Source organism: Calliphora vicina, chromosome 5 (genome assembly GCF_958450345.1).
Source record: "Calliphora vicina chromosome 5, idCalVici1.1, whole genome shotgun sequence".
In the NCBI taxonomy this organism is placed as follows: domain Eukaryota; kingdom Metazoa; phylum Arthropoda; class Insecta; order Diptera; family Calliphoridae; genus Calliphora; species Calliphora vicina.
Genome location: NC_088784.1, coordinates 110,568,059 through 110,712,237, shown reverse-complemented (window position 1 = coordinate 110,712,237; position 144,179 = coordinate 110,568,059). Strand labels below are relative to the sequence as shown.

Genomic DNA, 144,179 nt, shown 5'->3' with positions numbered 1-144,179 from the left:
GTGGTAGATTTTAAACGGAGATGGACTACATGTTCGAGCAAAGTGACAGAAAGCACTATAAAAACGTTAATGGAAGGGTTTCCGAAAAAGGTTCAAAATTTCATCACTAGTGATTAAAACTATAAAAATAATTTTTTTTGTAAATTGTAATAATAATTTCAATCAAATAAAAAAAAAATTAAAGCTGTAAGTTTAGTGGTTTCTTTTTTATAAACATATATGTATGTTAAGAATTTTTCGATCTCACTCCTTATATGCATGTATATATGTGTGTATTAGGGTGGCCCTAGTTTTGTTTTTTTTGGATTATCGCAGAACAAATTTTAGAGTTTGCTCATTTTATTTTAAGTTTTGCGTCAAAGTAGCAAATAATACAATAAAAAATTAACAAACTTTAATAAAAATAAAAAAAGAATATGAAAATAAAATAATACATTTAAGGCCGTATTCATAAACAAATTTTAAATGTGAACAACGTTTTAAAATCAAATTTTGTATGGAAATTTTATTTTTTTTTTTTAATTTTTTCTATTCTAACTAATGGGGTTTAAAAAATGTAAATTTAAATAACACAATGCTTCAGACCGATTTCAAAATTTTAAACATTAACATAATTAACATAAGTATTAAGCTTTTATAAAATGTATGTCTTAAATGTATATTCCAAGGAATTAGGTAAGTTTTAGTGTGATTTTAGATCATATAAAAATCGATATTTGGTGGGAAATATGAGTGATCACAGATTTTTGTCCTTTTTCCTCTAGGACCTCTTAGTAACGAACTATGAGTGATTTTAGATTTTTCATATAAAAATCGATATTTGGGTGGAAAATATGATTGATGCTGTGATTACAGATTACTCTCCTTTTTTCTCTAGGATCTCTTAGTAACGATCTATGAGTGATTTTAGATTTTTCATATAAAAATCGATATTTGGTTGGAAAATATGATTTTTTTTATATCACAGATTTTTGTCCTTTTTCGTCTAGGATCTCTTAGTAACGATCTATGAGTGATTTTAGATTTTTCATGTAAAAATCGATATTTGGGTTGAAAATATGAGTGATCACAGATTTTTGTCCCTTTTTCCTTTAGGACCTCTTAGTAACGATCTATGAGTGATTTTAGATTTTTCATGTAAAAATTGATATTTGGGTGGAAAATATGAGTGATCACAGATTTTTGTCCTTTTTCCTATGGGACCTCTTATTACCGAAATATGAGTGATTTTAGATTTTCATAATCGATATTTGGGTGGAAAATATGAGTGATCATTTTTCGTCTAGGATCTCTTAGTAACGATCTATGAGTGATTTTAGATTTTCATGTAAAAATCGATATTTGGGTGAAAAATAGGAGTGATCACAGATTTTTGTCCTTTTTCCTCTGGGACCTCTTATTACCGAAATATGAGTGATTTTAGATTTTCATATAATAATCGATATTTGGGTGGAAAATATGAGTGATCACAGATTTTTGTCCTTTTTCCTCTAGGACCTCTTATTACCGAAATATGAGTGATTTTAGATTTTTCATATAAAAATCGATATTTGGGTGGAATATATGAGTGATCACAGATTATTGCCCTTTTTCTTCTAGGACCTCTTATTACCGAAATATGAGTGATTTTAGATTTTTCATATAAAAATCGATATTTGGGTGGAATATATGAGTGATCACAGATTATTGCCCTTTTTCTTCTAGGACCTCTTATTACCGAAATATGAGTGATTTTAGATTTTTCATATAAAAATCGATATTTGGGTGGAAAATATGAGTGATCACAGATTTTTGTCCTTTTTCTTCTAGGACCTCTTATTAACGAAATATTAGTGATTTTAGATTTTTCATATAAAAATCGATATTTGGGTGGAAAATATGAGTGATCACAGATTTTTGTCCTTTTTCCTCTAGGACCTCTTATTACCGAAATATGAGTGATTTTAGATTTTTCATATAAAAATCGATATTTGGGTGGAATATATGAGTGATCACAGATTATTGCCCTTTTTCTTCTAGGACCTCTTATTACCGAAATATGAGTGATTTTAGATTTTTCATATAAAAATCGATATTTGGGTGGAATATATGAGTGATCACAGATTATTGCCCTTTTTCTTCTAGGACCTCTTATTACCGAAATATGAGTGATTTTAGATTTTTCATATAAAAATCGATATTTGGGTGGAAAATATGAGTGATCACAGATTTTTGTCCTTTTTCTTCTAGGACCTCTTATTAACGAAATATTAGTGATTTTAGATTTTTCATATAAAAATCGATATTTGGGTGGAAAATATGAGTGATCACAGATTTTTGTCCTTTTTCCTCTAGGACCTCTTATTACCGAAATATGAGTGATTTTAGATTTTTCATATAAAAATCGATATTTGGGTGGAAAATATGAGTGATCACAGATTTTTGTCCTTTTTCCTCTAGGACCTCTTAGTAATGAACTATGAGTGATTTTAGATTTTTCATATAAAAATCGATATTTGGTGGGAAATATGATTTTTCATATAAAAATCGATATTTGGGTGGACCTCTTATTACCGAAATATGAGTGATTTTAGATTTTCATATAAAAATCGATATTGGGGTGGAAAATATGAGTGATCACAGATTTTTGTCCTTTTTCCTCTAGGACCTCTTAGTAATGAACTATGAGTGATTTTAGATTTTTCATATAAAAATCGATATTTGGGTGGAATATATGAGTGATCACAGATTATTGCCCTTTTTCTTCTAGGACCTCTTATTAACGAAATATTAGTGATTTTAGATTTTTCATATAACAATCGATATTTGGGTGGAAAATATGAGTGATCACAGATTTTTGTCCTTTTTCCTCTAGGACCTCTTATTACCGAAATATGAGTGATTTTAGATTTTCATATAAAAATCGATATACAGATTTTTGTCCTTTTTCCTCTAGGACCTCTTAGTAACGAACTATGAGTGATTTTAGATTTTTCATATAAAAATCGATATTTGGGTGGAAAATATGATTGATGCTGTGATTACAGATTACTCTCCTTTTTTCTCTAGGATCTCTTAGTAACGATCTATGAGTGATTTTAGATTTTTCATATAAAAATCGATATTTGGTTGGAAAATATGATTTTTTTTATATCACAGATTTTTGTCCTTTTTCGTCTAGGATCTCTTAGTAACGATCTATGAGTGATTTTAGATTTTTCATGTAAAAATCGATATTTGGGTTGAAAATATGAGTGATCACAGATTTTTGTCCCTTTTTCCTTTAGGACCTCTTAGTAACGATCTATGAGTGATTTTAGATTTTTCATGTAAAAATTGATATTTGGGTGGAAAATATGAGTGATCACAGATTTTTGTCCTTTTTCCTATGGGACCTCTTATTACCGAAATATGAGTGATTTTAGATTTTCATAATCGATATTTGGGTGGAAAATATGAGTGATCATTTTTCGTCTAGGATCTCTTAGTAACGATCTATGAGTGATTTTAGATTTTCATGTAAAAATCGATATTTGGGTGAAAAATAGGAGTGATCACAGATTTTTGTCCTTTTTCCTCTGGGACCTCTTATTACCGAAATATGAGTGATTTTAGATTTTCATATAATAATCGATATTTGGGTGGAAAATATGAGTGATCACAGATTTTTGTCCTTTTTCCTCTAGGACCTCTTATTACCGAAATATGAGTGATTTTAGATTTTTCATATAAAAATCGATATTTGGGTGGAATATATGAGTGATCACAGATTATTGCCCTTTTTCTTCTAGGACCTCTTATTACCGAAATATGAGTGATTTTAGATTTTTCATATAAAAATCGATATTTGGGTGGAATATATGAGTGATCACAGATTATTGCCCTTTTTCTTCTAGGACCTCTTATTACCGAAATATGAGTGATTTTAGATTTTTCATATAAAAATCGATATTTGGGTGGAAAATATGAGTGATCACAGATTTTTGTCCTTTTTCTTCTAGGACCTCTTATTAACGAAATATTAGTGATTTTAGATTTTTCATATAAAAATCGATATTTGGGTGGAAAATATGAGTGATCACAGATTTTTGTCCTTTTTCCTCTAGGACCTCTTATTACCGAAATATGAGTGATTTTAGATTTTTCATATAAAAATCGATATTTGGGTGGAATATATGAGTGATCACAGATTATTGCCCTTTTTCTTCTAGGACCTCTTATTACCGAAATATGAGTGATTTTAGATTTTTCATATAAAAATCGATATTTGGGTGGAATATATGAGTGATCACAGATTATTGCCCTTTTTCTTCTAGGACCTCTTATTACCGAAATATGAGTGATTTTAGATTTTTCATATAAAAATCGATATTTGGGTGGAAAATATGAGTGATCACAGATTTTTGTCCTTTTTCTTCTAGGACCTCTTATTAACGAAATATTAGTGATTTTAGATTTTTCATATAAAAATCGATATTTGGGTGGAAAATATGAGTGATCACAGATTTTTGTCCTTTTTCCTCTAGGACCTCTTATTACCGAAATATGAGTGATTTTAGATTTTTCATATAAAAATCGATATTTGGGTGGAAAATATGAGTGATCACAGATTTTTGTCCTTTTTCCTCTAGGACCTCTTAGTAATGAACTATGAGTGATTTTAGATTTTTCATATAAAAATCGATATTTGGTGGGAAATATGATTTTTCATATAAAAATCGATATTTGGGTGGACCTCTTATTACCGAAATATGAGTGATTTTAGATTTTCATATAAAAATCGATATTGGGGTGGAAAATATGAGTGATCACAGATTTTTGTCCTTTTTCCTCTAGGACCTCTTAGTAATGAACTATGAGTGATTTTAGATTTTTCATATAAAAATCGATATTTGGGTGGAATATATGAGTGATCACAGATTATTGCCCTTTTTCTTCTAGGACCTCTTATTAACGAAATATTAGTGATTTTAGATTTTTCATATAACAATCGATATTTGGGTGGAAAATATGAGTGATCACAGATTTTTGTCCTTTTTCCTCTAGGACCTCTTATTACCGAAATATGAGTGATTTTAGATTTTCATATAAAAATCGATATTTGGGTGGAAAATATGAGTGATCACAGATTATTGTCCTTTTTCTTCTAGGACCTCTTATTAACGAAATATTAGTGATTTTAGATTTTTCATATAAAAATCGATATTTGGGTGGAAAATATGAGTGATCACAGATTTTTGTCCTTTTTTCCTCTAGGACCTCTTAGTAACGATCTATGAGTGATTTTAGATTTTTCATATAAAAATCGATATTTGGTGGGAAATATGAGTGATCACAGATTATTTCCCTTTTTCTTCTAGGACCTCTTATTACCAAAATATGAGTGATTTTAGATTTTTCATATAAAAATCGATATTTGGGTTGAAAATATGAGTGATCACAGATTTTTGACCTTTTTCCTCTAGGACCTCTTATTACCGAAATATGAGTGATTTTAGATTTTCATATAAAAATCGATATTTGGGTGGAAAATATGAGTGATCACAGATTTTTGTCCTTTTTCCTCTAGGACCTCTTAGTAACGATCTATGAGTGATTTTAGATTTTTCATATAAAAATCGATATTTGGTGGGAAATATGAGTGATCACAGATTATTGCCCTTTTTCTTCTAGGACCTCTTATTAACGAAATATTAGTGATTTTAGATTTTTCATATAAAAATCGATACTTGGGTGGAAAATATGAGTGATCACAGATTACTGTCCTTTTGTCTCTAGGATCTCTTAGTAACGATCTATGAGTGATTTTAGATTTTTCATATAAAAATCGATATTTGGGTGGAAAATATGAGTGATCATCGATTATTGTTCTTTTTTCTCTAGGATCTCTATGAGTGCTTTTAGATTTTTAATTTTTTAACATTGATTTTTTTTTCTTAAACTTTGCGAGCTGTGGAAATTAAAAAGGTTTAAATTAAGGGCCGCCCTAATGTACATACATAGCGAAAACATACATTTAAGTGCATCTAAGTACTCGTAGATTCAAGTACTAGAATACAACACTAACTCCTCGGTGTATGTGTATTTGTAACAATGATAATGTGAATGAAAGTATGTTTGTATGGATGTATCTACATACATATGTATGAATGTATGTCCTCGTGGGAAAAGCGCATCTGTCTTTTAAATAGATTTTATTTTATTTTCTTCCTCTTTAGTTTGATTTTGTTGGTTGTTTATTTTTTTTATTATTTCAGAATTTTTACATAAAAAATTATGCTTTTGGTTTGTTTAGTTTCGTTCGAGTCTCAACATTTGTCGATAAATGCTATGAGCTCGCAAAAAGAAAAAGTGGTTCAAATCAATACATTAGAAAACGTAAACCACAATTTCTAACGACCATTCTGCTTTTACTTTAACCACCTTTCCCAACTCTGCCTCAACTGTAACTAACACCCAGTCAACTATCTTGAGCATAAATTTCTTATTGAACTCATCCTTTTTTTGCATATCGCCATTATTTTAATGCTGTCATTTTTTTATAGATATTGTTGGTGGGATTGTGGGATTTATGCAAAACCACTGGCCTGTGACAATAATTTTCGTTTTGTTTTTTTTATCACATTTAAAGAGTTTCGTTTTTATAGAGAGTTCTACCGAGTATTAAGTGGAAAGTTGTTGTTTTTGTTATCTTTATGGCCATTTAAAATTAATTGCAGTCTTCTGAGAACAAGCTAAAGAGAAAAAATCACAGTGGCTTAATATTTGTGGTAAAAAACAAATCTGGTTTTTATACTCGTAGTTTTATTGCAGGAAAAACGTAAGAACAAAAATATGTTATTGGCATAAAGTAAAAGCAAGTGTGAACCAAGCGACTAAATAAACCACATCACATGTTTAATACTCTTATCAGGTGTCCTTTTGTGGATGTTTTATTTTTTTTTTTTGAATTTTTATTGTTATGGTCCAAGAGACCAGGTCAATGATTAGTGTTTATTATTGTTGTTAAACAAAAGAGGAAGATGCACCAAATAAAAAAAAAAAAACAAGAAAACTCGTAAATAAATGATTATATTTGCAATAAATTTAAATATAAATCTTTTGGGTTTTTTTTTGTTATAAGTAACAGAAGTAGAGAAGACAAATTTAAAGTGATTTTCTTTTTCATTTAGTTATCTGTAATCAAATAGACGTAGTGGAAAATGGGGTATATAAAAAAGGGGGTTTTATAAGAAATATTTAAGGTCAGGTACTTTTCGAGTTAATCTGCTATTTAAAATATTGGTTTCTAAAATAAAACTAAAAGTAATAAAAGGTATAGATAAAATTCCAGTATTATGTGGCCTCAGGTAGGTATATATCACTTGGGTCCATTTAAATTAGAGCTTCCGTTTCAGTTATACCGTCAACCATTTATCGATTTGTATACCCTACACCACCAAAGCATGGAGGGTATATTGCATATGTGCTGATGTATTGAAAGTTCTACACAATACTGATCGACTGAGAATCATTTTCTGAGTCAATATAATGTCAACACTGTGTGGAATTTCGATAAAATTTGCAACATACATTTTTTATCCACCCAAATTCCTCCACAAATATGTTTCATATGAAACGAAATCATATTTAAAATTTAATCAATCTTTAATTGAGCTTATAAGACTCATTTCTGAAAAACACTTAAACATCCATGGATCTCTTGAAAATGTTTGTCTCCGCATGGGAAAGAAGACCATGCTAACAGTACCAGCCGTTACTCCTAATAGATTCAACTTCTTATAAACGTTTGACCATTTTCCATCGCGGTGTAGAGAGGAAAAGGAATATGGTATCCTCCACTCCTCCTTTTCTTGATTAAACGCTTATTGGGCAAGTTATTAGCGAATTTAGATATTTTGAGTTTTTATATAAAAAATCGAATTTTGGTTAGAAATATGAGTGATCACAGATCGAGCTCTTTTTCTTGATGAAACGCTTATTGGCCAGGTTATTATCGATTTAAGCTATTGTGGGTTTTTATATAAGTAATGGAATTTTGCTCTGAAATATGATTGATCACAGACCGATGTATTTTGCAGATGTATTTAATAAGTGGGCGCATTAGTGGGCGGGACAATTTTTATTTATGTAAAAACTTTTGCGGACTATGTATTGCGAACATTATAAAAAAATTAGTTAAATCGGTCCAGGCGTCCTGCTATGTAGCCGTTTTTAGATAAATCGAAAAAGTGGGCGTAAAAGTGGGTTTGGTCAATTTTTCATTCCGTAAAAACCTAAATTGGGCTATGACCAACATTTTAAAAACAAAAATTGTCTAAATCGGTCCCGCCATTCTCTACTGATGCAATTACCAACGAACGACATTTGATTTTTATTTATATAGATTTTTTAGACATTTTTGTTTGCCTTATTTGTATTTATAAATACATACCCGATACATATGTATGATAATAAAAAGTTTTTGAATTGTTTTAAAAAATTTTGAATACCGACCGTAAATCAAAAAATCATTCGTATTTTTTGAAAATCTAATACAAATTTTGTTTAGACCATGAAATTATATTATGATATGGACTTGAGTTTTTGACAAATATTAATACTCAGTATTGCCGTCTATAAATACCTTAAATATTAACCATTCCTTACTACTAAAAACTACAAATTTTAAAGCTGTATATATTTTATTTTATATTGTTACGTTTTAACCTTTTCAAAACGTTTGGTTTATTTCCTTTAAATAAACCGGATACTTTTGATTGCAAATAAAAGCCGTTTAGTAGTTTGAAAATTGTAACAACTCTTTATTTATTTAAAAATGTACAACAACAGAATTAAATAGTCACTCAATGTTTTTTTTATACACGTTTATAAATTCTCAGAAATACAGACACTTTATAATGTACACGAATTCACTTGAAAAACACAACACACTTTAAGGCACTCAGTTGATGTTTATTCGAATAGCGTCTCTGATAAACTCACTCACTGCAATCTCCGCCACTATTTATAACACTGCCAACTGCACTCTAGATTTCTCATTAACTGTCTAGAGGTTTCTAATACATACGCCATCTGTGGTGTACTTTCTACACTTTTCTTTAACTGAATATTCGAATTCGAATATACGGTCGCAGCAAACAGCGTTGCCAACTTACGATCAATGGTCAACTGAAAGCTTTTATTCAATGTTAATAATGCCCACAGATATGTTACAGTTTGCTATTACATCACTGTTATTTGAAAGCATTAGGCTACTTTTAAATCAGCCGTTAAAATCGTTATATTTGAATTGAAGTACAATTTCGTAACAATATGTTTTTTACATATGAAAATTTATTGTTTAAACTTTTAAAATAATTTCGTTCAATGTGGGAATAAAACTGTTTAACCTGTTTTTTCCAAATCGGTTAAACGACAAACCAGTTCTTTAAAAAGTCGGTTTTTTATAAACACTAGCATTATATTGATTCTTTGTATGATACATTAGCGGTTATGTAAATATCTAATGAAAAAGTACTTTTATATCAGCTAATAAATAAGTAATTATATGAATCCTTCCTTAACTTTTGTTGGTAATTGAAAATTAGTATCAGTTTCTGTCCATGGCTATCTAAAAATTTATTAAGAATATAAATTTAGTTAAACTAAATCCTTTTATAAAATCTTTTCAAATCACGCTTATTTTTTTTTTTTTGATTTTACTAAAGTTTAATATTTATGATTGCAATTGTTTCTTTTTTTTTGTTGTGATTTTTTGTTTTTTTCATCTATACTCGTGCAGCACTTTGTGAATAATAAACTCAATTGTTCAAGACCTTTTAAACTATACCGGCAACATGCAATAACTTTTATAAGTATGTGTGTATTTGCTTACACTCCTGTGCCAGAGTACCGTATATCAACCCTGCAGTTTTAAAATTAGCCATTTTACTCTGTAGCTACAACACATTAATTATAATTATCTATGAGTCTGCCGGTATCCTCTTAAGAAGTGTATTGATTAACTTTATTAACGAATCTCTGTCTATGATTATTGCTGAAAGAATAAAATGGAGGTGGTATATCATAGTAATACACCCACTATGGTGTTAAATTCTCTAGTTAAAAACCTTCCAAAAGAATTGCTAGTTAACTAGTGTTATTTCCTTGTTGAATCCGCATTCGTCAACTAGTTCTATAGATTGTAAGGAAATAACTAAATCATGTTGATATACATACATTCTAAATACTATATATTATTCACTTTTATATACATTATTTGTATATAAAAGTGAATGTTTTCCAATATTTTTTTAGTATTAAAATTTTTTTCAGGTGAATTTTGGATTTTTTGTGCTCCCACTTACAATTACTACCGCTAGCCTAAATGTTTTTTTTTCTCGCTTTGATTGTAGTCCTGCCAAACAATCAAATATAAACTTCTCACCCACTACTGAACATTTTGCTCATCTATTGCTGTTGCTGCTTAAACTCCTCCAAACTACGAGTACTTACTTACATTTGATACCTCGAACTTGCAACCAAACCAATACTAATGCCACAAGCAACATTAGCGTTTGTTGAATGTTCTACAATGTTTTTGTTACTTTTTTATGAAGTACTTTTATAACTTAAACTTTTTTTTATATTATTGGCTTTTAAGCATTTACTTCGACTCTAATGTTATTTGGTTTTCAGTGGTGCAGAGCTGTCGCGATAAGTGGGATTGTATTGATTTTTAGTGGGAGTGTGAAATGTAGAAAAATGTTCGTAAACCTCATCATTTGTCTTAGTATAGAAAAGTTCCACATGTTCTATAGCTATAGAGAGATTTTGATCAATTTGGATCAGTATATAAATAGTTTTCATAAACACGCAGAGAAAAAATATAGTTGGGCATGGTTACTGTAACCATTTCAATATTGTTACAAGTTTTTTAACTATATTATAGTCACAGTAACCATTTACATGATTGTGGTAACCATAATATGGTTAATTAACGATTCACATGATTGTCTCAATCATATATATGGTTACAGTAAACATATATATGTTTGTGACAACCATTTATATGATGAAGGACTTATCATATTATGGTGCTCTCGGCTTAAGGCTTATCATAATCTGAGAACAACATATTATGATAAAATTATTCATCATAAATATGGTTGCCACAAACATATATATGTTTACTGTAACCATATATATGGTTGAGACAATCATGTGAATCGTAAGTTAACCATATTATGGTTACCACAATCATGTAAATGGTTACTGTGACCATAATATAGTTAAAAAACTTGTAACACTATATAAATGGTTACAGTAACCATGCCCAATTATATTTTTTCTCTGCGTGAATGATAAGCTGGGAAAGTGGATTCATGAAAATGCATATTCTATGAACTTATTTATTCATAGATTTGTTAGTGCATAATTTTGCATATTTTGGCCTTAAGAGCATATTTTTGCATTTATTCGTTTTTAAAGCATATTTTGACATGTTAGATAACACTGTCCAACAAATTAAGACTTTTTGATTGGAACAGTATATCGACCCTATAATTTGAACCTCTGACAATATACTTTAAATTTAACTAAACTTGTCCCACTTTAACAATTTACCCTAATTTTAGCTTTTAGCAATGGTAACTCTAAGATGATGGTGTATATTTGACTGCTGACTTTGAGACTCTGTGATTTTAATGTTATTTTCTTTTTAGAATTTCATGTTTTTTTCGTTACTTATGAAAGTAGGAAATGGAAAAAGATGAAATAAGAAAAGCATTAAATTTTATGAGCTTAAGAATAAAACGTTTTCGCTTCAATTTTTATTTTATTATATTTTATTCTATTCTATTGTCTTTTTTAAGATTAAAGTAGACAATTGCTTGTAAAACATTTAAAATATGGCAAATCCAAATAAAATTGAGATTTTAATAGATTTTATTTTTTTAAATTCTTATTTATGTAAATATTTTAAATTAGTCTAATGATTTTTCCATGAAATGAAGGATAATAAGGATTTGAGTCATAAAATAATTGAGAATATTTACACTTGACAAAAACTAAACAATAAATAAAAAATAACACACAATCAGTTTGCAGATAATATTTATATGCACATATACACACATACAGACATACATATGAAATAAATTAGAAATTTGTGTCATCAATAGAGATTGATTTTCAAATTAAAAATGAATAAAAAAGAGAGAAACAAATTTACACCCCTCAATTTTTTCATTTGTTTTTATTTTTTTTTACAGTTTTTCCAATATGTATAGAATGTTTTGTTGTTATTTGTTGTTATTGACTAAGGATAAATACAAGTGAAGAGGAGAGAAGAGAAGTGAAGAAGACGAGGAGTTGGATGAAGCCGGGGTAATGCGAGTGAGTGTTGTTTGCATTTAAGATTGTCTAGGATTGCATACACAAATTTCAATGACAAATGATGTGTTGTCAGGAAGAGATAATAAAAATGTAATAAACTTCATTTGTTATACAGACACACACAATCACTCACACTACATACATACATAAGTACATACATACATTCATACATACATAGATGCACATAAATTGCGTATATGGGAGAGTATTTATAAAAAATCACTCATACAGACACCCCAATCTAAACCAGCAGGAAAAAATTGCTAGGGCTTTACTATGTAGGCCTGCTGAAATTCATATTTACACATTCTAAAAGTTGCGCTACTCATTTCCACTCTGCCTTCTCGCAGAAAATGCTCTAGTAGAACTTTGCTTATCCTTCGAAAGGATTTCATACACATTAAAAATTGTATTGCAAAATAATGTCTAACAAATCTTTTAACAGATCTTCAATTATGCTTTCATTGCCAGGTCTTTTACTAGAAGTTCCTGTATGTAGACATTCTATGAGGCATTACGCAGCTGGTCTAATTACAGGCCTTCAACTGAAGATCTTATATTATGCCATATTTAGTAGGCTTTCTATCAACACTCTAACAGAATCGAGTATGGCTTTCAAGGATACGCAGCACAGTGGCTCAGGATCGCTTTTTATCTGCCAAAATTCTGTGACTTTTGAACCGATACTTTAGAATTTTTTTTGTTGGAGAGATATTTTCTTAAATGATTCTCCAGTTTTAACTTCATAAAAATCGTTTGAGCAGTTGTTAAGAAATTTAAAGCTAAAGTTGAACTTTTAATTTTTTTATAGCTTTTAGTATGAATCAGTTTTTGTTTGTTTTTTAAATCAGCTTTACTTATAAACAAGTTATAAGCAGATACAAATAAGTTTGAAAGTAAGGTCGGTCAAGCCCGATCATATAACACCCTTCACTATAATTTTTTCGTGAATTATATGATTTTCGGAAGAGGGCATTATATGAGAACTATGACTAATTATGGACCTATCGCCTATGAAATTAGGTCGTGTGATTTATGTCTATATGAAAATTATTTATGTTAAATTGTATGTTTATACCAACATTTTTACAACATTTCGTTCGGAAGCCAGCCATCCAGTCATATCGAGCCCTTAGAACCAAATTATCGTAAGCGACAAAACACAAATTTTACAGGAGAAGGTTTTTTCGATTATTTTTAAATTTATACATAGAATTAAAAACTTTATGATGCGATATATTATAATTTCGTTCAAGCTATTTGTCTATTTGTCAAAAATATTTATAACTTTTGACAATTAAAAATTCATGGAATACTTTATTGAAAAATATGACAAAAAATATTTTTTATTGAATTTTTGCATAGATACAAATTTTTCGAATTGAAATAAAATATTTATTTATGAATAGTTTTTAATGAAATTTCACAGTTATGTAAAGTTTTCTATTTAAAATGGAAAAATAAAAACGAATTTTGAAATTTGTTATCAGCAATCCCGCAATTCCCAAAAAAGTGTTGAAAAATCCCAAAAATGGAAATTTTTAGTTTTTTGGCTATAATATCCATACCTGGGTCGGAGTTATCGGAATCCTTTACAAAATAATTAAAAGCATATTGGGCCATCTAAAATCGGTTATTATATATTGATATCGAATATGCGATTTGAGAATTTTTGCCCTAAAGTTTAATTTTACATAAAAAATAGGTGTTTTTTGAATGGACCTGGTCCCCTCGGTAACAAAAACTTTTAATTTTTTTTTCATTTAAAATATTTTATGAAAACTTAGCTTTCAGAAAGTATAAAATCCTTATACATCCTCTTAGAAATTGTTTGCGATAACTTAAAAAGAAGAAAAGTTCTTTTTTCCCAAAAAATTAGCGAAAAATCGGCTTTTAAAAAATTTTTAAATTCAAATGCATATAACTTTGGACTTAGTCATTATTTTTAAACAGTTCTTTTCTTATTTGACACATACGTATGTTGTTAGTCTAATGAAGGAAAAACTGGAGAATATAGGAAAATATTTGGATACGCTGTTATCAAAAAACTGGAGTGGGTTGGGTAAAAATGTTGAAAATTAAATTTTCAAATGCGAATATCTCCTAAGCTATAAGAGACAATTGATAGCTTCGATGAAAAGATTTTATGTGTATAATTTTTTTGAAATCGGAATACAAACGAAGAAATATGATTATTTTAAAAATGTAATATACCCGAGGTGTCCTACTTAGAGGACCCTTGGTCGCGGCCCTGGTGGGCCCATGAGGTGCACGTTCAGATTTTAAACTCGAGAACACTTCTTCTTTGTGCATGTGAAATTTTATTCAAACCAATCTAACCATTTAGAAGTTACAGATTTATTTCCTTCTTTTTTTTCTATACCACTATGTTTCGCTTACGATAAAATTCGTTAACTGTAAAATGTAAACATTGACTTACGATAAAATCTTACCCCCTATAATTTTGAAGTTATTAACATTTTTGATATTCTGAGAACGCTAAAACATCAGTCGGTTCATAAAATTTTAATTTTTGCAATAAAAAAAAATATAGAAAATGTCGCTTTCGATAATTTGGCGCTAAGGGCTCGATATAAACAGGTAAAATAACAAGTAAGAGTGCTATATTCGGCTATGCCGAATCTTATATACCCTTCACCTTTGTTGTGGATGCATTATTATTTTTTATAATTAGTATATATGTATGTACATTGCCCACTTTCAGCGTACAGCATCCTAAATTTATCAAGAACAAAAAAAACAACGCCAAACGAAACAAAACACCAAAAGAAAAAACAAAAACAAATTACGCAAGGCAATGAAACCAACACACATCCAAACATACGTTTAATTGTATAAAAAACAACAACAACGCCAAAAGAAAAAAAACACAAAAGAAAAACAAAATACGCAAAGCATGCACATCCAAACATACGTTTTGTTGCTTTTTTGTCAAAGCATGCAATACATTGTGTTTTTTGATGAAATTTTCAGAGGTTGTCTCGGATTTTTGCTCATATCTCCGTTATTTATGGACGGATTTTGCTGATTTCTCGAAAGTATGTCTGACAGAATTGTTGAAGATTTGGATCCCGGAGATATCTGGGGCCTTCAGAAAATTGATTTCAACAGACAGACGGACAGACAGACAGACGGACATGGCTTAATCGACTCCGCTATCTATAAGGATCCAGAATATATATACTTTATAGGGTCGGAAATGAAAAATGTAGAAATTACAAACGGAATGACAAACTTATATATACCCTTCTCACGAAGCTGAAGGGTATAAAAATAGAAACAATTTTGGGAGCAATTTCATTCAAATGAAAAAAAGTGTTCTACAGACAGTTCAAAATAGATCAACAAGTATATATGGGATTAAAGAGGACACTTTGGTGTTTATTCTGGAAGTAAAATTAGTTTAACTCTTTTGACCCTAAGGACTTTTATTCCACTCAAATTTGACTAAAATATAGTACCTGAGAAAAAATTGAATAAGACAGCAAGTATAAACGGTACAGTGACACATGATAACAGTTCTTAAAAGCTATTATCCTACCAACAAAATAAAAAAAAACCAGCCAATTATCTATAATAGTTTGAGAGTAATGATAATTGACTTCTGATCATATTTACAAAAATCACATTTTTATAAAATAATATAAAATACTTGTCTTTAACAGCATACCACGCCCACAATTCTAATACACATTTGTATCTAATTTTTTGGCTTTAACAGTTAACAAAAAAATGGACTTTTGGCCGATAAAAAACGATCCTGAGCCACTGTGCTCCGTGTAAAACTGACACTATTTTGCAATGCGGCTGGTTGTCCTTGTCTCTGCAAAATAAGGCCTTTATGTAGGTCGCTTTACTTCATCTTTTTCCCGCTGAGAATATGATGCATGAAATCCATAAACATGAGCATCCTTAGAAAATTTTGTTATTGGCTGATTGTTTGTAAACGTAGTTGTTTCTGTTGTTGTACAGTGTCTGTCTTTAACTTAATTTCTGCCCTTTTATGTATTAAAATACAATTTTCACAAAATAGAACAAACAAAGAATCAAAAACAAAAACAACAGCAACAATAATAATAAAAACAATATCTACAACAAAAATATACTGTAACTGCCAATTATGCATTTTACAAAGAGGCCAGCCGGGGTAAAATGTCTGCAATCATTGCATGTGTCTGCATTTTGCATGGGGTTGGGGGATGAAATTTTAAATTATGTTATAAAATACTGTATATAAATGCAAGTATATGTAAGTATAAACAGACAATAGACTAGGGGAACAGTGGCACGAGTATCAATACAAATAAGTATCTAATTATCAAATATTTATACAAACATTTAAGTGATTGAATTGTTTCTCCAACATTGTGGCCACTATGGAGAGTGAATAATGTTCATAATTGAGAGCTTAGTTGAGAGCAAATATGAAATTCGAGAACTGTTTTATTATTTATCGGGAACAAACATTTCCATCAGAAATGAAAAATGTCATTAGAACCATAAAAACTGGTTTCGCTTATAACATTCTTCTAAAATTTTCACTTTCAATCTGCTGTACCAGAACTACTGTGCAGTTTGAAACATATTGTATGTCAGCTTTTATATTTATAATCAAAATATAAAACTCAATTTTCGATATTTTCCAAAATTTAACAATATTCTTTCGTGTGATTGCTGTTGCTGTTGTTACTTTGATCAATCTCACCCACAAAGAACAGAAAATTGTTAATTTGAAATCAAAGCAAATTTATATAACAAATCAAGCATACTGAACAAATATACACAGATATGGTTTAGATTTCAGACAATAATATGTACATACATATGTAGTTTGTACATTTACAATACTAGTTTGCTTTAGGGTTTTATTTATAAGGGAATTTAAAGAAACTACAGTTTTTGCAGGCCCTGCGAAATACTGGGATCAACAGTTATAGCCACGACCTAAATGTATTATAGTTTCGGGACTCGGTAACTTAGCAAAGAATTTGTTTCTATTTTTTGGGTCCCAATTTGGTCGTAATATATACTAATTCGAAAGAACTTTAAAACAAGTAAGAGGGCTATATTCGTGGCTAATTTTATACACCCTTCACTTAAAATAAAAATTAAAAATGCTTGTAAGCAAAAAAAAATTTTTTGTTCCAATATTTTTTTTAAATTTAGATATTAGTGAAAATATTACAAAAAAAAATTTGTTGCTTAAAAAATATTTTTCCTGATTTTGACCCATTGTAGGTCCGACTTACTATAACATTATATACGTCGTTGCAATGCCTTTAAAATATCTATTATTAGATATCCATATTGTCTATATTTATTTTTTCCTTATATCTCAGTAATTTGTTAGACGATTTCCTCGATTTTAAATATCAATCGAACTGGGTCTATAGCGGATATATTGATGTATGAATCATGTATGTACAGATGGACATGGCTATATCGACTCCTATAGCTATAAAGATTCAGAATATATATAGTTTGAGAGTTGCAAATGAAAAATGTAGAAATTACAAACTTATATGTATATCCTTGCCACTTATGGAGAGGGGTATAAGAACCTACTATCATTTAATGAAAATATAATTATTTTTATATTTATATAGTCTGCTAAGTCGTACTATTTTAAAATGAAAATCCGATTAAACATTAATACATATAACTGACCAATTATGTGTAAAAAAAATATAGATATTTTTATTTATTTAAAACTTTGGCAAATTACCGGAAATTAAAAATGATACTATAAAGGAACCCTTAAATATTATAACATTCCTTCATACTTACACACAGATTAATACTTGTTCAATACAATAATAAATGTAAGAGTTTTTCTATATAGACAGAAATGCAGGTACGAGTATAGTCAGAAAAGACATTTTTCGAAAATTGAATTGAATTGAAACATCACAGCACTTTAGTCGGAATGCCGGTACGAGGATCGAAACGGACCAGCATTCCCACTAAAATGCAATTAAATGTTGCTAAATACACCACAGAAGTTGTAGATTGATTAGAACTCGTATTGTAACTCATGAAAGGACAATTCTGTACCCTCGATTTACATATTAAGTAATTTTTCTAATTTTATACCTATGTACTTTGAAATAGATACTACCACAATTATAATAAATTAATGTATAAACTTATAAATAACAAATATTCCATTAAATGATTTTTATAAAAAATATTGAAGAAAGTTTTAATCTATATACAGGTAAGTCTCCATTTACGCGGTACTTTATTTACGCGAATTCGATATAACGCGAACTGAAATTAGCAACCATTTTTTCAAATACGCGACTTTTTTACACTATTTTTATATAACGCGGCAACAAACAACAAGAAACGAAAAAACACAAGCGAATAACATATACATATCTTTTTTGAAAACTTCGTAATTTTTATGAATTTTTTATTATGTTTTGATCTCTTTTATGTATTAGAATATTTTGTTTTTTTAATTGACATTTTTCCTTAATTTTTGATAAGAAATAATTTTTTTAGTTGAGTTTTTTTACGAGATTTTTAGGTCCCAATTTCTTTTTTGTTATGTGACTGATGTATTGTTTTACGCGAAATAAAAAATTATTGGCCCCACAAAAGCATTTCGTTCTAAATTAGAACCTCGTTTTACGCGAATTTGATTTACACGCTATTTTTTTGGTCCCAACAAACCGCGTAAATGGAGGCCTACCTGTATTAATAAGGAAGTTTTTAATGCAACTAAGTGCTGTGATATTATGAACTCAAGTTTTAATAACTTTCAATTCAATTTTCAAATAATATCTTTTATAACTATACTCGTACTTGCATGAAACCTTTCTCTCCAAAGAATAGTTTTTCCGAGCAGCCTCACACAAGTTTTTGCACTGTTTCATAGCAACAAGATTACATAAAGAGGAGGCTTCTGTAGCAGTATTCATCCAAAAGCAGGGAAATTGAAGCTGCAAGACTTAAAATTTTGTATGTCTGAAATACTGCTTGAACGCTATAAAAGAAAATCATTTTTGTACCCGAAGCAGCACGGATGTGAAGCCCGGCCAACCAGCCGACACCAAAGCCAAATATCCATGGCGCTAAAGTAATGCTCTGTATTTGGTGGTACCAAAAGGGTCCTTTCTATTGTGAGCTGCTGAAATCTGTCCAGACCATTACGAAACTAATTCTTTCTTGGCCTCAAAAGATGAGCAGTTCTTTTGGCTGGGAATCCATATGATGCCAGACAGATAGGAAAAGGTCACAGCTACCTAACAATGGCCAATACTTTGAATAAATTTATATTGTAAAAATGTTTCAATATAAAAGCTAAACATTAAAAAAATCCCGCATTTTTAAATCATATACCCAATATTTTTCATTAAATTGCTAAACTTTAAAAATGCACTACGTTGATCACGCTGATCGGAATTCCTTAAAATATTGTGTTAAACATTTAAAATAAATTAGGCCACAATAAAGTGTGGTTTTAAAATGAATTGTTTAGTCTGACCTCGTATTTATATACATTAGGGTGGTCGAAATATTGGTTTCTTCCAGTTTGCAGAGCTCTCAATTTGTTTAAACAAAATATAAAAAAAAATGTTTTTGATTTTAATAAATAGTTTTACGTTTTAACCTTTTCAAAACGTTGGTTTATTTCCTTTAAATAAACCGGATACTTTTGATTTCAAATAAAAGCCGTTTAGTAGTTTGAAAATGGTAACAACTCTTTATTTATTCAAATGTACAACAACAACAGAATTAAATAGTCACTCAATGTTTTTTATATACGTTTATAAATTCGCAGTAATACAGACACACTTTATAATGTACACGAATTCACTTGAAAAACACAGCACACTTTAAGGCACTCAGTTGATGTTTATTCGAAAAGCGTCTCTGATCAACTCACTAACGACTGCAACCTCTGCCACTATTTATAACACTGCCATCTGCACTCTAGATTGCTCTTTAACTTTCTACAGCTTTCTAATACATACGCCATCTGTGGAGTACTTTCTACAATGTTCTTTAACTGAATATTCGAATTCGAATATACTGCCGCAGCAAACAGCGTTACCATACTTACGATCAATGGTCAACTGAAAGCTTTTATTCAATGTTAATAATGCCCACAGATATGTTACAGTTTGCTATTACATCACTGCTATTTGAAAGCATTAGGCTACTTTTAAATCAGCCGTTAAAATCGTTATATTTGAATTCAAGTACAATTTCGTAACAATATAATAAAATAAATAAAAAATGTTGGTGAAACAAATTTAAGTGGCAAAGAAAAATTTCGTGAAAAAGTATTTTGGTAAAAAACATGTGAAAAAATCGAAGTAGTCGCAATAGTCGCTTATATCTCAGCAATATATGGACCGACTTTAAATATCAATATTGATGTAATATTGCATGTTAGTTATTTGAGGGCTTCGGAAAGTTGACTTCGAGATACAGACTGCCATCGGTATATCGACTCCGCTATCCATAAAGATTTTGATAATATTTGGAGTTTCAAAATCGAATATGGCTAGTATAGGGGCCACCCTACACTTGCATGTGTATGCATGTAGGAGGTTAATAATTTACTTTTTGTTCTTTCATAAATGTATATATGTAAGTGTATGTGTATGTATATGCGAATATATGAATATACTCACTTATATACTAGGGGTGCCGAACGAGACTGGATTTCACCATCCCAGGATTCGAGATATTAAAAATTAAAATCTCTGGATATTTTGGAGTGGAATTTCATTAATTTATATACATACATATGTATATTTTATTTTCTAATTATCTACTCTGATGAAACCACTGATTTCCACACTATAAAATTTATACAAAGTTATACAATCTTTCAATCCGAATTTTCGGGATTCGGAATTTTCAAGATCGTGAAATAGGGATGGGCCTCCCTAATATATTCATGTTTATGATATAAAATCGAAAATCAAATCCATTGCTACTGAACTCAGCAGCAGTAGCAACAACAACAACAACACAACAAGTAGTTACAATAAATAAGTACTTATGTATGTATGTATGGATGTACTGTAAATGTGTATCTGTGTGCATGTTGATGTGAGTATATGGTTGGCTACCTTGGTTACACACAGAGTAATTGTTATCCATTACAATTTAATACACATCCACATGTAATATAGAGGCACTTACAAGTAACTGCACACACACAAGCACATGCATGCAACCAATGATTCTTAGAAACCTTAAACAATCATTGGGTGGCGATGGAACTAGTAGTAAGTTTACTTTCGTTGAGAATGATGGGAAATATGGGTCAAACTAATGAAGATATTCCAATGTAAATTTGTGCAAAGTATTTGTTTAATAATAAACAGTTCTTGTAAATTGTTTTTTGGTCAAAAGTACATACGAACACATTCATGGATACATGTAACCATGCATTAACAACAATGGATCAATGGTGAAAAATGAAAGGAGTATAGAGTAGTTTCCACTTGAATTACTTTAGTTAATATTACTACATACTTCTGCAATAACAAATAGAGCATAAATGAACTTAAATATTTGCAAAGAAAAAATTAACATTGTCTAATATAAATATCAAAGTCTTAACAATAATAAAAGAAACCAAATAACCAACAAATTCGACAGAGAATAAAGCAAATGAACACACAAATCTTTAATAAGTTTCAATTAAATAACAAATTAATATTATTTCGAGTGGATAATTAATAATACATGCATGAATATGTATAAATTTAATTATTTGAACTTTGTAAATAAGTACTGAATTTTTTAGAAAAATAAGCTTAAACTATGATCACTTTTTTTGAATTAAAAATCACTTCATATAGGGTTATATAAATATGGTTTTTGCATTAAGTTATCTTTGTAAAGAGTTCCGAAGAAAATTATTTTTTTACAAAAGAAAAACTATATATGGGCTTTTTTGGGAAAAACTTAAAAAAAGGTATTTTTTACAAGTTCCAAATTTAGATGCGTATAACATTTTATTGGTAGGCCCACCATATCTAAAAAACAATAAAAAGATCGATCAAAATTAAAAAAAAATAAATTAATAAACCTGAATATATCTTCAAATAATAGACATAACCTACACATGTAAGCATATGTTTTTAAATCTTCTCAAGGCCTATTTATATTTAAAATTTCCGCTCATTCGGATCTTAAATGGATTTTTGGCGATTTTTTTAAAATCGGCTCCAACCATGTGAAGTTTTGTAGCAATATCTCTAACAGTTCCCGAGATAATGAATTATATCCCAAAAAAAAAAAAACGTTTCTAAACCACTGTGCTATGGTGTAAACAACGACGTTTTTGTTTGCTTCAAAAATGTCGAATTTTGTGCCAAGTTTTTTGTGCGGGAAGTTTTGCTTTACTTCTTTAATTTAAAAAAAATTCCGCTGAAGCCCACCGATTGTTCACCAAAGCGTACGAGAGATGGAGGCATTTATCCATGAATATTGTTGTAAAACTCAATAAGAGCTTGCAAAATCATTTGGAGCTACTCAAGCTGCAATTTCCAATGAATTGAATCCGAGTATTGAAACACGATTTTGCATGTCCGAAATGATGCTTGAACGCTATAAAAGAAAACATTTTTTTCACCGAATCAGTACTTGTGATGAAAAATGGATCCACTAAGATAACCCGAAGCGTTAAACCGATACGTAAAGCCGAATTGACACCTAAGCCAAATATCCATGGCACTAAGGTAATTCGCTGTATTTGGTAGGAGCAAAAGCCTCCTATCTATTATGAATTGCTGAAATCTGACCAGACAAACCATCACACGGAACCTGTACCGAACGCAACTGTTTCGTTTGAAGCGAACATTAGTCGTAAATCGCCTGGAATATGCGGCCAGACATGAAACCGTAATATTCCATCATGTCAACGCTCGGCCACATTTTGCAGTACCTGTTAAAAATATTTAGAATGAAGTGGTTGGGAAGTTTTGCCTCGCCCACCTTATAGTCCAGAACTTGCCCCGTCCGAATACTATTTGTTTCGATCTTAATAGTCCGGACCGTGTTCCGTCTGACTACTATTTATTTCGATCGATAAATAGTAGTCAGATGCAGAAAAGTCTCTGCATCGACTTTGCAACAGGGTATCCGATATTATCTTGATTTGTTCTTGGCCTCAAAAGCTGAGCAGTTCGGAATCCATATTTTGCCAGAAAGATGAGAAAAGGTGATAGATAACAATGACCAATACCTTGAATAAATTTATATTGTACAAATGTTTCAAAATAAAACCTAAAGATTTAAAAAATTCTCGCATTTTTAAGTCATTCACCCAATATAAAAATTCCAGTAAAACTAAAATCATGTATAACTTTGTACAATATTTACAAAGTGTTTTGAGAAAATAAGCTCTATCTGTCATCACTTCTATTTTATATCAAAAATCAATGAACATTTTTTAAGAAAATAAGCTTAATCTGTGATCAGTACTATTTTATATCAAACATCTTTATTTTGTGATCACTTCCGTTTTTACAGCAATATCATTATTATGTATGAATATTCCAAGAAAACTAAAATCTTTCTAAATACTTCTATTGTGTATAGTGTTTATAAAAAACCGACTTTTTAAAAAACCGGTTTGTCGGTTAACCGAAAATTGGCCTTTTTTAGAAAACCGGTTTTTCGGTTAACCGACATCGAAAAAACCGGTTAAACCGGTTAACCGTCATATATATGTAGAAAACATAAAATGTCCAATAAAGTATACACAACTTTGAAATTTTTAGTTTTTAGTAGCCAGGAATAATGGTTAATATTAAATAACTATAAATATACAAAAGTGCAAAGTCAATTCTATTTTGTAAAAATTTCAAAATTATTATCTCAGTCAAATGGAATTGAGTATAAATATGTTACTAAATATATAATACTTGTTTTAATTATTTGCCCAATTCACAACTGGTGTTGTAGCGTTGTATCGTTGTATGTCGTAATTTTTTTTATTAATGTTTTGTTTTTGTTTCGAAAAATTTGTTTGAAAAATATTTACGACATACAACGATACAACGCTACAACACCAGTTGTGAATTGGGCAATTGTTTTTTTCATTAAATTTCAACCAAAAAATGAAAATTAAATATTTGATGATTTTGAAATTTATTATCACCTCGAATTTTTGATATGAAACAGAAAATGTTACAAGTCCCAAAAAAGGACCTATAAGATGCAAACGCGCTTCTTCTTAGCTGTGATTATTTGTTATTATAAATCATACCAAATAACTAATAAAACTCCATTATCAGATTTCAAATCATGGATTTCAATATTTCCGAAAAGGACTTTGTACACTAAGCTAACGAAATGATTAATAAATTAAAATTTTAAGAACAAAACACACGACTGAATCAGCAGTATAGGTTTCAAGTCAGACCGAATGTTTGATATAATGTGTACACAATGAATATAAAAAATGCACAAAAACATTAGATTTATTAATTTAAGTCCCAAATTTTAAAAACCGGTTAACCGAGTGATAAAAACCGGATAAACCGGTTAACCGAAAATCAACATTTTAAATTAACCGGTTCGCAAAAAACCGAGATTTCAAAGAAAAACCGGGTTTTCGGTTAACCGGTTATCCGGTTTATAAACACTAATTGTGTATCAAAAAATATATTTTGTATTAAAATGGTAAAGAAACTTAGAGAAGAATATTTGTTCAAAAACCGATCTTTTATATGAAAATTCGATCAAAGTAAAAACGTAAAAATTATTTCAATCTGTATTTTTAATAGATTGCAGGGCTGACAGATGTGGAACGTCTCAACGTCTTCGGCGATGAAAATCCGGGTTTGGCGATTATGTGGGGATAAATAATTGGATTTTTTTGGCATGAAATGTATTTAAAATCTGTTCATATTTGTCGCTATAGAAAAATTGTATTTTTTTTTTGCTTTATTCACTAAACGTTCCATTTTATGAATATTAAATATTTAAAATTGTTCACAAAATTGTTCAAAATTTTCTGAATTTATTTGCAATTGGAAGGTCTATATGAAAGATAAAGATCTGCTCTGAATTAAGTTTTACGGTTACATTCTAAATAGAATTATATTTAATTTTAAATATTTATTAATTTATTTATTGAAAGCTTAAAAAAAATATTTAATTTTTTTCTTTTTTTCTCTCTTTATTACATTATACACCAGATATATCAGATACATCTCCTAGTGATTCATTATTCTGTATTTTGTGTAAAAAAAATGTCAAAATCTGATTGTATATAGTTTGTATTGAAAATTGTAAAGAACTAATTTGTTTTAAATAACTAGAATTGAAGGTTTATTATTTAAATTATTTTAAATTACACATTCAGTCTGTTCGATTGCCTGGTATTTTTACTATTTTCTATTTATTTTATTTTTACTTTTTGTAGTGAAAATTGCCAATGCTACTTCGAATAGTATAATCTATCAAGCAAACGAACTTAATTAACAATTATGAAGGTCTTATTAATAATTTCAAAAGTGGTTGCTTTTAAAAATAAAGTTTTAAACAAAAATTACTTTTGTTTGGCACTGGTCCTTTAATTATCGGGAAATTCGTCAAAGGTGTGAGTATCGAGAAGATAAATATCTGTGGCAATTTTAAGATATGTATCGAAGAAAACTTTTGACCGTTATTAAACTGATCAATGTACCGATGCCAGTTTCTATGCGACGATATAATAGCGAGGAGGCTGAACCTTTACCCGTATTACACAGGGAAGTCTCACAGCAAGAGGTGCAGGCATACAGTTTTGTACGCTCTCCAATGACAATGCAACCGGGTTCACAATTAACAGCACACTTTCTATCGAGCGACCACATTTTCGGTGAACTGGTGGAGTTTTCGGTACTGGTGGTATAAGAAAAACGTTTAACCTGGACAAATCATAATTATTTAATATTATATAAAAAGTTGAAAAGCTTAAGCTCTTACCATACAAATGAATTCCTCGCCCTCACACTTGTGGATGAAGCTGGTGGTGTTGGAGCCTAAAACATCGACACACGTTTCACCATCTTCCATGACATCACACTTGTAACATTTCAAATCATTAATGCGTTCCTGGGCAGCTTGGGTACGATGTATAGCAGTGGTTAAAGATTGTCCTGCTACTGTGGATTGAAATGCATGACACCAATATTGATTTTCATAAAATTTTCTCTAAGCAAAATATCGACTTACTTGCGAAATGATTGCAGGTCATTAAAATGCATACAATTTGGAAGAACATTATTATAAATATTTGTGTATATTTACATGGGTGTGCCTGTATTTTATTTAAATCAAATGTATTTTATATTTTTCTTTCTATTAAATTGGATTATTTTGTTAATGAACTCTAGCACTAAATGCTACAAAATGTCATGTAAAGGAGAATTTAAGAAGGACCTGCGCATTGTCACCATCCAAGGTCGTGTAACAATTTTGTCCACAGTATTGCCAGCATTAGGGGGAATAAAGGAATCAAATGAAAATGCGTCATATAGACATGGCAATGATATTTTATTGTATTGCCAGATGGAAACAATTTCAAAAAATTTATATAACGGAACATTTTTAAAAATATATTTTTTTAAATACAAATGTGTATGCAGTTTCAATACAGTCTCAAGTACTGCAAAGCTGAACGACTGTTTAGGGGGTACAACTCCCCCACATTGTACATTAAATCTACAATATGTGTGGGTCTCAGCATGCGCCAGGGCATAAAGTTCATAGTATTTTTATCACAGTGTATATCTTGCTCCTGTTCCAAAGGTAGTGGTAGTTCATTAAACAGTGTACGACCATCAACACTGCGCTGCAAGGTGCAAGGTAAGCCGACCTGATCAGCCACAGCTTTGAACAGAATGGCCCGTTCAAATTTACAGCCACTGCGTATACGACCCAAGGGTATGAAAGAACAATGCAATTCCATGCATAATTCTTTCAAATGACAGTTGACCACTTTGTGAGAACATTCCTCGGTTGTATTTAAATCCAAACTATCCAAGTCAGTGCCTAATGCTCGAGCCACAACTTGAGCAATAACTTTGGCTCTTTTTCCAAAATTATCGAAATCAATATTTCCTTGTATTTTAAATGGGATCTTAGCCAAATCCTGTGACTCCAGTATACTGTTGACCTCTTCTAAATACTTGGGCAGAAATTCATCTCCAGGTGAACGACAATAACACCATTCTTTATCTTCAGAACGACGCTCTAATTCATCCGCTTTATAGCAGCTAACAGGAACTTTGACAACTAAATCCTTTGGAGTTTCAGTTCTATTGAAATTTACTACAATAACCGGCTGCAAAGGAGAGACATCTTCTTTTAAGATGCATTGTAATATGCGAAAATCTTCGAATTTCTTTTTCGAAACCATGAAATCACTGCCCACCGTAATGTCGGTGAAGCCCAAACTATTGCGTATGCAAAATTTCAAAGTAGGACTTTTAGAGAGAATACTTTCAATGGCTGGTGGCCAGGTTGCAACACAAAATGCATGTTTCTGATGAAGGATAAGTCTGAAATAAAATAATTGAATACAGCACAAGAGATAAAGAAAATATCTGAGTTTACACTTCTAATACACCCGAATCTATATATGCCTGAAGAAATTTCGGAAATCTTGTGGTTTGCATGATAAAATTTGTTACAGCAGTTTTAACCTGGTTAGAAGGAGATTGCAAAGCTCTTTTTATGGATGAGCTTAAATAGGTATCCATCAGTTGCTGGTGTATCACTTCTTCATCCACTATGCTGCATAAACAACGAAATAAATGTGTAACCAAAATTCCAGTGGAAAATGAATTCTACAAGTTTCAATATTTTTTTTAATACAATTTTGAGGTCCAGTTCTCTATAATTCATTGCTTACCATTAACAATACTCCCATATTTAAAATCAAGGCACTATTTGCACAAATTATACGTCGATAATCCGAATTGTCGGTTATCATTTCAATTACATTCAAGATAGATAATAGCAAATCAATAGAACGTTCTTCGGGGACTTGAGCCAAAATATGCGCCAAAATATCAGACAATTTTAAATCCAAAATTGAAATAGCTGTTTTATGAAAAGAATACGACAATAAATTTTGCAATAAATTTGCCACTTGTTCGCGAGATTTTATATTGATTTCTTTATCTGGTAAAAGTTCTGAAATTTTAATTAAGTAATTAGATCAAGGTTCTCATAAATAGTGTTAAACGTTTACTTAATAGTTTGTTTAATAAACCCCGATCGTAAGAGTCAATAATACATTTGGAAGCCTGAGGTGATTTCATTAAGCGATTTAATCCCATCAAAACATAAGCTGCTGGATCACTATCCCCATCTAGCAGACATTCTAATAACTTTTCAGTTAAATCGGCCGAAACTAAGCGTGATATAAACTTAACACATTTAGCACACTCCGTAAGGACCCACAATGCTTTACAATTGATTTCGGGGTCTTTGGTTCCATCACCAATACTCATGAGAAATTTATCAAATAGATTCATTTCAAAAAATAGTGAGATCATAAATTCTTGCTCCATGGCTGCTGCTAAGACCTCCACTAATAGCTGCAGTTCTTCCCTTAACAAACTTTCACAGAACATGTTGGTCAATTGCTCTAGCAAAAACGTTGAATTGGAATCCTGATTTAAAGGATTGCTTTCACTTGTTTCTGCTACCAAAAACTTTAAAAGTTTTAAGGCAGCTTTTCGTACATCAAAATATTCACAGTTCAATTCGCACAACAAACGCTTTAGAGGGAATGAAGTTAAAGCTATAAAGTTACGCTTTTCTTCGCCAGCTAATACCAACAATATTTTGTGCATTAGTTCAAGAGAATGCAACAGAACATCTGGATTCGTAGATGTGGCAATTGTAGAGAAATATTTCAATACAAATGAAGTATCTCTGAGCACCAATTCAACCATTTGAGGATCATCTAAACACTTATTGATCATGACACTTAAATATTCACAACAGAAATCATCATCCTCTTCCAAATAATACAGCATAACCAAATTGACAATTTCACAAAGTTTTGTGGCTTCCAACTCCACCAAGCAGTTCATATTTTCTATCATAAAACTGGCCAAATACAAGGATAATCTTTTAACCAGAATACTTGAATTGAAACGATAAAATTCCTTTTGCAGCAATAACGGCAGTACATTTTTCTCTTTTAGCAATGAAACGTTTTCATCATTCCGGCGTACATATTCCATGATGTGTTTGAGAGAGTTAATCAAGACAATTTCCTCCTGGGAGTTCAATAGCAATAGAACAGTATCGATTGTATCTAAACGTATGGTTAATTCGGGAAATTTTTCATTTTCTTCTATGCGTCGATCAATGAATTCATTTTTATTAAGATTTATTAGTTTTTTGTTTGCTTTCGACATTTTTTTATGACTATTGATTACTACAATCAATTATTAATTAATTACAGAGCTGTAAATGAATAATTAATTAAATTGATTTTAATTCGTTACGAATTAGCTAAATTTTGAATTAATTCTTTTGACAACTAAAACGAATTGAATGAAATTTGAATCAATTCAAACGTATTAGGCAGAAATGAATTTCAATTCATTTCCAACTCCATCGGAATTCGTTTTCAATTCAAATGAATCTGTAAAACGAATTGCAATGCGTTTATAATTCAAATGAATTTGGTAAAGTGAATTGCAATTCATTGCCAATTTGAGAAAAATAAAAATAAAGAAAAATAATAAATATCTACATGTTTACTGCAACAATTTATACAAGTTTTTTAACAATATTTTGGTCACTGCAATTATTTATATTATTGCGGTAACCATAATATGTTAAAGTTGCCATTTACACGATTCAGTAATTACAGTGACCATAATATAGTTAGAAAACTTGTAAAAATGGTTACAGTAAACATGTACAACAATATTTTTTCTCTGGGTGTAAGATAAAATAAATATTTGCTGAAAATAGTGGATCCGATATGATTTTAGAAAAAAAGCAATATACATATAAATGTTGAAAGATCTGCGCTTAAAATTATACATTATCAAATAATTAATTTTTTAAATCAAAATGTTCTCAATGAATATTACAAATTTAAAACGATTATGAACAATGCATTGTAATTGCATTTTAAAATGTTTTTAATTAATTTCAATGTATTAATTAAATTGCATGTTTTTACAAAGTTTGTACACAGAGATTGCGATTTTTTTTTAATAATCTCTAAACCTTATTGATAAACAATTTACATGTATACCCAAACATTGGGTTCCACAGTTATACAAAATACTAATGACTTTTTTATTTTTTCAAACCTTTTATATAGAAAACTAAACTGTTTCAACTTATTTGAAAAGTGGTTAAAATAACAAAAAGAGTTTTTAATTTAAAAACTCTTTTTATTGCCTTAAATTTGTACAACCTAATCTCCTTCTGATCTATAGGGAATGGTCATCAGAGGAATTGATAGCTTTGTTTGATCTTCTTGTTTGACCGGAAACCAGTCCGAATTATTGCCAATCATCGAAATCGGCCCAGGCGTTCTTGAGTTAAAAGCGTAGTAACTAACATCACTTTCTTTTATATATGGGGCATTTCATGTCAAGTGAACCAACTTTTTAAATCGATGTCTTCCGATCAGACACAATTTTTCAACAAGATCGGTCAAAAACTCTCTGAGTTAGAGGGGGTCAAAATTTCATATTTTGGCCAAGATGGGTTTTTTTCTTATCCATGTAACTTATTACATATTTTTCTTAAATGTGTCTTTCTTCAATCTTTCGAAAAAAAATATTTAAAAAAATAAAAAATTTTAATATTTTTTTTCCGAAATCATCGAATTTTTTACTTTTTTTTCAAAAAAAATTTTTTTTTTCTCAAAATAAAGCTTAGATATTTTCCTTGGTCGCTTAGTGGGATGCGAGTGGGATATCTATAAAAATAAATATTTTGTAACTCAAAACATAAATTTTTTGATTTTTTTTGCAAAATTTTTTTAGATTTTTTTTTTAGCCAACCAAAAGCAGAGATGTTTTCCTTGAAGACCCTTTTGGTCACTTAGTGGGATGCGAGTGGGATATCTATCAAAATAAATATTTTGTAACTCAAGAAAATACAATGAGCCCTTTTTTTCCAAAGAAGAGCTTAGGTCCATTCCTTTAAGATATTTTTGGTCCCTTAGTGGTATGCGAGTGGGATATCTATCAAAATAAATATTTTTTAAAAAATAGTCCATTTTGAAAAAAAAAGTCAACAAAGTTTTAGATTTTGCAAAAAAAGTAAAAAAATTTTTCGAAAGATCTTGTTGAAAAATTGTGTCTGAGTTACTATCCAATAGAACTAACCTTGGTGCAAATTTCATCCCAATCGGAAGACATCGATTTCAATAGTTGGTTCACTTGATATGAAATGCCCCATATATAGATAGAAGAAAATAACTGGGTATCTTAACACACTTCATATATTACACTTCAAATATGTCATTAGTGATCATAAATACAGTTTATAAAGTAACGACACATATGGTAATAAATAAATGAGTTCCCTCTAAATAAATATTTCAAATCAATAAGTATCATAATACAATTTCATCGTCTAAACAAAATTTGTTTTAGATTTTCAAAAAATACAAATGATTTTTTTGATTTACGGTCGGTATTGAAAATTTGTTTAAAACAATTCAAAAACTTTTTATTTTCATATGTATCGGGTATGTATTTATAAAAACAAATAAGGCAAACAAAAATGTAAAGAAAATATAAAATAAAAATAAAGTTAGCAGAAAAATATCAATCAACAAACAAATAAAATATTTGTAATACTATCGTGTAAACAAGAAATGTATTTTTCGAAACGATTTCTTGACATACCTAACGATTTCAATAATATTTAAAATTTGAAAAGTGTTAATACTCAGTATTGCCGTCTATAAATACCTTTAGTGATATTTTATAAATACAATTTTTAAACTTATTCCTTACGTTTTGTCATATATTGTCGCACACTATGTAGAAAGTGTTTGAATGATTTTAGTTTTTCTCAAAACACTGGATGACAAACTTATGTATACCCATGCCACTCATGGTGAAGGGCAAAGTATACCAAGTAGTCCCACTCTCAACTTTTTAAAATTAATCTCTCACATATATATATAAAATGGAAATGGTCCATGTATGTATGTAATGACATCACGTGAGAACGGCTGGAACGATTTGGCTGATTTTTTTTGTATTCGATTCGAAATTTTCAGGTGTATTGTGAAAAAAATTAAAAAATTCGGAAATTTAAATTTTCAATATATTGTCTCCTTTTCACTTCTCATTTTCCTTAATAAAATAAATTTGTTGAAGAAACTTGAAGAACAAACATTAGCAAAGAGCTACCGAGCGAAGCCTGAGCGTTCAGCTAGTACATAAATACATAAATTTCGACATGTCATTTAAAGCTTTAAGAAATTAATCATTCTATCAAATTCTGTATAGCTCAGACCATAACTGATTCAAGTCCCCATAGAAGGCCAAAACTACATATTGATGATGGGTATACAAGATTCTGTACAGCCGAATATAATACCCTAACTTGTTTATAGTATTTTTGCATTCATACAAATCGACCTACATGTTTTTTACTCGAATGAAAAATTACCACAATGTAATCTGAAATCTGAAACTAATAATAAATTAGATTCTAACTGTCGAAAAGTAACATCTTCATAATGGTTCCAAAACAATTTAATTAATAAATTAAGCCACTTAATGACACGAAAATATTTGTCTTCTAAAGCCGCAAAAATATGCGTCAAATGCCAAATAAACACTCTAGTTTGTTAATTAAATTATAAACAATACATTTTAGAGTTGTTAAAACCGGTTGTTGTTAAATAACATTTATAATTAATCTCGTTTTGACATTGTTAATTTAGAAAAGGTACAACAACATGTTAATTGTTAATTAAAACCGGAAACTATTGTTTAATAATAAAATGGCGTGACACAAACAAAGTAAACAATATATAAATAAATACTTAAATACTCGTACTTTATAATGAAATAAAATATTAATGTCAACATACAGAAGCTCAGTGGAAATTTAGCTCTAAACAAATCATAAACACAATGACAATGAAGAGGACTTTGTTGTCGCTAATTGCACTCCTGGGACTATTTAGAATTTGTCAGTGTTTGGTAAGTTTTGTCTGCTGGCAAAGAACTTTTCACAATACATGACGGTGTACAATGCTTTTTCAGGGAAAACAAGACTATGTGGTAAGCAACGATCAAATAATACCCATGGAGGTTGAGGGTGAAATGTTAATTGATTTCAGCCATTTGGAAACTGTGGGACGACAACATCTTGTCAACGGCTCCTTGATAATTCTGGAAGACATGGATGATGATAATTTCGGATTTACCGTTGAAATGTATACAAGTCCCAATGGTGATGGTGACTACAAAAAAATGGCCATGGACGTACCAATGACTCAAGTTTGTGAGGGTTTTAAGAAATTCTACAAGGAATTCGTACAGCCTTCCTTTACGTATGGCGAAAACAGCAATATACCCTATATCGGTGACGATGGCCTGTGTCCTATACCGGCTGGGGAATATTATTTCACAGAAATTGAATTCAATACCGATGCTTGGCCCAATCAAATGCCCCGGGGAACTTTAAAGGTTGTTGTAACATTTTACAAGGGTGACGATGTTGTCGGAGGTATGACAGGATTATTGAAAATTGAAGATGATACAAGATAAAATGTTATTAATGTGGTTGATAATTTATAATGCTAACAAAACGAAATTATTAAATGAAGAACATTATCGGATATTAAATATTGTAAATTATGTAAATTATATTGAATTTTCTCATTAAAAATTTCTAAATAATTATTTTGTAAATCACTTGAAATTCAATGAAATTCTATGAATTTGATTTATCATTGCTTTTACTAGCACAATTAATATACAACTAATTAACTTCACTAATCCAATCCCGAAAATTTTCAGCAAAACTATGTTAAATTTCGGACAAAGTATGAAGATCTTTGCTATTATATGTCGTTCTGAAAATATTTAGAAATAAATATATGGGGAAATCCTGCGTGACGAACGTTTCATTCGTACATATTTTCATATTTAAATATGAAAATTTTTTGGTTTTTCAAATAAGATACTTTCAACGTATCCCAGCAAAAACTTTACTTACCTAGTAAGCCAGCAAGTATAATTGGAGCAAAGCGATAACTACTTATTATTTGACTGAAACACTACTTACCGTTGTTCGAGATTTTTAAAAAATTCAGGGGTCAAGCTTACAAATGTACTTACAATCAGTTGAGAAATAAGTAGTAAATTCACAACAAAAATATGTAGCTAAAAAAAAACACTCAAAAAATATTGCCTTGTGTGGGAATCGAACAGTCACATTATTTTCTTGTGTTTGATAGTCAAGCTGCTAACTCACTGCTCCATGTACGAGTTATTTTATTGGAAGCTAACAATAGTTTTAACATCAACATATAAATGAATATGATATGAACAGGTGGCGAACCACTAACCTCCCGTTTTCCAGTCAAACACACTAGATAGCTGTGCTAAAGGCAAAAGCTCATTACCAGCCTGCATAAAAATAAGTACTTATTCTAGTAAATAAAATAATGTGCTGGGTAACCACCACTCCTTACAAAAGAATGCATGAAATAACTAGTTGTCATTACAAAAATTCACAAAATATTTGCTGGGATACTATACGCTATAGTGAGATTTAAGTGCAATTCCAAATGACATAAGACATTTCCTTTTAATTGCCAATTCTTGCGAAATAATTGATCGCAAAATTTTGTGACGCACGTTACAAAAATTGGAAGTAACATTAAAAGTTGAAATTTTTATTCGTAATTTTAGCGAATTTGGCGAAAAGAAAGAGGAATGAAAGCAAATTCTAATATAACTTATGTGCATGAAAAAACATTTGCCGTTTTCATAAAAAGCCGAGAACATTTTGTGACGCACGTTACGTGACGCTCGTTACAAATTATCCAGATGCTAGAAAATTATCTCCTTTTCCGTGAGAAGTTGCAAAAAATTCCATTCAAAGTGAAATTACTCAAAATTCATTTGTATTTAATAGGGTATTCATTCGACTAATGATCGTTCGATTAATCGAATAATTTCTTACGAATAATTCTTCGAACAATTTAAAAATGGCCATTTTCGAATAACGAATAATTCGAACAATTTTATGTAGAATAATCGAATAAAACGAATAAATGTTCATATAAATTTAAATTTATTAAATTGCTTAAAATTTTTCATAATTTCAAATTTAAATAAGTAATAATGACTCACACAAATTGTATTGTTTCTGAAATTCGACAAATAACTAAATACAAAGGGACTTTCGATCACTGTAGATGAGTGTTCCGATAGCTCCTTATATAAATATATAAATATTACTGCAAGAAGTTACAATTCTAAACACAAATCTTTTAAAATTTTTATCTTAGGACTTGAACCAATGAAAATAAAAGGTACGCAATAAAATATTTGTTATTTAGCTGGCGAAATATTAGAAGAATCGCAATTAATAATCAAAATATTAACTTAGATTATAGTGGAGTTGAATGTGATGGATAATGCGATTTTGAAACGGGCATCGAAAGTTATATTGTGGATGATATTTATAATGATTACATTGAAATAGATGAAGGCCATGATCTTAAAATATATTGTTACGTTTTAAGCTTTTCAAAACGTTTGATTTATTTCCTTTAAATAAACCGGATACTTTTGATTGCAAATAAAAGCCGTTTAGTAGTTTGAAAATTGTAACAACTCTTTATTTATTTAAAATGTACAACAACAGAATTAAATATTCACTCAGTGTTTTTTTATACACGTTTATAAATTCGCAGAAATAAAGACACACTTTATAATGTACACGAATTTACTTGAAAAACACAGCACACTTTAAGGCACTCAGTTAATGTTTATTCGAAAAACGTCTCTGATAAAAACTCACTCACGACTGCAACCTCTGCCACTATTTATAACACTGCATAACCATCTAGAAACCTCTATTTCTATAATGTTCTTTAACTGAATATTCGAATTCGAATACAGCGTTGCCAACTTACGATCAATGGTCAACTGAAAGCTTTTATTTAATAATGCCCACAGATATGTTACAGTTTGCTATTACAGCACTGTTATTTGAAAGCATTATGCTACTTTTAAATCAGCCCTTAAAATCGTTATATTTGAATTCAAGTACAATTTCGTAACAATATAAGTGATGTTATTAACCGCGTACGTAAGTGTTGCAAAATATTTAATAAATCGAATGATAAACACAAATATTGCAAACTAACGTAACAAGAAAAGCATAGTCTTATACATGATTTTGAACATCTTTGTCTATCATGGTAATAAACTTTTTGCGTATTTGTAAATGCGTCAATCATGCACTGCCTGACTTCAAATTAGCCACGTTCACTGACAATGATATCAAACTTTGGACAGAAATAGTGAATAATTAATTTACTAAAGAATTAGTTACTCAATTTAAAACCCGAATTAATGAACGACATAAAAAAGTTTTTAATACGTTTATATTTTAATACGTTTTGTAGATTGTTCGGGAGTTAATCTGATCAGAATATTTCTGTTGAAAATTTAATGATGGACTTTGTTTTCGAATGTTTTTAACATTATCAATACTTAATTGGTTACTTTAACGTTATTTTTTGTTTTTCTTTAACAACAAAATATTAAAAAACCGACATCAAAACTTCATTCTTTACTTTTTTATAAAAATTTTAATTATTCGAATAATTCGATTAATTTTAAACGTGTGATCGAATTATTCGAACAAGTTAAAATCTCTTATTCGAATTATTCGTTTTATTCGAGCAAGAGAAAAATCGAATAATTCGAACACCCTAGTATTTAAATTGAATGGTCAAAAATATAGCTGTCAATCGAACCATCTTGTTAACATTTCAGTAATTATAAAAACACATTAAAAAATTCAATTTTTTTGTATAAAATTAAGATATCTGACCTAGTGTTGGATTTGGTAATCATTTTTGTATGAATGACCTCGAAATACATTTTGTATATATATAAAATATAATATACATATCTAGTCTAATATTACAATTAAGAATTCCAAGTTTGATTCATTTAAAATTTTTTTTGTTGGTAGACTGTTTCTGGGACTTGCCCATATACCATTTTTGGTTGGCATTAATGCAGTGATAAGGAATTGATTCATATAAAAGTTGAAGACTTTCACAAATATAATTATCCAGTTATTTGAAAATAACTATTTACTTTGTATGATAGGTGTCATGCCCACTAATAAAGTAACCTAGTGTTCCATCGGATATAGATGAGCGTACAGCAAAAATTCAAGAAGATCGGTCCAGTAGTTTTAGCTCCTATAAGGCACAAACAAATAAAAAGACATACATTAATTTTCATATATATCTGTGTCCGTATGGAAGAACAGCTTAAGTCGAAACAGAAAAATTTTGAAGTATTCCCAATTTTGTGTAATTTTTATTGTTTCTTACAAAATATCTGTAACTTAACATATTGGTATTGAATTTATTAGACATCAAAGGTACAAGTGTCACATTTTCTACTTAAAATCTTTTTCATTATCAATTCGACTTAAGCTACTCTTCCATATGACCACAGATATGCATATGGGGGATTTCACGTCAAGTGAACCAACTTTTAAAATCGATGTCTTCCGATCGGGATGGAATTTGACCTATTGGATAGTAATTCAGACACAGAAGATCGGTCAAGAAATCTCTGAGTTGTAGGGGGTCAAAATTTGACATTTTAGCCAAACATGTGATTATTCTCATCCATGTAACATATTACCCATGATACAATAATTGTAGAAGCTAGAATCACTAGGGAGAGTTTTCAATATTTAGCCCTATAACGTCAAACTTTGATTTTGATTTTTTTCATATTTTTTCACATTTTCTTTTGTTTGACATTACAAGAAATGTATAATTGTTTAGATAGCTATTTCTCCAATCTTTCGAAAAAAATATTTAAAAAAAAAAATAAAAAAATTTTAATATTTTTTTTCCGAAATCAAAACCTTTTTTGACTTCTTTTTAAAATGGGCCCTTTTTTTCTTAAAATAAAGCTTAGATATTTTGGTCGCTTAGTGGGATGCGAATTCGATATCTATCAAAATAAATGTTTTGTTACCCAAAACATGCATTTTTTGAATTTTTTTGCAAAATCAAAAACTTTGTTGACTTTTTTCAAAATGGACCCTTTTTTATTATTTTTTTTTTTTTTTTTTGCCTAAAAAAATCTTGGATATTTTCCTTGAAGACCTAGTCTCGTAGTGGGATATATAGCAAAATAAATGTATTGTAACTCAAGATATACAATTTTTGATTTTTTTTTGGAAAATCGATTTTTTTTCCAAAAGGGGCCCTTTTTAAATTTTTTTTTGCTCAAAAGAAAGCTTAGGTCTATTCCTTTAAGAGCTTTTTTCTCTTAGTGGGATGCGAGTGGAATATCTATCAAAATAGGTCTAACCTCCGTGCAAATTTCATGCCGAAAGGAAGACATCGATTTTAAATGTTGGTTCACTTGACATGAATCCCCCATATATAAAAGATGGATTAGAATTCATTATTCTAACTTGTTTCTTTCCAAATGGTTTAACTCAAAGATCATGCAAAGAATTTATTCTATTAAACTCAGATTCCATCAACACCCGACAACTTAGGGTAGGTAATTCATAATTTATTGCTGTCTCAAAATTGTTTTTCTTTTCATTTATTAATTAATTAATTTTGTATTTTTTTTTTTGTTGGGGTTTCTTTTAATTATAATAGCACTTGCTGAATATTTTAAATTTTGTTAAATTTCGTTTAAGTATATAATTTCTTTTATAAATAATTTTTAGCAATTTTTAATCTAAAATTTGTTTAAGATTTTGAAGCATTTTGTTTTTGGCACGTTAAACTTTTGTTTCTTTAGAATTTTCAATAAATTCAACATTTGTTAATGATGGTCAGGGGTTGTAACAAAATCTGGCTGATTCTTCGTCTCTGCTTCACCAGCTCCATCGACACCTTCAACACTTTCAATATAACATTGTGGACAACACTCTTCGGCCTTGGTGCAATTTAGCTCGTTGCATACACAATATGACATGTTGCAGTTAGGCGGTATTTTAGAATCTATTCGTAGTTTTTGGATGGTTTGCGGTTTATTGTCCATTTTATTACAACAATTCACTTCTAAGCAACTGTGAGCTTCTGCAGATGTCTTCAATTCCATGGCTCGTTCAATAATATCACTATGGCCTTCATGGTTATCAGCATCATCCTCATCTTCTTCGTAAGCGCTCAATTGAAATGAATATTCCGAATTGCTGTCATCCGAATTTTCACAATCAAAATAGCCAATCTGTAAAAATCAAAATTCAATATTTAAGCAATTTATTAATTATTTTTGCTCTCGAGACATATGTACCTGACAGTCCATACATCGACAGTTGTCGCATAAACTGCATGAATACTCTAATAATTCGGACAAGTCCTGTTGATTTTGATTATCGTTCTCATAAGATTTCGACCAATATTTTGATTTCAGTTTAAGGCTAAAAGATTTTAAATTTAAGAGATTTGAATTGAAATTTAGTTGCATTTACATACCTCTTCCCTGGCAACTTCTTTTGAGTGCCTTCCTCGGCATCAATTCCTCGTTGAATATTTTTATCATTGGCTTCTCCCTCTAAATATTTCCAAAATTTTGATTTTTTCTTTAATAATTCCGACTTTGATTTAAATGTTTTCGATTCAATTCCACTATAATTTCCATGATTTAATTTAAAACTATTACTGCTACAGTTGAACAGTTTTTGTATGGCATGAGCAGCAGGGGAACACATGGTGGAGGAGGCTGACGACCAAACCGACGATGATGCAGTAGTAGAGGATGCAGAGGATGACGACAACGAAGTTGGTGATGATACAACATTATTATCATTTAAATCCGAATAATAAAGTTTCGGATTATTTGGCAAAATCTACAGAAATAATCAAATGATAAATGAGGGCAATAAATACTTGAAAATACAAAAACATACACATGATACATTTTTATTATTTAAATACATGAAGGGGTTGTACACCATTTCCATTGCAGATGAAATGTTTTTGCATTAAACTTTTAAATATGTACTCAAATTACACTACTAGACAGCCAAACAGGGGTGCCTCTTGCTAAATCGTATAGTTAGTTTTCGAGATATTTCCACTTTTAGATTTCCACTAAAAACGCCGTGTTTTTTAAAGTTGTATCTCAGGTGAAATTAAATGAAAAAAGTTAAAAGCTGTTTATGGTTTTAAAATCTAAGGAAGTTGAGCTCCTAATAGGGTACCATTTTTTAGTTTAATATTTAAGGATGTCTGCAGGATTACGCAATTAATTGCAAAATTAAAATGTTTCAGTTAATTGCTGCAGAAACTAGATCATTTCGCAATTTATATTTTGCATTAAAGTTGGAAAAAAAAATATGTATTTCTAAAAATTTTGAAAAAAAAAAAATTTTAATATTTTTTTTAGAGCAGCAAATGGTTAAAGATTAAATATAAATTTCTGGATTAAAAATAATAATGAAATTAATAAAAATTTGCTTTTAATTTGAAAAAAGAAAAAAATCTTAATACGTACATATTTACTTGAAAACACTAAAGGCCTTATTCATAATCAATTTTTAAAGATTTATAAATAAAATTGTATATGGAAATTTAGTTTCATATAAAAGAAAATTAATTTTTATCGAAAATTAAAGTTTTTTTATATATTTTAGGGAATACAAATTTGGCTACCGTTACCCCAAAACATAATAATTGTGTTTAATGAAATCTACAAAATTTAAACTTATTACAAAATTTAAAAATGCGGCATTTGCTATAATTTTTAGCTTTTATTTTGAAAGATTTTTACAATATAAATTTATTCAAAGTATTGGCCATTGTTAGCTATGACCTTTTCCCATCTTTCTGGCAACATATGGATTTCGAGCTAAAATAACTGTCCATCTTCCTAAGTGAAACAAATAGTATTCGGACGGAGCAAGGTCTGGACTATAAAAGGGGTGAGGTAAAACTACCCAACCACTTATTTTTAAATAGTTAATGGAATATACTACGGTTTCATGTCTGGTCGCATATTCTGGCAAATGCTCTTGTGATGATGATAATAGATAGGACCTTTTTGGGATCCAACAAATACAAAATATTACCTTAACGCCATGGATATTTGGCTTTGGTGTCGATTCGGCTGTTTGGCCAGGCTTCACGTACGTCTCTTACGCTTCGGGTTATTGTAATGGATCTATTTTTCTTCGGTGCAAAAATTACTTTCTTTTCTAGCGTTCAAACATCATTTCGAACATGCAAAATCATCTTTTAAGATCTCTCGGCTTCAATTCGTATAGTACCCAATTTCCTTGCTTTTGGATGATTCCTGCAGTTCGTAAATTGCTGCTTGAGTAGCTCCCAATGGTATTACAAGCTCTTTTTGAGTTTGACAATAATCTTCATGGAGTAATGCCTCCAATTCTTGATCTTCAAACTTTTTAGCTGGCCTGGGCTATCTTTCTCTTAAGTATCAAAATCACCACTTTTGAACCGAACAAAACATCTATCGCACATTGAAACCGATGGAACACATTCACCATAAGCTTTGGTGAGCAACAGAGCAATTTTTTTTTTAAATTAAAGAAGTAAAGCTAAACTTCCCGCATATGACTCTTTCTTTGTTTGCATAAAATTCGACATTTTCAAAGCAAAAAAGACTTTGTTGTTTACACTATAGTTTTCAATAACTAAATGAGAATAAATGACAGATAAAAACAAAAACCGCGTTCAAAAAATTCGCCATCTATTGTATATTCTGGAGTTTTAAGTCATACATACACCCAATAATAAAATACCACTTTTGTCAACTTATTCTAAATATTTGTAAATTTAATTCAGGATGAAACTACCGTTATCATTAAAATGCCGTTACCGTAATAAATTCAATTACCGTTACCGCTAAGCTACCGTTATCTTTTAACTATTTCGATTCGGTAGCCAACCTTGAGGAAATGTTTAACAACTTTAATACAAAATATTAGTCGCAAAATTTTCTAGTTTCTTTAGTAATGGAATGGAATGGAATTCTTACACAATACCGCAAACATCCTTAAATATTAATATAAAAAATGATACTCAACTATAAAACTAACTTCCGTAGAATTTAAGTCCATTAAATATTCATGAAAGTTCTTGAGGTAAAATTGTTAAAAAAATATTTGAAAAATTTCTAAGATTTATTTAAAAGCCAATAATTTTTTAAATAATCGTTTATGTGGGAAAACAAGCTCTATGTGTGACGAAAATGTCTGTATAAAAGTTCTTTATCTTTGATCACTTATATTTTAAACACTCTAAACTTTTGTATATGAAAAAATCTGAATTCGTCAATTATTACTTAAATAAGAGTTTAACTGAGACATGAAATTCAATTTGTGATTTAAATGTGAAAAGTTTGATTGTTTTTCATACAAAACTTTTAAAAATTGTTTTCCTATCCTGTTTCTGAATCAGATATACAATGAATATTTGAGTCAAATCGAAGAATGTAAACCCGTGCAACATTGTATCTGAAGTTTGAAAATGCGTTTACAATGAAATGCGTTTTGTACCAAGTGTCAGATAAAGTAAAGTATTTAACGTCAATGATTGGTGGTTGCAATGGAAATGGTGTAACAACTAGTTGTTGTGTGAATGTTGGAATTGTGTGACAAGAGGAGAAGAGTGAATTGAGTGACTTACATTATTGGTTGCTGTATTCAAAATGAATATTGAATTTTGATTGTTATTATTATGATTGTTGCTGTTGTAGTTGTTGCTGCTGTTGTTGATGTTAAAATGCTGATTCTGCTGTTGATACTGATGCTTGTATTTGAATGCCGTCGAATCCATTGTTGGCTGTTGTTTGATGATTTGTTTCTTTTGAGGAGGAGACAAACACAGTCGCACAGGAACAATAAAAATGAATAAAAGGTTACTTTACATACACTCTGAGTGTTTCGTGGTGTAACAACAAAAGACGAGGTATAAATTTCACTTTTATATCATTTTATTTCTTTTTGATTCCATTTTATTGCTGTATTTTAGTTTGATTTGGTTTGGATGGGTTGGTTCAGTTCGCTTTGTGTGTGTTTTTTGGATTTTAGGGCTTAAACAACTAATTTATTGTATTGTTTTGTATTTTGTTGCCGTTGTATCGTATTGTATTGTGTTGTAGCGTTGAAAGGGTTTATTTTGAGCTTCCTTGAACCGATTCACTGAAGCATGGAACGAAAGTCTTTTGTGTTTTTATGCGATACTTGGAGGAGCGCAAAAAAAAATAAACTCACACACATAGAAAGAATAAAGCCAAGCGAAACGAAAAAAGCTCTAGGGATTGGAAGATTTATTTAGTTGTAGTCAATGATGATTTGTTTTATTTAACATTTTCACTTTTATTTTCGATAATTCTTTTAGTGTTTCTTTTTTTCCACTTCTTTTTATTTTTTTGTTATTGTATTTAGGTTTTTAGGTGAAGAGATGAAAACATTTTTGGGTTTCGGTGATTCGTTTTTTCGTTTATTTTTGCAGTCATAGACAAAAAAATATAAATAAATACAGCAGAATGAAAATGAAAGTAAAAGCGACACAGTAAAGGGTCTTTGTGATAATTCGCCTACAAGGCCATATTTAGATGTTGAAACATTTTAGTGGTTGGCTGTTAAATACAAAAATGATGACGTCTAAAATACCATTAACACAGACACACACACACACTCACTTACACTGGCACACATGGAATCTTTTTTGGGCTTAAGGATAATGGCTCCTGTTACACGTTCATACATATGTACCTGTACTCACACTTACTCCAACACTTTGTTAAAATAACAGGATTTTTCATTTATTTATTAAATAATTTATTTGTTCTTTATTATTTATTATTCTACTTTTCAAATTTTTATTATAAATTCTTAAAGTTTTATTGCTATTTTTTAGAGGAATTGTTTGCATTTGTTTTAAATTTGAAGCATATGTTTGTGATTTGTTGTCATAAAAGTAACAACAAACACTAAGAGCAGCATCTAAATCCTGTCGTATTCGTTTTAATGTTTCAAATGTCAGTTTCTTACACTTTCTTCTATTTTATTAAACCATAAATCACTTGACGTCTAAATCCCCTCTTTACTTACAGGGATTTGTAGCTTTTAGCAATAAAAATAAAAAAAAACTAAGAAACAGACACACTCACACAGCTGCTTCCACACACAGACACACACCTACAGTTGGATGGGAAACGGAACCGATGAACAAAAAAAAAAGCACACAAAAACTCACGATTTAAAGTGAAAAATTTATTTCGAAATTTGAGTATGAATTTTTGAAAAATTCGTGTAAATTTTTATCCGTGTGTTTGGTAGTGAAACGTTTTGTTGCTCTTGCCTCAGGAGGATGACTGAATTGAATATTGTGCGTGACAAACAGTTTTCAATGTTTTTGTTGTTCCATTCATTTCAGTTCAGTATATTTCGGAATTTGTGATTTTTTGTAAATTGAGAATGTGTGTACGTATGAGTATGAGTTCGTATGTATTGTATTGTAGTACATACAACAACTACAGTAAATACACATTGGCCAAAAACAAAAAAAAAAAAAAAACATAAAAATAATATGCTAAAAGCTGATGTTGACTTGGTTTTGTTTGATGCTCATTTCATGTTAGTTTATGTATGTGTGTCTCTCTCTCCCTGTGTGTGTGTGTAAGTGCTCTGTATCTTCGTTTTAGGCGAAGTGTAGAATTTCAAGAGTTTCAATTTCCTTTTTGGCTTAAATACGAGTACAACTCAAATAAATTCATGGCACTAGGCCAGTGGCACACAAACAACAATAACAAAACACACATTCAGACCCTGCCAGCATCAGTAACAACAACTAAGTACTTTATTAACAGTCGCATGCCACAACAGTAGAATGGATGTAAAAAATTCAAAAATCAAAACATAATTCGGAAGCTAAACATATCGATGGCTTAATATAGAAAGGTCGTAGCTCAACTTTTAGTTACTTTACAGGAGAAGAAAAAAACTCAATAATATCAGAAAGTGAAATTGAAAAAAAAAACAACTAAAAATTTGTAATATTTCAAAATATATTTTTAGAAAAGTTGTTTGTTTTATTATAAACCAAAAAATATGCATTCAACTTTAAATGAGTTAGGGGTTTTTCTTTCAAACAATCTTTTAAATGAGTTATTCATCAACAAACTGAAAGTTATTTTTTTAAGGGAAGTCTATTTGAGTTTTGTCTACCATAATATGTAAAAAACCCGATATACTCTTTTAAATTTCGAAAAACTCGCTATTTTAAGATTCAAGATTAATTTGTTTAAATCAAGATTTTTACTTGGGCTCTAACATTAAATATTTGTATCTTACGAAGCTGATTATTGATTTAGATGTATTTGAAATATAATTTTCTCCTCATTAGACTACATAATTAAAACAAGTAAGAGAGCTGTGTTCGGCTGTGTTGAATCATATATGATCTTCACCAAATTATAATTTAAAATTCAAATTTTAAATATTTTTAAAGGTACTTTAAAGGACGACAATACTGAGTATTAATATTTGTCAAAAACTCAAGTATCATAATACAATTTCATCGTCTAAACAAAATTTGTATTAGATTTTCAAAAAATACAAATGATTTTTTTGATTTACGGTCGGTATTGAAAATTTGTTTAAAACAATTCAAAAACTTTTTATTTTCATATGTATCGGGTATGCATTTATAAAAACAAATAAGGCAATCAAAAATGTAAAGAAAATATAAAATAAAAATAAAGTTAGCAGAAAAATATCAATGAACAAAGAAATAAAATATTTGTAATACTATCGTGTAAACAAAAAATATATTTTTCGAAACGATTTCTTGACATACCGAAAGATTTCAATAATATTTTAAATTTGAAAAGTGTTAATACTCAGTATTGCCGTCTATAAATACCTTAAATAAACAAAATTTAACATTTTTTTACTTTTTTTGTTTTAATTTATTAGTAAAAAAAAAGTTTTTTTGATGAAAAAAAATTCTTGTTTAAAAACATTTTTCCTGGTGTTAACCCATAAAGTTAAGTAGGTCCAACTTACTACAGCCTTATAAACATCGTTTCAATGGACTCTGAAATATCTATCATTAGATATCCATATTGTCTATATTAATGACTTACCCCCAGTAACTATTAGTTAACGCATAACCAGGCTTTGTGTTAATGGGGGTTAGTAAGCCAGATATATATCAAAAATAGGCCAAAAATCAATGTTGATCCGGGTTTTTCTTATATATCAGCCATTTGTGGGCCGATTTTAAATAGCAACCGAGCCGGGAGAATTTCCGGTGTATTGATGTATCAATAATGTATGTAAGTAATTTGAGAGATAAGGAAAGTTGATATCAACATACAGACGGACATGGCTATATTGACTTCACTATCTATAACGATCCAGAATATATAGATGGCTTAATATAAAGCCATTTTTATTTTTTTTAATGACTTCACTAAAATAAAAAAAAATAAATGAGAAATATAATGTGATGACTCTTCTTATTAAAAATTACATTAAATCTTTTTTGTGTCTAAAATTTTATGGATTTTATTAAGTTTTTTTATTTTTCTTGTAAAGTAACAAAAAATCGAGTTTCGCCTTTTTTATATTAAGCCATCGATATATACTTTGCAGAAAAATGTAGAAATTACAAACGGAAGGGACTAACTTATATATACCCTTTATAAATGAATCCATTTTTTCCGGAAATTCTCCCATTAAAGAATTTATAGTTGCTTCCGTTACGCATAAAATCGGACATCATACGCATAAAATCGGACATGTCCTGGTATACCTTTCTTTAATTATTTTTTACAAGAGTCAAATGCTTTCCCACAGGCCACAAAATTGACATTATTGTTTGAGTACCACTCTAGGTCCTTTTTTAGTTATGTCAAGTCTGCCAGTACATAAGTTTCATCATCCATTACACAACAGATTATTTTTTAAATTTCACCTCAATTTTTTTGATCGTTTGCTTCTATGTTCTTTACCGCATTCCGATCTGGAATTTTCTGAACATTTTACGATTTCAACCTAGCATTAGCATTTAACTTTACGAGCTGTTTTTCTGATAGAAGTGTTAGTGCTCTTCGAAAGAGTTGTACCAATATCTGTTACACCTTTTTTTCTTCCTTTCTAGGCTTTCTTTCAATGTTCAAGTCTTCCTTATACTGTTTAATATATTTTGAAACAGTTAGACGATGAACCTTCAGATCTTTTGTTATTTTTATACCAAACACTACCATAGAGGGGAGGGTATAATGTAAATATAAATTCTTAATCAGAATCGATTAAGCTGTCCATGTAAACCTTGTGCGCAAAGTACAGGTCGCAATTTTGAAGATATTTCGATAAAATTTGGGACATATATTTGTTTCAGCCCAAAGACGGAGTCTATTAAAACTGGCTGAAATCGGTCCATTATTTCACCTAGCCCCCATACAAATGTCCTCCAGACTGTACAACTTATATAGGTATCTACACAAAATTTTACTCCAAATAAGTTTTAGTATAGTATGTATACGAAATTCATGTCACCTTATTTTATGATGACCATAATTAGTCATAGCTCACATATAAAGACCGCTTCCGAAAAACACTTTAATGAGCATAAATCTCTTATAAATTTTGGTATCCACATAAAATAAATTTTTTTGCTGTCCATATTGACCAAATTAATGATTTAGAAAAGATAATATCTGACATGTTTTGAAAAGCTAATGTGATTAAAAAAAATAATAATTTGTTGGACCAAAGATAATTTTTGGCTGGAATAGTGTGTATAAGTTTTTAGTTCTAATAAAACTTGTTTATGTCCAATTTAATCACGATATTATTTATTATAAGACACTTATGAATGTTCAAGGCATTTTCTTGTAAAAAGGACTAGGGGCAAATGTTGCCCGATTTTCGTCATACTTTACATTAAAATTTTGGAGTATTTAGAATTAATTTGAAATTATAATTATAAGGATTGCCAAATAATCAACATATTTATGACTGACTCAAACAGTATTCCGGGAGAACATTTGTATGGGTGCTAGGACCGATATTTTTAATACCAAATAAACCTTATAAACAGAGAGTATTTGTGGAGAATTTCAGCTACCTAGACGCAGAGAAAAAATATAGTTGTGCATTTTTACTGTAACCATTTCTATATTGTTACAAGATTTTTAACAATATTATATTATCACTGTAACCATTTACATGATTGTGGTAACCATAATATGGTTAATTTACGATTCACGTGATTGTATCAAATATGGTTGTCACAAACATATACTTGTTTACTGTAACCATATATATGGTTGATACAATAATGTGAATCATAAATTAACCATATTATGGTTACCACAATCATGTAAATGGTTACTGTGACTATAATATTGTTAAAAAACTTGTAACACTATTTAAATGGTTACAGCTTCTCTGCGAGTAGCTCCTTTCGTGTTATCAACAGACAGACAGACGGACGGACATATCTAGGCAGTCTTAGAATCTTATGAGGACCCAGGATATATACTTTTTTGTTCTACTACCAATATTTCGATATATTAGAAACAGAATGACAAAATCAGTATGCCCTCCTTCTTTTTTGATGCAGGCTATGAAAAATACACATTGCTATTTTTGTACGTGCAGCGACGATTCTAGGCTGCTGGATTTCAGGCTACTTGAATTTTAAAACATTTCAATGACAGTACCCTCGACTGTTGTTTATCCTTTAAAACAGAATAAATTCTATCATTGATAAAAATGCGCATATTCAAACTCTCTTCATGCTAACTTTATTTGTTGTTTGTGTTGTTATTGCTTTTGCTATTGCTGTAGCTATCTTCATTTTCGTTTATTTTCATTTTTTTTTCTAGAACATCGTCACTTCGGTTGCCTTCATCATCGCCATCATCCTCGTCGAAATCATCATCATCATCAACATCTCATTCATCATCAATACAAAAAAAAAAGAAATGTTTTCATGTTGTTTGTGTTGGTGTTTCTGAAGGATGTTCGTTTATGTTGTTGTAGTAAAATTGAGTTTATTTGGCATACACTCACACACACACCCACTGTTAAACACATACAATTTAATGGAAATTTGCTCTCATTGTTTTGGAGCGTTAAACACGTGAAATTTGAACTTCTTTTGCTGCATGCTGGCACTACTGCTGTGGCTCTTCCACCTATTACCACTTTATCTTATTGGTTTTCCTTTTTTTATGCTCTTCGTCCCTGGTTTTTATGCTACTGAAGCTACTGCTCCAGCTACTGATTCTAACTGCCTGTGCTATGCTATGCTGTGTAAGTTCAAGTTCTTTTTCATTTAATTTTCTTTTTTTTTCTTTCATTTCTTTACGAATCATTTCAATTTCATGCGATTCAATTCGTTCACATAGAAAGAAAAACAATCAAACAAAAAAAATATGGGAAAATAAAGAAAATATTTGTTTGATTGTTTGTCGAAGCGATTTGTACGCGAATTGTATGTTTGTACGTGTTTAATGTTCCAAATTAAATTTCTTACACCTTGTGGATTCGACTTTTACTTCTTGTCAAACAAGAGGATATTCTAAGGTTTTTTTATTTGTATTTTTATAGAAAAATAAATATTTTTGTTGGTGTTGGTGTTGGTTGCTGTAATAACAACTTTTAACCATTAATTATTCACGTTTTTTAGAAGACGTGTTTCAATTGTAAGCCTGTGAGTGTGTGTTTGAGGATTTTTGAAAGAATTCCTTAATTCCTTTCATTTATTCTCTCAACCATAAGAAGAAATGAAAAAAAGCTTAGAAAAAAATAAACAATATTGTTTAATTGTCTCCCATTTTATGTTGTTTAATCTACTTGAAGTACACACTCGTATAAGTATGAATATTTGCCAAAGTATTTAGAATGAATGTGTGAGTGTTTGTGTGTGTGAGTCCTTCTCACACACACTGTGTCACCCACTAAGAATGTGCCGCCACCGCCAAGGCACACTACTCTACTCTAGTCGCTGTAGTTGTCGTTTTTGTCTTTGGCGTCATTTAATATTAAAACATGTTGTTTAAGTTAAGAACTTTTTGACATCTACATCATGTATGAATGTATGAATGCATGTGCGTACATATACATTTATATCCCTGCAGTTCTAGGAGATTGTTCCGAACTAGTGATTTTACCTAACATTTAGGGTGAGTAGGCGGTGGTCAGTTGACACTATGGGATTCACAAACCGCTTTCATAGAGTCAGTTACTTTACTTACTACCTAACAGCTGACTTGACTAGCTACGTAACTAGTTATTTTAACATATTCGTGTCCTAAGCGGAAGCTAATCGACCCCAAATAGTCAGTTAAAAAGACATATCCTAGACAGTTCAATGACCGATTACTTGTAAATAAACCTCCGAATACTCTCTAAAATGTTAGTATTCGAGGCTATATTAACTAAGCTTGCATAGTTAATTTCTTTTTATATGAAAACTAAAAACTAAGTTTTATTATCTATGCCAATAGGTAATTCAAACTATACACTTTACCTAAAAACTATGTTAATATAAGTATTGGAATTAGTAATTTGATGTTTGGTATCTTATTCGAAGTTTTTTTTGTTTATTTTATTGTCAATTGAAAATATTTTTGGTGCAAAAGGGTATGTATGAAATTATCTAAAATTTTAGTTATATTAACTAAGAAACTTTGCAAATGCCATTCTACCCTTGCGCTTAGTTAAATTTATACCATATTTTTAGGAAATATAACCTATGGATTTGTTTGTCTGTATGTTGGGTAAAATAACTACTTTATAAAGTGCAGTACAAATCAAACGTACTCTAGACTAGTTAGAGACACTAAAGTGGCAATTGACTTCATGCTAGATTACCTGGAATGAATAAAGTAACCAATTAACTTAACTGTGCACTACAAACAGCTCATGCCTATCAAATGACAAAAAAAATATATAAATTGGAGTCAGCCAGTGATCAGACATTAAAGACTATAATTATTATCTCTAAGGGATACATTGACTACTTGTAAAACTGCTGGGATGTATTTGAATGTGTGTATATGGGTATTATCATTAAGGACTGAGATCAGACTTACTTAAGACATGTAATTAATTTTATAATGAAACTCGTTTGAGTAGATGGAATGGGAAAATATTCCATATGTTTAAGAAAAATCTTTTGTTTCATCATGATAAGTTATATTTTCTTTAATTTTTCTTTATAGTGACAAAGTTAGTTGAATAGTCTTTGCTGTGGCTGTTTCTGCGAAAACTGTTATTGTACTCTTGTATCGCGTCGTAATGAGATGATACGAACGCGAGGACATCAATGTCCTCCTTTTGAAGAATTGTTGAAACTGAATTACGATGACTTTAAAAATAAGCTTTGAAACTTACAAGTGTTTATTAATTAATTTGATATAAATTCAAACAGTTTCTAACTTACAGATTAAATCCAACATAGTAAATTAGTGTCAACAAATTTTGACATTTTTATAGCCTATTAATGATCATGGTACACTGATTAGGGAACCGAAACATGATCTTATTTGGGTATTGATACGGTTATCTTCACAATTAAAATCTGAATTTTCAAAAAAGTAGTCTTGGCACGTTTACTCACTAAGCTGATGATATATTATTTCTGGTTTATTTCTTTTAAATAAACCGGATACATTTGATTGCAAAGAAAAGCCGTTTAGTAGTTTACAAATTGTAACAACTCTTTATTTATTTAAAATGTACAACAACCGAATTAAATAGTCGCTTAGTGTTTTTTATACACGTTTATAAATTAGCAGAAATACAGACACACTTTATAATGTACACGAATTCACTTGAAAAATACAACACATTTTAAGGAACTCAGTTGATGTTTATTCGAATAGCGTCTCCGATAAACTCACTCACGACTGCAACCTCTGCCACTATTTATAACACTGTCATCTGCACTCTAGATTGTTCTTTAACTGTCAAAGCTCGTATATTCGAAGCCTAGAGCACACGCCATCTCTGGTGAACTTTCTACAATGTTCTTTAACTGTCGAAGCTCGTATTCAAGTACAATTTCGTAACATATGTACATGAAAAGTTATAGGAATTTATTGGGGCACTAGTTTGCCTGCTATAAGTCCTTAAATATGTAGTTACATGTGTATATAAATTGATGTGATTATACACACACATACACATAGTGATAAGAGTGGGTGTGGGTGGGTGTATGTGAGTACATTTACAGTTCCATTTACACTCGCATACATCCATGTAAAGATACACGCATACACTAACTTAAATGATGTTAAAATGGCAATTTCGTGTTATGACTTTGTAAAACATCATTTCAACTAACAAATACTCACATAAATACACACACACAAACATTTTCTAATGCATACATCCATAGATACAATGTATTCTTGTATGTTAATGTGTGTGTTTGTGTGTGAATGTGTTGGGAAAAATGGCATACAACCACAAACATTTTGTGTGAATTATGATTTTTTAAGACATTTTAAAAGATCAAAGGTCTTTTGGGTACAATATTTAAAATGTATCTTCGTATATTTATACATATAAAAAGCGAACAAGACAAGCCATTAGATATCTTCATAATAGAAACAAAGCAGCCTCAACAAGTTCTCACCAGGGATTGTTGTTGGTCTTTGTTGACTTTTCGTTATTCATCGTCATTATATCGTCATCTTAATACCCGCCTAAAGAGGTGTCTTTTCTACTGGCATTTTTTTTTTTTTGCCTCTCTGCTAAAAATTTAATCTTGTCATTTCCTCTTTTATGTCAGCAAAAAGAATTAAGTAGCGACGACATCTTCTTCAATTAAACTCAGAGATAAGTCTTGTTTTGATGACATGTTTTATAAGCAAGCAGTGGCATGCCACCAGCCAGCTACACATTCATAAATAATATGCAACATTTTTTTTTTTTTTTATTGTGAAGAGTGTTAAATGTATTTTTGGTTTTTTATTCGTTAAAGGTCATACAAACACGATTTTTATGACTGCATATGAAGGGTTTTAAGATTGTCTCTGTTTATATGGTTACATTGCCAGCAGCCTAATCCTCCTGCAATCATTGCCATAATTGGCTTTGCTTAGGCAGGGGGAAATAAATTCGAGATACATATTTAATAATTAAAATGAAAATGTTTGTAATGTGTAGTAAATTAAATTTTGAGTGCATTTGAAATTAAAATAAATGTTTTTTAAATTGCTAAATATTTTAGTATGTTTCGATTATAATTCGAATTCCTCCTCCATAATCTACTAATGCAAGCAACTTATTTATCAGTAAAAAAATTAATCATTCAACACTAAATAAATAAACAATAAAAAAACATAGTTTTAAATTTAACGCCAATGTGATATAAATGAGAGCTAAAAATATTCGGCTGTGCTACAAAATATTTTTTTTTGTTTTTTCAAAATAGTATTTTAAATTATTTTTTTATTTTAATTTTTTTTTAATTTATTAGTGAAAAAAATTTATGACATATGAATTTTTTTTTTGGTGAAAAAAAAAAATTTGGGTTAAAATTTTTTTTCCGATTTTAACCCATTTTAGGTCCAACTTACTATTCCCGTCGTTGCAAAGAACTTTGAAATATCTATCAGTTATCCATATTGTCTATATTATGAATTAGTAATCCAGATATAGATCAAAAATAAATTAAAAATCGAGGGCCGATTTTCTCAATTTTAAATAGTAACCGAACCGGGTCTACAGCGGATATATTGATGTATGAATCATGTATGTAAGTTATTTGGGGGTTACGGAAAGTTGATTTCAACATACAGACGGACATTCATGTATTCACAGAATATATACATATGTATTTTATTACGGTATGTCACGAACAATATTAAATTTGAATTATTTTAAAATCATATTTAAATATGACGGAAAGATATTTGGTTTAGTGTAAGAAATTAATAGAAAAAAACCTTCCATGATACATGTATGTACCTCAAAATCACTTCCCTTTTATATCACGTACGCTCGATATTTATATGCTTAATTCGCTCGACATTTTGGACAACAAAGTTGCAAATGTACTTATTTTTTTTTAAATATAGTATCCTCAAATACCAAATAATTTTTCAGTTACTCATATTTATAAAAATCTAAAAAAATAAAATAAAAAGAAAATGGGAAAAACATTAAATTTTTTCATGGATGTCTCACATTTTGGTTCATTATTTCGTTTATCTATCATATATCTATCTTCTATATATATAAAAATGAAATGGTCCATGTATGTAATGTCATCACGAGAGAACGGCTGGACCGATTTGGCTGATTTTTTTTATTCTATTCGAAAATTTCAGTAGATGGTTTGTAAAGAAAAAAAATTAAAAAATTCCGGCTAAAACCGGTTTTTTGAATCCAGTCAACTGTAATAAAAAAGTCCCCTAAAGTAAGCAATACAAATTTAAATATTTTATTTGCAAATAAATAAGAACAGGCAGGTGTATGTGGGTTGGAGAAACTTGAAAAACTAACATTAGTAAATGGCACCGGGCGAAGCCGGGGTGGTCAACTAGTATACATATAAAAATGAAATGGTCCATGTATGTAATGTCAAAAAGATGTGGCATTGTTAGCTGAATATTTTGAATATTTTCATAACTTTTCATTTTGAATATTTTCAAAGCTCATTTTAATGGAAATCTAAGATAGAGGATATTGAATATAGTCTGTCGGTTTAATTTTTACTGTAAATACTTTAAACAAACCGCATAAAGTATAAAAAAATATGAATGTTTACTACAATTCCAGAATTTCCATTGCATTTATTATATCTAGTGCGTTAATTAAACAATTACAACTACAAAAAACTGGTGAGATAAGAAAGTCAACCAAAATAATTTCAACTCCCCTCACCTCACTCATAGACTCTAAGATACAATCTAAACTAAACAAAAGAACTCTTTATGTGGTTGCACATCAAAGTTTTCAATAGCTTACAAGTCTGACTGGAATAAAATCGAATTCTTTATCAGCTGGCAGCATTTCCAAAAATGATAAGATAAAATAAACGGTCGCTGTACTATGGCTAAAACTACAATCAGAATATTTAGTATCGATTAAACTTTAATGGCGTAAAGAAATACGGACTAAATATTCATAATGATTTGTTAATAATACAAAAAATTAAAAACAATTAAAGTCAGATAATAAAAGAAATAGAAAAAAAAACTGTTCAAAGTTTAAACAAACTTACAAAATCAAACACATAAAGAGATGGTGACTAATCGCAAATCATGGCTAATAATAACTGCACTGGTTGTATCATTGTTATGCGTGGAAATTTCTTCGGAAGCCATAGAGGCCAATGATATTGAACTCTTTTGCTATCCGGAATTACATAAAAATACCCGCAAATCGTGTGAATGTATCAGCGAAGGTTCTGCGCCCTGGGGCTTACGCGTTCTCAATATTGACTGCAGTTTCAAGAGTTTGCTGACGGCAGACTTTTCCGAACTCTTGCCTCCTTCTGTAGATCGTTTGGATTTGACTTGGAATCAATTGGAACGAGTGCCAATGTTGGCCAGTGACAGTTTAACTCTGCTGAATCTAATGCACAATAACATTTCCATGGTTATGGCAAAGAATTTCGTTAAAGTAGCGAATCTTCGGGAACTGTACTTGAGTTGGAATAGTATACAAACCATAGAGCCCTATGCCTTTTCCGATCTACCCCATTTGCAGGTGTTGGATTTGTCGCACAATAATTTGCACAATTTGGCTTTTCAAATATTTTTACCGCTGCAGTCGTTGGAATCGTTGTATTTGTCGTGGAATCGTCAGCTCAATCAAACAGAGGGCATACAAGAATTGGACTTTTATCAGACATATGGTGTGAATAATAAACTGCGTACTTTGAAATTGAAGGCCTGTAATCTAAACAACATTGTGTTGCCGAAGAATGTGGTTTTGAAAGAATTGGATTTAAGACGAAATTCATTGACTGAGGTGCCACAAAATTTGCCTGAGGGTCTGGAGCTAATAGATTTAAGTGAAAATCTGTTTGAGTCTTTATTGGAATCGGACACAAAACGTTTGATGCATATACACGAGTTGTATATGGAAGATATGCCTCGTCTCGTCAGCATAGAAGAAAATTCACTGGTGCCTTTGGAGTCTTTGGAGAAAATAAGTTTCCAAAACAGCCGCAGTTTGGTGGACATGCACGAGTATTCGTTTGGCCAAAATGCCACACGCTCACCCAAACTTCACTCGATGATATTTCGCGGCACTGCTCTGCGTGGTTTCAATAATACTTTGTCTCCTATATTCTTCCAACTGGCCACCCTGGATCTCAATGGTATGCCGTTACATTGCGATTGCAATTTAGTGTGGCTTAAGGAGGTGCGCATTGAAACCAATGGCCGCTGCTTTAAGCCCTCCCGTTTGAGGGGCGTACGTTTGGCCAAGGCCAATCGCAATGATTTCAGTTGTGAACGTTGGCCACGCTGGGTTTATGGCATAATTGTGTTGGCTCTCATCGCTCTCTGTTCCATTTGTATTTACTTTATTGTGGTGGGTTTGCGGCCAAATGGCGGTGTCACCATGCGTCGCAAAGTTGGTGCTGGCAGTCCATATGCTCGTGTCACAATAGAGCCCAACCGTCAGGAACATTATTAACATTTTATATTATTATTATTATTATCATTATTATGTTGAATGAAAAACCACATGACATACACACACACATATGTATGTATGTAATTAACGTTTATTTTAATTAAACACATTTTGTATATAATTTTTTATTTTTTCTCAGGATATGTATTTCCTTTTCAAACAACAATATAAATTTTAAAACAAAAAAATAAATTATTTATTTACTAACTAAAATCCTTTTTACATATATTGTTTAATTAAGTTTTAAATTTTGTGTGTAAAATAAATTTTAAGCTATGCTGACCTTAACTAGTAGAATTTCAATATTATACAGTTTTGTTTGCTCTTTTATTTCATAATCCAGTGCAACTAGACTCAAACATTACTAAATTGCGTAATAATCGTCTATATGTTTTAAATAATGTGCCATAAATCATATGTCCGCTCACGGTTCGAATGCGTAATAAGAACTGAAAACTTATTGCAAACATTTTTCAGAATAAAAACAAAATATAAATTCGCTCGAAAATCGGGGCTGATCCGTAAAAATTATCTGTATCCAAAATGTTGAAAATTCTCTAAAAATGTTGTTATAACCAGGGAAACCAAAATATGCAAATGCATATTTTTTCTGGTGAGTCTAATGAGCACATGGATAAGATATTTACACGTTTCAGAATTATTTAAGAATTTTGGCATCGATTTGTTAGTGCATATTTTTGCATATTTTACCCTTAAGTGCTTTTTTTTGCATATATTTGTTTTAAGAGCATATTTATGTCATATTTTGCGTTTTTAGAGCATATTTTACTGTTTAATAGCATATTTTGACTTTATCAAAAACAAATTTTGTCTTACTTATTTTTCGCTGTTGCGTTACAGGTTTTTACTTCCTTTGTTTAAAATAAGCTCTTTTTTAATAATAGCGCCATCTAAATATCAAATTTTAGTTCTAATTCAAACTTAACAGTTCTAAGTGTTAATGAAATATTGTCTTTTAAATTTGCTCCTATAACATCAGTTGATGTCGAAAGAACATTTTCTATGTATAAAAATGTTTTCAGATCCAATAGACAACGATTTTTATTTGAAAATTTAAGTCAATATTTTGTAATTTATTGCATAATAACCTTAATTGAAGAAGTGACTTTATATTTATATAAAATATCATCAAAAAATACCTCTCGAGGCCTTTTCATAGCTTATTGTTTTTATGTTGTATTTATTTTTTGTTTTACTTGTTTTAGTTTATGTTATTTTTGTTTATTTTATGTTACTTTGCCTATTTAGAAATGAATTGTATTGATTTTTTTAAATAAAAGTATATTTTTTGGTTAAAAATTATGTAAAAGCTTGTTTTTAATAGCATATTTTTTTAAATTTTAAGAGCATATTTTAAAGTTTTTACTGACCGTTAATCGGTCAGCCGATTAATTTTGTTCGAATAATTTAAAATTGACTATTTTCAAATAACAAATAAACCGATTAACCGATTTACTGACATTTTTTTTGCGCTTTATATAGAAATATAGGAATGTTACAGATTTTATTTCATAAATCGTAAACATTCCCTTCTAGCAATAATTTTTTGAAGTATAGTACGATAACTGACACTAAGGAATTTGGAAATGACCCTTTTTTCAAGAATGTTCAATGATGAACATTGTCCTAATGAGTCGGAGGACGATAGACATTACTGAAACGAGTCTTTTATCACAACTTAACGAAACTATTAAAGTATTCAAAATCTAAAAAAATCCAAAGAGGATTTTATATGCTTAGAAAAAACTAAAAAAAAGAAATGAGAAATTTAATATTTTTTTTCGATTTTTCCAACATTTATAATTAGTGAGAGAGTTTTTTCAAGTCAAGTTTTACTAAACTAAAACAAATCGTTTAAAAAGAAAGCATATAAATTATATTCCTTTTTTTAAAGATTGTTTCAGAAGACCTCCCTAAAAAAATGTATATGTTTATTTGTTATTTTGTTGAAATGATATGTTTTGTTTGTTTTTTATGTTTTTGTTCTTTTTATTAACAAAATGCTTATATAAGTACACAGTTCTTGTTTTTCTTTTCAATTTAAAATTAAAATGGAAATTATTCGGTTAATCGAATAATTTAAAATTAACCGATTAAATCTACACCTCGATTAATTATTTGCTCGATTAACCGATTAAATCAGAAACCCGATTAATTGAATACACTAATAATAACCAAGATATAATTGTATGATATCTGAGCTCGAAAGTGAAAATTATGAGCCAGATGTAAAGGAAAGTTCATGAAAAAATTTGGAATAAAAGTTATTTTTGTCTTCCTAAGATTAAAAAAAATCTCTGATATGAATTTTTATCTAAAGAAAAATAGTTACATTTTTTAATACAATTTCAAAAACTCAAACCTCAAACCTTCTAAAATATAGTAATTTCACATATGTTTTTTTTGATACCCCACAAAATACATACATATTATAAAAAAATAATTAAAATAATTTCGTTCCTACAGCACCGAAATCAACCTACTTGAAGTAAGCCCCAAATGACTGGTTTTTCGTTACTGATCGGTGCCGTTTCGTTTCCAATTTTCGTTGCCGATTTCTGAAACGAACTTTTTTTCGGTGCAAATGTATGGAATTTCGTTTTCGGTGCCGATTACGGTGTATGCGGAAACGTAGCTCAAAAGAGTGATATTCGGCTGTGCCGAATTTTATATGACCGTCACCAAATTTTACTTTAAAATAAAAATTTAAAAAAAAAAAAATTTCAAAATGGTTATTTTAATTTTTGTTTAATTTTTTCGAATTTATAAGTGAAAAAAATTAATGAAAAAAAGTTTTTTCTTATATCTCAGCCATTTGTGGGCCAATTTTCTCGATTTTAAATAGCGTCGGATATATTGATGTATGAATTACGTATGTAAGTTATTTGGGGGCTATGGAAGACAGACATAGCTATATCGACTCCGTTATCTTTGCTTTGTGGGGTCGCAAATGAAAAATGTAGAAATTACAAACGGAATGACAAACTTATATATACCCTTGCCATGAAGTATGATTAGAAATATTAAAAAATTAACTCTAGAAAAATCCCAAATGTTCGAAAACAGTTCTATAAAATTTTTCAAAAAATATTTTTACAATCCAAGAAACAATTCCAAGAAACCTTAATATAATGTAATCAAATACAAGAATTGCATGCAACATATTACAAAACTGAAGTGGCTGTCTTAGTTACCAAATAGATTATGTTTAAAATAAAATAAATATTTTTGTTTACTGTTTAAATAAATTAAATCATTTACCTCCTTTAACATAGCAAAATTGAAATAAGTAAAACTATAGCCTAAATATTTGAAACAAGAATAAATTTAAGAATATCTTTTGTGTTTTTTTAAAGAGGGCGTATAAAAAATTTGGTGAAATTTAGTTGATAAAGACAATTTTTTGTTGAAAAGGAAAATTTGGTGAAAAAAATGTTGATGACATTTTGGCTTATAAAATGTTTAGGTAAAAAAAAATGTTTGGGAAAAAAATATTGGTTAAAAAAATGTCATTCCAAAATTGTGGTCGCTTTTTTTTTGCTTATGTCTCAGAAATATGTGGACAGATTTCATAAATTTTAAAGAGCAATCTAAGTTTGACTATAGCGGATACATTGATGTATCAACCATCCATGTAGGTTATTTGGTGGCTTCGGATTGATTTCAACATACAGACGGTTATAAAGGGTATAAAAAGTGGCCAATGTCCCCTTCTATCCTACTTATCATGGTTGATTGCCGGATTCGAATCGATAAAAATGTAACGGTTATGCTAGTTTGGATTATTTAGGTGAGGTTGACTTAGTTGTAACTGTATTTTAGCATAATTCGTTACCGGTATTTATTATAATTTTGGTAACGGTATTTAAATGCTAACGGTAATTTCGGTATGTCATGAATTGTTAATAAAATTTACAAAAAATAAAAATAATTTGTTAAAGTTGGTATTTTATAACATTTTAACTTCTGTAGATTTCAATAAATATAAATATTCAATAGGTAACGATTTCGATTATTTTGGTAATGGTATTTTAACGGTAACGGTAATTGTAATTATTTCGGTAACGTCAGTCGACCTAAAACGCCATTTTACGGATGATGGTAGCTAAACTTGGTTTTAATTTTAATTTAGGTCACACAAATTCAAAAACTTGAGTTAATCAATTTAGCAAATAAGATACTTAAATTAAATTTTTAAATACTAAACAGTTGTAAAAGTTTTATTTGTTTATAAAATATTCTGCTGTAAAGTGTAAAACTATATGTATAAAAATATATGTTTTTTTTTGTATTTCTGTATTTAAGCATCAACACTTTCAAGATCAATTTGAAAAATCTACGGACACATGTACGCGCCCAACACATGCAGATTGACACGGATTCTTTAAAGTATATGTGAGTGTTTGAATGTGTAAAAGATTTGAATGAATGCATCTAGATACAAATGGGATTTTCATGCAATTCGTTTTGTTTATAAACAAAATCATGATTTGTTATTCTTTCGTTTAACTAATTGTACTTTTCGTTAGTTTTTAGTTTTATTTATATTTATTTTACGTTTATTTTATTTGTTATTCTTTCTGCTTTAATGTCTACGATCTCAAATTTTGTTTATATCAAAAATATTCGAAAGCAAAAGAACAAGAACAAGACATATTGATTATTAGGCGCAGACTCCTTAGTAAAATTTCAATATTCGAAAATTTCGCTTGTTTTGGAAATTAGAAAACTTTTCACCTCTTAGACGTAATGTAATTGGCCCAAAAAGCTTTAGTGAAAATTAGTTTTCAATAAATAAATTTTCACCAAAATATTTCAGTTGCGAGCGGACCTCTGCACGGAGTAGAACAAAAAATAAAAAAAAAATCAAATAAAAAATACGATCCAACAGTCCGCGGAAGAAATTTGTGAATAAATATATACATATCTTTTCTTTTATAATTCTATATATATTTAAATGTTTCTACATTCTTTTTTTTGTGTGTGAAATCTAAAAATATATACTAGATATACATACATACAAGCAAACATTAACTCGCATAGATGTATTTTAATATTGAAATCGATTGGGAAAAATAAGAAATATTTAAATTAATTTAAAAAAGAGAAAAACCAACGAAAGAAATATTTTAAAAAAATTTAAAGAAATATATTTTAAGTGAAATACAAAGTGTTTGATTTAGTTAAAAATAAAAGTTATTTGAAACTATAGAAAATTTTAATTTTTTTTTCTCTCTCTCTCTTCTCTCTTATTCCCATTTTAGTTTTTTACTTTATTTTTTCATTCCCCCCGTTTATTTTTTATTTATTTTTAAAACAACTTTTCGCCGATGAATTTAATTTCGTTGAGATAAAGTGAAATTAAAATCTTGAATTTTCTTGCTTGAAAATTCGAATAAAAAGAAGAAGAAGAAAATAAAATAAGAAATCAAAAATTAAATTGAATATAAAATGCATTTTCCGCGTTTAAAATCTCTACTGACTTTGGTCATTTGTTCTTTATTTGTGCTGAGTTTTCCCGAAAATGTGAATTGTGCTAACAAGAAAGCTTCAACGAATAGTAATTCAGCTCCCGCAGCTGCCTCCGCCCCACTTGAACCCGAAGCCGTCATCGAAGAAGTCAATGCCAAGCAATTGGAAAAACTTTTGGCTGACAAGGATTATGTAGCGGTATTCTGGTGTAAGTGTTTCTAATTCTAATTTAAATAATTCCCAAAATTTAAATCTTTACTGCCAGCATTTCATATCTATATTTTGAGAAAATCATTTCAAATGATCTTGCTGTCGCTCTGTCTGCGTATATTTTTTGATTATATAAAGTTTTCTTTAACTAAGAAATGAAAAATAAAATACAAAAATAAAAATAAAAAAAATCTCAAGTGGAAAATATTCGCCTTAAAATCATTTCAGTTCAGTTCTATTCTATTTCATTTTTTTTTTTATTTTTGTTTTTGTACAAGTCTTTCTAAATTATTTACGTAGTCTTTCTTTTTAGTCGCATAATATCTTTTTTTCTATTCATTCTATTCAATTCTGTTTTATGTGCGTTTAAGTTTAAATGGGATGAACAAAAACAAAAAGGGCAACAAAAATCGAAAAATGGCGGTCAAAAACGAACAGGTGATTTACTACATCTGATATAGTTGATATAGGGTCATGTTATATTTTTGTAGTAGTTTTGAATTTTAATATGGTTTGGACGTATTTGTTATTTAATATCCTAATAATCTTTAAATAAATGACTAATTTGGCAAAAGGCTTTAACAAAAAAATCAACATAAACTTTCTCTTGTAAATATTGTTTTAAATCTAAATATTGTCTCATAATTCCTATTTTTTTCAAGGAAATACAGCCGTAATCCAAAATCCGTTTCAACATTCTTTTAACTTTATAATAAAAATGTTCCTTGCCTGCTAATTACCATGTAAATTTACAAGTATGAACTTCAATAAGTCATTTATTTGATATTATTTAAATAACACATCATATATAATGACCAGACCTACCTGTGCAAGCAAAAAAGCTCAAATATATGCAGGAAAAAATCGTGGATATGCATAGGAAAAATCAAAAATAAAAGATTAAATTAATTTTATTATAATAAAAATTATTTACAAAGAACACTTTCTTCAGTTTTCCAAAGTGAACACTATAAGACAAATTTCATGCCAAAAATTATTGTTTACTTTAAAGTAAGACAAATCCACAGATATACATAGCTAGATCGTTTTTACATTTCATAAGGACCCAAAATATATATATGTTGTGGGATCTACAATCAATATTTTATATCTGGTTATGAATATTTAATGAAATTATAGTAGAAGTGCAAAAAGCTTACTTTTCAAGCTTTTTCATAGAAAAACTTACATAAGCTGTTATTAGTAAAAACTGAATGGGAATTATTTGTATGTCATGGTACAATTAACTATTTTATTGTATTTAAATGTTTAATGAATAAGTAAGTATCTCTCAGTAATACAGATGGTAGTAGATGTAGTTGTCATTGAAAAAATATGTTATTGAGAAATTTGCAAGTCATTACCAAGTAATTACTTGGAATTTCTCTATTGTATAGTTTTTTTTGTTTAATTTCAAAGCCAAAACAAGGTTGACTAACGATTGGAAATGGCTGAATTTGGCGATAATTTGTATGATTTCAGTAACTGTATTTGATGTTATTTTGTTAACGATATTTTAGGTGATCGCTCTTTAATTAGGAGTACTAACAAAACACACAAAGATTTTCTAAAAACCTTGACTGTGGTTGTTTTTAATTATCTACAATAAGGAGTGAGATCGAGAAAATCTTATCATACACAAATGTTAATAAATAAGAAACCTCTAAACCTACAGTTTGAGGTACAGATACTGGAATTATTATTACAACTTACAAAAAAGATTATTTTTATAGTTCTAATCAATTGATGTCTCCCTTGGTAAAAATACACATCCTCTTTTGTAAACATTCCTTCATGTAAATTTCGGTATTTATAAAACCCTTTGTAACAAATGTTTGGCTTTTTTGCCGCAACTGCATATTGCTTGCCATATCAAGAACTTTTTGGGAATATTTTCTGCTTTTGGGTCCTAAACTTTTCTACAACATTCCCTCGATTATCAGCAACATACAAATATTGACCTGGAAGCTGCAAACAATTTGCCAAAATATACATTTTGTCGCACAGTGGCGGCATTTGAGTTTTTTCGTTGCAAAAATCATAATTTTTCAACCAAATGAGAAAATTAAAAAAATTTAAAAAGCATATGATAGATAATGGATCAGCCTATGAAATGAGTGTTTGAAAATGGTTCTACGCCTTTCAAATGCATACTTATGGGTTAGCAAAGTTGAAGTTTGTGGAAAAATCAATTTTATGAGAAGTAAAATAAAATATTTTTTAAAATTTTTTATGTTTCTTTTTAAAGGCTTTTATGATTTAAGATTATTCCAGAAAAGATTAAAAAACAATTTTTTTGGAAAAAAAATTTTTGGTTCACGATCATATGTCATTTTTGAAACCATGTCTTTTTTCAAAATTTTACCTCTAGCAAAAAATGGGACAAGAATGGGCAGCTGGAAATTTTTGCATTAGGTAATGGAATAATCAAAGAACTTATTTTGAAAATATGGCAAATATAGAAATTGATTTTCTTTTATTTTCCTTCAAAGTTGAGAAATATTGAAAAAAATTAAAAATATCGATTTACATGGACAAATACAAAACAAACTGTTTTTGTTTATTCTTTTCTTAATAAATATATCTATCAAAAGAATCAAAAATAATGACGATCAGTTACATAGTTTTTGATATATTGTATCTGAAAGCGGACCAAATTACCTAAACATTGTCTGTTTTTTTGAAAACTGAAAATCATTCAACTTTGAAGGGCTATATCTTCTGAACTACAAATCTGATTGTAATAAGAGTAGCATTTTTGGCACATGAAATTTTGATTTTTGAAACCTCACTTGTTCTACGGGCGCCACTGTGCTTTGTCCATTATGCAACAGGTATATTTTATTTATAAAACTTGATTTCAATTTCCGTGCTCTGTCTTTTTCCTCTAAATTTTTTGCATCGTTCCTATCAGAAACTTTTTGATTGTATGTTTTTAAACCTGCATTGGCTTTAACTTTTCGTACCAAATAGTCCGAGTACTGAGATAACCGCACTGCTTTCCTACCGGATGTGTTTGGAGCTCTTTTGAAAATGCTTTCTATTTATTGGCTTTAGAAATATCATGTGGATCATTCCTTCTACCTGAACCAGGTTTTCTATCAACGGACAAATTCTAGTGAAACTGTTTAAAAACATTGTAAACAGTTTGACTGCAGACCTTTGATTGCTTGGCCAACTTTTTGTAGGATCAAGTTGGGTTGTGTTGAAAATATTTAATAATTTTAGTTCGTACTTTTTTCTCGTCACTCATTTTAATCAGATTAATAACAAATGAATATAATTGATATTAAACATAATAACTGACATACTTTTCAAAGGTAAATGGATCAAAAAATCAATATAATATTTGGGTTAATAGTTTTAAGGAAAAACGTGTGTTAAGGTTTTTTCAATCTCACTTATTATATAAAATATAAAATAAAAAATGTTACATATTTTGTACAAATTATTCAATTCAAGACAATTTCATCTTTATGAGAAGTATTGAGTTAATTATTGTTAGATTTTATTCTAAAGATCTATTCCTAAATTGTGAAAAAAATGTTAAACAAACATTTTAAAAAGTTTGGAATTAGAGTTTTGAAAATAGTGTAAACAAAATTACTGGTAAAGGGTAAATGTTTTTATAGTTATAGCTATAGCTTTTCTGTTCATATTAAACCTTTTCCGAAGCTTAGGAAAGTTTTTTTTGCATGACCTATGACTATGGTTTTTAATTTTCCGACCTTTTTTGATTCCCAATAAAACCCCAAATAAATAATAATAAACGGTCTATTATTGCCGATTTATAAGCCGATTTCACTGTTTTTTGGTGAAAAAATATATTGTTTTCTATGTATTTTCGTCAGTTTTTAATTCCCGGGATTCCCGACTAAAAATCCCGGGAATCGGGTCGTGAAAAATTGGCAAAATTCCAGGGAAATTTGAACCGGGAATTCCCGGGATAAAACCCCTACCTATGACACATAATATTCCCGAGAATTCTATATATGTAGATCAAAAATTTTACAAATAATTTTTGCCATAATACCTTTTTAAATAGTTAATTCCGTATATATTACGAAAGCCTTATAAATTAATAATAAATTTAATATTTAGTGAAAAATTGTTTGTAAAAACTGAAAATAAATAAATTTGTCTCCTTTACATTAACCGATCTGGCTCAAAGTTTCAGAATTTGACTGTAGAAAGTCATGTTTATGTATGTACATTTTAGTGAAATCAGTATTATATTCTAAAATATAACCAGTGTTTATTAAATTTCCCGATTTTGGTAAAATTTTAATTAAGAAAAGTTAGACTTGGTTGCCTAAATATTTGAATTTGAACAAAGGATAGTGAATGTGATAATAAAAGAAAGGCTTACATCAGTAGTCTTAAATGTTACAAACATGGCCAAATGCTCATTGTATCCACCCCATTATAAGGTAGTGTAGGGTGGCATAATGATGATGATTATGCTTCAACGTTGTATGATTGTATGTAAAAGAAAATTTATAGAAATGTATAAAAAGTATGAATAACTAAGCGTTTCAATGTCTGTCCGTCTGCCTGTCTGTATGCGTTCTTGTGTATAGCTGTGTATTAGTAATAAGACGTGTTAGAATTCAATGTGAATTTTCATAAATAAAATGAAATAGAAAATAAAAGAGGCAAGAAATGGGCCAGCAACAAGTGTAGAAATCGACAGTGCTGCTGTTCTTGTCGTTCTTGTTTTTGTTGCTGTTTTTTTTATATTTATTTTTATTTTTGACATTCCATTTTGCAGCAACAACAAGAACAAATTAAGGAAACTAAAATTTATAATAAAACAAAACAAAAGAAGAAATTTAGCAAAAAATTATGAAAAATTTAAATGAATAAAAAGGAATGATTGGCAAGCCAAGGGTGATAACTCGACTATTGTAGTTCAGGCTAAAATTTTTTTATTTCAAAAAAAAAAAATAAACTTAATGAAATTAAGTTTTAGCAACAAACTGACATTTTGCTAAATAGAAACTGAAAATTAACTTATAGATGTAGAAAAATATTGTGCTATTATTACTTGTACAATAAATTATATTTTATGTGGCGTTAAAGTTAAAGCAAGGTCAGAAAGATCTTGACTTTTGTTTGAAACAAAAATATGCTCTGATTCGTTTCTTTTTTTGTAATGAAGTGTAATTTTTTTTATTTAAGTATATCTATATATATAAAAATTAAATGGTCCGTATATAATCACGTGAGAACGGCTGGAGCGATTTGGCTGATTTTTTTTATTCTATTCGAAATTTTCAGAAGATGGTTTGTTAAGAAAAAAAATTTAAAATTCCAAATAAAACCGGTTTTTTGAGTCCAGTTAACTGTAATAAAAAAGCTCCCTAAAGTATGCAGTACAAATTTAGATATTTTATTTGCAAATAAATAAGAACAGGCAGGTGTATGTGGGTTGTAGAAACTTGAAGAACTAACATTAGTAAATGCCACCAGGCGAAGCCGGGCGGTCAACTAGTTTAATAATATAAATACTGAAAGTAGAGAAATATACTACATAGAGCGGGAACTAGAAAAAACTCAAGCAAACAAATTATTCCAAACAATTTTACCTACGAGTGTTGCTTTTGTTTTCACATAGTTTTTTTTACTAATAATAGATTCTCACCACTTAGGTTTTTACAACTGAGTTAGGTCTATGATAGGTGAGTTTCCGATCTGTGTGCATTTATCTATGCCTTATTCATAGGGTAACATAGAGACGAAACGTAATTGTCAAAAACCTAACTCTTGCAACTACAAAATACATGGTAGTCAATGTATTTTGTTAGTGTATCAGACTCATGATTTTTTGTTTTTTGTTTGACAAAACGGAGTTACTGGTCTCTATGGATAATTTTCTATGGCCTTATTCATACAATTTTTTTAATTTATTAAAGGTTTTATAAACCTCTAAATTTTCTATTTGTATACAAATTCTCTACGATTGAAATTTCTTTTTAGAAATTATTTACAATAAAAACTGTTTTTTCAAACATTCTTTTAATAATTTATTATTATACTCGTATTTAATACCTAACTTGCCCTCAACCTCAAATGCATACTACCTATTATAGTATGTATAAGTAGTATGTTTTGTAAATATATTTTTTATTCTTTAGAATTAAAAAGCATAACTGCACTTAAACATGTGAAGTGGAATAAAGTTGCTCTAGGTTAAAAATTGAAAGTGAACAATTTCATTTTACTAATTAAATTGTAAAATAAGGAAAAAAATAATATTTGATGTATATTAAATGCTAGAAAAACTTTCAAGTGCTGGCATGAAAAATAATGGAATTATACATACTCTTTTAGTTTTCCAAAGGGGGAGTAATAATGAGGAGCTAAAAGTATGCCAAAAGTCTTAGTTAATTAAAAAACATTTTAATTAAACAATTTATTGGGTGTATGACTTAAAAATGGGGGATTTTATCACAATTTGTATAATATAAATTTATTCAAAGTATTGGACATTGTTTACTATAACCTTTTCTCATTTTTCTGGTAATATATGGATTCCAAGTAGAGTTTTTCTTTTCCAGCACTTTTCATTTCCCGGGATCCCCGCCAAGAACAAATTATATATTATTGTAACGAAATGGCTTCAATTTCCATTAGATTTTGTTCTACCTTCGTTAGATTCTAATTAATTCTATTAATTCGCAAAAAATAAATATTTTTTTTTTTTCGTTTTGAGTTGGCAATGTTTTGCTTATTAAATCAAAAATTAATTAAAGATGTTAATTAAAACTTGAAGAAAATCCAATAACATTAAACAAAATTCAATTCCACAAAAATTTTCGTTTTACTCTTTGTGAAAAAGCTAAATTCTAAAATAATTCCTCTTTCAACCGAAAGAGAATTCTATGGCAGCCCTGAACATTCACGAGTTTTTTGAATGTTTTGAATAAAGAACTTGTTATTGATCTATTTAGGTTACATTTTTGTTGTTGTATGACTCTTCTGCATTTGTTTTGGAGCTTTAAGCATCTTTTAGATTAAGTTAAGTTAAAAAACATTCACATAAAACTAAGGAAAATAATTGCGGGGAATTCTCGCACAATTTCCAGGGATTTAGGGATTGAAATTTGGCGGAATTCCCGTGAAAAACTCTAATTCCAAGCTAAAAGAACTGCACATTTATTGAGGCCAAGAAAGAATCAAGACAAAATCGAATACTATGTTTCGAAGTGAAGAGTATCCCAGGGACTGCGTTCTAATTCGATCGAAAAAAATAGTAGTTGGACGGAGCAAGGTCTGAACTATAAAGCGGGTGCCCAACCACTTTTATCTGAGTGTTGTCATGATGGAATATTACGGTTTCATGTCTGGCCACATATTCTGGCTTTTTCGGCCAATGTTCGATTTAAAGGAATCAGTTCCCTGTAATGATCTGCTCAGATTTCAGTAGCTCATAATAGATAGGGTGCTTTTGCTCCTCAAATACAGAGCATTATCTTAACGCCATGGATATTTGGCTTTGGTGTCGATTCGGCTATTGGCCGGGCTTCACATACAATGTATTACGTTTCGGTGCAAAAATGATTCTCTTTGATAGAGTTCAAGCAGCATTTCAGACATACAAAATATTTGTTCAAGGTCTCTCGGCGTCAATTCGTATGGTACTCAATTTCCTTACTTTTGGGTGAATCCTGCTACTCGCAAATGTTTTAGAATTGCTGCTTGAGTAGCTCCCAATGATTTTGCAAGATCTTGTTGAGTTTTACAACAATATTCATGGAGTAATGCCTCCAATTCTTGATCTTCAAACATTTTTGGTTGGCCTGGGCGATCTTTGTCTTCCGTATCCAAATCACCACTTCTGAACCGCAAAAACCATCTCTCGCACGTTGAAACCGATGGAACTAGGTTAACCAGTATAATAAACCAGGAATTATGAATAGGTTATTATATGGGAGCATTGGTCAATTACGGGTCGATCGCCATAACATTCAGTAATAATATTTGCGTAGACATGAACCTTATTAGTGTTAAACTATACTTGGGCCTTATTTGAGAGTTATTGCAAGTTATTCATCAACACAGAGAAAACAGATTCGTGGTAGCAACCGAATTTGTAGCCAATCGTATGATTCTGTCTTAGTGAACGAATCTTTAAGTTGTGGGTACAAAATTTTAGAAGGGGTAAGAAAAGTTCGGTTGCTTCAACCGAAATTCTTTATTACAAACTGACTATCTCTTGATATAACCGAAAAATTCTATGTGTGCAACCGAATCATTCGATTGGCAACAAATTCGGTTGCTACTGCGAATCTGTTTTCTCTGTGTATATTATTGAAATTTTGTAGCGTTATTCGATTTTGCTCAAGTTTTCAATATGTTGTATTTAGATGACGCAAAATAATATTAGACCTTGGAAGCAGCTAAAATCGAAAGGGCTCCAAAAAATAATTAAAATAAATACAGCCTCAACAATTTCTTTATATTGCAAACAAACATTCAATCTTAATTTATTATTGTATTTTTTAAATATAAATTTAAATATTTTACCAAAATCTGATAATTTAAAAATTAACCAAACCCCATTTTGATTGATTACAATTTCATAAAAAAACACACACATGCAAACGTTTTACAAGTAACAGATGTTTTAAATACATATGGATTTAAACCAAAAAAAATGTGTTGTACACAAAAGTTTAGTACATTTTTTTTTTATTAATTAAAATGCATAAATCACAAGTATTTTTTGTTTTTGTTGGGTTTTCATTTTAAACAATATAGAAAATTTAAATATCCCCAAAGGTATAATTGAAGCAATGAATTAAGCAAAATAAAATACTAACAAAACAACACACAAATTACTAAATTTTCTAAAATTTAATGTTTATAATAAAATAGGAAACTTTAAATTAAAACAAAAACTGCAAAAAAAAAAGGAAAAATTATTTAATATTAGTATAAAAATAACAACACCCCCATAAGTTAAACAAAAATATTATTTTATATACATTTACTAAACATATAAATTGTACATATGAATGGCTTATTAGGCAAAATGATTAACTCCATAATTATGATTTTTATTTTTTTATTTTATTATTAATACACTTAATAGTACATACATAACTATTTTTATTTAAAACTAGTTGATCGCACCGGCTTCGCCCGGTAGCATTTACTAATGTTAGTTCGTCAAGTTTCTCCAACCCTGCCTGTTCCTATTTATTTGCAAATAAAATATCTAAATTTGTACTGCATACTTTAGGGGTTTTTTTATTACAGTTTACTGGACTCAAAAAAACGGGTTTTAGCCGTAATTTTTAATTTTTTTTTTCTTTAGAAACCATCTCCTGAAAATTTCGAATCGAATAAAAAAAAATCTGCCAAATCGCTCCAGCCGTTCTCACGTGATGACATTACATACATGGACCATTTCATTTTTATATACATATATAGATAAATTATCGTTTATTTGTGATCACTTTTGTATAACTTTTATTTAATGAATGAAAGTCAAAATTCTCAATTGGCTTCTAAATAAAACAAATTTTCTTAACACTAAAACTATATGACAAATATTGTTTAGGCAAGACATTTTTTTATCTTATTTTCTTAACTTTATGAGTTAATCTATTTGGCATGCAAGCCATTTGTATGTATTTATGTATGTATATGTACATACATATGTATATTAAATAAATAATATACAAATTTATTAAATAAATTTACATCTACGTTTGTATGTATATTTGTATGTTTGTATGTGAATTTTTATATTCTATAAAGAAAGATGAATGGGAAAATATTAAATAAACATAAAGAGGCTCTATATGAAATGTACATGCAAACGTGTTTTTTTATTTATTTATTCATTCATTTATATAAATATACACTTATGTATGGATGTATATTTACATATACATTCATTCGTACATAAACACCTCATATGTTTTTCAACATGTCTTTATTTATTTTATTATTTTATTTTTTTTTGCATTTGTAACTATAATATATTTTAATATTACTAAGATATGAGTACATACAGGCATAAATATTTACTCCGATAGTGCCCGATATGGGTTTAAGGGCATTCTTATAGCTTATAGATATTGAAGACTTAACTCAATTGTTGTTGTAAAACAAAAATTACTAGATTGTGCTTTTGAGAACATATTGAAACATTGTTTAGAATTTTAACGTCAATAGCTTCCCATATGCATTACTTTGTATAATAACTTATTCGTTACTTCCCCCTACTTTGTATCGATTCTAGAATAACTTTAAAGTAATTCGTACACACAGAAAAAATTATATTTCAATTCAAACATTTATCACATATTGAACTGGTTTCAATTATTTCATAATTAAATCAAGTATTCATTTGCTCAAAAACAAAATTTCTTGATATTTTCTATTGAATTTTGAGTTTTGAATTTGATTATTTTGACAATTGATAAACAATTTTCGTTATTGGTTGAATTTGAAATACAAAAATTATTGAATAGATAATTTTCGTAATTGAAACACAAAAAATAACAAAAATGTGTTTTCAATTACGAAAAATATCTATTCAATAATTTTTGTATTTGAAATTCAACCAATAACGAAAATTGTTTATCAATTGTCAAAATAATCAAATTCAAAACTCAAAATTCAATAGAAAATATCAAGATATTTAGTTTTTGAGCAAATGAATACTTGATTTAATTATGAAATAATTGAAACCAGTTCAATATGTGACAAATATTTGAATTGAAACGGTGTAAGAAATAGTTTTTTCTGTACAGTATAGTAAAGAGTAAAGTAAGTCTAGCAATAACTAAATTTTAAGTTGTACATTGTGTAGTTAAAAAGTTTAATTACACTATGGTGCTTCTAAGTTCTAAAATTGTTTTCCTTCATCCAAAAACCAAATGCTGAAATCGGATAATGCTTAGAGGTAGCATGTTTTATTTAAAGTTTCGAGTTATGGGTCAAAATTTTCAAGAAAAAATTTTAGAAATAAAATGTTGGAAAAATAATATAATTAAAAATACGAAAAAAATTTTATTTCATGTTTAAAATGAAATAGTGGGTGTATGACTTAAAAATGTGTAATTTTCAATAGATGACGTATCTTTTGAACGCGGTTTTTGTGTTTTTAATAACTTATATGCCATTTTAAAGGATACATATCTGTCATTTATTCTCACTTAGTTATTGAACATTAAAATGTAAACAACAACGTTTTTTTTTGCTTCTTATATGTCGAATTTTGTACCAACAAAGCGCCATATATGGGTAGTTTTGCTTTACTTCTTTAATTTGAAAAATCAGAAGTGTTGAAAACAAAGATCGCTCAGGCCGGCCAAAAAAGTTTAAAGACCAAGAATTGTAAACATTTCTCCATGAAGATTGTAGTAAAACTCAACAAGAGCTAACAAAATCATTGGGAGCTACTCAAGCAGCAATTTCAAACGTTTGAGTGCAGCAGGATTCATTCAAAGGCAGGTAAATCGGGTACCATACGAATTGAAGACCAGAGATTTTGAAATACGATTTGCATGTCTCAAATGAATGCTATAAAAGCATGGATCCATTACAACAACCCGAAGTGTAAGAGATCAAACACAGAGAAAATTCGTGATTGCAACCGAATTTGTTGCCAGTCGAATGATTCTACCTTAGTGACCGAATTTTACAGTTGTGGCTACACAATTTTAGAAGGGGTAACAAAAGTTTGGTTGCTTCAACCGAAATTCTTCTGTATCAACTGACTTTCCGTTGATAGAACCGAAAAATTCTATGTGTGCAACTGAATCATTCGATTGGCAACAAATTCGGTTGCTACTACGAATCTGTTTTCTCTGTGTATGTGAAGATCGGCCAACCAGGCGAATCGATACCAAAGCCAAATATCCATGGCACTAAGGTAATGCTCTGTATTTGGTGGTACCAAAAGGGTCCTATCTATTATGAGCTACTGAAGTCTGACAAGACCATCACACGGAACCTGTAACGAAGGCATCTAATTCGTTTGAAGCAAACATTGGCCGAAAAACGAACAGAATATGCGGCCAGTAATAAAACGTAATATTCCAACATGACAACGCTCGGCCAAATGTTGTAATACCTGTTAAAAACTATTTAGAAAGAAGTGATTGGGATGTTTTGCTTCACCCGCTTTATAGTCCAGATCGTGCCCATTTTGAAAAAAAGTTATTGATTTCGGAAAAAAAATTTAAAAAATTTTTAATTTTTTTTCTCGTAATATTGAAGAAATAGCTAACTATATGGGACACATTTTGCTAAGAACAATATGTAATAAGTTACATTGATGAGAAGAAAGACCTTTAACCCTCTCTAACATAGAGAGTTCTCGACCGATCTTGCTGACAAATTGTGTCTGAATTACTATCCAATAGGACTAACCTTGGTGCATCCCAATCGGAAGACATCGATTTCAAAAGTTGGTTCACTTGACATGAAATCCCCCATATATATAAATTAGACTATAAATATTATAGGACTTATGCATGAACAATTTTTAAATTTATAAAAGGTTTATAAATCAAATTTTTGGTATAAATGTATGTGATTATGGCCAAATTAAATTCCAAAATTGTTTTCTAGAAATATTTGTTAGAATTTATATCGAGTTTTACAAAAATTTACCCTTTACTTCACGAACATTGATAGTGAGACATTAGAAAAAAAATCTTGTTTAATTATTAATCAAATAGTTTTACCCTTATACTTATTTCCTGCACTGTAAAGGCAGGTAATTGTGTAGTTTTGTTTGCATAGATTATTCATATTAATCAAAAGATATTGTACCCGTATATACTATATATGTACGTACGTACGAATGAATGTATCTAAATATCTTATAATTTTTAGAATTATCTATTAACATTTCTTGGTTTATAGCAACAAATAATGTGCACAAACATTTCAATTGAAGAGAACAATTTTTATGAATTAAAGAATATAATCAACAAGTTATTTTTTTTGGGCAAAGTGTAATTGAAATTAATTTTTTTGTTTGTAAATCATCCATCAGTGGTTGTGGCAAAGAAAACACAATCCTACCTCCCCCCTCAAAAGAAATTAAAGAGGTGGAAACATAATGAAACACAAAAAAAAATAAATAAATGAATAAACCAAAAAAAAAGAACAAAATTTAAATAAAATACATCAATTAATAAAAATGAACATTTCATTCATACGAATTACAAAATTACAAATTGGGTTGGCGGTTAAAGAGGATGTTGCTTGCTGGCTGATGCGGATGTTTCTGCAGATCAGCTCAGCTGCTGCTTCTGCTAAAAAAGAAAACAGCAACATGGGCATGCAAATGTTGCACCCACTGTGCCACAATCACCACGATACAAAACAATTTGAGATAAAATTATAATTTAGTTTTTTTTTTATAGCGTACGTAGATTTTTTTCAAACATTTTATTTGTTTGTTGTTTTACACGTGTAATTAATTGTTGCCAAGTTGAAAATAAATCAATTTTTATTTTAACATTTTCGTTTTTCATGCGAAATTCTTAATTGCGGAAATATTAAAACAATTTTGTTTGTGCTTTTTTGTTATTTTTTGCAATTTGTAGCCTATTAAAGGTAATGCGTTTTTTTGTTTATCAACAATCAACGGAAATTTAAATTAGGAATCCATTAAAGTGCCATTGAAATTATAAATTACAAAGTGGAAATTTAATTTTCCTTTCCACCTGGTGTATGTTGTGTTTTTTAAAGAAAATATTGGAAAACAGAAGCACAAAAATTGTTTCCTCATTTAGCAATTTTTGGATTTGTTGTAACAATATATTCAAAAAACTAAATTTATAAAAAAAAATTGCAATTATACAAAGTTTTTGTATTTAATTTACCCATAGATGTTTAAATACAAATATTTGCTGACATTGATAACCAATTTTAATTTGATTACAAACTAATTATAAAATTCCATCCCAATTATAAAATTTTTGTAACGTCAAACAAAAGAAAATATGAAAAAATCAAAATCAAAGTTTGACGTTATAGGGGTAAATGTTGAAAACTATCCCTAGTGATTCTACTTTTTAGAATTATTGTATCATGATTCCATCCAGGGCACACTTAGAAAGGTGACTGCATCACTACAACAATACAAAAACAACAGGTACTTTGTTTTTGTTAAAAATTAGGTGAACTGTCAAAGTTGCCTGTTGTTGTTTTTGCTTTTGGGTTTGTTGTATTTTTCGCCACAACAACCACAAGTGAATTGACAATTCAAACTGAATAAAAAAAATAATCTAATTCTAAGTGTGCCCTGATTCTATCCATGTTTCAAATCCAAAATTTTATATTTTCCAAATTCGTTTAAAAAATAAATTTCAAAAAATAAAAAACATTGTTTTCAGTTCTAATAAATACTAAATGAGGATTAGTAATGCAAATTTAATTAGCTGTACTTATTGTGATCCAAATCTGATTGGCTTTGGTACTTTTTAGACATTAGTTTGAGGTGTTCGGTACTTATTAGTCATTGAAATGCATTTGAATAAAATCTATGTTTCCTCACTGTACAAACAAGTGCAAAATTAATGTTATTCAAAATAACATTAATTTTACACTTGTTTTTTGGCAAGTAAAACAAAAAATACACCAACATGTTAATAATTGGAACTCGAGTGGGGAATATAACTGTCACCTACAAATTTTCGCCAAAATCGACGGTTGTTCATTTAATTTTAAATTTTAATTTATCATCTAATGATGATAAATATTTTAAATCCAGGCTTCTATTTGAATTAAAAATAAAGGATAGGTGACTTAATGGCACTTTTTCCTACTAATGGTACCAAAAAATTGAGACACAATGGTACTTCTTCATTCAATAAATAAAACAAGTCAGAGAGCTATATTCAGCTGTGCCAAATCTTATGTACACTTTTTTAAATTTAAAAAAAAATAGTTTTCAAAATTTTCATTTCAAAATTTTTTTTTTTAATTTTTATTTCAAATATTTTTTTTTAATTTTTTAGTGAAAAAAATTGTATGCTCAATTTTTTTTTTAATTTTAAATTTTTTTAAATTTATTACTGAAAATATTGTATAACAAAAATTTTTTTTGGAGAAAAAAAATTTGGGTTAAAAATATTTTTTCCGGATTTTGATTTTTGAAATATTAATCATTAGATATCCATATTGTCTACATTAATGGCTTAGTAATACAGATATAGCTCAAAAATGGGTGAAATATCGAGGTTGTCCTGATTTTTTTAAGATATCTCAGCCAATTGTGGGCCGTTTTTCTCGATTTTAAATAACAACTGAACCGGGTCTATAGCGGATATATTGATGTATGAATCGTGTATGTAAGATATTTGGGGGCTACGTAAAGTTGATTTCAACATACAGACGGACATGGCTATATCGAATCCTCTATCTATAACGATCCAGAATATGACAACAAAGATGGACTTTATAGTAGCTTTTTCAATTTAATTGTTTGAATTCCCTAGTGTATTGGATTGTCTTTATTAACGATAAAAATCGTAGAACAAACAATTTTTCTTCGGGTGTTCAGACTACATTTTACTCTCCTTACAAAATATTTGAACTACATATTTGAGTTGGTATAGACTCTATACCAACTCAAATATGTAGTTCGAATTTGTTCTATACTATAGAGTTTATTTTACAGGGAATTAATATAAATAAAATTAAATCTAGAATTTCATTTAACTAATTTTCCTCTTTTTTATATTTGTCTTTCCCTAGATGCTCGAAGCTGTGTTACCTGTGACAAAGTGTTAGCCGAACTCGAAAAAATCGACGATGACACCGATTCATTTGGTGTTGACTTTGTCAAGATCAACGATAAACGTCTAGCTAAACAATACGGCATTAAGAATTTCCCAGCACTTACATATTTCAGGTAAAAATTAAACCATCAAGCATCAAATGATTTGAATCTTATCAAACTCAATCCATACAAGTATAAACTGCAAATGAAAACACTCCTTCACCCCTCCTCTTACTTTAATTTAAAAAAAAAAAAACACCATACAGGGAAAAGGAACCAATTATCTATGATGGCGATCTTATGGATGAAGAAGGTGTTTTGGATTTCTTGACATCATTGGAGGCCATGGACTTGCCGGATCGTATCGAAGAAGTTAATGCTAAAATCTTGTTGAAAATCATTGAAGATACCGATTTCGTAGCAGTATTATTCTGTAAGTACAGCCACATTAAAAATAGCTTAATTTTCTCTATCAATATAACAATTACTATTTGCAAAATTTAAATTTCAAACAGTTAAACAAAGAAAGGAAATCATTTTTATTCTAGAAAAATAATTTATGTGCAGTTGCAGTTTTTTTTATTATTATTATTTTGTAATACGTTCTTTTAAATATAATTTAGCCAGCGTTAAAGTAGAGTAGAATTGTGACTAAAACTTTAAAACACTTTTAGTTTAGTTGATGTGAAATGAGTGTGTACTCTTTGCATATAACTATTGTATAAATAAAACAAAATACCAAAATATTCAACATTATTTACAGACGTTTGAAAACATGTAGTAGCCAACTAACACTGTAGTATTTGTGACTAACTAACTTTATATAAAAATTATAATTTAATCTTACAAAAAACATAAAATACACCACAAAGAAACTCAACAAATTTTGTATACATTCTGCGGATCTGTGTGAATGAACATCTATCTATCTGTCTGACATAGAATTTGTAAAATATTTAATGAACTATTTGAATTTATTTTTCAAAAAAACCAAACCATAACAAACGAAAATAAACAAAAAACAATTGTTTGTACGAATTGGTAACAGGTCCTGATCATGCCACCTGCCCACCCAGAATCATGGGTAAGTTTAGTGAAAACCTCTCAAGAAAAGAAGTTTTTACCAAAATTCTCCTTACAACTTCCACTTACCCCACCACATACTCGTAAAACCATATGTCAGCTGACCGATTTAGTTTGGAATCTTTTAAAAACCCCTTGAATGATTAAAAATTAAATCCCTCTCTCTCTCTCACTCTCAATCTCTTGCTCGCTCTTTAACTGTTGTATATAGAAAAACTTACGGTTATTATTAATGCCCTTCCCATCTTAATTATCTCTTTGTACTTGTTAGAGTATTTATACATATATTTATTTTTATGAATTATTAATATTAAACTTATTTAAAACTCCTCATTTGCTAATTCCCTCTTCCCCTAATTATGTATAACAACCCTAAACTCTTTCATTACCTGTAAATATTCATGCATTCAAACCTTTTTAACAAGATGAGATAGACAAAAACAGCTACAATGAAGAAATACATTTTACAAATTTCAACAATGTATTTACATACATATATTTGTTGCTTTTTTGTCTGATTGTTGAAAAAAAAACATTTCGAAACAAACAAATTTCTATTACGTGTGAACAAAAAAAAAAACTATCTAAAAAATGGTCTGTTTAGTAATGTCTCAAGTTTTGACCTAATGATGTTTTTTTCTTCATCTCTTCGACCAAATGTAAATGTAGTAAAACATGTACATTATTAAAATAAAAACAATTTAGACAATGCAAAATTTTACACTAGATTATTTTTAGAATTGACCATAGCAACAACAATACACATTCACACAGTCACTCACTCACACACTACATGTTGAATGGGACACAGTGCCCGGCACGTGCTGTAAGTACGTCTAGAAAGTGATGCAACCCCGCAGGAAGTTTGTGTCATTTGTTGGCTGGTGATTGGCGTAAAACAGATATAACATTTAAGTGGGATTTAATTGTAGATGGGATCTAATTGTTAATGATGATCTAATTGAAAATAGGTTAAGTTAGTTCAAATGTTTACATTTCCCCCTCCAGTTATGACACCATGTTAAAATAAAAGTTCCTCTCAAATAATATGTTAGAACTAGAGCCGCCGCACAGTGGTTTAGAAAAAAAGAGTGAAATAAATCTGTAATTTTTAAACGGCTAGTCCGGTTAAAATGAAATTTCACATGCGCAAAGAGCAAGCGCTTTCCAGTTTTGAATTTGGACATCAGGGGCGCGGCCAGGGGTCCCCAAAGTAGCACACCTCGGGTATGTTCAATTATTAAATCGATCCTATTTCTTGATTTTGTTTATTGATATTTGGAAAATAGACAAATTTCCCTAAACATTGATATTTCTACTTTATGGTTTTTACGTGTCAAATTAATTGTAGAAAACTTAACATCTCGCAGAGAATTTTCCTAACATAGAAATTCATTAAAAATTATGTTTGCCTATCTAACAACATTTTTATGAATGTAAATAACAGTGTTAGGTAAATTCTCTGCGAGTTGTTAAGTTTCCCTTAATTTATTTTCCACGTAAAAACCATAAGGTAGAAATATCAATGTTTAGGGAAATCTGTCTGTTTGGAATACTTTATGACAAAAACAGTTACATAGATTTTTCTACTGAAAATGAAAACCAATTTTGAAATTTCTAATCAGGAATACCGCAATTCCAAAAAAAATTTGAAAAATCCCAAAAATGTGATTTTTAGTTTTTAGGCTATAATATCCAATACCAGGGGCGGAGTTATCGAAAACGCTTTACAAAATAATTAAGAATATATTTGGCCATCTAAAATGGGTTACTATATATTGATATCGACTATGCGATTTGAGAATTTTTGCCCTAAAGTTGAATTTTATAAAAAATAGTGGTTTTTTGGATGGACCTGGTCCCTTCGGTATTAACAATTTTAAAATTTATTTTCATTTAAAATATTTAGTGTAAAGTTAGCTTTTAAAGAAGTATAAATTCTTAATACATCTTCTCAGAAATTTTTTATATAACTTAAAAAGAATAAAATTACTTATTTAACCAAAAACTAGCCTTTTTTAAATTTTTAAATTCAAATGCAGTTAACTTTGGAGTCAGTCACGATTTTTAGACAGTTCTTTTTTTGTTTCACATATGTATACATTTGTTGTTAGATCAATAAAAGAAAAATGGGAAAATATTTTGACCCGCAGTTATCAAAAAACTGGAGTAGGGTGGTTAAAAAGGTTGGGTAAAAATTTTATTTTCAAATGCGAATATCTTCTAAGCTTCGTTGTAGTGCTCAACGAAAAGATTTTATATATGGGGCATTTCATGTCAAGTGAACCAACTTTTGAAATCGATGTCTTCTAATCGGGATGAAATTTGCACCAAGGTTAGTTCTATTGGATAGTAACTCAGACATTTTGGTCAAGCAGATATTTTAAAAAAATTTATTTTGATAGATATCCCACTCGCAACTTACTAAGCGACCTAAATATCTTAAAGGAATGGACCTTGCTTTCTTTTGACTAAAAACAAAATTTTAAAAAAGGGCCCATTTTGAAAAAAAAAATCGAATTTGCAAAAAAAAAAGTCAAACATTTTAAGTCTTGAGTTAAAAAATATTTATTTTGATAGATATCCCACGCGCATCCTACTAAGCAACCAAAAGGGTCTTCAAGGAAAATATCTAAGCTTTTGTTTGAGCTAAAAAAAAAAATTAAAAAGGGTCCATTTTGAAAAAAAAAGGCAACAAAGTTTTTGATTTTGCAAAAAATTTTATGTTTTGGGTTACAAAATATTTATTTTGATAGCTATCCCACTCGCATCCCACTAAGCGACCAAATAGGTGTTCTAGGAAAATATCTAAGCTTTATTTTAAGAAAAAAAGGGCTCATTTAAAAAAAAGTCAAAAAAGTTTTTGATTTCGAAAAAAAAATCTTAAAATTTTTTTAATATTTTTTTTTTCGAAAGATTGAAGAAAGAGCTATCTCGACCGATCTTGTTGAAAAATTGTGTCTGAGTTGCAATAGAACTAACCAAATTGCATCCCGATCGGAAGACATCGATTTCAAAAGTTGGTTCACTTGACATGAAATGCCCCATATGTATTTTTTTTTGAAATCGGAACACAAACGAAGAAATTGGATCGTTTTAAAAATTTAACATACTTGAGGTGTCCTACTTTGCGGTCCCCTGGCAGCAACCCATGCGGTCAAAATTCAAAACTTAAACTCGACAACACTTCATCTTTGCGCATGTTAAATTTCATTCAAATCGGACTAAGGGTTTAGAAGTTACAGATTTGTTTCCCTCTAGGTCAATTGAAACAAACTTTACATGAATATTGTTGAGGAGAATTTCAACCTTTTAAACAAATTTAAAAAAATTATTTTTAATTTCGTTGCATATAATAACACGAATAATAAGATTTCAAAACGTAATTTGTAATTTTCGGGAAAATCTTTTATCAATTCCAGGCTTTTGAAAAAAAGTATCTGGTAGCCCTGGTTCTAATATATTATCTATAGATGTCATTATGTTGAAAAAATTTTCTCATACAAATTTTAGTATTTTCAGTAAATCTGCTATCCTGTTTACGAAGTAATTGGGAAAATAAGTCTTTCTTTCGAAAAAATCGCAGTGACATTTTATGCAAAAAAAATAGTTTTAAAAAATTCCAAAAAAAAATCTGTAATAACGTATGTTTCAAATTAAATATACTGTGCATTGCTGTTGAAAAAGCAAAGTTGAGTTAAAATTTCGAATTTTGACCTTATAGGTCATCACAGGGTAGGAGTCATAAAGCCCTAATATAAGACACGACGGATATATTGTACATGATTGTATGATTTTTTTATTATTTTAGTTAGTGTCACACATTAAAATTCCTCTAAAATAGGTTAGACAGTTTTTATTATGGAATTTTATGAAACATCACACGATACTATTGCAACTACTTTTTGTATTTAAATCATGCTTAGTACATGCATATGTAAATGCTAAATAAATCGAATCGATATATAGTAAACAATAGTCCTGCTTTTTGTACAAAATTGGCATTGACGCAAACTTCTATTTAAATGATTAATTAGTTGAATTTTTGTTCGATTTTAGCTATAAAAATATCTAAAATTGCTACATATTACAAAAACCACCCTCAGACAAACTGCCACAAACAGTTTTGAAAATATTTTGAAATTTCCAAACTAAAATGAATTGAAAACATTAAATTGATAAAACTTGGACGTCATAGAAATTCTTTTAAATTCATTATTTACCAGAGTCACAGAGTCAACGTATACATAGATTTTGGGGTGCTAATAACGTGGCTTATTACTGTTCAACTATTTGTTGTTAGTACTGCGAGTAGACGATAGACGGACAGGCTAACGGACGGACGAACCATTAAAATCAAAATGAAACAACATGCCAATCTTTATTTTCGGATTTTCTTTTTATTATTTTATTATTCATGTCGGTTACACGCAGTAGTCCATGGGAAATTTACACAAACATTCATACATACAGATATTTACTTTAGTACAAATATGCTGCATAAACATACAAATATACATACATATTTACTTACATATCTACATATGTATATAAGTATATTTAATCTTTAGACGACACTCGCCTAATATTTGAATGACAACAACAATAACAACAACAACAAGTTATTGAAAGGAAATAACAACAAAATATAGACTGGGCTCTTAGCCAGATTTTAGATTTTAGTTAGAATAAACTCACTCACTCACTCATCCACTGGCTGGTGGTTCATTTAAACATTTTTTTTTTGCTCTCCTATAACCAGCTACCAGAGCTGTAAATGAATCATTCTTTTTTGATTTTAATTCATTATGAATTAGCTAAATTTTGAATTAATTCATTGAATTGAAAAAATGAATTGAATGAAATTTGAATCAATTCAAACGAATTAGGCAGAAATGAATTTCAATTCATTTCTAATTCAAATGAATTTGTAAAAATGAGTTGCAATTCATTTACAATTCATTTGAATTGAATTGATTTTGAATTAATTCAAATGAATTAGAAAAAAGAATTAGCAATTCAAATGAATGACTCGAAAATGTATTGCAATCAATAAAATTCAAGAGCAGATCTCTAGGGGGAATGAAAGATTTCTCCTACCAAAATGAAAATATCCAGTAAAAAAATTGAAAAGCCTTGTCCTGTATACGCGCATGATCAATGAAAACATGGTGTTTGGGGTTTATTTCTTCAAGAAGAACTGATTTTTATTTTGAAATACGCTGAACGACAAAACATATTTAATATTCAAGAAGCAATTAATAATTTTTGAAATTTTGTAACCCACGACCACCCAACGACAAACTTTTTGCTAATATTTATATTATATTTATTTCAAAAAAATAAAACTATCTTCCAAAAATAATCAAAAATCAGGAAAAATAACAATGTATGTAGTTCAAAACACAATTGAGTTTCATAAATAAGGCTAATTAGATTTAATTAGAATGCACCATTCACCTTAAACAATAATAGCTTTTCAAAATTATCATCTGAAAGTGATCCACGTTTAGGGATGTTTAGAATAGAGGCGTACGAAAATAATCTTTCAACGTCAGCTGACGATGGTAACGGCGCATTATATTTAAAGAAAGACTTTTTAACCGTCGATTAATTACTGCATACTTGATGACTTTGAACAATCTGCTAAATATGCTGCGAATTTCGCGTCGGAGTTGGAAATGAATTGCTAATTTTTTTCTAATTCATTTGAATTAATTCAAAATCAATTCAATTCAAATGAATTGTAAATGAATTGAATTAATTCAACATCAATTCAATTCATTTGAATTGGAAACGAATTGCAATTCATTTTTACCAAATTCATTTGAATTAATTCAAAATCAATTCAATTCATTTGAATTAGAAACGAATTGCAATTCATTTTTACCAAATTCATTTGAATTGACTCAAATTTCATTCAATTCATTTTTTTGTGTGAATGATTCGCGAATTAATTCAAAAATGAGTGATTCATTTACAGCTCTGCCAGCTACATACATAAACGAATATGTTGTAGATACATTTATTTTTTTATTTTAATTTTTCATTTGTTCGTTCGCTCACTGGCTGGCATTTTCTTTTGTGGTTTGTTTGTTCATTTTAATGGACATTCATAAATATCCAATTTTTGTCCCTGTGTAGTAGTAGAACAACAGCAAATTTAAAAGTAGCGATTCTTGTGTTTTTGCAGCCGGTGCGTCAATATTTGCAAAACAACAATTTTCATTTCAAAATTTATTTTATTTCTTTCTTTACAATAATTTTAAACACATAAAAACTAAATAAATGTAGTAGGTATGTATTAACAAATTGTTTAGTTTTCAAATTAAAATTAGAAAATGAAGACATACATTTGTTACATTTCGAAAGCAACAAAACAAAATCTCTGATGAAAAACCAAATGCAAAAAATATTAAAGAAAGTTCATTAGTTTTGTACTAAGTAAAATAAATAAATAAATAAATAATTGAATGCAACTACAAATGTAAATGTGTAAATATGTCACAGATGTTTGATTTTTGTCGTTTTTCGGTAACAGATATAAATCTGGCGCCCCCATAATGGCATCATGACACGAGCAATAGCAACAACATAAATTGAGTCTAGTTAAACGAATCTGCGAACACATCATTCTATTGTTAACAAATACATTTTTCCGAGACATTTTTCTTAATAATTTTTTAATTTAGTTTAAGAAACACTGTTTCTTAAACACTGTTCTGCCAGGCACTTTTCTTTAGAACACTCTCTTTGAATGAGACTTTTCTTTTAAACAGTGTCTTTGCAAGACATTTTTCTTTAGAACAGTGTCTTTCAAAGACACCTTTCTTTAGAACAGTGTCTTTCAAAGACACCTTTCTTTAGAACAGTGTCTTTCAAAGACACCTTTCTTTAGAACAGTGTCTTTCAAAGACACCTTTCTTTAGAACAGTGTCTTTCAAAGACACCTTTCTTTAGAACAGTGTCTTTCAAAGGCACTTTTCTTTAGAACAGTGTCTTTCAAAGACACTTTTCTTTAGAACAGTGTCTTTCAAAGACACTTTTCTTTAGAACAGTGTCTTTCAAAGACACTTTTCTTTAGAACAGTGTCATTCAAAGGCACTTTTCTTTAGAACAGTGTCATTCAAAGGCACTTTTCTTTAGAACAGTGTCTTTCAAAGACACTTTTCTTTAGAACAGTGTCTTTCAAAGACACTTTTCTTTAGAACAGTGTCTTTCAAAGACACTTTTCTTTAGAACAGTGTCTTTCAAAGACACTTTTCTTTAGAACAGTGTCTTTCAAAGACACTTTTCTTTAGAACAGTGTCTTTCAAAGACACTTTTCTTTAGAACAGTGTCTTTCAAAGACACTTTTCTTTAGAACAGTGTCTTTCAAAGACACTTTTCTTTAGAACAGTGTCTTTCAAAGACACTTTTCTTTAGAACAGTGTCTTTCAAAGACACTTTTCTTTAGAACAGTGTCTTTCAAAGACACTTTTCTTTAGAACAGTGTCTTTGATATATCGGATAATTTAAAAGCAGACCTGGTATAATCTAAATTTTGTTACTATTGAATATTTAATATATTTCCTCATAATCATTTAACATTTGCTACATTAAACATTTATTAAAAACACTTTCGAAATTTCCTTCAATCTTGTTCACGGGGGTAATAAAAATTATTCAACGTCTGTCTGCCACTTTGATCGGTGTATCATTTGACTTTTGTTATGGCCTTTCAATTCAATTATTTTTACAAATCCATTGAAAATCAATAAATTTTGTTATTTTTTTTAGGATTTTGTAATAAAAACAGCTTGTCTATAAACCAAAAAAATAAAAACAGCTCAAACTAAATCTAACTAAAAGAAATAAATAAATAAATACAAATTAAGAGAAATAGAAAAAAATATAAATAAATGTTTTTGAAATGATTGAAAGAAAAAAAGAAGCCAAAACATCCATAGGATTTTTACTGAACAAATGATATATGAAAATGATGTTGCTGTTGTTGTGGTTGAGAATTGCTGTTGTTGTTGTTGTTATTATAAATGTATATAATAATATGAATGTAGTATTCATGCCACCTACAATTGTTGTTAAAAATAGAAAAAATAAAATACACACTTCCACACACACACACAGCCACAGATATTTAAACAAATAGTATCTGTATGTGAGTGAATACTGAAGACAACAGCCAGATAAAAAGTATTGTTCAGTTCTGAAATTGCTCACAAACACTCAGTTACCTCAAATACATACACAAACACACCAACACACATCCAATACAGGCTAGAAATAAATAAATAAATAAATAAAAAAAAGATGTGGCTAAAATGATTATTTTATTATATTTTTTTGTTGATTTTTTTAATACTTGTATTTTGAAATATTTCACAAAAAAATAAAAAAAAAAAATGTAGAAACAATAAGAAATAATTGTATGAAAAAAATGGTTTCTTTGTAAAGCAAAGACCCCAAGAGGTTTCCAACATTGTGAAAACACACAGTTTTTCCAGTGGAGAATAAAGATGAAAGATTAAAGACTTTGTTGGCCATTGTTGGTTATTGTTGTTGTTCTTGTAGACAATATGAAACCGAACGTATTTCGAACCATTTCGAGGATGTTTATTTTAAACATGAATATGGGTCAAGTATATTTTTCATCATTTTATTTTTTTGTTGCTTGTTTTTGAGTGTTTTTTTTCTTCCATCTTATTTTTTTTAAAATAAGCTGTATTACAAAATATTTAAATCAGTTCCAAAGTTGTTGTATTTTTAATATTTTTTTTGTTTAAAACCCGACATTTGGTTTTTTATGAGGGTGTAATGTGTGAACATTTAATAGAAATTAAGTGTGTATACAGTTAATGCCAAAAAAACAGTGATCATACAGTTTTTTCCCCAGGGAAAACTATTTTGAATTCTTGTTATATTGGTATACAACATAAATACAAATTATTTTCATATCTTAAATTATAGGCAAATATTTTGACTAAATTTTAGATAAAATGTGTTCTTTCTTTATGCCATTTATGAGAATTTTCTTAAAGCAAAATTCATAAATTTAAAAATCTTAAAAAATCTGTTCATATTTACCAACTTTACAAGGTCGGAAATGATTTTCACACGTGAGTTTGCTAACTTTGGACCTCTGTGTCGCCGCCTGTATTTAAAACTCATACCTCTAAAGAAGATATTTCGAAAGATTAGTTCAAAGAAATTTGAGCTGTAGTTTAGAAGTTATACGTGTTTTCCAGGAAGTAGATAAATATTTAAATTTCATAATTTTTCACTTTTTCGATTGTCGATCCTCCCAAGGTCTACAATAGTTTTTAGTTAAAAATTAAATGCTGAAAATTTGAGCAAAATCGGATAATGTTTAGATGTTGGAAATTCCAAATTTTACATTTTTGAAAAAAAAAAATAATAGAAAATAAGAGGGAAATAAATCTGTAACTTTTAAACGGCTAGTCCGCTTTAAATGAAATTTCACATGCATATGCTCATGGACCCACCAGGGTCCTGGCCACGGTTACCCAAACGATGCTATTTCTTCGTTTGTGTTCCGATTTCCAAAATAAAAAAATACAAATATAGAATCTCCTTGTCGAGCACTACAAAAAAGCTATCAGTTATCTCTTCTAGCTTAGGAGATATTCGCATTTGAAAATTAAATTTCAACATTTTTACTCACCCTACTCCAGTTTTTTGATAACAGTGTATATCTCAATTTTTCTTTTATTGGACTAACAACAAATTTGTGTGTCAAATAAAAAAAGAATTGTTTAAAAATAATGACTGAGTCTAAAGTTACTTTCAAAAAGGCTATTTTTCGCTGGTTTAAATTTTTTTTTAAAAAAATCGTCAAAAATCCATTTAGGATCCGAATGAGCTGAAATTTTTAATATAAATAGTCCTTGAGAAGATCTACAAAAACGCTTACAAGTGTATGTTATCTCTATTATTTGAAGAGATATTCAGGTTTATTGATTTATTTCTTTTTTAATTTTGCTCGATCTTTTTTTTATGGTTTTTTAGCTATGGAGGGTGGTAAATCACAAATCTAGCTGGGCAAAATTAAAAAATAAATGTCTGGCAACATTCCTTCTGATCATTTAATGAGCTTCTCAATACAATAGGCAACTGTAATTCATGTTTTGTTTTTTTTGGTGTTTAGCTCCGATTAGGAAAAACTAAGCTTTAAAGTCAATTGTTGTCAACAGGTACATTAAGATTTCAAAGAGAAGTGTATTTTTTGTGTGACTTTGGTTTATGATTAATAAGGCTACGGTGATTTTATTGTCATAACTTTTTTATATTATTATTAAGCTCTATTTCAAGGAAATATGCAACAATTTTCATTTAATTATTTCCATTGTAACTATTAAAAAAAACAATTTTTTGTGAGAGGATCAGAAATTGGAAAAAATAAAATATTTCCTTTTTTCAAGTAGAGTTAAAGCTGTTTATTCCGCATAGTTCCGCTGTAAAACTATATTTTGGTTAATCTTTCAAGTGTTCACTTTAAGGTAAATCAAAAACATCTTGCGCATTTTTGCGACCGCCATACATTCTTTTTCACTTTTCCAGTATGACCTACACAAAGAAAAAATAAAATATTTCCTTTTTTCAAGTAGAGTTAAAGCAAATTTTTGAAGAATGGGTAAAAACTCCCAAAATACATTGCGAAAAAAACGTTGGTTTTTTACAATCGTTTATATATTTGAACTCATTTTTCATATGATTCATAAGTGAGAAGTGAACCCAACGTGATTTATTAATTTTGTCCAGTTAGATTTGCGATCTACCACACTGTGCGAAGGGTCGAAATTTATTTTTAAAATATCAGCTATATTGGCGATAAAATTCTAAATAAAATAGAAAAAACTTGCTAACAGTTATCTCTTCCCTATAAAAAGTTATACGCATTAAAATTTGGAACTTTTTAGGTTTTTTCCCGAAAAAGCCCATACATTTTATCTTTTATAGAACAAAAATTTCTTGGGGCTATATAGAATTTTTATATGATCCGGAAAGATAACTTAATGCAAAAGCGTGTAAAGAAAAATTTGGCTCACTTAAGCGGACATACAACCCCCCAGTCCTATCCAAAATTGGCCAATTTTAAAAAAAATGTCGGTAAAAAAAAATTCTAAAATGGCAAAGCACCGATCCACGAAAAAGCTCCATATTTGTATAACCCCATATGTTTCTTAAATACCTACTAAGTATTTTTACTAGCACACGGTAAATAACGTCACAGTATGCACTTTTCTAAAAAAAACTCAGTTTTTGGAACACATTTTCCCCGTTTTAGGAATTTCGGTATTTGAAAATAAAAAATTTCAAAAATTCTAATGCCATTGATTTAAGGACACTTGAGTCTATATTGGTTCCAAATTTTGTTATGATACCTTTAATTGTTAAAATTTTACATTAATTCAAATTGTATATTTCTATTCGTGGAAAATCACCATATGAAAATTTTTTTAGTTTGTAATTTCGCAACAATATCTCCAATAGTTCCCAAGATACCGAATTATTTCCAAAAAAAAGTTTCTAAACCACTGTGCGTCCTAATACTATTTATTTCGGATGATGCAGAACGCTCGCTCTGGGATACGCTTCACTTTGGAACAGGGTATCCGAAATTGACTTGATTCGTTCTTGGCCTGAAAATATGAGAAGTTATTTTGCCTCGAATGGCAAATTTTGCAGTGTTTTGGAAAATTTGTAAATTTTTCGATGAATTTTAATGAATCTTGAGTAACTACACCTCTAAAATTTTTTACAGAGTCTGTTCAAACTGAATTAACTATATTTTTGATCTGATATAAATCCCAACAATTAGTAATAATACAAATTTAGATACCAAAGAACTTATATTTAGTTAATCCCCATTTTATGCAATTAATATTTTGTCTTTTCTATGAAAGTCGGACAATTTAAATGAAAAATTATTTGAAAAATTTCTTAAAATACACGACCTTTAAACATAATTAATATCTTGCTAAAAGGTGAAAGACACACAAAGCAATCAAATAGAAAACTTCCTCCTCCTTTAAGGTGAGGGACACAGACACAATTAATCTAATCATTTACATTTTGGAGGCACATTTTTTGTCGCTAGCTTTATAATTATACAATGAACAAGTGTGTGTGTGTTTGTTTGTTTGTATCTGTGAATGTACATATGTAAAAGAATGTGTGGGTTGACAATTTAAATCTCATTTTGCTGGCATTGACACTCATTTTTTGAAAATGAATTTTACGTTTAAAGACAAACCAACATGTGTACGATTGTAATTCGTCACAAAAAAAAAAAACATTTCTAAACACGTAATAATTTGATATTTTTACGTTAAAGTCAAAACAAATCAAGGTTAAGATAATATGAAAAAAGAAATTTTAAAATTATCAAGAAAAACCTCCAAAATCGAACATGATTGTATCCTCCATTTAGGCAAAAAACAAAAATTAAATAAAAAGTAAATTCAATGAAGCAAAACAAACAAAGAATTTGAAAATTAAAAAGGCTAAATTCATACATATAAAATAAAGTAAATAAAATTATGAAAAAATTTATGAAAAATTAAAATTATTAAAACATACTTCAAGGCTTAGTCACTGGCACTAAATCATCCCCCACAAGTTTTACAACGGCGACAACGACATTCCCAATTTAATGTGAAAAATATTACTTTTTTGTTTTTGCAAAAGCGATTTTCAACAGTTCTGTTTGTGTTTTAAACATTTTATTAAAAATATTTTCATTATGATTATTTTAATGCATTTTATTAATTTTATTGCTGCAGACAATAAACATAAAATGACTAATTTATTAGATAGTGACTGTGTCTGTGTTTAAACAATTTTAACTGCATTAAGAATAGAATATATCTATTTTATTTTCATTTCATTTTAATTTTAATTTTTTTTTCTATGTAGTATTATTGAAAAATATATTACATACATATTTTAACAAATAGAATTATAAATAAAAAGCAAAACATACCTACAACAAATTCATTTTATAAATGGCATTTGGCCAAACTACTTGAGATCAACAAACGATAGAATCTGAGACAATCAAATAAACGGAAAAATAATGCACAAAATCAGCTCACCAGCCCACAATTTCCACACAACCAACAACAAAACCCTCTTGTCAGAGCACTCAATTACAAACCCAAAGTACTAAGTTAGAAAAAAAGTATTAAAGTACTAAATTGTTGAAATTTTAATAATATAATAATGCAGTAATAAATTTGCATTATTTACTACAGAAAAATAACACAAACAGTTGAATAATATTTCTTTTTTTTTTAAAAAAAACACACACATTTTGTAAGTTTTATTACCATAAAATGTGGTGGCAAACTGCTTAGTGGTGAGTTTTGAAAATCAGGTGTTTTCTTGTACACTTTACATTTTCTTTTGTATCAGTTTCGGCTAAAAGCTTTTCTCATGACACATACAGCTGTTACAAATGAGAGCATGATTTTTGGGACAATTATTTCTCTGCTCCTAAATATTTCTCATTTGTATATTCACCACAATGTGATCAAATTGTTAAAATGATTTGTTGATATTGAGTAAGAGAAAACAATTGACCAGGTTGTAACTTAAAACACAACAAAGTTTCTTTGTTATAAAAATTTTGCAACATCAGTTTTGAATGACAGTTGACACATTGAGACAGTAATGAAAGAGTTAAAATGTTTCCAGTTTAGGGCCTAGAACAATTTATTACAAATTCCCCAGACCATTTACGTATATCAGACCACTTGAATAGAAAATATGTGAAGAGTGTCTCAGTAAGAATGGACTTTTTCATTTTAAAATAAAAACACGTATTTTTTGAGGTTGTTGTCAATTTTTAATTGGCTTGTAAAGAAGACATCTTCCGCTTAACTATGGAAAAAAATATCCGTCAAATGGATCACACGTGACAATGGCCCCCTGATGACAGGCAATTACTCTTTTCATGAAATTGTCCATGACTTTTTTCACAGAAATGTGGCTGTATGTCAACGATGATGCGTTGCATCTCAGATTTGACCTCAGGAAATGTTTCTGGTTTAATTGAATAAACCCGAGACCCCAAAGAACTAATCTAACGGCGTTAAATCGTGGCCAGTAGACATCAGAATTTCTTGAGATAACTTGTTGCTGCAATAAATTGACTGTTGCATGAGCTGTGTAGCAGGTGGCACCGTCTTGCTGAAATCACATGTCTTCCAGATCCATGCCAACCAGTTGAGGCCACAAGAACTCCGTTATCATGTTCCTGTAACGAATGACGTCCACAGTCACTGAAATTTCAGCCTCGTCTTCATAAAAGTAAGACACAATCACGCAAGTTGAACAAAATCCGCTCGTTGTGGGTGCATTTGTTGGATTGCATGAGGATTTTCTCAGCCCCAAATTCGACAATTTTGTGTATTCACGAAGTCATTCAAATGGAAATGCGCTTCATCGGATAAGATGAATTTTTTCCAAAAATTTACTTCACTTTGCTCCATTACCCATTGAACGAATTGCATGCTCCTGAGTAAGCTGAATTTTGTACGCATTAAGGTCGAGGTCTTTTGTCAAACTTCGCTGCATAGTGCAAGTTGTTGAGAACTATGCCGAATTGATGTTTTCGGCGACACTCTCGTTTTCAGCAGCAATTTTCAAGAAAACGAACGGTACCTTTTCGCACAGGACTCTTAATGTCTATAACCGACCAAGTTTCTTCGGATTTTTTGACCACTCTTTGAATTCTTTGAAGTTTGCGTTCTCCGAACATTTTAGAAAAAAAGACAATGTTAACCCTTGAAACGTGAAGGCCAATTGTTGAAATGCAATATTTTGGAAACCGGATTATTTCGAATTGAAAATAGAAGCGCCAAGTAGTTTAAACATTGTAACGAGACTTTATTTATTAAAATTTACAAAACAACAATTTAAACAGTCACTCTATTTTAATACACCCTTTAAAAACATGCTGGTAAAACAGTTAGATGTTAAGCCAAGCAGTGTTTGCGATAAACTGACTCACAACAACTCGCTGTTATTATTTATATACACCTCGGCATCTTCTAGTAAATTCCAGCATTATCTTTAGAGCTTTTAAAGCAAGTTAATATTGTCCTTCCTATAAACAATGTTAATAACAGCATGTTATTAACATTTTTTATAAGTAGAAAAGTTGATAACTTGATAAAATGTTGCAAGCAGCAATCTTTGTTGTCCTTCCTACAAACAATGTTAATAACATCATAAACAATGTTAATATCAACATTGTTTATAAGTAGATAAACTAGATGAATGTTGCAAGCAGCCGTCTTTGTAACATTCACGGTTTAACATTTAGTCAATCGTAGTTAAATATTGTTTAGATTAAAAAATTCATAAAGTTATGTAAATATTTGAATATAAATAAAACGCATGCTGCATGTTGCACTTAATTTTGTTATACCCTTGTTTGTATTTAAATTCTCCATATGTATGTAAATAAATATTAAATGTCCAACTTGTACTTATCGAATACAAATCCAAAATCTCAAATAAAAATGTTAAATCCAATAATGATTTTATACATATAAACGCCCGCTTTATCCAAACCAAAACAAAACAAAAATTCAATCAATAAAAATCCTATTTGTTAATTGTTTTGTTTACAAAACTGCTGATAACAATGATTATTAAAATGTAATTTTTTCTTCTACGCCGCAAAACACTAAATTAATAAAACACAAAATCATCAGACAAACCACAATGTCGCAAATGTTCCAAGGCATTGCAAGAGTTGGAAAATATTGACGATGAAGCCGATCAATTGGGCATCGGTTTCGTAAAGATCCATGATGAAGCTTTAGCGGAAGAATACAATCTGGGCAATTTGCCAGCCTTGGTCTACTATAGACATCAGACACCGATCATATACGAAGGTAATGTGAAGATTCTTACTGCCCTCCTCCATAACGTCATACCTCCAAATATCCATTCAAAAGACCCTCACAAAATCAATAAAAAAAACACCCAAACGCTCAAATCACAATTTTCAAATAATTTAAAACAAATAAAACAAAAAAAAAACAATTTTAAAATGTAGGTGAATTATCACGCGAAGAAGATGTATTGGAGTGGTTGGTGCAAAATAAATCGACCGGAGATGAAGACGATGTCATCGAGGATGTTACACCAAAAACATTGGCCACCCTTATCAGCAACATCGACAATTTGGTAGTTTTGTTTTGTATGTGAAATTTAGTTGAGACTTGGAAAATGTTTTGTTCCCATTAATTGTTGTGCTGTTCACTTTTTCTGTCTAGATGATCATGGAAATGATGATTCTATGACCGTGTTGGAAGAGCTAGAACAAATTGATGACGACTGCGATAAACATGGCATACAATTCGTTAAGATTGATGATGCCAGGACCGCAGAAGAGTTCGGAATCGATTCGGTACGTCTTAGCTTAAATGCTTAAATGCTGCCTGCAGTAGCATTAACCATATCCAATGTTACTAATCTGAAACCATTTAATGCAGATTCCGGCTATAGTTTATTTCGAAAAAGAGATCCCCAACATTTATGATGGCGATCTCATGGATGAGGAACAGATATTGCATTGGCTGGTCTCCCAGTTGGAACATGACGAAATCGAAGATGTCACCGATGAAATGCTCGATAAAATGGTTAAAGAGGGTCGTGTTCTGGCCGTACTATTCTGTAATTATCAACCTTTCTTGAACTAAGCGTCAGAACTCAAGTTTAATATTTGTATATGTATGTAGATGACAACAATGATGAGAAATCCGAAAAGGTTTTGGAGGAATTGGAAAACATTGACGATGAGTGCGATCAATTGGGCATTACATTCGTTAAAATCGACAATCCCGAGGAGGCCTTAGAATATGGCATCAATAAAGTTCCTAAACTCATATACTTTGAAAAAGGCATTCCAACCATTTACGAAGGCAACCTAGAGGATGAACAGAAACTTTTGAAATGGCTAGAAGAACAAACCAGCTCCGATCAAATCGAAGACATCACCGATGAAATGTTAGATTTGATCATTGAAAAAATGGCCCACGTTGCTGTGCTCTTTTGTAAGTTAATGAAAATAAAATGCGACTGCTTTCCGTACAGCCTGGCATCCAAGCGGGGAAACTATTTTTTTTGAAACTATTTAAGGTATTCGAGTTTAAATATTTCGAGAACACTGGCACTCCAAGTGTTTAGAGTGCAAACGTTTCGATGTTGTTCGTGTTGCTACAAATATATAGTTGTGAGGATGTTTAGGGCGCCGCTTGCTAATGCTTATATCTACTTCAAACAAAAACTCTAATTCTATCTAAATTTACTATTTAATCATTAATGTTGTAAGATGTTGTCCAAATTAAACAAAAACTAATGACTATTTCAGAGAGGCTGGGATGATATTTGAATCGTTTAAAACTATTTGATTTAATTTTTTTCCTAACGAAAAGGAAGATAGCGATAATTAAAGATTAGGATAGGGTTTTAGGCAACTTTTAAATTGTATAGAATCCAAATCAAATTATAAATAATAATCTCTTGCAATCATCATTCCACAGACGACAAGGATCAAAAGAAATCGCAAAAAGTTTTGGCTGAATTGGAGAACATTGATGATGAATGTGATCAAAACGATATTGCTTTTGTTAAAATCGATGACGACAATGAGGCCAAGGAGTGGGGTATTGATGAAATACCCTCAATTGTTTTATTCGAACGTGGCATTCCCCATGTCTACGAGGGTGATCTGATGAAAGAAGACGAATTGTTGGGCTGGTTGGTTCATCAAAAACGTTACTCGGAAATTCCTGAAGTTACCGACGAAATGAAGGATAAATTGGTTGAAAACACCGAACATTTGGCTGTTATATTCTGTAAGTTTTCTCTTAAAAATTCGATGGCAAGGAATTTTCAATAAATTCCTGTTTATCTCACTCTCTCTCATTTAGATGACAAGGATGATAAACAAGACATTCGCATCTTGAATGAATTGGAAAATATCGACGACGAATTGGAAAAGGAAGGTATTGTCATTGTACGCATTGATAACGCTGCCGAAGCTAAGGAATATGGCTTGGATCATTTGCCCGCTTTGATCTATTTCGAAAATAAGATCCCCGCTTTGTACGAAGGCGACCTCATGAATGAGGATGAGGTTTTGGAGTGGTTGATCTTGCAAAAGAAAACCGCCACCATTGAGGAGGTTACCGATGAAATCCTAACCAATTTGGTTAACGATCACGAATACGTTGTTGTGTTCTTCAGCGGTCCCTGTGAACCAGGCGAGAAGTGCGACAAGACTTTGAATGCTTTGGAGACCATCGACGATGAATTGGATGAGACTGGCATTATTTTTGTCACAACTGAAGACACCGGCATTGCCAAGAAACTCAACATTAAGTCGTATCCCCAAATAGTGTTCTTCAGAAATCGCGATCCTTTGCATTTCACCGGTGATTTGGAAGACGAAGATGAAGTTCTCTCTTGGATTACCGATGAGGAAACTCTAGAAATTCCCGGCAAAATTGAGGATGTCAATGTTAAGATGTTGGACAAGATTTTGGCTGAAAATGAACATGTCGTAGTATTTTTCTGTAGGTGTCAAATGGATTTTTAAAGAACGGAAAAATCATTTTCCTTGTAATATTTTCAGATGATGAAGATGACAAGAAATCGTTGAAGATCTTGAATGAATTGGAAAATATCGATGATGAATGCGAAGAGAAAAACATTGATTTTGTCAAGACCTCAGACGATGATGTCGAAAAGGAATACGATTTGCCCGGTTTGCCAGCATTGGCTTTCTACAGAAACAAATTCAGAACTATTTACACTGGTAAGAGGAAAATGTTTCAGAAAACTGAGAGTTAACTAAATTCATTTTGAAATATTATCTTGTTTTGGTTTTAGGCGATCTAATGAAGGAAGAAGAAATCTTGGAATGGGTAATTGAATTGTACGAATCCACTGCTGATGTTATTGAATCTGTAGATCGCAAAACTTTGCAAGTTCTTATCAATGATGTCGAACATTTGGCTGTATTCTTCTGTAAGTTTAACACTTATGACTAAAAACAGTAATGGGTACTAAAGCTACTGCTTATCATTTCAGATGATGACAAATGTGTGTCTTGTGCTGGTATTTTGGAAGAATTGGAAAATATCGATGATGACACCGATAAGCATGGCATACAATTTGTCAAATCGAATGATGTTAAGTTGGCCCATGAAATTGGCATTTTCGCCTTCCCCGCCTTGGTATACTACGAGACAGGCGTTCCCATCATGTATGACGGTGAGTACAGCATTAAATTTATTTTCAACAAACTTCAAAATCTAATGGAAATCCTATTCTCTTGTGTATAATTACAGGTAATCTCAGAAATGAAAATCGTGTACTGCAGTGGTTGATCAATCAAAAGAGTAAGCTTTTTTTAAAAAAAACTCAATTTTACACCTTGTTAACCAAAAAAGAAAAACAAAAAATTTACCATTAACCAATTTAACCCACAAACAACTATATATATGTGAACTTTTAATTCTTTAACAACCTGTTCTAGCAGCATCAGCAATCACACCATGTCTTTAAGGATGTCTACAGCACACAAAATGTTAATTCCTTAAGGGAATTTATTTTGCTGCCCAGACTTATTTCTTTGAAAACATGGTGTGCTTTTATTTTTGATGTCTTTGTCCCAAAAGTGATTAAATTATTTCAAAGGTCTAATTAAACATTCCCTGGCATATTGTTTTATAGTTTATGTCTACTATTACAACTCCTCGTCCTTTCCCCTCCCATATAAATTGGAGTAATTTTAAATAAAATATTTTTTGTAATTACAGTTGAGATTATGAAAAAGTTAATATTTGGAGCTTTAAAAATTTTAAATCATTGTCTACCAAAAATAATGGCATTGATTTCTTGGCTCTAATTTTTATAGCATTTTACAACGAGAGACTTTATTACCACGTTAAATTCTACTTTTAAAACGAACGCTCTGCAAATCTTCTGCATTTCTTCTTATTATTATTGTTATTAACTTCTTTCTCAAAAACAAAAAGACTGAAACTCAATTTATTTGGAAATTTTTACTCTAAACAAACTTCATACTTATTAAACGTATCTTTTAGGTATACATGATTTTTTTATAAATATATTATTACTTTTAACTCTTATCTAGTTTCATTATTTGATATTTTAGAAAGTTATAGCTTTTCCTAGCACACACCCACCTATGGAAACCTGAAAAGTCCACATATTTGAGCACAGTGTTTTTAGCTTACAATTAAAAACAGAAATCAAAGTAAATCAGGAAGACAGTTCTAGTTTTTAATTAAGTAAATCTTGTTATATTTGCAACCAACTTTACGCTGATCCACATTACTTTTTTATTTGGTAAATTGTCATTAGAATATCATGGGACTATTAAGTTATAATTGTGATTCGTTTGGTGTCAAAGTTTAGAAATACCCATAGTAATATTTGAGTTACACATATTGAATATAAAATTATAAAGGGTTGTCAGAAAGGAATCTGAGATTAAAGATTACCAGGCTTAAACGATAACAAGATCCCTGCCATGTACAATAGCGATCTTTTGAATGAGAATGAGAATTCATAGCATTCCCCATTAAAAAATTCATTGATGCTGGTTAATGATACGTCTTTTATGTACAAAATAAAGCTGAAGTAGTCAAGGAGATATAAACCATCTTCAATTCTAAAATAGTCAGTCCTACGCATCGAAATTTGCAGTCAATCTCATATACTATAGAATATGTCTTGGATTACTTGCGCACATTGATCTATTTCGAGAATAAGATCCCCGCATTGTACGAAGGCAATCTCATGAATGAGGGTTTGGAATGGTTGATCTTGGAAAAGAAAACTGCCGTTATTGAGAAGGTCACATATGATTTGATTAGCGATCACGAATACATCATTGTTGTCTTCAGCGGTCCATGTTAGTGTTTCACAACATTTCCTTTGTTACCATAAAGGCTGAGATTTATGGAAGCGATACATTTTAGGGACCTTATATGAACCAAGAAATTGATCTCAAAATTTTTTTAATTTTCAATTCTGTAGATCCTATGATACATAGAGAAACATAGAGCGGAAACTAGAAAAAAACTCAAACAAAAAAAATACTCAAAATAATCACACATACGAGTGTTGTTTTTGTTTTCACATAGTTCTTTCTACTAATACATTCTCACCACTTAGGTTTCTGAGAACTGAGTTAGGTCTTTGATAAAAGAGTTTCCGCTCTATATCTCTATGCTATGATATTATTTAATTAAAAACTGAATTGATCATTTTATTAAGAACATTTGCGACAGTAACACGGCAAAAAACTGTCATACACAATTTTTAAAATTGAATTTTGTACAGAAAATCTGTTATACTAGAGATATACTGTAGAAAAAACTATTATACACAACATATTTTAGCCAAAACTGTTATACACAAAAATAATCTATAGAAACAAACTATTATACACAACATTTTCTTTAGAATAGACTGTTATACACAATGTTTTCTGTAGAAAAACTGTTATAATCAAAGTTTTCTGTAGAAAAAACTGTTATAATCAAAGTTTTCTATAGAAAAACTGTTATACACTATATTTCCTATAGCAAAAAGTGTTATACACAAAATGTATCTATAGAAACAAACTGTTATACACAACATTTTTATAGAAAAAACTGTTGTACACAAAGTTTTCTTCAGAAAAAACTGTTATAATCAAAGTTTTCCGTTGATAAACTGTTATACACTAAATTTTCTATCGCAAAAACTGTTCTACACTAAATTTTCTATAGCAAATACTGTTATATACAAAATTGTCAATAGAAACAAACTGTTATACACAAAATTTTCTATGTAGAAAGCAGTTATACACAAAATTTTTATATAAAAAAAGTTTTCTTTAGAAAAAAACGGTTATAATCAAAGTTTTCTATAGAAAAACTGTTATACATTAAATTTTCTATAGCAAAAACAGTTATACACAAAATTTTCTATGAAAAAAGCAGTTATACACTAAATTTTTATAAAAAAAACTGTTATACACAAAGTTTTCTTTAGAAAAAAACTGTTATAATCAAAGTTTTCTATAGAAAAACTGTTATACACTAAATTCTCTACAGCAAAAACTGTTATACGCAAAGTTTTCTTTAGAATAGACTTTTATACGCAAAGCTTTCTTTAGAAAAAATTGTTATAATCAAAGTTTTCTATAGAAAAATAGTTATACATAAAATTATCTACAGAAACAAACGGTTTTACACAAAATTTTCTATGAAAAAAGCAGTTATACATAAAATGTGTACAGATAAAACTGTTATATACAATGTTTTCATTATAAAAACTGTTATACACTTAAATAAATTTGTGTATTATAGTTATACTGTAAACTGTTATACAATACAGTATGCTGAGGGTATAGGAATGTGTAAATATTTGCATAAAAACAAGATGTACATATTTTTTAGAATATAAAATACATAGTATCAAAAAAAGTACGATCGCACCAACCTTTTCATTCCGGATTAACTTACATTTTGTAGATGTATATGTTAAGCTGCAGCAGACTTAGGTTTTTGTCCTCTCTGGGTAACACAAAATGGAAACAGTGGCGTTTGAGACAGAAAATTATACTAAATTAAAGGATAAATTTTGATATCGACTGATCTTCTGAAAACTTCTGTACTTTAAACTTATAAAACAACTCAGTTTTAACACGCTAGAAACAAAATTACGCTGAGAATCGATAGAAAAAAACACTGTGCTCAACTATTTACTTAAAAAAATAAAAACATCCAACCCTCAGCCCGTTATTATAAATATTTATTGAAATGCATGTATGAAAACTTTATTAAAATCTCACTTTCTATACTTTCAATTAAATGCACTTATTTGTAAAATATATTTCTTAAAATTTCTCAAATTTCTTTAGAAATTAATAGTAATAAAAAAACCAAACTAAAAAATATATTTATAAATTCAGAAAAACATAGCTGACACAATGTTTTGTTTAAAAAATAAAAAATAAACTTGAAAACTTTATTTAAATTATAATTAATTAATTACTTTTTAACCAAAAATTAAATCAAAACTTTGCTTATGACAATTCTTGTTTTTTTTTATAAAAATTATTATTAAACAATTTTATTTAAAATACAAACAAACAAAAAATCCATTACGAGTGTAAACAATTTGTAATTTTAGGTATTTTTATAGACATTGCTAAAAATATATATTTTTAAATTTAAAAAAAAAATAGTAGAAAAATAAAAATCACACACACTTTATTGACTTGTATTGATTGTAAATAATAACAACCACAATGGAATTGAATTGTAACAAATTATTTTTTAGTTAATTCTTTTAAGTTTAAAACCGAGAAACAAAAAGTAAAAAAAAAAAATATTCAATGTCAGCAACAAAAGCATTTTGTCAGTTATTAGTTTTTGTTTAAATAATTTCTTGTTCTATAATATTATTTTTTTCTTTCTTTTTCTTAAGAAATTTTATTGTTTAATTCGTTATTTTGCATAAATTTTATTATAATTTTTGTTTGTTTTTTAAAGAAAACAAAAGAAAAGCACGCTTTTTTAATAATATCAACAACAAAAATAGAAAATAGACTACAACAATTATAAACTTTGTAAATGCAATAAATAATACTTTTGTTTTTTTTTCTTTTTCTATTAAAGAAAAAATTTAAATGTTGAAATTAATTTACTAACTTTTTTCACTGTCTATATATATGGAAAGCAAAGCAAAATTGTTATTAAAATAAATTGGCTAAGAACAAAAAAAAATAGCAAAATGATATATTTTTGTATGAAAACAACAAAAAATTTAAAAATAAAACAATTTTTTAAAACTAAATTGAATGAATCTGACAAAATGTTTTTGTTTAATTTGTAAACAGATGACGAATGTTTCTATGTTGGATTGGGTCACGAAGGCCGTTCAGCCAAGCGTGGTAACAATTTCGCGCCCGATAACTATAAACCATTCCAATGCTGTCCAACAAAATTGGAAAAGTCAACGAAAGTTCCTAAAATGACTGCTCAAAGAATCGGACACACAGCTGCCGAAGGAGGCAAAAAACAGACTGGCAACTTTCAATTCGGCACCGTCGATTCCACACCCATCCCAACCCCCAAAAGCTCCAGCGCCAGCAAAACCAAAGGCCAAAAATCCAAAAAATCATTCACAAAAACCAGCAAGAAACCCATAGTAGTCGACTCCGATGAAGATGATGAGGATGATGATGACGACGATGATGATGATGACGACATTGAAGAGCCTTTGGTTAAGGTATCCTATGCCAAACACAAGTCCAGCAACAAACAAGCTGCCAAACCTGAAAAACTACCCACCATTAAGCCCGCCACGAAATCTGCCACCAACTCGAAAAAGACTCTTGCTAAAAACGAAGACAAATTGAATGTCAAAACCGGTACGTTTGATTTTGCCAAATTTCTTGTCTGGTAGATTTTTCTTGAGCTTAATTTTTCAAAATGCTCTTACAAGCAATTTAAGAAAAAAATAAATAAAAAGTATAGAAAAAAATTAGAAAAAATTCTTAGATTTTTGTTTCCTTGAGTTTTGTCTTTTCTTCTATTGTGTTTCTTTTTTTCTTCTCTTTTTTTTCTCTTTTTTTATAGGCATAAATTATTTGCACAATCGACTAAAACATTTATATGACCTCATTTTTCAGGATATCACGCTGTAGGAGTAAGGAAATTCGATTGACTAAAAATGAAATAAATTCTAAATTTACACGCACGCTAAATTTATATAATTCTTACATTAACACCTTCACACATATACACATACAGATTTACTTCCAATTCAATTCAAAACCAAATCAAATTAAAAACAAAAAACAATCAGATAAATACTATTAATTGCAAGCAAGAGTTTTTTTCGTTACCAAAAATTGCAACCATTACGTTACATCCACCATAAAGCAACCCAGGCTTTCTTTATTTTGGATTGTTCTTTACACCGGCAGAAATAAGCTCAACAACCAACACAACTCACCACTAACTTAGAAAAAAGAATTAAATCTCTTTATACTAAAAAATACCTAGTCAAGCAACTCAATTCAATTTCTAGTAGTAAATCTATTTCTGTATGCATTTCGTTTGCCATACTACTTACTATTTATTGTTGAACTAAATTGTACTATCACTACTACTTCTACTCCTCTGCTAATTGAAAATTCAAATCGTAAAAACGTTAATGTTGTTCAAATCTTAAAGCAGTTAATTGTTAATACTTTTTAAAAAAAAAAAAAACTATTTTTGATATAAAAACTTTACACTATTTTTTAATACTTTTTACTACAGTAACTAAATACTACTTAATTACTTACTACTATTTCATACTACCTACTAAATATTTACATACTATTTTATACTTTACAAATAAATATTTGAAACTGTTTTAAAACTCAACTCTAAATCTCGTTAAAACTCGCTTAAAACGTGCATATACTTATACATATATTTTATTTTATTAATTTTTTTTTATTTCAATACTTTTTGTTTGGTTAAACACAACTTTGGTTGGTTAATGTTTTTATATTTTGTTAATTTACTTTTTAAAATAATTTTTGTTAATAGAAAATTCTATAAATATTTTATTTGTTAAAGGTTCTTTTGTGGTGAAAGAATGTTATTTTCACTTGCAAATGGACTGTAATTATTTCAAATTATTTCTTTATTTATAATAAAAAATTTAAATTAAAATAAAAATGTAATAATTTTATTTAATGTAACTTGGTTTCAACGTAACATAAACAAATGATTTTCTATATTACATAAAATCGTTATGTTACTTTAAACAGAGAAGAGAAACAAGTTCAATTTAAATAAAATTATTCATTTTTATATATATTTTTTTTTAAATTTTCGTAAAATTGTACTTAATAATTGTTATCGGTATTTAAAATATCGAATTTAAATTTTATATAAATATAAAATAAATAATAATAAAAAAAACATTTGTAATACACTCAAAGTTTATTAATAATAACTATTTATGTAAGTAGGAAATCCTCTTTATATAAGTAACATATTGTACAATTTGTAGTAATTGTTAAAACAATTTCTTTGAGTGTAAAAAAGCCTTTAAGGCTTTTATTTTGTAACTACATAAATACTTATGTATATTTGTAAGACATTTATTCAATTTAATTAAAATATTTTGGTTATTTTTGGAATTTAAATTAAATCTAAACACTATAAATAATAAATTTTTATAAAACACTAGAATTGTCAAAAGAATAAAGTCATGTTAAATTTAAATCTAAATAAAAGTTAAACATTTTTTAAATAATTTTTTTTTATAAATTAAAAGAATTGTCATAAAGCACAACTATTTTATGTCTAATATGTTATACATAAAATGAAAACAGATGAATAATTATTCACATTATTATTCCCAGTGTATTATTCAACATCCCCATTATTGTCTCCATAATTCCCTTTTATGTCATATGGAAATTTCCATACTTTTCGATTATTTTACGTCAATTAATTAAAAACAACCCACAAACAATTTTGGTAATATAGATCCATCATAGATTAAAAATCCTTTAATATATGTATACTCCTTACCTCCTCCATTACATAAAAGGAGCTTGGTAATGGTTTTTCAATATTATAATATTTATATTCACAACTACTCGCACTAAAAATTCTAATGGGACATAACTAGAAATAAATATGATTATAATTTAGTTAAGAATAGTTTACTCAAGAGTAGTTAAACTTGGGTCAATGGTTTTAGATCCTGTGGCATAATATTTATCACCCTCCAATATTCTTCGTCATCTAAGAACCAAACTGAGAGCCAAAAATCAGTTTTCAAAAACAGATTGAACATATTATTTTAAGTATCGTGTATTCGGTCATGTTACAAAATTTAAAAAAAACAAGTAAAAGAGCTATATTCGGCTGTGTCGAATCTTATAAACCCTTCACCAAATGATACTTTAAAATAAAAATTTCAAATATTTTTTTCTCAATTTTCATTTCAAAATTTTTTTTAAAAAAAAAGTTTTCTTATGAAAAAATATTTCGAAATTCAAATATTTTTTTTTCAATTTTAAATTAAAATTTTTTTTTAAAAAAAATTTTCTTCTGAAAAAAATTTTGTAATAAAAAAGTTTTTAATTTTTTTTTTAATTTTAGTAAAAAAAATCGGGTTAAAAAATATTTGTCTCGATTTTAACCAATTGTAAATCCGACTTACTATGACGTTATATACGTCGTTACAAAGGTCTTTGAAATATCTATCATTAAGTATCAATATTGCTTATGTTGACGACTTAGTAATCCAGATATAGATCAAAAATAAGTCAACAATCGAAGTTGTCCTGGATTATATCTCGATTTTAAACCGATTTCGAGTCTGTAGCGGATATATTGATACATCAATATATCCGCTACGAAAAGTTAATTTCAAAATACAGACCGAATATATCGATTCCGCTATCTATAACGATCCAGAATATATATCGGTCGCAAACGAAAAATGTAGAAATTAAAAACTTATATGCATATTACTTAAACTTTTCTTATTTTTTTTAACCTAACCAAACACAAAACTGCCCTTCGTTTTTGAAACAGCTGAGTTTTCAATTTCCCCATACATTGAGGGTCCACCTTAATGTATATACTAGGGTTGGTCAATTTGTTCGGGCATGAAAAAATGTGACAGGCGTATAGCAAAAACGTAATCTACACAAAATTCTAAGAAAGATTCATCAAAGATATCAAAGTTGCTAGCCCTCTATCTCCCCTAAAGAGGGGTTAAGATCTTCCACAAAACTGATCCCCATAAAATTCCACGATATAACTCTGACAATAAGAATCTCTCAGACATTAACTTACAACATTTTTTTCAGTTAGTATAATGCACCCTTCGTTCAAAAAATTAAAACTTTCACCCACTGTAAAAAAAAATATTCAGACCAGCTAAATTCAGCTGGTCTACTCAGCATGCCCTATTCTGTTCCAATCAAAAAGTCTCAATTTGTTGGACAGTGAAATTTCTTAAACGTGTTTTTTGAAGTCTCTCAGCGGGAGCTAGGTTTAGATTTTAGACCCATACTTTCTTAGCATTTTTCGTAGATTACAAACAAATTTACCCATCCTAGTATTATTAAAAATAAATAAAAAAAATGTCAATTAAAAATTGTTTAAATATAAAAATCATTAACTCATTATAACTTGATACCAATAACTTTTCATGCATAACTCAAAATTACAAAAATTATAGAAATAGTTTTCAATACTGATAAATGATAACAAAAAATTAAAATGTTAACAGTTGTACCATTCATAGGTTAGCGTGGGGATTGATTTTAAATTGGCGAATTTGCAGTAAATTTAGATTTTGGTCACAAATTATAAATATCGTAAAACTATGACCAAATTAGATTCCAAAGCTACTTTTTACTAATGCGTATTAGTATTTATATTGATTTTTGCAAAAATTAACCCTTTAAAGCGCGACATTTTTTAATATTAAAATTTTTGGTTCTTAGTGTAGAAATTAGTTTTTTTAATAATTATGTTTTGTTGTTAATTTATATTAACAAATATATAATAGGGTTAACAATGTCCTAGAAATTTAAAACTACAAAATCGTAAATTAGCAATCTATAACAAAATATGAAATTAATTATTAGAAAATAGGCTATGAAATGTGTTTTTAAGAAATACTTTTAACAAATTTCTTAGAATTCCGCCAATTTCAAATCTGTCCCACGCTAAAATTTAAATTCTTAATCCTCATTTATCATTTATTAAAATCGAGACAAATATTTTAGATTTTTTGAAATTTCGTTTAAGAAAAAATTTAAATTGGTTTGGGATTTGAGATACGAGCATTTTTGGTATCAAGTTATAATGGGTACTGATGTCAGAAAATGTTTATATTTAAACATCTATGGATAATTGAAATACATAAACTATTTTTAATTGAATTTCCTTATCAACAATTAATTTTTGAATTTTTTTTTTTTGAAAATATGGCAAAACACGAAACTTCAATAAAATGTGTACCTCTAACAATTATCCGATTTTGCTAAAATTTATTTTAGATGATGGAGAATTTTAGAAAGTAAGGGCCACCCGATTATTCATGAGTATACTTGTTACGAATGATAAATATTACTTATACGCTACCATTCATATTCATGCTAAAATTACAACTGTATATCTCTGCACATAGACAATATGAATAATGGATAAAATTAGTCTATCTCAAAGATATTAAAAATTAATTTAACGCATAATAATATTCCGGCGATATTAACCGATAAAATCGGGTTAAATAGTTTCCTAAAACAAATACTTTTTTTTTAAAAATGATGAAGTGTATCTAAAGATTCGGTACTGCCGAATATAAAAGTCTCAATTTTTTTTACTGAAATCATAAACATTTCATGTGGTAAGGTAATAATTTCTTAAATTTATGTTTAAACAAACAATATTGTTTATTTAATTTGTTGGTTGAAAACCACACACATTGTAAAAATTAAAAGTAATTTTAAAATTTCATATAAAATATAATTTTGCTTTCTTTTGTTTATTTAAAAAGAACCAAAAAAAAACATATTTATTCATACATTTTTGATATAAAGGTATTTTTATTGTTGGTTTGATTTTAATAAATGGAAAATAAAATAAGATTTTAAAATCTAAAAAAAAAAATGTTAAAACACAAAAAACAAGCAAATAAATTTTATGGAGTTTATAGCACAATAAATATAGCAACAAATATACTGGACCCTGAAGAAAAATTGAACAGGTTAATGGTAAAATGTATATAAAAAAAACAAAATGCGCCCACACCTTCCAAGACACAAGCACACAAATATGTTGTGGAGAAATATAGAAATTAAAAAAAATAAAACCTGAGATTTTGCCAAAATATCCAACGAAATAATGACAACAAAAACTGAAATAGTCAGGCCTGTCACGAATTTTGATTCTGTTTGAATAAAAGGTAATTATGACGTAAATAAACAAATTGAAATAAATCAAAATAATGAACAACTCAAAGTTAATTTTAATATCGTAATACAATGCTATTATCAAGAAATATTTATGAAAAATACGTCAAAATTTAATTTCTTGTACCCTTCAACACGAGTGGCAAGTTTGTCATTACATTTATAATTTCATTTTCGACCCCACAAAGTATATATATTCTGGATCCTTATAGCTAACTGAGTCGATATAGCCATGTCAGTCTGTATGTCGAAATCAACTTTCCGTAGCCCCCAAATAACTTACATACATGATTCATACATCAATATATACCCTACACACCCGGTTTGGTTGATATTTAAAATCAAGAAAATCGGCCCACAAATGGCTGAGATATAAGAAAAAATCCAGGACAATTTTATGACCTATTTTTGATCTATATCTGGATTACTAAGTCACTAATGTGAAAATGTGGATATCTAATGATAGATATTTCAAAGGCCTTTGCAACAACGTATATAGTAAGTCGGACCTACAATGGGTCAAAATCGGGAAATAATATTTTTTAATCCGAGTCTTTTTTTCACAAAAAAAAAATTTTAAGACAATTTTTTCACTGATAAATTAAAAAAATTTAAAAAATTAAATTAAAAAAAAAAAATTTTAATTTTGAAAATTTGGACTAATTTCGAGTTTAAGTACATCAACGGATTAATAATGACTGAAGTTTAATTTCCAATCATTAAAAAATATTTCTCTGATATTTCATCAAAATTCGCTAATAAATATACAGAAATTTTCAAAAAATTTAAATGTGACCCAGGTTTTTAAAGGATTAGCTTTTCCCGATTTCAGTAAAATCTTCATCACATCTTTACTATGGATTAAGTAACAGTATCTTCAATTTGTTTTATTAAAACTGAGCAACTGTATCAAATAATCATATATTGATCAAATTATTGCCAAAAATTCGAATGCTTAAAGTTCAAACCGCAGTTACATCAAAATTATAAGAGACCTTGACCCAGTTTTATTTGGCTTTTATTATCGTATATATACTCAATAAAATTTAAAAGATTATTTCTTAAATTTTTAGAATTCGTTTAACAAAATTAAATCATTTTTTTAAAATTAGTTTTGAAAATGGTATAAAAAATTTTCCTGATTTTGTTGCAACTGGAATGTGAAAAGGTTATCCTACACAGAAAAATTCAAAACTCAAAATTCAATAGAAAATATCAGAAAATTTAGTTTTTGAGCACATGAATACTCGATTCAATTATGAAATAGTTGAAACCAGTTCAGTATGTGATAAATGTTTGAATTGAAATATAGTTTTTTCTGCGTAGTTAGACAAAAATTCAAAATAGTCTTGTATTGTACATTTTCCAAAAACAAATAAATTTTGTTCTTGCATTTTGCTTTACATACACACATCCTCAAAAGTGAGTAGACACCAGTGATTTTTTTGATTTTTTTAAAATCATGAAATTCGTTATAGTCCGACTTAAATCATTTTTCTTTTATTATTCAGCCTAATCTCCAACAAACCGAAACTTTTAAATTTTAATCAATGGACAGATTTTAGGATTTTAATTTTTTAAAAAAAAAATCAAATAATTTGTGGTGTGTACTTACTTTTGAGGCTGTGTGTATGGCTTCGGACAAAGAATTATAGGGGGAATTTTTTACCAATTTTTTACTTTATTAGAAAGATAATTTAGTGTAGATTTTGATTCCATTACAACTAAATCCGAAATTTAATATTTAATCAAATTTTTTAAAAAAAAACTGACACAACTCCAAGGGGAAATCCATTTCAAAACCTTAGACACCTGAATGCAAACAATTTCACATTTTCACTAAAGAAAAATAAAATATTTTTAGAAGAGAACAAAAGAAAACATCACTTAGATTAATTTTGGAAAACATTTGAGAACCCTTAAAATTTGGAAATACAACTCTGTAACATGCCTGAACCTCATATAATTTTATTTAAAACTTTTCCAACTAATATAGGGTGTAATTTTGGTAAAAGATTTTGATTGATTTGAAACACTGCAGTACTAAAGGTATGTCACGAAAATTAAAAACAAAACTTCTTTAATTTTTTACAAACAAATCTTCAAAACATTTATTAATAAAATATTTTTATTTTTACATTAACAATAAATTTAGGTAATATGGAAGATGAAAATGAGGTATTCAAATGGATATTGGAACAAAAAGCCGATGAAAGTATTGAGTTAATCGATCGTGAGACTTTGTTTGAATATATTGGCTCCAAAGATTTTTTGGCGGTAGTATTTTGTAAGTAATCACTAACAAAAACAACAAAACTAAGAAACTAATTAAACTTTGTTTTAATAATTTTTACACTGAGTTAAAAAAATAAACTACAAACAAAACTACACAAGACTTTTAGAGAGTTTTTTACATATCTACTACATATTTACGACAAATAATAATAATAATAAAAGTTTCTACTACTTTTTAAAATCGTAACAACGTTAATTCTACTACTACTCTACTACTACTTTCTAATAGATTTTCAAATAGTTTATTTTACTACTTAGTTAATTTTATTAATTTTTACTAAAATAAAAAAACTGTAACTGCTCAAAAATTAATGAACTAAAAAAAAAACTTAACTATATCTATTCTTATCATAAAATTTCTTTCTTTTTTTAATCTATTAAAGCTGCAAACATTTCTTAATTCTTTAATAAATAATTTAACTGTATCATTGTTATCATTTTAGATAAAGAAGATGATGCCGATTCTCCACGAGTTTTGCGTCACATTGAATTGATCGATGATGAGGCCTCCGAGTATGGCATACAGATTGTGAAATGTCATGACAAGTTAATGGCCAAGAAATATGGTTTCCGTAATCCACCCGGCATTACCTATTTCCGCAAGGGCAAATTCATTAACTATGATGGTGATATTGATGATGAGGAAGAGGTTTTGGATTGGCTAACCAGTCCGGCCAATATGGAAATGACCGATCATATTGAACAAGTCAATCGTAAAATGTTTGAGAAAATACGTAAATCATCGGATTATCTAGCGGTGATATTTTGTAAGTATCACACTGAGTTTGAAGCAACAAAGATAATGGTGATGCCATTTAATGTTTTTAACAGAGTTTTAAATTTTATTTCGTATGTGTCTAGTTCAGGCGCGGATCCAGGTCAACCATTTGGTGGGAGGGAAAAATTAAAATTTGTTCTACATTTTTCTTTTTATTCCTTTTTTTATGTGAAAACTTTTCGGTTTTCGGAGGTGGGGGGAATTTTCTATTTCACCCCCTCTGGATCCGCGCCTGGGCTAGTTTCTAGGTTTATTAATTTAAAACCCTTTTTTATGGATTCTACTTCTGTCAGAATCATGAGGGCTTAATTGTATGATTCTAAGTTCATTGGCAGGAAAAAATGTCTCACTTCGGGATTTTCACGCAACCAGGTTAATATGTATGCCATACTAAAATTTTCATTAACTCAAGATCATGTATCTCCGATTTCATGATTCTGGGTTTATTTCTATAAAATAAAATAACAAAGTGGGTTGTCACTCATTCTGAACATTCTAATGTCTCCAATTTTATGTTTTTATGTTAATTTTAATAGAAAATTAATTAATTCGCAGAACAAAAAATTATCAAAATTACCAGCTAATTTTAATGTATGTTGTACAAATTTCGCGACTACAGCAAGCACCCTACCATCGCATACTCAATTTGTTTGACTGAAAGTATCAACAATGTTTTAAACATTTTATTTGATTTCCCCCCAAAATTGTTGCCTGCATATAAATATAAATATTTTATGCGAAAAGTACTAGTATTTTCAGAAAGTACCAAAAATATATTTGGTATTTTTTGATAATGAAGAATAGGATTTAAATATAATTTCTGCTTTTTGGGTGTCAAAAACATTTTTACTCATTCAGTCTCTAAAAAAGAACGAAACACCTGTCTTTTATACACTAAACCACCATAGTGAGGATGTTTGTAACGTGCAAAAATATAGTCCCAACACCCACCTTAAAGTATACCAAGATTACTTTCTGAGTCAATTGTCTATTGAATTTTGTTAGAATCGGTCCATTACTTCTACTACCCCCATACAACTGTTCTATCTGAAATAGTTAAGCTCTCATAAATATCTTACTTAATATAAGCCGACCTTGCACTACCCAAATTTTGTGACAATCGGTCCATATAAGGCCCTCTTCCGAAAATCACTTTAACGAGTACAGATTTCTTAAAAATGTTGGTATTCAAATAAAATTCAATAGAAACAAAAATTTTAAATTTTGGCCAAACATGTGTTTTTTCTCATCCATAAATCATAAAAAAATTTTGACTTTTTTTTCAAAATCAAAAACTTTTTTTTACTTTGTTTCAAAATGAGTCCGTTTTTCAATCTTTCAATATAACATTTTTGACTTTATTTTCCACAATCAAAATCTTTTTTTGATTTTTTTTTCAAAAATTGTATATCTGGAGTTACAAAATATTTATTTTGATAGATATCCCATTCTCATCCCACTAAGCAACCAAAAAGGTCTTAAGGAAAAACTAAGCTTTCTTTTGAAAAAATAAAAAAGGGTCCATTTTGAGTTACAAAACATTTATTTTGACAGATATCCCACTAAGCGATCAAAAAGGTCTTAAAGGAAAAACTAAGCTTTCTTTTGAAAAAAAATAAATAAAAAAGGGTAAATTTTGAGTTACAAAACATTTATTTTGACAGATATCCAACTTGCATCCCACTAAGTGACCAAAAAGTCTTCTTTTGAGAAAAAAAAAAATCAAAAAGTTTTTGATTATGGAAAAAAAATTTTAATTTTATTTTTTTCGAAAGATTGAAGAAATACCCATCTAAACTATTTGGAACACATTTTGCTAAGAACAATAGGTAATAAGTTACTTGGATGAGAAAAAAAACAACTAGCCAATGTGTCAAATTTTGACCCTCTCTAAGTCAGAGAGTTCTCGACCGATCTTGTTGAAAAATTGTGTCTGAATTGTTACTATCCAATAGGACTAACCTTGGTGCAAATTTCATCCCAATCGGAAGATATCGATTTCAAAAGTTAGTTCACTGGACATGAAATCACCCATTTATATTCACATTGTTCTTTTAATTCTTTGGGCTATTACTTCTTTAAACCTTGAACCAACACTCATGGCCCTAATCTGTGTTGGAGCCAGTTAAATAGTTAGTTTATTTTTAACTTAAATCCCGTTTAAAATAAATGAACTTCCAGCTAACCCAACTGAACAAATAGAACAGAGAAAGGAAAGATGATTACAAAACACTATTTTAAACTTTCTTTAAACAAAAACTTGAAGCAATCGCCCATCAGTTAAACTGCAGTTAAAAACCAATCAATAATAAATAACAAAAAGAGAAGAAAACATACAAAAAATGCAAATATAGTTTAAACGGGCAACATTATATAGTTAAACATCAGTTAACTGCTTTTTTTTCCATGGTCTTTACTTTAAGGGATACTGTTCAAATCCTGGCATACCACTGATTTCAACTTTCACTTATTAATTTAAATTTGGCATCACTAAATTAAATAAAACAAAAAAAACAAATTTTATTATAATTCGCTATTTCTCTTCTCTTATACTCCTAAAGATAGTGAAGATTGCAAACAGTGTCCCCGTGTTTTGGCTGAGGTGGAGCATATTGACGATGATGCCGATAAGGCGGGTATTGATTTTGTTAAAATTGACGACAAACAAATGGCCAAGGAAATGGGTGTATTTGCTTTGCCCGCCATTGTATTCTTTAAGCCGACTTCTAAGGAACCAGTCATTTACGCCGGTATGAAATTTATTTATTTAATTTGCATAAGTTTATATAATATAAGAAACATGTTTTTTTATTTTTTCATATTTTCAGGAGATCTTTACGAAGAAGAACAAATCCTCACTTGGTTACTCACGCAAAAGGATCCAAGTGGAGATGTTATCGAAGATCTTGAAGGCGAAAAACTTATTACTTTAATCGAAGAGTCTGGTTCCATTGCTGTATATTTCTGTAAGTTTCTCTCGAGCGAGAGGTTTCAAGTAATTTTGTTTATAAACATGATATTAACAAGCTGTAATCGTTTTGGTGGCAAGGATAATATAAAATGTTAATTAGAGAATCAGACAGATAGAATTTAAGATGAGATAAACTTTAATGAAAACAATTAAACACAATTGCTCTCTTTTCACAAATACAATGGAAATACATTCTCAAGAATTAGGGTTTTAACAACAGACTTACCCCCATATGCACAAACAGTTTATAAATTTATCAAAGGTTTATCAAACAAAATTTCCATACAAAATTTGTTTTATAAATCTTTTATAAATTTATAAACTGTTTATGCATATGGGGGTTAGATTTTTTTCTCTCAGTTGCCTATATAATTGTCATCTATGATTAGAAAATTGTTTACCATGAATAGAAAGGATTTGCAATTTCTACAATGTTAATTTGTTATCCCATTAATTAGAAATATACTGGATCTTCCAATCTGGATCTTAGAAATATACTGGATCTTCGAATAATAAAAAAAAATATAAACTTTTTTTCGATTAAAATGAAACTCGAATAATTGACGACCCTAATGTATCATTTATTTGGGAATTTCGAAAAGTTTTTTTTCAACGTACTGAAGTTTTCCGACTCCGCTATCTATAAGGACACAGAGTATATATATGTAATTTATATCCATCTCATAATCGGCAATTTTCCTGTAAACAACACGAACGTCAACGAAGTTAATAAAAATTCTTAAATATGAAATAAAAATCACAATCAATAGCTGATCAGATTACAACAGACAATGAAAGTATCATTATAATCCTTGTTCCGTACTCACTTTATGCCGATCACTGATCCGAGGGTTAGGAAAAATCCATTTCGACCAACACACGGACATTCGGACACAGTTATATTCAGCCCAATAATGAATAAAAAATCCGCGGGAGTTTTTTCCCTTTTCCCATTTTTTCTATTCAAATTCAGTGTTGAAATTGGGAGAAGGGAAACAACTCTCGCGGAATTTTTATTCATTATTGGGCTGAATATAACTGTGTCCGAATGTCCGTGTGTTGGTCGAAATGGATTTTTCCTAACCCTCGGATCAGTGATCGGCATAAAGTGAGTACGGAACAAGGATTATAATGATACTTTCATTGTCTGTTGTAATCTGATCAGCTATTGATTGTGATTTTTATTTCATATTTAAGAATTTTTATTAACTTCGTTGACGTTCGTGTTGTTTACAGGAAAATTGCCGATTATGAGATGGATATAAATTACATATATATACTCTGTGTCCTTATAGATAGCGGAGTCGGAAAACTTCAGTATGTTGAAAAAAAACTTTTCGAAATTCCCAAATAAATGATACATTAGGGTCGTCAATTATTCGAGTTTCATTTTAATCGAAAAAAAGTTTATATTTTTTTTATTATTCGAGTGATCGATTAATTTTTAAAATTTTCTCGATTATTCGTATAAATATTATTCGATTAATTTAATAAAATATATTTAGAATCAGAAAAAAATTTATAATTTGTTAGTCAATAATAAAAAAATACAAAATTCATAGATGTAAATAAATACTTTAATACTTTAAATACCTTCTCTATGTTGAAAAAAACTTTCCGAAGTCCCCAATTGTTTGAGTTTTATTTTAATCGAATAAAAGTTTATTTTATTATACGAGTGATCGATTAATTTTTAAAATCTACTCGATTATTCGAATAATTTAATAAAATATATTTAAAATCAGAAAAATTTTCATAATTTGTTAGTTAACAATAAAAATAAATACAAAATTAATAGATGCAAATAAATGCTTTATGAAATAGTTATTCAGCCTTATCATGTAAGGCATCAGTTTCGTACTAAATTAAAGAAATTATTCAACCTGTTTCATTAATCTAGTACGAAACTGTCATTGTAGTAAAACGCCTACGCCTTACATGATAAGGCTGATTGATTGCAAGACTTTAGATTCCAGTATTTTTAAATTCGTATAGGTTTTCAGTGAAATTAAGGCGTTTGACTAAAATATATCTATGTATATTGTTTATTATTAATTGGAAAATGTTTATAACTTTATTGCTGGCACTTTAACCTTTCCTAGGTATTTAGTAGTCACAAGGTTTTCATTTTTAAGTTATGTTTCATAATGTTTTGATCTTGGTGTGTTAATTCAGAGTAGAAATTAATGTAGAAATTGACTTTTTGGAAATATTTTTTTATATAATTTTTTTTTTTTTAATTTACTCGCGTATTCGATTAATCGACAATTATTGGTCGAATAACATTTTTATTCCAAATTGAAAAAAAAAATTATTCATTCGAATAATTTTTTTTCTCGATTTTTCGAATAATTTGTATTCGAATGATATCAATATATCGGGTATTATCAAAAAATTGTTTCACAAAAAAAAGGATTTTTCACCATTCGCTTAAAGACTTGTAAGAGAGCGTCAATATAAGACCCTTATTAAAGTGGCAGGTCCTTTTCATATCTAATTTTGAAATTAGAAACGCTTTCCGACAATGGTCTCACAACCTATCACAGTACTAGTTACTTGCCATTAGTAAATTTTAGCAAACATTTTATATTATTTATTGTTACACTTTTGCGCAAAAAGTTTACAGCTGTCATTTTTAATAACCACAACAAAGGAAATAAAGTAAATAATCAACAATTAATAATAAATTATTAATATAAATTATATAAATTAACCAATTTTAAATAAAACTCATTATCAGCTCTACTTACTATTTCAAGAACAACTTCTAACGTGTGACTAACCAAGAAAACTAAAAGAAAAAAAAAAGATTCTTTACGTTTTTTGTTACAATTTAGCTGCTCAATCAAGCCTTCTTTAAAATTAATTCTATTTTATTTCTCAAAAAAAAAAAAAACAAATTTAAATCTATTATCAAACAAACAAAAAATAAACAAATACAACCCAAAAACAACCAACCAACCAACCATACACTCGAAAAATAATCTAGGGAACAAAACACAGTGTGACATCTGCAACTCAAAGGCGGCACGAAGGGCCAGACTAAAAAAAGAGAAAGAACAACAGTCACAGGATCCGGGAGCAGGGGCAGCCGCAGCTGCTTTTGCTGCCACCGCTGCCGAAGGTGAGGGTGGAGAAGCAGGCGCTGAGGGGGCAGCAGCCGGTGAATCATCAGCACCCACTACGTCTAAACAACATGAAGAGGGTACTGAACATAAAATAAAACAATGAAACATAAAAAGAAAATCGAATGATGATGATGTTGTTAAATGATGTTTTGTTTTGAATTTCCCGAAAAAAATAAATCCACCTACCACCCATTACTACACCACCATTATGAGCCACCTTTAATTTTAGTTGTTTTGTAGCTCAGCCAACATCAATTTCACTACCTCCACCACCACCTCCTCCACTACCAGTAGCCAAGATTGTGAACCCTAGATAAAAATTATTTTTAATGTTTCTAGCATTGACACCAACCCCTCAAATAGATTTTTCTTCCTTGTTTTTTTTATTAAATTTGAACACGTCTCGCCTTGGATGATTTAAACTTCCTCTAGAACATTTACTAAAATTCTGTATTTTTATTTTGGTTCTTTATTTGATAATTTTATTTCATTCTTTTTAAGTTTAAGTTTTTAATTTTATGTTCTGTGTTGCGCTTGGTTATCTGTTGTGTTTTTTGTTACTGTTTTTCAGTGTTTTCGTTTGTTAAATTATAAATTCAGGATTAAATTTTTAATGAAACTAACTTTTTTCATTAGATTCGGATGGCTGTGAAACTTGTACCAAAGTGTTGGAGGAACTGGAAAACATTGATGATGACTGTGACAAACATGGCATTAAGTTTGTGAAAACCAAAGACTTTTCAGTAGCAGATGGTTATGGCGTGCACGATTATCCTGCCCTGGTCTACTTTGAGAGTGGTATACCAAATGTATTTGAAGGTATAGGTTTTCTACGCATATATTTATGGAAAATATTAACAACTAAATAAATTTTGTCCCAAATTAGGTGAATTACAAGAAGAAGAGGAGGTCTTGCAATGGCTCATCACCCAAAAGACTGAAGATCGCATTGAATTGATCACCAGACAGATGTTGGAGACCATGGTAGAGGAAACACAATATTTAGCTGTTTATTTCTGTAAGTTTTAAAAAAAAATGAATTGAAATTTTCTTTAAATTGTGGCATATTTCATAACAACCTTATTTCCAAAATGAATTCCCCCCACCAAAACCAAAAAATGTAATGTAAAATAAATCAAAAAAAAAAAAACAACACAAAATTACACTACCAAAAAAACACATCATCCAATAAAAAAAATTGTACCAAAATCATCATCGTTACCAAATCGTCACGAATTTAGTGCCACCAGAGCGCAAGGGCCATAAACAACCTGCTTATTGTAGAACATATTGTGTACCCATGTCCAATAATGATGCCAGCTATAACAATTCCTCCTCCAAAAAATTCCTTAAGAATTACATTGCACGCAAAAGAAAACGTATCGAAAGTCAAGGTATTCCACAAAAACAATACAAATGCAAAAAACAAAAAAAAATATAAAAAAAAACACTAATAACGCGGTTTTAATGTCTTCTCTCTACCCCTCTCTCTTACAATCTTTTAGTCGTTTGTCTATATGTGTTCTAATTTTAACCAGTTACTTTTGTTTGTTTTATATTCTAACAATTCCATACACAAATACGTATTAATACCAGCCAGTCAGTCAGCGCACTTTCATACATCAATACGACAGAGATTTCAAAGAGTTAATTCAGAAGAATTCCTATTAATAAATTTTCCCCTATTTTAATATTATTTCTAACGAATTAACTCTTTTCAATCTCTGAAATTGTGTCCAACCTAAATGACGGATTTTTTTTAAACATATTAAGAAACTACATATAAAACGAAATTAATTAGGTCTTCTCCATAAAAGATCTAAGACCCATATTAAAATGAAAAAATCAAAGAGTTCCATTTCAGAATTTAAAAAAATGTAGGCATTATTTTGGTAATCGAAGAAAAAATTTTAAATTATTACAACTGAATATTTCGAGTGCACTATTTCTGATTGTATTTCCGAAATTTCTAGTTGAAATACACACAAAGAGAAAACATGGTTGTGGTGACCATAATCAAACAGCGTCATATTATGATTGGATTTTATGGTTGCTGTGAAATGATACTATGTTTCGTATATTACAATAATATTACTAATGTGTAACATTATAAAATATCAGAATGCGATCCTACCTAACCATAAAGTAATCATATGTAATAATAGCTCAACCATAAAATGGTTGTGTAAATCATGATAGCAGATTATTGAATAATATGGTCATATCAACAATAATTTTTTTTAAATAACCATATTATGGTTGTAGCACAATCATAATATTGTTTAGCGTAACCATATTATGATTACACCTCAACCATAATATGGTTGTAGCCACAACATCGTATTATGGAGTAATGATTATTAATAACAATATTTTTTTTATAGTTCTCAAGATTTACGTTTTCAGAAACATAAAATCATTCATAATCAATAACATTTCCAACCATATAGCGACATGGTAGTGTCAAAAAAGTTTTTGATTTTAGAAAAAAAAATTTCAACATTTTTTTTTTCCAAAGATTGATGAAATAGCTATATAAACTATTTGGGACACATTTTTCTAAGAACAATAGGTAATATGTTACATGGATGAGAAAAAACACATGCTTGGCCAAAATGTCAAATTTTTACCCCCTCTATCTCAGAGAGTTCTCCACCGATCTTGTTGAATTTGTATCTGAATTACTATCCAATAGGAATAACCTTGGTGCAAATTTCATCCCGATCGGAAGACATCGATTTCAAAAGTTGGTTCACTTGACATTAAATCCCCCACATATAAATGTTTTTAATGGTTATTTGTAAGTTAAAATGGTTGCACATAAGATGATATGTGTTCCTCTTTATCATTCATTAGTTGTTTGAAAAATAATTATGCTTTTGTGAACCATAATGTGTACGACAACAATATATTGTTACAAAGAACACAGTATAGTTGCCGTAACTATGGATTTTCTCAGCTTCTACCACAGTTACAGCAACCATGTATCCATGAAATACAAATAGAAAATTCCTAAATACATAGCGAAATTTGTATTTTCCGATTTTGAAATAGAATTAGTATAAAGTATAATTTAAAATTTCTGAAATACAAATTTTGTACATTTATATATTTTGTACATTTATATATACTCTCAAAAAATTTTCTGAATTTTATGTAAAAAGAAAAATTTACCATTCATATAGACTCAGCAAAATATGCTGTTCAATGTGAGCATGTCCGTTCATGTCGTGTTAAATATATTTCCTTTCGTTATCTAAGAAACCCAGCATTTATTTCATGTACATACTTCAAAAAAGGCGCTTCTTAAATACAGTAGTATTTGGGAATAAACAAACGATCATATATTTAGGGCCTTCGGAAAGTTTATTTCAACTTTTGGTCGGATTAAAAACGAATTTTTACCGAAATTAACCCGTTTCTGATCTAAATGAACATTTAATATACATACTATGTATATACATTTGGGCTATAACTAGGTTTTGGCCCTAGCACAACGCAAATGGCAAATGTTGTGGTATTTACGATCATGTTGTATTATTCGGGTCATTTTGGAATAAAAACTTCAGTCAAAATTTTCTCAAAATTTTATTTTTTTTTTTTTAGTAAAACAGCGGATTTTTTCCGTTACCGCAAATTTTAAATATAGATTCGAGCCAGGTTGATATTTTTATAAAAAAAAACTATTTTCGTTTTTGGGATAAAAAAAAATAAAAAAAATTATCTCCAAACTTTACCGCGTTTTGTGGGTAAACTTTTTTGACAACCATGAAAAAGTAATACAATTTTTTTAAATAACTTTCAATGGTGTATTCGACTACGCTAGGGCAATTTTGATATTTGCAAAAATGTAAATTTTTTAAAGAGATCTTTTATTATACAGATCTGGTACCAAATGATCGAATGAAAGCTTTTCTTAAAGAAACTACCACCGAAAAGTTTAGAAGATGACCGATCAATTACTTCAACTATTCAGTAAAAAAAAAGAATTTCCCTTTGACTGAATGCAGTTATTTTTTGATTCCAATTCCCTGAATGTGAAGTCCTGCTCTTAATGTTATTGAATTTTGTGTCCCCATGTCAACTATTAATAAAATAACATTAAAATGCTAAATTTTGTATTACAAATAAGCACTTTTTAAATCACTGTTCAAACTTAAATCTTTCATAATTTCATATCTTAAATCGTTTTATATGTTTTATAAAATTAAATCAAATTACAAAATAAAAACCTGATTCTAAAATATCCGTCTATTTAGTTTGGAAACGAATACCTTAATTTTTGACGTTTTCTAAAAGCTTTTTTTGTTGCTACTACTACTACAGCTAGCGCCCGCCATTAACCCAACGCATCTTTAACGCATCACGAAAATAGATAAATCTAATAATAAGGCCATAAACCATAAAAAAAACATAAAAAGCAACTAAATAATAATAATTAAAAGAAATAATTTTTATTAAAGCAAAAATCCTTAATTTTTCTAAATAGATAAAATCAATTGCAATATTTGTGATCAAATATTGGAGGGTCTGGAACTGATCGATGATGAATGTGATGTATTTGGTATACATATGGTTAAAATACAAGATCCACAACTAGCAAAACGTTATTCTATAAAAACATTCCCTGCTTTGGTATATTTCAGGTAAATAATTCATTTAATTTTAAAAATATTTATTTAAATTCCTAGTTGATGTTGCAATTTTGATTCTTTTAAAGAAATGGCAATCCCTTGTTATTCGAGGGTGATTTGCAAAATGAACAATCGGTATTGGAGTGGCTAATCGATGATGACAATCGTGAGTTGGCCGATGAAATTGAAGAGGTCAACGATCGTATGTTGGATAGATTAATGGCTGAATCCACTTTATTGGTGGTATTCTTTTGTAAGTTGACTGTTTGCTTGGTGTTTTTTGAAGGATAAAGTAAAGAAGGATTTTAATTTAATTATTTTGTATGTTGTTTTGTTATAGATGATGAAGATTGTGCCGAATGTGAGGAAATTTTGGAAGAATTGGAGGAGATCGATGGTGAAGCAGATATGTTTGGCATTGATTTCGTTAAAATTGCTAGTGTTGAGGCTGCCAAAAAATACGAAGTTGTAAATATACCTTCATTGGTATACTTTAGGTAAGTGGGTTATATTTATAATCAAATTAAAAATTTTCAAAGTAAAGGTGCTATATTTGGCTTTACTGAATCGTATATATCCTTCAACTTAATAAAAAAAATTAAAAAAGCAAATTAACAGTTAAAATATTGAATGCGATTCACTCGAACCAAAAATTGAGTTTTTCAAAACCGGATATCACCATTTATGGACCAATGATTCTTGATGATTAATTCAACACAAATAGTTCATAAAGATTTGTTTATTTATCCATCTATAAAATGTGTGCAAATCAGTCCATAAATACATATCTGAGATATAAGCAAAACCCAACAAGTACCTTGATTTTATATCTACAATTTTTGAAGCTCCCAGATAATGTAAGAAAATAATCGTTCTGAATTGTCATTAAAATAGATGAGATATAAGCGATATTGTGAAATTGTTCATATTACTTTCAAATCTTTAACTGCAATAAAGTTTATAATTCAGTTCATAGACAAAATAACAAATGTATTTCAAAAGACCTTCTAGGCTTTAATGGGATAATTTTGGTGATAAGATTTTGTAATTATTTTTTCCATCTTTCAGAAAACAAGTTCCCGTTTTATACGATGGTGATCTCCACCAACACGACAAAATCATAACATGGCTGACATCTCAAGATGTTTTCGAAATTAAAAACGAAATCGAAGAGGTGAATCGTAAAATGTTGGATAAACTGCTAGAGGAAAATGAGTTCATAACCGTATTTTTCTGTAAGTTTTATTTAGCAAAATTATGAAAAATAAATTTAAACGCTTTTTAATTAAATATAAATCCAAGATGAACACAATCAACAAGAATCCACAGCGGCTTTAGAGAAATTGGAAAATATTGATAGTGAAACGGATAATTTAGATATAACATTTGTTAAAATGGCCGATTCCCGTTATGCCAAGAAATGGGGCGTTACCAAACTGCCAGCTATGGTCTACTTTAGAAGAAGATTCCCTAGCATTTATAGAGGTTAGTAAACACAAAACAAAAACTTATTTAGCTAAGAGAAAACATCTTAATTATTGTGTTTTCCTATTTTTGATTAACAGGTGATCTCTTATCTGAAGATGAGGTTTTAGAATGGTTGCGTAAAAATCGTTTCCGTCAGCCAGAATTGAATATATTCATGTATGCCTTGATAGCCTTATCTGTGGCCTTTGTCTTGTATACAGCCTTTTTGTTACAATGTTTTAAGCCAGCACCACCACCGCCACCACAACATCCCAAACAATCGTGATATGTTTTAACACCGGCTTAAAGAATTAATCAACTACAATTATTTTGTAAACTAATTTTTGATTTTTTGTTAACAAAATTCAAAAGCAAAACTTTCTTTATTTCTTTATATATCTTGCTAAAGAAGAGAAAACTCGCTCGGTTAACAAATTATTTAAGTTTAATTCTTGAAATTATCTTTCAATTTAACGACAAAATTTAATTAAATTTCTTTTCTTTTTTTTGGATTTTTGTTTTGTAAATTAAACATTTTAACTGGCACTTTATTTGGACTCTTTTTTTAAAGATATTTTATTCTTTTCATTTTGTATTATTCTCTTGCCAATACTGTTAAAGCAACTAACGAACGACATTTAATACTTAATTTAATTTTAATTAGCGAATCGAATCATTTTTACTCGTACTTCTCACACATGTTCTATTCTATTTATTTATACACTTGGTAAACAAACAACAATTGTCTACGAATTCTAAGAATTTGTTTAAAATAATTTGATTTTGTTTTACAAAGTTTATAAACAGTTAAAGAGAGAGTAAGAGAGAGTCCTTTTAGTTTGTTTTTGTGTCGGTTGCACCCTACCTACGGTTTAGTGGTAAAATGTCGGTTACACAAAAACAAACTGCCTGAAATAGTGACTTCATTTTAATGATAATGATGATGATGATTAATGTGTTCCAATGTTTAAAGACCCATATTTTATTTTCAATGTTTTCGAACTCAAACTAGGCGAAAAGTTACTAAAGAAATTATAACAAACCAATCAAAGAATATAAAAAAACAATGAAAACTATGAAAACTACCATACGTATGTATAATTTTAAATGTAAAACAACAACGATTTAGATATTTCGATACAAAATGAATAAAATACAATACAAAAATAATAAAACAAATAAAAACAAAGAACAAATACATATTTATTTGAATTTTTTTAATTTATTAATAAAACTAGTTATAGAATCAGGCTCGGATCCAGAGGGGGTGAAATAGGAATTTCCCGAAAAAACAGAACAGTGTTCATATAATATATCAGCCATTTGTGGGCCGATTTTGTCGATTTTAAATAACAACCGAGCCGTAAGAATTCCCGATATATTGATGTATGAATCATGTATGTAAATAATGTGGGGGCTACGGAGTTGATTTCAACATACAGACGGACAGACGGACATGGCTATATCGACTTCGCTATCTAATACGATCCAGAATATATGTATATACTTTGTGGGGTCGCAAATGAAAAATGTTGAAATTACAAACTCATGGCGATGGGTATAAAAATTAGCAACTATTTGGTTGAAGACAATCAATCTTTAATAAGTGAAACCGACTTTAAATATACCCAGTGCGCTTCCAAATTCGGCCTATACAAGACAAATTTACCGGACGAAGCCGATTTTGGACATACATACGTCAGAATCTAAATAAATCTGAACAATTTTCATGATTTTCATTCACTCCTCGAGGGAGCATTGGGCTATAACAAGGTGGTTCCAATAATCTAGATCGTCGGCTCCATGCTTCACTTCCTTTCTCTTCATCCGCAATCTCGAAAGTTCTGTTGTTAGTCGCCGCTTCCTGGTATCCGAACACTTATGGTTCCCCGCAGGTTTCAGGCGATGCATTTTTTGGCAATGTCATCGTCTGGTTTTCGGAAAGTGCAACCTATGCAACTCCATTTCTACTTTCTTATTTCTGATTTAAATAGGCTGCTGGTTTGCCTCCATCCAAAGTAGGTTGTTAGATATTGTTACAGGCTAGAAATTCCGTAAGATCATGTGGAGGCATTTGTTGAGAAATACTTGAAGACATTATGTGTTACATCTTCAATATCTTGATCGAATATAAAGAAACGGCGATCTGTGTTACAATTGATCCGGAGCGATTTTGTTTTGGGTTATTTATTTAAGCCCCTCTCTTATGATGGCTTGTTGCCTTCTGCATCACAGCATCGAAGACGCAGTTAAAAACTAGAGGTGATAAAACACAGCCTTGTCTAACTTAAGTTTTTACTATGATATTGTTGCTCAGCTGTCTCTCATGTAACACACGACAAGTTGCATTCTTGTTTAGCACTTTGATTAGCTGTGTAAATTTTTCGGGGACACCATAAAGCATTTCCAGTTTCATATAGCATTATTTTCAAAGTCTATAAATACCAGGTCATATTCATTCCACTGATGGCTCAACGATATTCCTAAGACAAGATCAACATTAACATTAGATTTTTCGGAGCGAAAGTCAGCTTTCTCATTTCTGAGTGATGTGAGTTTATAATATGAGGAGCCGCAGAACAAATGGTACTTTTTTGAAAATTTAAAAATTTTGGGAAATGAATACCAAAAAATCAATTTGTAAAAAAAATCGGAAAAGTACCTGTGTTCTACGGCTATCATATATGCCTTATTTACCAATTCTTGCTATTGGTCAAATCACATTTTTTGGGAAGATTAAAAATAAAAAACTAAAAAAATGGAATTATTTCGTTTTGTTATGGACCTATTTTAACTATTTACTAAATCTGTCCACTGTAATATAAACTTCAAAAATCATCATTAGACAGACACTTTTTGATGTCATAAATGCTTTTGACTTTAATAATAAGCTTTTCATTCATCAAGAGTTAATAAAATTAACTTTTACGACTACATTAGACATAAAACAAAGCTTTTGCCAATTATTACCCACAGTCCGAACGTTTTAAGGTTAAAAAGTCCTTTCATTCATTAAAAGTCATGTGCAGGTTTTGTGCTCTTTCCTTCAAATGCTTGCTCTTGCCTAAACTCTCACTGTTAGCGCAAAAACAACTGTTAGACAGTCAAGTTTATTTCCGGAGAGCAACTTTGAAAAACTTTAGGGCAACAACAAAACAAAACTTGCTAGCAACTGTCAAAAGTTGACAAATGAAAAGTTTCATTTGTTTACATTCCTTTTTCGCACAATTTCCCACAAACACTAGGAAAAAGAGTATAACAAATAAATAAACAAACCTAAAACTTTGGCAAGGACTCTCTATGGGAAATGCGCACAGCTGAGAGCTTTCTGTTCTGTTCAGTTTTTTTTTGTTGGGGACAACAACATCGATTTATATTGAAAAGGAAAAAGTATAATAAATACAAGCAACCCTGTAATAATGAGCACAGTCTAGAGTTTTACTTGTTATTGGAGATTATGAATCATAGACAACAAAAAATTTAACAAGAAAAATACATTTTTTTATTATTACTAAAGCCTTATTGTTAAAAAGGAAAATTTGGTAAAAAAGTGTTTAAAAAATTAAATGAATAATAACAAGTATAAATAATTATATTGTTTTATAATATAAAAACAAAAATTATAATAAAAACAAATTTACAAATCTCAAAAGTGTTTCAATTGAATTTCAACTAAATTTTAAAGTTTCTCACAAACGCAATTAATATAACTAATAACTAACTATCTATGTATAAATATTTTTTAAACTTTAAGGTAAGTATATGATATGATATGAGTTCATTAGTAAAGACAGTCTTACTGTCCGTCCGTCTGTCTAAATGTACATTTTCCCTTATTGTATTTAGTTTAGAAAGACAAAAAGTATAACAAGAATTTATATGGTTTTAAATGGGAGTAAAATAAAAAGATAAAATAAAATAAAATGTACCTTTTCAGGTTTAATACAAGAAAATATTGTGTGGTGTCCTAAGGCGATATAAGATATTCTATATAATATATCAGTGTTTGGTGATATCCTTTATTTTCAGAGTCTCTCCCCTCTTCTCCCCAGTTTCTTAATGTTTGTAATGTTTTCTATAGTATTTAAATGTGAGTCCTTTTTGTAGGTATTTGTTTGTTTGCATGCATGGGTGTATGTGTTTATGTTTAACAAATTGAGACAAAGTATAAGCAAAAGAGAGAGAGAGAGTGATATAGAGTTGGTGTGTTTGTAAATGTGCGAATAAGGTCCCTATAACTCAGTGTTGCCACTTCATGTGTAATTACAGGAGACCGATAATACCCAAATTGTGATTTATCCCATGTTTTTATAAAACTTTCAACTAATTAATTTCAAGAATTTTATTATTTTCCAACCAAATTTGTTGAACTGAAAAAAAAACTAATTTGAGGAGTTTTATTTTTCCCGTCAGAAAATAAAACTCATTTTATGTAAATTAACACCTAAAGCTTGCCGCTGGTCAGATCATTACAATTTGTAAAGCACCTTGCATTGCAATATAATCTTTTTCTTTCCGAATGTTAGCGACCATTACAATTAAATCATTTTTTTTTTATTGTATTTTATAAATATTTTAAATATTTGTCATAATTTCTGCAAAAAAATCTCTATTTCTGGCTTTGCTCAAAAGATTTCCCACATCTCGGATACCACTCCACATGTGTATGTTATCAAGCCATGTTGTTTCTTTTCTTCCTCTGTAGAGTCTTCCTTCAACATTTCCTCGAATTATGGATTGAAGAAGTTTATATTTCGGGTTTCTCATGATATGACCCAAGTATGATGTTTTTCTTCTCTTTATTGTTTCTCTTTCTCGTTTTATCCTTATCATAACCGTTGAATTAGGTATGAAGTGTGTCCAGGGAATTTTTAGGATACGGCGATAAATCCACATGTCAAAAGCTTCCAGTTTCCTTACATCTACGGATTTTATTGTCCATACCTCTGAAGCATATAGAAGAACTGAACATATATTTGTTTTAATGAAGCATAACTTCGTCTCAATATTGATGTCATGACTGCAGATCTCTCGCTATTTCAATTCGGTTCCAATTCAGTTCTAGTTCATTTACGACTTCAAGTTTAGTTTGGTTTCTAGTTCAGTTTTAGTTCAGGATCTAGTTCAGGTTTTAGATAAGGTTATAGTTCAAGTTCTATTTAGTTTTAGTTCTGGTTCTAGTTCAGGATCTAGTTCAGATTCCAGTACAGTTTTAGTTCAGGAACAAGTTCAGGTTTTAGTTCAGGATCAAGTTCAGGTTTTAGTTCAGGTTCTAATTCAGTTATAGTTCAGTTTCGAGTTCAGGTTTAGTTCAGTTTCCAGTCCAGGTTAGAATAAATTGTCATTAAAATAAAAACAAGTGGGATTTTAATTTGCTATTGTTTGATTCCTATTATTTAATAGTTGTTGTTTTTCATTCTTAAACAAATAAATTACTACACAATCAGATAGACTGAAAAGAATTTTATTTTCTGACGGCAAAATAAAATTCTTCAAATGACTTTTATTTTATGACGGAAATAATAAAAGATAGCGAAGTCGATATAGTCATGTCCGTCTGTCCGTCTGTATGTTGAAATCAACATTCCGTAGCCCACAAATAACTTACATACATGATTCATACATCAATATATCAGGAATTCTTCTTCTGATGGATATTTCAAAGTCCATTGCAACGATGTATACAAGGCTATATTAAGTTGGACCTACACGGGGTCAAAATCGGGAAAAATATTTTTTAACAGAAATTTCTTTTTCACCAAACAAATTTTTTTGTCATAAATTTTTTTTCAATAAATTTAAAAAAAATTTGGAAAATTAAAAAAAAAATTTAAAATTAAAAAAAAAAATTTAAAATAAATTAAAAAAATTTTAATTTTTTGGTGAAGGGTATATAAGATTCGGCACAGTCGAATATAGCTCTCTGACTTGTTTACCATACAATTTTTTTAAACATCTTTTAACTAATAAAATTTATTAAAAAAAATTTTAAAAAAAAGATATTTTCAATCTTTATCTTAGAGTATGCTTTGGAAAGTTATATAAGATTCAATATTGTAGAATTAACGATTTGAAAATTTGTTGTAATTGTTGAATTTTTAAAAATTTTAGATTGTTTTAAAAATTAAATTTAATCCGTAGTTCTTGCTTGGTGTTGCAAGTTTCTGCAACACATTGCCAAATATTTTGTCACAAGTAGAATCTTGAGCACGCCCCAAAATCATAACTTTAAAGGCACAATTTAACCGAAATATCGAAAGTCATTTGAAAACATTCTAAAATTTATTTGGTTTGATACAATTCAAGGCACTTTTTAAAGCTTTTACAGGGCAAGTTTTTAAAGCTTTTGCATATTCCACAAGTTTGTAGAAAATATTAAGTTTTTCATTCAGATGTTTTAATTTTCTTATAAAATATTATTATTTTGACACATGTGTAATTTATAATTTTCTCGGTGGCAACACTGCTAACTAACTACTGCACACTCCCTACTTTTTACGAAGTGTAATTGTGTGCGTGTCTGTATGTGTATGAGTTTCTATGTATTTGTTTGTGTATCCTTTATGGCTCAGCTGATATTTTTTTTCAAAAGAAACTCATCACTATTGAAATATTTATACGATTTTATTTTTCTTTCTATTTCATTTTATTTAGTTTTTTTTTTACTTCATTTGAGCTTTGTTAACGTTGATGTCATGTTTTGCTTCGTTTTTTTTTCTGTATTGTTGTTCTTTGTTAACTTGTATTTTCCGGATTATTGTGGAAAATTTTTATAACCTTCATCCCACCAAAAGGAACCAAAAAAAAAAAATAAGAAAACATATAACTTAAATAAACATAAAATTCGATAGACGAAAAGCAATGAATGTGTATTTTATGACACGTATGGGAGGTTCATATAGGAGGTCCTTAGCCATACACATTCATACAAACATATGTTTACACTTCTTTGTACATAAATTCATATGTATTTATATAAATTATTGCCCAATTCACAATTGGTGTCGTAGCGTTGTATCGTTGTATGTCGTAATTTTTTTATTAATGTTTTGTTTTTGTTTCGAAAAATTAGTTTGAAAAATATTTATGACATACAACGCTACAACACTACGACATCAATTGTGAATTGGGCATATATGCTTTATTTTGTATAATATTCTTTGCAATTCCATTTAATTGTATGTGTATCTGTCTAGTTTGAATAAAACATGGTTTTTCTTCTTCTTTTACAACATAATCTATATACGATGCATGTACATTAGGATGTCTCCTAAAGAAAAACTATCGTTATTTGAAACTATAATGCATTTAATAAGTTTCTGTTTTCTAATCCCAAATTAAAGAGCTTTATTTTCTATAAACAGTTTGGTATCTGCCCTATTGTATGGAGTAAAGTGGAGTGAGAGGTGTGTAGCAAGCCCCATTACATGATCTCTGTGTTAAATGATTTGAGACCTCATCTTTTCACAACGGTAGTCTTTCAAGTAATAGTGACATAAAGTGCTATTCACATAATCTGTCACCAAATGCTGAGATTCTATGACTTCATTTATAATGGGATGTTATGTTACTTTTAAAAAGTACAAAGTTCAAACACGATTTATGACAACAATATTGCAAATACATCCAGCGTAAAACTTGCCTCATTTGTGCATGAAAAGTCCCCATTCCCATAATTTTGCAGAATTTATAAGGGGCTTTTATTTCCAATGAACCAGTTCAGCTAATGCCAAAATAAAGATTTTGAGAAATGGTATCATAAACTTCATTTTGGGAAACATCAACAATATTTGTTGGGTCCTTAAAAAGGGGACCATCCTTATGTATGTGGGTACATGCTTATGAATGTGTAAATATACTTGAAGATGTACTAAATATTTATGTATTCGCATGCATAATTATGTATATGAATATTTATTTCAATATGTATATTAATTTATATCTATACAGGAGTATATTTTTCAACAGCAACAACTTATTTACACCTTGGATCATAGTATTAAGCACAATGCATTAGCAACATACTACCAACTACCCTACAAAGAATTTGTAGCACGATGAAAGTAATATCGTTAACATGCATTCTGAAATTTGGAAATGCATTTAAAAACAAGTAAGAGAGCTATATTCGGCTGTGCCGAATCTTATATGCCCTTCACCAAATTGTTTTCCAAATTTTTTTTTTAAAAAAGTTTTTCCAAATTTATTTTTTAATTTTTTAAAAATAAAATGTTGGAAAATGAATTCTTAAAAAAAAAAAATTTTGATGAAAAAAAAATCAAGTTAAAAAATATTTTTCTTGATTTTGACCCAATGTAGGTCCAACTTACTATAGCCTTATTTACATCGTTGCAATGGATTTTGAAATATCTATCATTAGATATCGACATTGTCTATATTAATGACTTAGTAATCCAGATATAGATCAAAAATAGGGCAAAATCGAGGTCGTTCCGGTTTTTTCCTTATATCTCAGCCAGTTGTGGGTCGATTTTGTCGACCGATATATTGATGTATGAATCACGTATGTGAGTTATTTAGGGGCTACGGAAAGATGATTTCAACATACAGACGGACGGACATTGCTATATCGTCATCGCTATCTATAATGATCCAGATACTTTGTAGAAATTACAAACGGAATAATAACATGACACTCATGGCGAAGGGTATAAAAACACTAGCTTTTTTTAAGATATTGGTAATCCCAATTAGTTATTCGGTATATGATGTAAAAATGCGGATTTTTTTAAATTTTTGAACTTTTATTTTGAGACATTTGTACAATATAAATTTATTCAAAATATTGGCCATTGTTATCTATAAGCTTTTCCCATCTTATGGATTCCGATACAAATCAACTGCTTTTCTTTTGAGGCCAAGAACGAATCAAGCCAATTTAAAGCGTATCCCAGAGAGAGCGTTCTGCATTGATCGAAACAAATAGTAGTCGGACGGAGCAAGATCTGAACTATAAAGCGGGTGAGGCAAAACTTCCCAACCACTTCATTCTAAATAGTTTTTAACAGGTATTGCATAGTGTGTCCGAGCGCTGTCATGATGGAATATTACGGTCTCATGTCTGGCCGCATATTCGTTTTTCGGCTAATGCCCGTTTCAAACGAATATGTTATGTTCGGTACATTGTGTAGCACCCAATGTCTTGCGTGTCAAAATCACCTCTTCTGAATCGCACAAACTATCTCTCGCACATTGAAACCGATGGAACACATTCACCATAAGCTTCGGTGTGCTTCAGGCGCATTTGTTTTTAAATTAAAGAAGTAAAGCAAAACTTTTCGCATATGACGCTTTGTTGAAACTAAATTCGACATTTTCGAAGCGTTGTTTACACTATAATGTTCAATAACTAAATAAGGATAAAGACATATATGTCGCGTTCAAAAGATTCGCCATCTATTGTAAATCCCGCATTTTTAAATCAAACACCAACACCCAATATAACATAATTGCTTATTTTTTACCGAAATCGAATGTTTGGTCGAAGCCTAGCAATTACAATCCCGCAAAGAAATAAATAAATCAATTGGGGGATTCAAACGATCTGCTATTAAGTCATATTGTCATAATGTCATAATATATTATGAAAGTTTAAACAAATTCTTGTTGTGTTTCCAACAAAAAAGTTCTAAACTAACTAAACAAATATTAATTGAATTTAAATTTGAATGAATGCTTCATGAATTGAAAATTCTTGAATGCATTTATTTTTTCCTAAAAAAGAATCAAATTTTATTTGAAACTAGCCCCACCCGGCTTCGCCCGGTAGCATTTACTAATGTTAGTTCTTCAAGTTTCTCCAACCCACGCACACCAGCCTGTTCTTATTTATTTGCAAATAAAATATCAAAATTTGTACTGCATACTTTAGGGAGCTTTTTTATTACAGTTGACTGGACTTTTTTTTGAATTTTTTTTCTTTACAAACCATCTCCTGAAAATTTCGAATCGAATAAAAAAAATCAGCCAAATCGTTCCAGCCTTTCTCACGTGATGACATTACATGGACGGTCAGATGGACGGCGATCCTGATCCTATATTGGGACGTTACCAACCTCCACTATTTAGTAGTTAACGGATATACAGAGGTTCCAATTATATAGTTTTACATGATCACAGCAATCATGATTACAGTATATTCAACACTATAATGGTCACTGAAATATATGACATATTATCATACATATATGGTTGGGGCAACCATAATATGATAAAAATAATTTCCACAAACATTTACTTAATTACTGCAATCATATACATATATGATTGCTGAATAGTAATTGTAACATTTTATAAACAAATAAATAATTACAGTGACCATAATATTGTTAAATAACTGCTTTTTTCTAGGTGTATATAAAACACAAACACACACACTTTTAAGCATTTAACTTTAGTCAAATTTAATGTTCTTCAAACATTTAATTAATCATTTTAAATATTTAAGTGTTTTTACATTCACTACTACTTGAATTTCCTTGATGAAATCATCATCATGTTGTGGAAGTGTATCTGCTGAGTGTGTGTGTGTGTTTGTGTGTGTGTGTAAAAATTAATTTATCAATTGTTCAACAAGTAAAAAATCCGTATCCTTTTTAAACCTCTGACATGTTTTATTTTCTACTTAAAGTGGTGCTTGCTTTTGGCAGCATGAGAGAGTCCTTAGGGTCGTTACCCCTCATACTTAAGCACATATGTTAAAAGTGGTTGTATGTTGGGTTGTATATATTTTTGTTGTTTGTTGTACCTACAACATTTTATACGAATAATATTATTTTAAAGCCTAAACAAATTTCATGCCAGGAACAAAAAAAAAAATCTGTTTAAGTTGTAAACTAGGACTTGAGTTAAACAAACTAAGTTGGCAAATAAATATTTACAAAAATCCCTACTAATTTGAAAGAAATTTTAAGAGTTATGAATGTTTGCTTTAAAACAAAAAGAAAGGATTTCCTCAAGTTATCCTTAAGTGTCTACTAAGAGAACTGTTTTGAATTTTATTTCTTTCAAACACACTAAATAACATTCATTTTTATTCTATTACAGATCTCAAATTAATGTCTAAATAACTCATTTTGGTAAGAAATTTAAAATTTTAAACAAACAATTTAATTTAATTTCACTTGCATGTTGGTAGAACAAATTATGTCTTATTTTTAAATAACAGTTGAAACAACAAATACAACTACAATAATCACAAATAAAGCATTTTACAAAAAGTATCAAATATAAAACACCTTAAATATTGTAACTAAAACAAAGTATTTATATGGAAATGATTTTTTTGTATCGCATAATTTTATAATAAATATTGCAAGTAATATTGACATTAACATGCAAAAAAAAACCTTATATACTCAAACATATGCAGGCACATTCCAGCAGTTCTTGGAGACTGTCCCGAACTAGTGATTTTAACTTTAATTTAGGGGTGACAACTGGTTACATAAGTAGCTACGTGACTAGTCCTAAGCAGGGGGTTAATTGACCCTTTTAGATTATAATGAGACCTGTTTGATAGCTGGTTCAAACAATGAACTTGACGCTCAGTATACTTAAGCAAAAAGAAATACACTGTATGAGAATTACAACAACACAATTTGTATAAAACCAGTATGTACGAATTAATGTTTAAAGTGACTACACTCTAGATTACTTAGAGACACTTAAGCGACAACTGATTTCACTTTAGATTACCTAGGATATATAAAGTAACCAATTGACTCAAAATATATCAACTGGAGTTGGTCAAGTGTTCAGACATTAGTATTACAGTCTATAAAGGATACATTGACTACTTGCTTAACTGCCGGGATATGTGATATATGTATATGGTTGTTTGAATGTAGGTAAATATTATGCAATAACAAAACATATAAATATTGTCCCAATTTCAAAAAAAAAATTAACTCATCTAAATGCTAATTTTATATTTGAATTATATTTCAAAAATCATGTGCAATTCTATTTTGTATTTAATCATTAATACTCTATAACTATAAAACTACAAATATTCTACAAAAAGTAAATACAAATATATACAATATCTAATATTATTTACACTCTTGGAAATAAGTGTAGGGGTATTTATATTAAATTAAAAACGAAATAATTACTTAAATTATGCTAATACTAACATGCAACATTTTTAAACGAGTCAAAAAATAATCGATTTTAAGTTTGATAAATTGAGAAAATTTTGATTTTCGCCGACAGGAACTTACAAGTTATAGTTTTACCCCCTTATTCATAATAAATTTTTATTTTTTATTATAAATTTTTTTATATAAATTGTAAACATATTTAGATCAATGATCCGCAACAAGAAATGTATTGGTGATAATAACATACTGCGAGATATTTGTATTTATATTGGTTGTAAAAAAAACATATTAAGCCCCATTTTCACGAGGTCTATTTATTTCTTAACTTAAAGTTATACTTTCTGTTAAAATATTGGGTGTATGACTTAAAAATGCGGGATTTGCAATAGTAGGCGTATCATTTATTTTTAATAACTTATATGTCATTTTGAAGGGTACATATCTGTCATTTATTCTCACCTAGTTATTGAATATTATAGTATAAACAACAAAGTTTTTTTTGCTTCGAAAATTTCGAATTTTCTACCACCGAATCGCCATTTACGAGAAGTTTTGCTTTACTTCTTTAATTTGAAAAAAAGTCCCGTTGCTCACCAAAGCTTATAGTGAAAATGCTGTTCTAAAGTGGTGATTTTGACATGGAAGACAAAGATCACCCAGGCCAGTCAAAAAAAGTTTTAAGACCAAGAATTGGAGACATTATTCCATGAAAATTGTTGTAAAACTCAACAAGAGCTTACAAAATCATTTGGAGCTAATCAAGCAGTAACTTCAAAACGTTTTGAATTGAAATCGAGAGACCTTGAAAAACGATTTTGCATGTCCGAAATGATGCTTGAAAGCTACAAAGGAAAATCAGTTTTGCACCGAATTATAACTTCCGACAAAAAATGGATCCATTACAATAAGCCAAAGCGTAAGAGATTGTATGTGAAGCCCGGCCAACCAGCCGAATCGATATTAAAGTCAAATAATGCTCTGTATTTGGTGGGACCAAAAGAGCCCTATCTACTATGAGCTGCTGAAATCTTACCAGACTGCTGAAATCTGATTCGTTTGAAGCGATCATTGGCCGAAAAATGCCCAGAATATGCGGCAAGACATGAAACATGTTGCAATACCTGTTAAAAACTATTTAGAAAGAAGTGGTTGTGAAGTTCTGTCACACCTTATAGTCCATACCTTGCCCCGTCCGACTACTATTTATTTCAATTGATGCAGAACGCTCTCTTTGGGATACGCTTCACTTTGGAACAGAGTATCCGAAATCGCCTTGATTTTTTCATGGCCTCAAAATATGAGCAGTTCTTTCGGATCGGAATCCATATGTTGCCAGATAGATGGGAACAATGGCGAATACTTTGAATAAATTTATATTCTACAAATGTTTTAAAATAAAAGCTAAAAAATTAAAACAAATCTCGAATTTTTAAGTCTAAAAATAGTTTAGCTTGTAGAAATTAGCTTTATGTAATCAAGTTTCTGGAAATTTGTTATATACATATAGTAAATGTCAAAATGGTAAAATTTCGGGATTCTGGAAAATTGATAGTTTAATTTGCTGTTAGTTCCAGGAAATTAGCTAATTATAGTTTAGATTCGAGAAATTTTCTGTATATAGAGAATTCAAATTTGATTGTGTTATATAACACTTTTTCCAGAAAAACTGCCTTATCTTTTTTTTGATAAAAAAAAGTGTGAAATTTGTTTAAATATTGAAAATAGCATCTGATCATGTCTTTCAAAAAAAAAAATTTAATGTAAAACCTCTATTCCTTTAGACACAAATAGGGTTTTTAATTTCCCGACTTTTTTGATTCCCGGGAATCGGGAAATTTTTTTCTACGTACCCGGGTACCCGGCTATTCCCGAAATATATAATGATACTGTAAATTAGGAATATTATAGTCAAATTTCATATAAAAACTTAGTGTTATAATTACTAAATATCTGATCTACGAATTTGAGCTTAATTCACTAAAATCTTAATCCGTAATTAAAAAATGCCAGCCTTTCATTCCATAAATCGCTTCCTAATACTATTTAATTTTTTTTTAATTCATTACAAAGCCTTTGTTTAAACTTAATTAATTTTAAAGTTATTTAATAACAGAATTTATTCAAACTTTGAATGATTAAATTTTTGTTAAATCAAATCATTTCCAAAATTAATTGAAAAAATTGTCTTAAACCTTTTTGTACTAGATTTTAATTGAAGAAAAATTTAATCATTTAATAAATTTTTGAAGCTATTTTGTTATGGATTTAAAGAAGAAAAGAAATTAGAATGATTCAATAAGAAATAAATTCTATAAATAATGAATTCTCTTTTTAAATTTTCATACGAAAATAATAATAATAATAAGCCAACATATATGCAAAAAACTTTTCACTGTTTTTTGTTAAAAAAAAAGAGTTCTTACTTGTTTTCTATGTATTTTCGTCAGTTTTTAATTCCCGGGATTCCCGACTAAAAATCCCGGGAATCGGGTAGTGAAAAATTGGCAAAATTCCCGGGAAATTTGTACCGGGAATTACCGGAATAAAAACCCTAGACACAAAAAATATATCAACCTCTTAAAATTAAAAAACACAATTAAAACGAATTTAATTTTCTCCATATTATTGACTTTGAGAGAGTATCAAAACTACAAATCTCAACTTAAAGTCTGGAAAATTCACAATAACATTTTGTGGTCTATCGAGCTACATACTTAGATTTTTAAATTCATCTTTACCTTTTTGGGCAGTGCGACTGTCAAAGTTTCATATGTATTATAAGTAAATGTCAAATGGCTGCGTTACATATTACGTTAAAACGATCCCATTTGTACTCAGTCTGCTACACAAAAATATGACCAATCATATTACTTGTTTGATAATGTAAACAGGGCTTAAGCATTTCATTTATAATTATTGATTTTTTTCATTTTCTAATATGCACCCGCTTTTAAAACAATTTGGATTAATTCGATTTTTTTGGTGAACTGTCTACCTGCCTACATTTATTTGCTCGAGTGTATTTCTATGTACTTAAATTATTTTGCATTCAAATATTTACTACTACATACTTAATTTACATAAAAAAAATATTAAAATCACTCTATTTATATTTACTATTTATATATTATTTATGTATTTTACTATCCTTCTTTTAAATTTTTGTGTAACTTTTTTCTTTGGTCTTTTACTTTGTATCTTTTCTTTAACCTTTTTTCCTTTTGGTTGGTGTAAATTCTATGTAATTTTTTGTAGTCGTGAAACCAAAAGAAAAGACAAAAACTTTTTTTGAATAAACAAATCTAGACTTTAATGTACAAAGAAAGAAAGACCTAAAACCAGAAGACAAATTATTTCCAAGCCAAAAAAAAAGAAAAAAGATACAAAAGCAAGAAGCAAGAAAGACGGCGATTTGAGAAAATGGCACCATTTAAATTAAAATTTCGCATGGGTAGTTCCCGTAGTACATCACAAGAACATGAACCGGATCCTCAGGTAAATGAGGCCTTATTAAATCATCAAACTTTTGGTGGCATTGGAGCCAGTTCATCAACCATAGATTCGGTGGATTGCAATAGTTTAGTATCGCTCAATACGAGTGAACGTAAACTATTGTTGCCCAACAAAAGCAACAATCTGAAAATGGGTAAGAAATACAATAAAAATCTAAAATAAAAAAACAAAAAAAACAAAACTTCTTAAATACAAATAAACTTTATTGATGTTTTAAATAATTGTGTGAGTGTGTGTGTGATAGACAAAAGAGAACAGAAAAAACCCAAAAAAATAAAAAATAAAATAAAATGCTTACATTTGCACAAAATTTCATTTTCGTTTATTTTCTGCTGCTTAATCTACTCTTCTATCAATTTATCTATTCTAATGCATAGAAACACAATACAGCAAAATAAATAGAAGACGAAAAAAAAGATATATAATTTTATTTGCAAAAAGAAAAAACCCTTAACCCCATTTCGTAATTTATTTATTTATTTATCTGTATGGAAAAAGCTCAAATTTCAAACACTTTCAATCTCTACACACACCAAACAACCAACATTCTCATCATCATCACCAACACCATCCTCGACACGTCATAAAATAAACAAATTGCAATTTCTCTGAAACACTCAATTTAAGCATGTCTACAAATTAAGCTGTACAAAATAACAAAATTAATAATAACAAGAAAAAAAAACATAAAAAATAAAATAATCCATTTTCTAAACATCAACAACATCATCATCTTACAGGGTTCATAAATCAAAATCAAGCCAAACAAGGAGAACATATACCCAGCACACCACCCCCTACATACGAATGTGTTTTAGAAGAGGTAAATTAAAAATTTGCTAACACTCATCAAATAGCTTCCCCTCTCTTTATGTAATTCACACCACTTTACTCTTTTTTTCCCAAAACACACTTAGCAACGACAATTAGCCAACGCCACAGCTGCAAACGATGCTGATGATGATCAATTAAACTCTTGTTTAGAGCAATTAAGTCTCAACGAATTACCCTGTACGGATCCGAATTGTCGGGAAAATTTCAATACGAATAATAATAATAACAACAACAACGAAACAACTAACACGAATCAATTACAACAACAACAGCAGCAACTACAACTTCAAACAGAACTACAGCAACAACACGAAGATCTTATCAACGATCCAAACAATACGATTCCTTTGAACGATCTCGAAAATCCAGTTGTTAACGAAGACGATCGCAAAGAATCTATAGATTCTCAAGAATTTCTACTCGGTGAAAATATGACAGACTCATCGTCGGATCAGGAGCGAGAACAGCTGGAGAATAGTTGTTCGGGCAATTGCCAACAATACAGTTCGGATGGTCAGCAATACAATACAGATTGTCAGCAGTACAACACAGACGGCAGTGCTTCGTGTTCGGGCGGCCAGGACGAGAGAAATCAGAACAATGACTTCTATGATCCTTTAATGAATCACAGTGTCTACTGTAATGATGGTGAGTTCTTCTTTTAAGTTTAATAATAATTTCAATTTAAAAATGTACGAAGAGTGTTTTGATTTATAAACAATTTCACCATCAAAACAAATTCCTAACAAAGCAACATTCAGGAATACTAAAAAGGATTGGTACTACTCAAAATTTAATACTAGATCCATCCTTAATATTAGAAAATGAAGTATTCGGTCCTACTTATAGTATAAATATGTCCTAAGATCCCCATGTACAATTTTAAATATCGCAGTATCCTTCTTTCTAGTGTTTCGACAGCAAGAATTTTATCTGAAACGGGGTGTGAGCCTACTTCTTTATTTCCGAGTGACTGCATTAAAACTTCTCTCAGCCTCGACATAAATCTACCGGAATCTAGAAACCTCGTATAATCATATGCCTTAGATTAAATACAATATTCAGTGGAGTCCAACTAAACCCTTTTTTCCGCCGAAACCTTGCCTCTCGCGGTGGAGTTTTTCTCAATTCCATATTCATCTTGGAATAGTTTTTCTGGATGGGTTTAAAATATCTATTAGTTTCATTACATTTTACAATAACATATCCATAGAGAAACACATAGAGCGGAAACTCTCCTGTCAAAGACCTAACTCAGTTGTCAAAAACCTAAGTGGTGAGAATGTATTAGTAAACAAAACTATGTGAAAACAAAAGCAACACTCGTATGTGTGATTATTTTGAGTAATTTTTTTGTTTGAGTTTTTTTCGAGTTTCCGCTCAATGTTCTCTATGAACATATCCTTTAGAATACTAGCCGAAAACCGATTTTTTGCCCAATCCTTAATCTTGAATAAGACTAGGTCTTGAATAAGACTAGGTCTTGAATAAGACTAGGTCTTGAATAAGACTACGTCTTGAATAAGACTACGTCTTGAATAAGACTACGTCTTGAATAAGACTACGTCTTGAATAAGACTAGGTCTTGAATATGTCAACATCTTGAATAAGACTAGGTCTTGAATAAAAGTACGTCTTGACTAAGACTACGTTGGAATAAGACTACAGACTAATTTGTAGAATAAGATGCAAGAAACTCAAGTAATAATAATTTCCTTTATTTAACTCTTCAACCACAGCATCCCACTATGATGAGGATTATCAAAGTCAAATGTGTGATCATGATGGCAACTCGGGTGAATGTACCAACGAATGCAGTAACGAATGCTCTAACGAAATTAACTGGGATGACAATCAGCAATCAAGTTCACAGCTCAATTTGCAATACGAAAATTGTGGCGAACAGCAGCAACATCAACAGTATTATCAACAGCAGCAGCAGGAACTCTCACAGACACCAGAAATAATAAGCAACAAATCCTCAAAAGAAATCTACAAGGACTTGGCCAAAGAATGGGGCATAACGTGTAAAATGTCCGACGGATGTCGTTGTATGGAATGTCAAAGTCATTATTTCGATTGTGAATACGATGATGTAAGTTTAGTATTTCAAGCAAAATGCACAACTATTTACTTACAATAAATTGTATTTAATTCTTATTTGATTGCTTACAGAATGAACATCAAAAGACGGATGGTGGTTTGGGGGCAGGAACACCCATGTTCTTAACAGAAGTCATGCATGGTTCGGCCTGCAATATATTGTAAAATATAAAATAATAAACACCCACCCACATGGAGTATTAATTGTCACATACATAAATTGTTTTGGAAGAAATTTTTATCTTCAAACACTGGCTAAAATTACAAATGATTGAATCATATTTTTTAGCTTAAAGTCTTAATTAAACAAACAAAAAACTCAAAAAAAAAAAAGAATTATATATATTTAGATATGCACAAACAAACTGGCATAGAATGAAGTATTACAACAACAACAAAAAAAATAGTTTCAAATTTACAAAAAAAAAATAATCAAACAAAAAAATGTTTAAATTAAAAATTAAAA

General features: G+C 29.4%; 7 protein-coding genes across 17 annotated transcripts; 4 read left to right on the top strand and 3 right to left on the bottom strand.

Moving 5' to 3' along the window:
* Nucleotides 1-25,840: 25,840 nt before the first annotated feature.
* On the bottom strand, nucleotides 25,841-26,655 carry LOC135962061 (uncharacterized). The gene is made up of 3 exons (XM_065513796.1): nucleotides 26,578-26,655; nucleotides 26,329-26,507; nucleotides 25,841-26,270 (listed from the first exon to the last, which is right to left on the bottom strand). The coding sequence occupies exons 1-3, from the start codon at nucleotides 26,624-26,626 to the stop codon at nucleotides 25,995-25,997; spliced, it is 504 nt and encodes a 167-aa protein (XP_065369868.1). The 5' UTR covers nucleotides 26,627-26,655; the 3' UTR covers nucleotides 25,841-25,994.
* Nucleotides 26,656-26,992: 337 nt separating this feature from the next.
* LOC135962008 (uncharacterized) lies at nucleotides 26,993-29,780 on the bottom strand. The gene is made up of 4 exons (XM_065513682.1): nucleotides 28,601-29,780; nucleotides 28,259-28,542; nucleotides 27,961-28,193; nucleotides 26,993-27,905 (listed from the first exon to the last, which is right to left on the bottom strand). The coding sequence occupies exons 1-4, from the start codon at nucleotides 29,778-29,780 to the stop codon at nucleotides 26,993-26,995; spliced, it is 2,610 nt and encodes an 869-aa protein (XP_065369754.1).
* Nucleotides 29,781-33,438: 3,658 nt separating this feature from the next.
* CheA75a (Chemosensory protein A 75a) lies at nucleotides 33,439-34,184 on the top strand. The gene is made up of 2 exons (XM_065514287.1): nucleotides 33,439-33,560; nucleotides 33,624-34,184. The coding sequence occupies exons 1-2, from the start codon at nucleotides 33,492-33,494 to the stop codon at nucleotides 34,128-34,130; spliced, it is 576 nt and encodes a 191-aa protein (XP_065370359.1). The 5' UTR covers nucleotides 33,439-33,491; the 3' UTR covers nucleotides 34,131-34,184.
* Nucleotides 34,185-39,422: 5,238 nt separating this feature from the next.
* LOC135961540 (homeobox protein 13) lies at nucleotides 39,423-43,623 on the bottom strand. Its single transcript, XM_065513043.1, has 4 exons — nucleotides 43,253-43,623; nucleotides 40,079-40,452; nucleotides 39,897-40,023; nucleotides 39,423-39,830 (listed from the first exon to the last, which is right to left on the bottom strand). The coding sequence occupies exons 1-4, from the start codon at nucleotides 43,400-43,402 to the stop codon at nucleotides 39,423-39,425; spliced, it is 1,059 nt and encodes a 352-aa protein (XP_065369115.1). The 5' UTR covers nucleotides 43,403-43,623.
* Nucleotides 43,624-55,794: 12,171 nt separating this feature from the next.
* On the top strand, nucleotides 55,795-57,462 carry LOC135960331 (leucine-rich repeat neuronal protein 2). Its single transcript, XM_065511598.1, has one exon. The coding sequence runs from the start codon at nucleotides 55,846-55,848 to the stop codon at nucleotides 57,247-57,249; it is 1,404 nt and encodes a 467-aa protein (XP_065367670.1). The 5' UTR covers nucleotides 55,795-55,845; the 3' UTR covers nucleotides 57,250-57,462.
* Nucleotides 57,463-61,853: 4,391 nt separating this feature from the next.
* On the top strand, nucleotides 61,854-126,340 carry hlk (hulk). Of its 11 annotated transcripts, none has more exons than XM_065510734.1 (29): nucleotides 61,854-62,177; nucleotides 62,674-62,950; nucleotides 78,688-78,844; nucleotides 78,979-79,145; nucleotides 79,761-79,796; nucleotides 95,539-95,721; nucleotides 95,886-96,029; nucleotides 96,106-96,239; nucleotides 96,325-96,505; nucleotides 96,571-96,885; nucleotides 97,375-97,689; nucleotides 97,765-98,409; nucleotides 98,469-98,651; nucleotides 98,726-98,863; nucleotides 98,927-99,109; nucleotides 112,021-112,152; nucleotides 112,604-112,927; nucleotides 115,500-115,688; nucleotides 115,767-115,904; nucleotides 118,899-119,114; nucleotides 119,674-119,856; nucleotides 119,924-120,055; nucleotides 120,279-120,431; nucleotides 123,527-123,683; nucleotides 123,758-123,924; nucleotides 124,012-124,168; nucleotides 124,740-124,906; nucleotides 124,974-125,156; nucleotides 125,237-126,340. In XM_065510734.1, the coding sequence occupies exons 2-29, from the start codon at nucleotides 62,722-62,724 to the stop codon at nucleotides 125,422-125,424; spliced, it is 5,496 nt and encodes a 1,831-aa protein (XP_065366806.1). In that variant the 5' UTR covers nucleotides 61,854-62,177; nucleotides 62,674-62,721; the 3' UTR covers nucleotides 125,425-126,340. The 11 variants fall into 11 exon arrangements, with proteins under 11 accessions (XP_065366806.1, XP_065366805.1, XP_065366804.1 ...); XM_065510733.1 differs by having other exon boundaries at nucleotides 62,627-62,950; XM_065510732.1 differs by having other exon boundaries at nucleotides 62,535-62,950.
* A 14,322-nt stretch (nucleotides 126,341-140,662) lies between these two features.
* On the top strand, nucleotides 140,663-143,895 carry LOC135960889 (protein kinase 4). The gene is made up of 5 exons (XM_065512288.1): nucleotides 140,663-140,909; nucleotides 141,517-141,599; nucleotides 141,694-142,258; nucleotides 143,350-143,705; nucleotides 143,786-143,895. Exons 1-5 carry the CDS (start codon nucleotides 140,684-140,686, stop codon nucleotides 143,876-143,878), a joined length of 1,323 nt encoding a protein of 440 aa, XP_065368360.1. The 5' UTR covers nucleotides 140,663-140,683; the 3' UTR covers nucleotides 143,879-143,895.
* Nucleotides 143,896-144,179: the final 284 nt, after the last annotated feature.

What these genes read in the sequence shown, in the direction of transcription:
- LOC135962061 (XM_065513796.1), bottom strand. Translation starts at nt 26,626, where the DNA reads ATGTTCTTCCAAATTGTATGCATTTTAATGACCTGCAATCATTTCGCA. An exon ending in GACCTGCAATCATTTCGCAA is followed by an intron (nt 26,508 to 26,577) that starts GTAAGTCGATAT and finishes TTCAATCCACAG; the next exon opens with TAGCAGGACAATCTTTAACC. An exon ending in GCGAGGAATTCATTTGTATG is followed by an intron (nt 26,271 to 26,328) that starts GTAAGAGCTTAA and finishes TGATTTGTCCAG; the next exon opens with GTTAAACGTTTTTCTTATAC.
- LOC135962008 (XM_065513682.1), bottom strand. Translation starts at nt 29,780, where the DNA reads ATGTCGAAAGCAAACAAAAAACTAATAAATCTTAATAAAAATGAATTC. An exon ending in ATATGGGAGTATTGTTAATG is followed by an intron (nt 28,194 to 28,258) that starts GTAAGCAATGAA and finishes TGAAACTTGTAG; the next exon opens with AATTCATTTTCCACTGGAAT. An exon ending in GATTCGGGTGTATTAGAAGT is followed by an intron (nt 27,906 to 27,960) that starts GTAAACTCAGAT and finishes ATTTTATTTCAG; the next exon opens with ACTTATCCTTCATCAGAAAC.
- CheA75a (XM_065514287.1), top strand. Translation starts at nt 33,492, where the DNA reads ATGACAATGAAGAGGACTTTGTTGTCGCTAATTGCACTCCTGGGACTA. An exon ending in TTAGAATTTGTCAGTGTTTG is followed by an intron (nt 33,561 to 33,623) that starts GTAAGTTTTGTC and finishes ATGCTTTTTCAG; the next exon opens with GGAAAACAAGACTATGTGGT.
- LOC135961540 (XM_065513043.1), bottom strand. Translation starts at nt 43,402, where the DNA reads ATGGATTCGACGGCATTCAAATACAAGCATCAGTATCAACAGCAGAAT. An exon ending in TGAATACAGCAACCAATAAT is followed by an intron (nt 40,453 to 43,252) that starts GTAAGTCACTCA and finishes TTATTTCTGTAG; the next exon opens with ATTTTGCCAAATAATCCGAA. An exon ending in GTCGATGTATGGACTGTCAG is followed by an intron (nt 39,831 to 39,896) that starts GTACATATGTCT and finishes TGATTTTTACAG; the next exon opens with ATTGGCTATTTTGATTGTGA.
- LOC135960331 (XM_065511598.1), top strand. Translation starts at nt 55,846, where the DNA reads ATGGTGACTAATCGCAAATCATGGCTAATAATAACTGCACTGGTTGTA.
- hlk (XM_065510734.1), top strand. Translation starts at nt 62,722, where the DNA reads ATGCATTTTCCGCGTTTAAAATCTCTACTGACTTTGGTCATTTGTTCT. An exon ending in CAATTTGGTAGTTTTGTTTT is followed by an intron (nt 96,030 to 96,105) that starts GTATGTGAAATT and finishes TTTTCTGTCTAG; the next exon opens with ATGATCATGGAAATGATGAT. An exon ending in ATATTTAGCTGTTTATTTCT is followed by an intron (nt 120,056 to 120,278) that starts GTAAGTTTTAAA and finishes TCACGAATTTAG; the next exon opens with TGCCACCAGAGCGCAAGGGC.
- LOC135960889 (XM_065512288.1), top strand. Translation starts at nt 140,684, where the DNA reads ATGGCACCATTTAAATTAAAATTTCGCATGGGTAGTTCCCGTAGTACA. An exon ending in ACGAATGTGTTTTAGAAGAG is followed by an intron (nt 141,600 to 141,693) that starts GTAAATTAAAAA and finishes AAACACACTTAG; the next exon opens with CAACGACAATTAGCCAACGC. An exon ending in CAGTGTCTACTGTAATGATG is followed by an intron (nt 142,259 to 143,349) that starts GTGAGTTCTTCT and finishes CTTCAACCACAG; the next exon opens with CATCCCACTATGATGAGGAT.